Genomic DNA, 101,681 nt, shown 5'->3' on the forward strand with positions numbered 1-101,681 from the left:
GCATTGACTATAATAAATTTATAAATGGAATTCAAAAAATAAATTCAATTATCTAAATTTATAAAAAGGACCAAATATTTAGAAAATGCCTTTTTAAAAATTTTTCAGAGAGGGAGACGTGGGGGAAAGGGGAGAGGGAGAGAGAATCTTAAGCAAGCTACATCCCCAGCATGGAGCCCAACTCAGGGCTCAATCTCACGACCATGAGATCATGACCTGAGCTGAAATCAAGAGTCAGACCTTTAACTGACTGAGCCACACAGGTGCCCTGCAAACGCCTTTAAAGCAATTATTATACTTTAATACATTTATAAATCAAATAATAGGATTTGTAAGGTGGATTTAAAAGCTTTAGGAGGAACCAAGCTTTAAAATGTTTAACCTTAAGAAAAAGCACATTAATTTTACAAAAGCTAAGAACACTAGAATAACCTTTTCTGGGCATAAAAGCAATCCTCAAGGATTCCAAATACATATATTGAAACCAGTCGTTCATTTCATAAATATTTATGGAGCATTTACTATGTGTCAAACACACAGCATACAGTATGGGGTCTGAAGATACAGCAATTAACAAAACACGAAAGGGCTCAGTTTTGTGGGTAAAGCGTGGAAGCGTGGTGTTTGAGACGATACGGGAATTTGTATTTAGTGCAAGTAAGCAGACAACAGTCAATGGGTAGAAGGAAGGGAAAGTCCTTCTACAAATGAAATAGCTGAGTATTTCTATTTGGAACCCAGATCCTGCAGTATAAAAGGAGGAGGAAAAAGTAATGTTTTAGATTCAAAGGAAGTGTGTACATCTGAAAGAAAAACTAAGGGACACCTGGCTGGGTCAGTTGATAGAGCATTTGACTGTTGATTTCAGGGTTGTAAGTTTGAGTCCCACACTGGGTGTAGAGATTATTTAAATACAAAATCCTTAACAAAGGAAAGAAGAACTAATAGAAGTAACACATAATTTTAAAAAACATCTTTGTACTTGGAAAACTCAGAAAATGTAGATAAGCCCAGGAATGAAGGATGAGATTATAAATCAGTAGACTCTGATAAAAAGGAAGCAGGTAGAAACAGAAATTTAATTAGGTGCCAAGTGGAAGGAATGCCAGAGTTATAAAAATCATCATTTTGTGATCATTACAGTAAAAATTGAGACTGGAAAAAAAAAATCAATGGATACCAAATTTACCAAGTGAAAGTTTGATGGGGAATAGGAAATGTATACAGTCTTAAGGTATATACAGTCTCAAATGATACTAATTGTAAGGAAATAAGTAACTTTATAGTGGAGAGATCTGGTGGAAACCACCTTAAATGAGTGATCAAAGTTAAAATCACCAGTCATAGGACAATTCTTCCTGATGTGATAGACTGAGAAGGACCAACATCAGGTATGTTGCATTCCTGCTAAAACTAAATACCTGATTCTAATTACAGAAAACCCAAATTAGGACACACTGCAAAACAACTGGCCACTACGCTCCTCAAAAATGTCAGTCGTGAAATACAAACCAAAGCTGAGAAAGCATTCTACATTTAAGGAGACTGAAGAGCCATGATAAGTAAATGGAATGTGTGGTTTTAGCTTGGCTCCTGTATTAGAAAAAAATTTAAGCATTACTGGAACGAATGATGAACTTTGAATACGGACTATATTGTCAGATAATAACACTATAACAATGTTAAATGGGTTATGTAAGAAAATTTCCTTGCTTTGAGCTGATAGAAGCTAAAGAGTCATGACATGAAACTACTCTCATGTGTTTCAGCAGTTATACCTGGAAAGGCTTTGCACCTCATTTTAAAAAAGAAATAAAAAAGCAGGGTTCCCTGGCTGGCTTAGTTGGTAGAGCATGGGACTCTGGATCTTGGGATTGAGAGTTCAAGCCTCACACTGGGTGTATGTAGAGATTACTTTAAAAAGTAAAATGAAATAAAATCTTAAAAAGGAATAAAATGTAATTACACATTGTTTATTAAAATGCAGGTAAACCAAGTGGCACAGAAGAGTAAAAGATTGGGTCAAGAAATAGGATGCAGGGACGCCTGGGTGGCGCAGTTGGTTGAATGACTGCCTCCGGCTCAGGGCGTGATCCTGGAGTCCCGGGATCGAGTCCCACATCAGGCTCCCAGCTCCATGGGGAGTCTGCTTTGCTCTCTGACCTTCTCCTCGCTCATTCTCTCTCTCACTGTCTCTCACTCTCAAATAAATAAAATAAAAATCTTTAAAAAAAAAAAAAAGAAATAGGATGCAAATGTAAACAGAAAAAAGGAGTAGCAGGGGCACATGGGTAGCTCAGTAGGTTAAATCCTCTGCCTTCGGCTCAGGTCATGATCTTAGGGTCCTGGGATCAAGCCCCTTATCAGGCTCTCTGCTCAGCGGGGAGCCTGCTTCCCCCTCTCTCTCTGCCTACCTCTTTGCCTACTGATCTCTATCTCTGTCAAATAAATAAATAAAATCTATTAAAAAAATGAAAAGAAAAGAAAGAAGGAGTAGAATAATAGTACCAGTTAAAGGAGAATTTGAAAGAGGGGAAAAAAAACATTAAATCTGATAAAGAGGGTCAAGGGATGGATGAAATAGGTGATGAGAGTTAAGGAGTACAGTTGTGATGAGCACCGGGTGCTGTATGGAGTGTTCAGTCAATATACTGTACACCTGAAACTAATATAACACTGTATGCTAACTAACGAATTAAAATAAAAAGTTTAAAAAATGGGGCACCTGGGTGGCTCAGTAGCTTTAGCCTCTGCCTTTGGCTCAGGTCATGATCCTAGGGTCCTGGGATCCAGCCCCGGGGCTCCCTGCTCAATGAGGAGTCTGCTTCTCCCTCTGCCCTCTGCTTATGCTCTCTCTCGCTCTTCTTTCTCTATCTGAAAAAAAAAAAAACCTTAAAAAATTAAAGATTCAACCTACATAGATAAAAGGTCTAATATACATAAAAATATAATCATAAAGCTTTATGTACTAAATAATATAGCTCCGCATATATAAGGAAAAAGCCGTAAATCTGAGGAGAAATTAATAGAAACACATTTCTCTGAGTGCACGTTTCTCTAATTTCTTGGAAAGGTCAGAAGGCAAAACATTAAAAGTTGGAAAAAAAATAAAGATTTACATAGTCTGAATAATGTGAGTAGTAAGACAGATATAATGTGTGTATGTTAAATTTTATGCATTACAGAAAACAGCAATGGGAATTTTATAAATATCAACACATTTCAGGCTACATAAGAACCCCAATAAAGCAAAATTGCACAGATCACATTTTTTGATTATATTGTAATTAAACTGGGAAATAAGAACAGAAAATACAACATCTAAATTCCTTGGAAATTAAAAAGACTTTTCCAAAGTAACTTTTGATAGAAAGAGGAAACTAAAAATGTAAGTATAAATTCTTTAGAAAATAACAATAATGAAAACACTAAATATAAAAACTCACCAGATGATGCCAATGTATGACCTCAAAGGCAGACTCATAGTCTTACAAATGATTTCTTAATATGAAAAAGATGAAAATAAAGTAATCAAACCAAAAAGTTAATTTAAAATGAAGTATCTAAGAAAATAATAAAGAATAAAACAAAAATTAATTTTTTAGATAATGGAAAATAAATGGTAGATTTTTTTTCAGAATTTCAAAAGGAAACAAAAATGAGAATAGAGGAAATAGATACTGATGTCATAGGTTTGGTGTAGTTATATAGTGCTACTCACAAGATAATTCTTTTGTTCAGTTTTTTTTTTAATATTTCATTTATTCATCTGAATAAATGTTATGGACATTGGAGAGGGTATGTGCTTTGGTGAGCACTGTGAAGTGTGTAAACCTGGCGATTCACAGACCTGTACCCCTGGGGATAAAAATATATGTTTATAAAAAATAAAAATTAAAAAAATATATATTTCATTTATTTATTTAACAACAGAAGAAAGAGCAAGAGAAAGCACAAGTAGGGGGAACAATAGAGGGAGAGGAAGAAGCTGGTTCCCCACTGAGCAGGGACCCCCTGGGATCATGACCTGAGTGGAAGAAAGACAATCAGCTGAGCCACCCAGGGACCACTCTTTTGCTCAGTTTTATCATGACATTTTACCTTTGACTTTTTTATACAGAGAGCAAACTAGTGGTTGCCAGAGGGGAGGGAAGAGTGTGATAGGTGAAATAGTTGAAGTTGATTAAGAGATATAAAATTCTGCTTATAAAATAAATCACAATGATGAGAAGTACAGCATAGAAAATATAATCAATAATATTGTAATAGGGGTGCCTGGGTGGCAGTAGGTTAAAGCCTCTGACTTCAGCTCAGGTCATGATCCCAGGGTTCTGGAAATGAGCCCCTCATCGCGCCCTCTGCTCAGCAGGGAGTCTGCTTCTGTTCTCTCTGCCTGCTTCTCTGCCTACTTGTGATCTCCGTCTGTCAAATAGATAAATAAAATCTTTTAAAAAATTATAATAATATTGTAATAACTTTGTATGGGAACAGAAGATGACTACTTTTACCATGGCAAGCATTTCACAATATATATAATTGTCAAATCAGTATGTTGTACATCTGTAACTAATATATGTCAACATACATCAATTTTTTAAAAATCTATTTTTTCCTACTGATGACTACTGATGACATATGTCCATTGTAAGAAGTTTTAAAGTTACAGAAAAAAACACAAAGAAGAAAATAAAAATCACCTATAAGCCTGCAACACACTGACTTTCTTGGAAATCACTTTTTGCTTTTCTGTACACTTTAACCATGCAAGTATGCATCCCTAAACATGCACTTAGTTTTACCTATTTTTGAACAGTATATAAATGGCAACTCACAATATGTATTTTTTTCTGCCTGATCTCTTTCCCTCACCATTGTGTATTTCTTCCATATTATTGCATGTAAGTAGTAGTTTGTTGTTTTCGTTGTTGTTAAAAATGGCAGCAGATGAATATGCCACCATTTTTTTTTTACTTTGAGAAAAAAAATTTATATACAGAGAAAATAGTCCAGAAGAATATATGGTATAATTAGGGGTTATGTTAATTTTCTTCCTTCTTTTTTAAAAAATTAACACATAATAGGTGCCTGGGTGGCTCAGTGGGTTGGAACCTCTGCCTTTGGCTGGGGTTGTGATCCCAGGGTCCTGGATGGAGTCCCGCATTGGGTTCCCTGCTCGACAGGGAGCCTGCTTCCACCTTTCTCTCTGTGCCTGCTTCTCTGCCTGCTTGTTATCTCCATCTGTCAAATAGATAAATAAAATATTTTTTAAAAATTAACATATAATGTATTATTTGCCCTAGGGGTACAGGTCAGTGATTCATCAGTCTTATACAATTCACAGCACTCCCCATAGCACATACCCTCCCCAGTGTCCATCGCCCAGCTACTCCATCCCTCCTCCCCCCTCCACCAACCCTCAGTTTGTTTTCTGAGATTAAGTGTCTCTTATGATTTGTCTCCTCCTCTGGTTTCATCTTGTTTCATTTTTCCCTCCTATCCCCTATGATTCTCTGTCTTCTTTCTCAAATTCCTCACATCAGTGAGATCATATGATAATTGTCTTTCTCTGATTGACTTATTTCATTTAGCACAGTATCCTCTAGTTCTACCCAGGTCATTGCAAATGGCAAGATTTGGGGTTTTTTTTTGATGGCTGCATAGTATCCCAACGTGTGTACGTGTGTGTGTGTGTGTGTGTGTGTGTGTGTGTGACACCTTCTTTAACCATTATTCTGTTGATGGACATCTATGTTCTTTCCATAGTTTGACTATTGTAAACATTGCTGCTACAAACTTTCAGGTGTACATGCCCCTTCAGATCATCACATTTGTTTCTTTGGGGTAAATACCCAGTAGTGCAATTGCTGGGTCATAGGATAGCTCTATTTTCTACTTTTTGAGGAACCTCCATTTTTTTTCCAGAGTTTTCCAGAGCGGCTGCCCCAGCTTGTATTCCAGAGTGGCTGCCCTTTCTCTGCATCCTCACCAACATGTGTCATTTCCTGACATTAATTTTAGCCATTCTGACTGTTGTGAAGTGGTATCTCCTTGTAGTTTTGATTTGTATTTCTCTGATGCCAAGTGAGGTTGAACACTTTTTTATGTGTCTGTTGTATATCACCATTTTTGTTGATAGGTATTTGGGTTGTTTCCAGTATTTGGCTATTATGAATGGTGTTGGTATGAAATTCTTATACATGTCCCTTGGGTGCAAATTCGTAGGAGTATAATTGCTATGTACCCTAATTTTTTTTCTTTTATTTTTATTTTTGAGTAGGCTCCATGCCCAGCACAGAGCCCAGTGCAGGGCTAGAACTCACAACTCTGAAATTAAGACCTGAGTTGAGCTCAAGAGTCCAACTGAGCCACCCAGGGGCTCCTGGCACCCTAATACTTAAGTGTAAAAGGATGGATAAAAGGGGCACCCGGTTGGCTCAGTTGGTAGTGCTTGCCACTCTCGATCTCAGGGTCATGAGTTCAAGTATCTTGCTATGTGTAGAGATTACTTTAAAAAAAATAAAAAGAAAAGGAAGAATAAGGGTCAATGGGGGAGAAAATGAGAAATAGATCAATTTTGAACTTTTGTTTAATATCAAAAGTTTTTTTAAAATACTGTATTTTTTTTCATTATTTACTTACTTCATAGAGAGAGTTCATGAGTTAGGGGGGAATAGCAGAGCGGGAGGGAAAAGGATAGAGAATCTCTAGCAGACTCTGTGGGCCAGTGCAGGGAGGGGGGACCCTCCATTTCATGACCCTGAGATCATGACCTGAGCCAAAACCAAGAGTCTATTGCTTAACGAACTGAGCTACCCAGACGCCCCTCAAAAAAAATGATTAAGAGTAACAATAATATTTTGTTTAAAAATTTTAAAAAATACGTTTTATAGGGGCACCTAGATGGCTCAGTCATTAAGTGTCTGCCTCAGACACTGACCTGTCAGGTCATGATCTGACCTGCTCAGGTCATGATCCCCGTGTCCTGGGATCAAGCCCTGCATCAGGCTCCCTGCTCAGCAGAGAGACTGCTTCTCCCCCTGCCTTTCCACTGTTTGTGCTCCCTTTCTCGCTGTCTCTCTCTCTGCCAAATAAATAAATAAAATCTTTTTAAAAAAATACATTTTATAGGCACATAAAGAGCAGTTCTCACCGCTTTGGGTAGAGTCACATATCTTGGAGTTTGATAAAAATTACAGAATCTTTTCCCACTAAATTGAATTTAAACGTTTTCATGTTGCTTTAGTGTATTCACAGATTCCTGAAGCTCCCTTTTCATCCGTATTAAAACGAAGGAACAAAAACTTTGCTGTGTACCGATTTTTAAAAAAAATATCTGTCTCATGATATGCTACAATCAGGTTTTAAAGTACATTTAAAATTTGCCTTATAATAAGCGACTATTGGAAAATATGTTGTATCATTCGGATTCGTTGCCCCAACGTCTTTACCCATAAATACTGCAGGATGCTTCAGGTGTTCAACTGCGGAATTAAATCCAAGTTACTGTACTAGAGTACCTGGGGTTCTATGGTCTATGGAATCCTTGAAAAGGGCTGTAAGACCCACGTTACAAAAGAATTTTCTGGATGAAAGGAGTCTTTAAAATCTATTTTGGATCCCCCAAACTTGTAGTTAAGTTTAGCTAGCTTTGATAAGTTTAGTAAGCCTTAGCTAAGATAGTTGGCTATGACCCCTGGAACATAAAAAGTCTTTCCAAAATTTTTTAAATTATAAAGTCAACTAAAAATGTATCAGAATGGCCCCTTCATAAGAACTGAAGAGGACAGGAGGCTTCCTTAAGCAAGGCCCATTCTGTTCAATTTAGGGAAGAGAACCCAGTCTTCCATCTGAATCTAAAGAATGCCAGTAACAGGCATATTCCATTCATGTAGTCATTCAACAAATGTTTGTTGAGAGCCTACTATGGGCAGATTGAGTACGCACTGAACACACATTTCGCGGTAGGACACCGAAATGGTCTATGAAGTCCATCCCTACCCAGCAGCCCTCAGTCCCCAGCTCTTCAGAACGCCCCAGAAAAGACCTCGTGCTCTGCCCACTGCGCAGGCGCAGAAGCTACCTACTCCTCCCCTGTCCAGAAGCCTCTGCGCCTGCGCGCACGTGCCTGCGGACTTTGTTCCTGAAGTTTCCTAGGCAGGAGGTGCGAGCAGTTTTGTTTCACGGTGAAGATTTAGATTTTGAGGAACTGACTGGACGAACAAGGATGCCTAAGGTTTGTGGGGAACGTGGTGGTGAGGCGGTTTAGAAGCTGGCAAGGTTCTTGGTGAATTAGGGAAAGAATGTTAATGATCACGAAACTCAGGGATTTTTCTTCTAAAAGAGTTTTTTTTTTTTTAAGATTTTATTTATTTTATTTGGCAGAGAGAGAGATCACAAGTAGGCAGAGAGGCAGGCAGAGACGGGGGGGGGGGTGGGAAGCAGGCTCCCTGCTGAGCAGAGAGCCCGATGCGGGGCTCGATCCCAGGACACTGAGATCATGACCTGAGCTGAAGGCAGCGGCTTAATCCACTGAGCCACCCAGGCGCCCCCCTTTTTTTAAAGTAATATCTACACTCAGCGTAGTGGCGGGGAGGAACTCTATAGCTTGGACGTGGCCAGGATTCCGGCCCCCTTGATTCTCGGTCTCCAGAAGACGGAAGGGAGCAGTGCGAATCCTGCGTGCCTTAGCGCGGAGCCGGACGCGTCAAGTGTTCGCTTAGCCTTCGTTCAGGCGCCCCCGGGGGCGCTTTCGCTGGGGGCGGGGCGGGGCCGCTCTCGGAGGCGGGCTTCGTCGGGGGCGCCGCCCACTCCGGCCGCAACTTCGGACCCGCGCTGGATCCAGCCACTCACTAGCGTGTCGGCGGGGATAGCCGAACGCAGCCCGGTGACTGCTGCTCTCGCGGCGTCGCGAGTCGCTGAGCCGCCCGGGTCACCCGGGCTCCCCGCGCGCCGCGTCGCGGCGGAGCAGAGCCCGCGCTCGGACGATGCCCGCCGGCGCCGGCCGCCCGCTGTCTCGCTGCAGGAGCCGGTGGACATCGGGGCGCTCGGGTAGGCGAGGGCGGCTCGGGAGGCGGGCGTGCAGGGTGAGCCCGAGGTGAGCATCCCCCGACGGCCGACCGGGCTGGCGGGCGGGCGGACCTACGCGCCTGCCGCGTGTCCGTGGCGCTTTGGCCGTTGTAAGGGCTGAGTGGAAGTTTTGCGAGGCTGCTTCGCCTTGATAGTTCTTGACTTCTTGGTTCACCTCTTTGAACTGATTGAAACTTTTCGGGTCCCACAGTGGTGTGGGTGCAGAAACAGTCTCCTGACCGTCAGGTAGTTGAGTATGAGCCACTACCTAAGCCCATTCCTACTCAGATCTCTTAAGGCAGTGTCCATCATTTCCACTGATGACTGAATTTATTTGGAATGCTCAGCTTGAGGTAGGTACAGGGCCGCTCTGGTGGCCGGGGAAAAACTGCTTAGTAACGTTACGGAAAGCGGAAAGGTCGAAGGTTATCTGTAATTCCAGGGCTTTAAAAGAGCGCAGTTCCCCTCAAGTTTTAAAAATTGTGGGGTCCAAGTGCAATGTAAAGCACCCCAACACCGTAAGTGCATTGTTTGCCTTTTGGGGTGACAGCTGGATGTGGGACTATTTCGAAGTAGAAAGTAGGAAGTAACACAAAATTATAATTCGCTTATTTAAGTTCTTGAGTTTGCTTTTTGACAATTATGTGTTAAGTGTATAGAGGGAATAGAAATGGTACAAGCTAAAAAAAAAAGGGTGATCGAATTCACGTTTTAAAAGTAGTTAATTGTATTTATTAAATAGTCTAAAAAGGTTTGGGGCTTCATTCAAAATAAGTCGTTCATTGGAAAGGAGGTTACATTTTAACCTCTCAGTACATCACCTACTAGGGCACTTTTATAAAGTTATTTTCTATTATTCTGAAGGATGACATACTGTACCTGGATTGCAGAATTTTTAAATTAGAGAAAAAAATCATTTTTACAATACCTGAAGATTAATTCTAGAAAATCGGCAATTATGGTTTTTGATAGATGTGTTACTTTGGTCCGCTTTTACTGTGTTCCTGTTTTTTCTCCCATTTATTTCTAAATATTTTTGCTTTCACGAAGGATTTAGGGGATTTGAAGCGCCTACATGTTATGCTGTTTGTGTTGGAATCTGATTAACTGCAAACAGTGAATGTGTTGCACAGTTGGGATTAGTTTTCCTTTAACTCTTACCTTTTTTAAAATTAATATTTGTTACTTGTTTTTATTATCGGAAAGGAACTTTTTTTAACAAATATTTTCAGAATACCAGTGTTTTATTCATTGATTTTTTGTTGTTGTTGTTGTTTATAAGTGATATTCTAAGGCTGATTTGTTTTTACTTTGTAATACTTTAAGTTTTATGAAATTAGTCCAGGTGTAGACTTAGATTGTCAGAAATTGACTTTTTAGGAATAGTTCTATTTTACAAGGTGAAGTGAAGTTGCATAGTAAGCTGAGCAAACTTCAGAAAATTTTAAACTCATGTATAGAATAAATTTGATGTTTGCTTTAATGAGAACTTTCGCCTTTTAAGATGGTCCCTGAAGTCTGGTAGCAACTCTATATCCTTGGAATGTATAATCCACATAATGCAAAGACTTTCTAATTACGCTCTTTGAAATTAATGATAGTTGCTTCTGAGAGCCTTTGTCTAATTACAACAGCTGAGACTTTGGCAAAGCTGCAGCTACTGCTTTCACTAGTGTGGTGGTGAAGATATGTGAACAATTAAATCCTTAACAGAACATAATTTCCATTTGGATGGTTCAGGGAGTAATTATTAGACCCTAGATATATAAAAATATTAACTTTTTCTGACAAGTTTTTTAACCTACTGTAACTCAATTTGAGGATTTGGAGGACAATATTGTGATAGAGAAAAATCTCTGTTGTATCTAGCTTGTCAGGATACCAAAAAAAAAAAAAAAAAAAAAGCCAATCCTTTGCTGCTTTCATTAGTCCACAGTTACTACACCTTGTTGTGACCTCTTTTTTGATAGGCCAGTGTTCTGCACTGTCTGACTTACAAGTAAAAGCATTTAGAGAGACCTTTCAAGTTCATGTAAGCATTTTAATGACAGGTGGGTTGTCATTTTAATGACAGGTTGTGAAAGCTGCACCCATAACTCAAGGGGGGAAATACTTTTTTCCAGTGAAGGTAAAAGTTTCTTTTTCACTTTTATAAGCATAAGCTTGTTAGCACTGGTATGTTTATAGGTAGAGCAGCAAAACTGTGAAGTGTGTGTGTGTAAGAGAGAGAGAGAAAGGAGTGGAATGAGTAAATGGCACTTTTTATATTAAATCAGCAGGAACCATTGTAATCTTCTTGTCTAGAGGTTCTTAACTGAGGATACATGGACTTCAGCGGTTACTTGAAGCCTCTGAGTGTTTGCAAAAAATTTGTGGATTGTGTTGTTTTGCTGAGGTAAACACATATGGCTTCATTAGATTCTGAAAGATGTGAGCCCCTCTCCCCCAAAACAGATATAGTAGTAATAAACTCGAGGTTGTTTTACAGGAACACATTACCAATTTTATAAACTGAAATAGCTAGATATTAGCAGAAGTAGGACTCAAACTTATGTTTTTGACTGCCTATCCTTTGCTGCTTTCATTAGTCCACAGTTACTACACCTTGTTATAACCTCTTTTTTGATAGGCCAGTGTTCTGTACTCTGTGGCTTGCAAGTAAAAGCTTTTCAAGACATTTCGAGTTCACGTAAGCATTTTAATGACAGGTCTTAACAAACTATGAGCAAAAAGTGAATTATCATACAAAAGGCAGGAACAAATATTTCATAATATAAATAGATGAAAGCATTGCCACAGTTCTGTGCCATTAATATAAAAGAACAAATCCAAAAGGGACAGAGGTTTTATAAAATCAACAAATTCTTTGTTAGAATTACATACTGTAATAGTGGTCAGGAAAGTCTAAGCCCTTTGACCTTGGATTAATACTTTTTTAAAGTTTCTATTCAAATTCCAGTTAACTAACACACAGTGTGGGTGTATAACCTAGTATTAACAACTCCACACAACACCCGGTGCCCTCCACAGCAGTCCCCATCACCCATTCCCCGCTCCACACCAAATTCCTCTACACACCCGAGTGGCTCTTGGTCCACCACTCTCTCCCCTGACCCATTTGCTTGTCTGTTCTGTCTCCTAATTTTCACATGTGTATGAAACCACACAGCACTGTCCCTCTCCAGCTGACCCACCCTGCCCAGCAGAACTCCCTCCAGGTTTATAGATCTTTTATATTCTGTGGGGTATATTGCATATGATGATATCTTAAGGCAAGGAACAGGAAGCAACTTCAACAAATAGCAAAAGGACAAATTTGAAAGATAAGTTCCACAATCTATCTTCCTCTCTCAAAAACCTAACCTTTTATTTTTGCATATCTTTCAAGCCCATTTCAATCAACTAAACTTAGTATTGTAGTTTTTCCAGATTTATTATGTGCCTGCTCATCTGAGGCATTTAGTACATACAAATACATGCACTTTATATATTTTTGTTCTCTCTTAAAGCTAAAGAGAGAACAGGGTTTCACAGGTCAATAAAATAGCTATTTGAAAAAAAAGAGGATGAATGTTAGATGATTAACTTTAAACTATAAGAATTTAACCCACTGAGGCACCCAGTTGCCCCAAACTATAAAATTTAAAAATTATATCTCTCTATGTAATTAAACATACACGAATAATAGTGGCCAACACTTAGTAGCACTGTGTTCTTTTAGTTAGTGTTGTATGTATTGTACATATTAATTTAGTTCATCATACAGCAGGAGAGTATTGATTAACTGAATTAACTTGAGTAGATATTTGTTAATTTTCCAAAGTTTAATATACGAAGAAACCGAAGCATAGAGAGATTAGGAAACTAACTGGTCTGGAGTTGCTCAGTTAAAAAAGGGGCAGAACAGGATTTGGAACTAGGTGATTTGGCTTTACCAAACTGCCATTAAAAATATTTATCTCTTGGGGCGCCTGGGTGGCTCAGTGGTTAAGCCTCTGCCTTCGGCTTGGGTCATGGTCCCAGGGTCCTGGAATCGAGCCCCACATTGGGCTCCCTGCTCAGCAGGGAGCCTGCTTTCCCCTTCTCTCTCTGCCTGCCTCTCTGCCTACTTGTGATCTCTCTCTCTCCCTCTGTCACATAAATAAATAAACCCTTTAAAAAAAATTATCTCTGATCTATGGCATGAACGAGTCAAGTAATTTTCTTTTAAAAACAGTTTATCTGAACCACTTACACTTTTTTTTGGAAAATTAATAACTGAAAATTTTCTGAGTCTGAAAAAAGCTAATGGCAAATTGTTCTGTTTTGTTCACCTTATATTTATGGACTACTGAAAAGTGGTACTAAAATTTTTAGTCTAACAGAAGGCTAGCATAAGAAAAGCCAAGAAAAATGATCTAAGTTCATTTCTCTGCTTAGGGTGCTATAATCAATGATGTTCTAGTTAGTTTGCTTCTAGAGACTCGATAATACTTGCCTACAAGTTTCTTTGAAGTCTCCACTCTGTCTACTTGGTATAATTCCCATCAGGCTTATTTCAGTATCTTTATTTAAGAGAGGGAGGCAAAATGAGAAAGAGGGCTGGGGGAGAGGTGTGCAGAGGGAGAGAGTGTCCTAAGCAGGCTCTGTGCCCAGTGTGTAGTGTAGGCGGAGCTCTTGAAGCAGGGCTCAGTCTCAAGACCCTGAGATCATGACCTGAGCTGATTTCAAGTGTCAGATGCTTAACCCACTGAACCATCCAGGTGCGCATCAGACACTGCATTATTAAACTGCTTCTATGGAATTTTTGAGAAGTCTGCTTGTCAGGTAGAATCTTAAAATGAGTATGATGTTAGAAATAGATAAATTATATTAAAGTCCATTCTTGATATTATTGTTGTTATTTTCTCAAATTTAACTTAAATATGAAAAAAGTAATTTTTAAAAGAACACCCTGATTCTTTTATTAGAAGGATAAATTTATTTAGGATTATAACCGCATATTAGTGCTGGGTATGACTCCATTACAGATATACAAGATCCAATATTAAATAGTTATCTTAAAAAAATTATTTTACTTTACCTTTCTGGGCTCAGCCATGCCTTTTTTTAGGTTCAGCAGACCTGGAATAGGTGAGTAATGATTGGTGGCTACATTTTCTATACAAGTTGTGTAGAAAGGAAATTGCTGTTGAATTCTTTGGACCAACAAAGAGAGATAATTTAATATTTTAAAATGAAAAGAACACCTTGAATAGCAAGAATGATTCAGCGCACCATTCATTGAAGTTAAAGGGCAATCTGAGGAACACTGTTGGTTTTTAATTAGAAAACAATCCAGTGCAAGAGGAAAAGTTGATTCAGTGTTGGTTAGTCCTAGTTAGAAATTTTATCAGTGTTTCCTGTATTATCTGTATACCTTAATAAGAATGAATATTGTGGGTTCTTAGATAAGACCAATTTTAGAGATTACTTTGTTGTTGGAGAAAATAACTGATAAATTTTCTACAAGGATTAAATAAGGAGCTCTTTATTATTATTCTTTCTCCTTCAAGAGTTTCATGTGTTTAATTCCCTTGAAAATTGTATGTCATTATCTTTAATCCTCTGATTATTCCTTTGTATTTCCCTAACGTCTTTTTAGAAGTCTCATAGTGGTAATAGATTAGGTACTAATCTTATGCCTTTGCTTTTACAACAATTCCCTAACTCCTTTTATATGTAATTTTCTTCTATACAGAGAATATGCTCAGTTTGGAGTTCAGTTGATTGATTGATCTACTCTTCATCTTTCCCAGCCTGGTAGCATAATTAATATCCATATTTTACACCCTTCTGGCAATACATCTCATTTCTAGGCAATTGTCTCTGTTTATATATGCATAGGGAGAAAAGAAGTGGCTTTAGGCTGGCCAGGTGGTGACTTAATGGTATCTCATTTGCTTTTCAGTAGTTTTCAGTACATTAACTTGGAGGAAGGCATTCTTTGTATTTAATAATTGGGCTCAATAAGTAGTAAGAATTAACCTTTCATTGTGTTCATCTATAAATTATAGAAGAGGTTGATACATAGGAGAAGGATAGGTAATCCAGGTTTTCTTCCATGTTGTATGATAGGATGCAAATGATCCTTTGCTAGTTTACTTTATGGTAGAGTGATTCTGTTTTGCTTAAGCCAGTCAGAATTTGGGCACTTGAGAAGGTTGAAAGAAGAGCTAGGACTGGAGGATTGAGTTAGTAAGACTTAGTAAGATTTTCTTACCTTTCTGTGTGGCTAGGATGACCCTGGCCTCTTTGTGGAACCTGATCTATTTTTACCAAAGCTCCTAGACTCCAAAGGGAAAGAAACCAGGGGAGTCCTAACCCTTGGGGGCCCCTTAACTTTAATTATTCCCCTGATGGAAAGCAGCTGGACTAGAAGTATTCTTTCCCATAGCCTACACTCTTGGGATAGTCTTTTAAAGCATATAAATTACTTTTAACTTTACTCTCATTTGACCATGTGTAATTAAATAGATACAGGATCCTCCGTGGCCTGAAGGGGGAGAGTCTTCCCCAAATTTTTAGAAAAATCCATTCATATAGTATAGGACATTAAAACAAAATTCAGAAGTTCTTAGTTACCAAAATCATGGAAGGGTCTGAGTACTAGCTTTTGCTTCTAGTTTAGGAAACCCCTCCTTGTTAGAGGTTGGCTGAGGCAACAGACAAGTGAACATGGGTTACGATAAAATAGTTGAACCACGTAGTTTAAAAGATAGTTCATCTGTTCTCTATTCTGTTTGCTTTCAAAACAACAGACAAAATCTCAGCAACAAATGTACATGAAAAGAGCTTGAGAAATGAACTGGTAATTCTTAGATCTTTCTTTCCTGGAGTGCCCAGCACCAAATTTTATGATGCCTGATTATCTGGATTGTTGGCTATCAGAGTATGGTCCCTGGACCATCAGCATCACCTGGGAATTTATTAGAAAAAAATTCTTTGGCCTCAGTTCAGACATACTGAATTAGAAATTCTGGAGGTGGGACCCAATAATCTGTGTTTCAATAAACTCTCCAGGTGATTCTGATTCATGTCAAAGTTTGAGAACCACTAATCCTAGATCATCAAGAATGGGACCATATTTTTTTGCTTTGCTAGTCCATTGCTTCAGTGTACATACAATTACTACTTATTGCTTATGTGGTATTATTGTTTATATGCACAACAGGAATAGGCAGTTACGTTGTTAATTACATTGGGTTAATTACGTTGAGTGGTACCCAAATTAAAATTATCGGAGTTCTTTTTACTTCCTTATCTTTCCTTTTTGGTGAGTACCTGTAACAGCATAGCTGCTTGATGAAAACTTATTAAATGAATCGGTTGCCTGCCTTCTTTCCGACCCTAAAAAAGGAAAACCATGTTCTTTTTTTCATTTCTCTTGAGTTCTTCCTTTGCAGGAGCATTAAGACTGAAAATGGCTTCCAGTTAAGAACACTTCTTTCTCCTAATAGTGGCACTGTTTGAAAGAGATTGATAATACTAAAAATGAAAAAGAAGAGAAAAAAAGAAACAGTTTCTATGTAGCTGATTGCATATTTTCCTCTTATCTACCAGTAGATTTCAAACCTAGCTTGCTTCAGAATTTATCAGATCACAGATTACTGGGCCTAATTCCTAGAGTTTCTTTTTCTTTCTTTCTTTTTTTTTTTTTTTAAGATTTTATTTGAGAGAGAGAGAACGAGAACGAGCAGGGGAGGGGCATAGAGAGAGGGTCAAGCAGACTCCACCCTGAGCCGGGAGCCCAATCCCGGGCTCCATCCCAGTACCTTGAGATCATGACCTGAGCTGAAGGCAGACACTTAACCAACTAAGCCACCCAGGTACCCATAGAGTTTCTGATTCGGTAAGTGTAGATTGGGCCAGATTTGCATAGTCAACAAGTTCCCAAGTGATATGGATGCTGCTGTCTAGGGACCACAATTTGAGAAACACTGCCTTTGGTTCACTGAGACCAGAAATATAGGTAATTTCCTGATGTGAATGTTAGTTCCTGGTGCTTGTGCAGACAGTGATCTATAATTGGAAAGTATAATATATAACTGGGTAACAAACTTACTGAATGATATTTCTTAGAGGTATCTGTTAAAATCTTTTTCAACACAAAACTTAAAGACTTCTTTAAAAACTGATTCAGGGGTGCCTGGGTGGCTCAGTGGGTTAAAGCCTCTGCCTTCGGCTCAGGTCATGATGCCAGGGTTCTGGGATCGAGCCCTGTATCGGGCTCTCTGCTCAGCGGGGAGCCTGCTTCCTCCCCTCTCACTGCCTGCCTCTCTGCCTACTTGTGATCTCTGTCTGTCAAATAAATAAATAAAATCTTAAAAAAAAATAAAAAATAAAATAAATAAAAACCGATTCAAAACTCAGCCACCTAAATAATAGAATTTGAGAGGAATATATTGTTTATCCAAAGCTTGCTACACTGATCATTTCTCTGCTTCTCTGCTGCTTTTCATCTCAAGCTTTGTTGATTTTAACTAAGCTACTCCATGGTATTGCTGCCTCACCAATCATTTTTTTTGGCCAGGCAGCTTTGGTGGCCTTAAACTGACACTAGCCCCCTCATGCAAATGCATGCCATAGATACTAGCCCTCAGAGTCACAAGCATATGGAAGTTTCTGAAATGACTTCCCCAGCAGCCCTTCTAATCAGTAGCATCTCTCCTGTCTCCCATTGCTTTTCCCTTAAGCACACTTAATAAGCCCCCAGCGTAGTTTAGCAAAACTCTTTGTTTTTTTGGTTTGAGTTGATGAACCCAGCTTGGGCCAGAAACCACAAAACACTCCACCCACAGACCCTGATAAAGGCATGTGCTTGTCTTGCCTTTCTGCTTGCACTCTGCCTTGATCTTCCCCTCTGGTCCCTTTAGGCATGTCTGGTGCTATCTCCAGGTCCTGTCCTCTTGTGGTCTGTTGAACCTTGGCTCACTATTCCGACATCCCATGCTGCACTTAGTAACTGTTAATTTGACAAATTCATAGCAAGCATACTTAACTTCCAGTATAATTTTATACCCAAACACATGTTGCTTGTTTATCCTCTGAAGCTGAACTGTTTCTGTATTTTCTGTACTTTAATACAAGTTCAGAAAGAATGGGAAAAATGACATTTCTTAGGGGTTTTTTCTCACAACTCAACAGCTTTGTAGATTTGACTCCTTGTCACTTTGATTCTTACACATATACCCATTCTTAGCATCTCCTGAAACAGATTAAAATGAAGTGAAACTGAGACTTTCCCCCAACTCTTTTATAAAAGTCTTTTTTTCCTGGCTAAATGGGTAGTTCTAAAGAAGAAAATCTGAAAAATATATCAGTGAATATAGAATTTTCATATTTATTTATTTTTATTTATTTGACAGAGAAAGGGGTCACAAGTTGGCAGACAGAGACAGAGGGGGAAGCAGGCTCCCCACTGAGCAGAGAGCCCGATGCAAGGCTCGATCCCAGGACCCTGAGATCATGACCTGAGCCAAAGGCAGAGGCTTAACCCACTGAGCCACCCAGGTGCCCCCTAGAATTTTTATACTTAATAGAAACTTCACTTGCATATTTTCAACCATACCCATACAAACATGTACATCCCTCTGTAGATTAAATTCAGAATTACTGTACTCAATAGGTTCTTGTAGAGAAAGGTATAAAAGATGGGTTTTTTTTTCTATTAATGGAATGTCTCACATGAATTTATGGAATGGCTTACCAAATTCGTACCTTCTTTGTTAAAACTGTAGTTGGTGTTGCTCTATAATTTCAGTGTTCCCATAGCCAGTCCTCTATATTCAGGGGTTTGCCACTGTTTGTCATTTCAGAAAGTCTGGAACAGCTCTGTGCAAGTGTTTTGTATTATTATCCTTTCTTGAGCAACTTTCGTGATCGAATTAAGAGTATTGGTAACTTCTACTTCCTTATACATATTTTTTATACACTCTGGTTGTGTTAATTTGCATGTTTGCTTCAGATTATTATTAATATACTGACTTTAAAAATATCTTTTAGTTTACTACAATTATAGTAGACATGGAAATGCCAGTAATCATCAATTTCCAAATGTACATATTATCCTCCTAATTATTACTGACTATTTCATGCTATTATTGATATCTTTATCTGGATAGACCATCACTATTAATTTCTCAGAATTTTTAGTTTCTAAAGTGCCTGGGTAGCTCAGGGGATTAAGTATCTTCCTTTGGCTTAGGTCTATTCCAGAGTCCTGGGATCGAGCCCCAAGTCAGGCACTCTGCTCTGGACACCTGCTTCTCCCTCTCCCTCTGCCTACTGCTCCCCTTATTTGTGTTCATGCTTTCTGTCAAATAAATAAATAAGATCTCTTTTAAAAAAGAATTTTTAGTTTCCAAATTATTTGGCATTTTATTTTCATGTATCAGTCTCTTGTCTTTATTACTTTGATTATACTTACTCCTGATTGCTTCTTTATATTCTCTGCTTTTATTTCTTTGGGTCACTTAGGCGATGACACTTCATTAAAGCACTTGACTAAAACATAGTCAGAACAGTAAAGGGTAACATGTTCTTTCATTTTTACAGAGTTTTAAAACGGGTAGTAGTAACATTTTCTTTTCAAAAGTAAATCTACTATGTCTATTTTAAGTACCTTTTTCAGGGCACCTAGGTGGCTCAGTTGGTTAAGTGTCTGCCTTCGGCTCAGGTCATCATCTCAGAGTTGTGGAATCAAGCCTTGCATCAGACTCCCTTCTCAGTGGGGAGTCTGCTTCTCCCTCTCTCCTCCCACTTGTGCATTTGCGCTCTCTGTCTCTCTCTTTCTTAAGTAAATCAATAAAAAATTTAAAAGATAATATATTTTTTATTTTCTTGAATGCTTAACTTAGAGAAAAGAAAAACTCTAGAATTTGGAGTCAGTCCAAAGTTTTGTCGGATGTTTCACTAATTAAAAAAATACTTTTTCTTAAAGAATGTGTAGCATTTTAAATTATGTTTAAAGATTTTATTTATTTGAGAGAGAGAATGAGCGGTGGAGAAAAGAAGAGAGAGGAGAAGGAGAAAAAGTGCAACGGTGTGATAGAGAAGGCACTGAGACTTGTGGCAAACAGACTCCTTCCTGCCCTCAAATGAAACAGGACTAAAAGGAAAGCAGAAATCGGGGGAAAAAAATCAAGGAGACAATAAAGTGCTTATTCTGGAGGGAACTTCTGACCATAATTCTCTTCCTGTCTTCCTTTTTCTTTTTTTGTAGGTATTCCTTTGTCATTTTTCATGTATAGACTGAATCCTGATCATAACTGTATGATGGTAGATACCATTGAGGAGTGGTAAGTATCAAATAATGATTTTGCTACTGCTGTTACTTACAATACTGTATTGACTTTTTTTCAACCCACTATCGATAATTTACTTTGACTTATAAATAATTGGGCAATAAGAAAGATATGTGAAAAATATGTATTTTTTCACACATTGGAGGAATACTTTTAAAGTATCTTTTGCAGTAAATATTTATTGGGTACTTATTTTATGAGGATCTCTGATTGATGCTGGAGATCAAAAGACGGATAAATTATAGTCCAGTGGAGAATATTGACCCATACAAAATTGACCTTAATTTAGCATAAGTATTCAACTTTTGAATAACTAAATTGGAAAGTCAAGCCAATATGTAGATATTGCTTAGAACATTTGTGTTATTTGAGGTTTGGAATTACCTTTGAACTAGTACTTAAACAATAAGAAATTTAGTTATTTTAAAGCCAGATTTTTTGCATTGCTCTATTTTTAATCAAAATTAGTATTGTGTGCATGTCATATTTGTGTTAATAAAACCATAAAACTACCAAAAAAAAGGAATTGTTACATTTGGTCACCCATCTGTTAATTAGATGGGTTTTAAATTATATTTGCTTAATTCTAAAAAAAACCATCTCAGAGGATGGAAATTAGATTAACTGTTGACATTTAAAAAATAAAAGTGCCATTATCATAGACAGAAGTACTCTAAGGAAATAAGTTTTCTAGTAAGGCTCTTTAACTTGTGAAGCTGTCAAAATTTCATGACATCAACTTGCATACATGGTCCTATTTCTTGCATAGGCCTCTATGTAGAACCACAGAAAGAATGTAAACAAATAGAACCTGAAAGTGGTAGAAAGAGGGATATGTATAGGAGGAAGCAAAACATTTTATAGTTTACAATACAGCTTTAGGTCTTAGTGAAACACAAATGAGAAGAGTAACATTAGAGCACACATTTAGTGAGTGACAGAATCAGGACAAGAAACCATGTCTGCTGATTTCTTATATAGAGTGCTTTCTTAATTATATCATAAATACTTTAAAAACATTCTTTTTCAAGCTGATTTCATAAAGACAATTTGGTAGGAAAGTGAGAAGTTGGATTGTTAAGTCACAGGAGTTTTTAACTGTAGCCAGGTGAGCCTCAGCTACTTGTAACTGGGCCTGAGAATTTAAGGTGTTTTTCTGTGAATGTTTTAACTAATTGCTGTGATCAGTTCCTGACTTTTTTGCATTTGGGGAAAAAATTGCTCGTTCAATCTTAGCAAAGTCTTCAAAACAAATCTGAGAGCTTTTCTTAGTTTTTTTTTCTTTTTTTAAAAAAATTTTTTATAAACATATAATGTATTATTAGCCCCAGGGGTACAGGTCTGTGATTCACCAGGTTTACACACTTCACAGCACTCACCATAGCACATACCCTCCCCAATGTCCATAACCCCACCACTCTCTCCCTATCCTCCTCCCCCAGTCACCCTCAGTTTGTTTTGTGACAATAAGAGTCTCTTATGGTTTGTCTCCCTCCCGATCCCATCTTGTTTCATTTATTCTTTCCCTACCCCCCAATTCCCCCAGGTTGCATCTCCACTTCCTCATATCAGGGAGATCATATGATAGTTGTCTTTCTCTGATTGGTTTATTTCGCTAAGCATAATACCCTCTAGTTCCATCCATGTTGTCGTAAATGGCAAGATTTCATTTCTTTTGATGGCTGCATAGTATTCCATTGTGTATATATACCACATCTTCTTTATCCATTCATCTGTTGATGGACATCTAGGTTCTTCCCATAGTTTGGCTATTGTGGACATTGCTGCTATAAACATTCAGGTGGATGTGCCCCTTTGGATCACTACGTTTGTATCTTTAGGGTAAATACCTAGTGATTGCTAGGTTGTAAAGTAGCACTATTTTAAACTTTTTGAGGAACCTCTATGCTGTTTTCCAGAGTGATTGCACCATCTTGCATTTCCACCAACAGTGTAGGAGGGTTCCCCTTTCTCTGCATCCTCGCCAGCATCTGTCATTTCCTAACTTGTTAATTTAAGCCATTCTGACCTGTGTGATGTGGTATCTCATTGTGGTTTTGATTTGTGTTTCCCTGATGCCAAGTGAGGTGTGGAGCACTTTTTCATGTGTCTTGGCTATCTGGATGTCTTCTTTACAGATATGTCTGTTTATGTCCTCTGCCCATTTCTTGGTTGGATTATTTGTTCTTTGGGTGTTGAGTTTGCTAAGCTTTTTATAGATTTTGGATATTAGCCCTTTATCTGATATGTCGTTTGCAAATGTCTTCTCCCATTCTGTCAATTGTCTTTTGGTTTTGTTGACTGTTTCCTTTGCTGTACAAAACTTTTGATCTTGATGAAGTCCCAATAGTTCCTTTTTGTCCTTGCTTCCCTTGCCTTTGGTGATGTTCCTAGGAAGAAGTCGCTGCAGCTGAGGTCGAAGAGGTTGCTGCCTGTGTTCTCCTCAAGGATTTTGATGGATTCCTTTCTCACATTGAGATCCTTCATCCATTTTGAGTCTATTTTTGTGTGTGGTGTGAGGAAATGGTCTAGAGCTTTTCTTAATTTTATTTGATAATTCTCAGATTTTTTTTGTCAGCATTTCATAATACATTTATTACATTCACCCCCAGGTAGTAAGATTTTATTCTTCCCTAGTAGTCCAAATTGGTATAATTTTGCTATAAATCTCTGGGAGTTTAGCTAAATAGTTCATTCTAACGTATGACATTTTTCTTTTGATACAGTGTATCTTTCTAGAGAAGTGTTTGATATGGGCACTGGTTTTCAGAAGCACACAGGTTCTACTTGTCTAAATCTTCTACGTCTCAGTAAAACAAGTATCAACAGAGTAGAGCTGTTCTCTTGGGAATTATGTTGGCTTTTTACTTTTCTTTCTTTTTTTAATCTTCCTCATTATTTGCTGTAGTGAATCTACGTAGCTACTGGAATTACTGTGTAGTTACCATAAACCCTTGTTTCTGATTCATAGCAATGGCCCCAAGGGAAGGTAGGACTCAACAGATGGCTCATCTTTTCCAAAAGGATTTGCTGATATTTACATTGTACTCTTTCTAAAAGATTCTGAAATTTGGCTATGGCAGAATAAAGATGACCAGAAAAGAAATAAGATAGTCTTGATGTCCATCTTAAATAAAATTTAAAGTATAATAAAACTACTCCAGCTTCCTTTATTTTAAGTTTTCCATTAATCTTATATGAAGAAGATGGAGATGCTCTAGAAACATCTTTTATTTAATAATTTCTACTTTTTGTGTGTAAGACTAAGGGGCAGGGTTTTTTTGTTGTTGTTTCTTTGTTTTACATAAGCAATCTCTACACCCAATACTGGGCTCAAACTCACTACCCTGAGATCAAGAGCTGCATGTTCTACCCACTAAAGTGCCCCTGAGGGGCAGTTTTTTTTTTAAAAACCAACTTGTGATTATTATTTTTCTATGTTTAGGCATTCCCAGCATCCTTCTCTCCTGCTAAGCCAAACCTCAAGAACTTGAAAAACAGTTAAAGATAGAATTTCCTGAGTCACTACAGTGATGAAATTAAACTTTCTTTAAATGTATGTGTTCATGAAGTGTAGAAGCACCTGGGTGGCTCAGTCAGTGGGGTATCCAACTCTTGATTTAGGCTCAGGTCATCATCTTGGGGTTGTGGGATCAAGCCCTACATAAGTCTCCACGATGATTGTGGAGCCTGCTTGGGATTCTCTCTCTTCCTGTCTCCCCACCCCCAACTCATGCATGCTCTTTCTCTGTCTCAAAACATAAAATAAAACAATAAAAAATAAATTATGTGTTCACGAAGTGTTGACATATAAACTTTTGGATACTTATAAATTTAATCTAATGGGATATGTGTTGCAAATAAGGCTACATAGATGTTGAATCTGAAATCAGAAGAAATCTGATGCTCAGCCAGATGCTGCTACCCAAATTGATAGACAAAAGTTAACAACATTCTGTAAGTGAAACAAAAGAATTACTTAATAGATTTTACTGACAGCAATTTGGGGGCATTCTCTGTTCCTTCAAGGGGTTATAAGCTTCTCGTCCGTGAAAAACAATGTACTGTTTAACTTTACCTCTTCAGTACCCACCCCCCGCCATTTAACAGACATTTATTGAATTCCATGTGTAGTTAGGTGTTCATTATGCTGTATGTTTTTGGGGGTATGAGCTTTTTTTCTTCTCATGACACAGATAACTATCTTTTTGATTATGACCTTGCTCTTTATGTTAGCTCAGCCTCGTCTATTGGAGAGCTTTGAAAATTCTCCAGTATTCATATTTTCCCTCCGAGTGTTCTATTTGTTTATTATGGCATCAGAAGGAATAACCCCTTCCAGTTTTCTGTCACCACCCCATTCCTTTGCATGGGTCTGGACCTTTCAGCTCTTGGTCTCCTCAGTGTAATGCTTCATTTCCACTTGAAAACTCATTACCAGAAAGCAATACTGGCCACTGTGTTAGGTTGCGGACACACTCTTTAACCCGTTTTATTTTATTTTATTTTTTCCTAAATGCCCATTGTGGAGCCCAGCTCTGGGCTTAAACTTAAAACCCCAAGATCAAGAACTGTGCTGAGATCAGGAGTCAGATGCTCAATTGACTGAGCCACCCAGGCACCCCTTTTTACCTTTTTGACTGCAATCTCTTGATATGCTTCCATTCCATCTTTGCTATTGTGTTTTTTAGCTTCATTATAATCTGTTTCTCTCTCTTTTTTTAAATTTAATTTAATTTTGTGTGTATGTGTTCCAAAATTCATTGTTTATGCACCACACCCAGTGCTCCATACAGTATGTGTCTACTTGCTTTTAGGTATACATATGCAAGAGCTTCTCTGGGGTAATGGTTTCTAGAGATGTGGGTTTTAAAATTTGCTGTTTCCACCCTAACTGCTGTGTATGCAATCCAGTTCAAACACCAACTACTAGAGCCTGGGTAGCTTAGTTAGTTAAGCATCTGAGTCTTGATTTTGGCTTAGGTCATGATCTCAGGGTAGTGAGATTGTGCCCTATGTCGGGCTCTGCCCAGGGCCTGGAGCCTGCTTGGGATTCTCTCTCTCTTTCCCCCTCTGCTCCTACCTCCCTTCTTTCTCTCATTGTCTCTCTCATTCACTGTCTCTAACTCCTTCTCTAAACACACATACACACACAAAACCCTAATCACCTGGGCTTAGTGGCAAATGTCACAAGTTAAGAGCTTAGTGTTCCACAAAACTGCCCTTACTTCAGATGCCAATCACAAGTGGGTTCCCCAAGCCTTTCACACTTGTGACCAAGTTAAAAATTCAAGAGTTCCCACAAACCCTTCAGTTTCAGTAATTCACTAGAACAACACACAGAACTCAGGAATGCACTGGACTTAAAATTGCAGATTATTACAGGGACATACATAGAATGGGATCTGGGAGGTTCCTGTATACAGAGCTTCCATGTCCTCTCTCCATGGAGTCTGGAAGCATCACCCTTCCAGCACATCAGTGTGTTCACCAATCAATAAGCATCCTTGAGCTTTAGTGTATAGTGTTTATTGGGGTTCCATTAAGAGGCACAATTAATTAAATCATTGGACATATAACTGAACTCATTCTGCTGCCCTTTTCCCAGGTGGAGCAACTGAAAGTCCCAACTCTCTGATCACATACATGGTCTTTCTGATGATCAGCCCCCATTCTGAAGCTATGTAGGGGCCTACCATGAGTCACCTTTTATCGTAACAAAATCAGTTCTTTCAGGAAATTCCAAGGGTTTTTGAAGCTTTTTGCACAGGACAAAACCAAATGTATTCTTTATACAGGTTCCCTTTCATCACCCTTCAAATTTAAGACCTAAAGAACTTCTGTTAGTGAGGATTACGTCTATTTATGTTTACTGTACCACGTTAAAATCAAGACATTTTTAACATATAAATTTTTCATTTAGAAATATCACAGTCATCACATGTTGATATAAATAATATTTCAATGAAGAATAACTATTTCCCAAAGTAGAGTGCTGTTGTTTTCCATTATTGCAAATCAGGCTTAATAGAAGTCAGGTGAATTCTCATACCTGCTTCTGCATTTAGTCTTCTGGAGTTTTTGTTGTTTTGGTTGGAGAATATGAAGAAATATGACCTCACAGATGATAGTTGTAAAGAGGACCTTGCTGACACCTTGAAATATTCTTGGGGATCCTCAGAAGTTTTTGGATCACACTTTGTGAATTGATGCTTGATATCTAGAGAATGGAGTTGTTAGGTCAGAAGGTGATGCACATCTTCAAGCTTACAAGATAATGCCTAATTGTATTCTAAAGTGACTGTACCAGCTTACACAATCACCAGAAATATATGAGAATTCTAGTTGCTCTGCACCTTTTGTAGCATTTGATATTGTCAGGACTTTAATATTTTCTGATCTGCAAGGTATGGAAAAAGTATACTTCATTGTAGTTTTAACTTTTGTGTTTTTGTTTTCCATGTGGCTAGGTACTCTTTAAATATAGATTCCCCACTGATTTGAAATACCAATATTAGCATCTTCAAAATCCTGGGGATTTTTTGGTGTTTTTTCTGCCTGTGATGTTCCATTGTTTTGTTTTGTTTTGTTTTTTGTCTCAATAACCATAGTTTTAAGTTGCCTATTACTTACTATCCTCTTTCTTAGTAATAAAACCTAAATTTAATTGAGTGATTGTATACCCAGCTAATTAAAATTGCTGTAATTATCAAATAAGTTATAATATTTAATGGTGCCAGTTTCCATCCTCTAGTTACTGTCTCAAATTTCCTTGATTGTTTTCTTTTTCCATATATCCTTTAGTATTATTTTTGTCAACCTAAGGATTGAATCAACTTTAGGGACTTAATGTAGAAAGATTTTGCATATTCACAATAATAAGAACTCCTCCTCAAGAATAAATTATGCATGTTCCATAGACGTAATCCTCAGTATTTTTTTTTTAAATGGATTTTATTTTATTTTTTTTAAAGATTTTATTTATTTATTTGACAGAGAGAAATCACAAGTAGATGGAGAGGCAGGCAGAGAGAGAGGGAAGCAGGCTCCCTGCTGAGCAGAGAGCCCAGATCCCAGGACCCTGAGATCATGACCTGAGCCGAAGGCAGCGGCTTAACCCACTGAGCCACCCAGGCGCCCCTCCCTCAGTATTTTAGAAGTCTTCCTATCAGCCAGGCCATTTCTTAAGTTTATTCTTAGATATTTTATACTTTCTGTTACAATAGTGAGCAGATTATTTTCATTTTTAAGAGTTTATAAATTTGTGAAGATAAAAATTAAGGTAATAAAGATATAAACTGAAAAATCTCTCTCTTCCCCATTCCTAAATCCCCTAGGGTTCCTTTCTCCATAGACAACTAATATTATCTTTTAAAGATAATTTATTCACATTTAGCAAAACACTCTTATTCTATTTTATTACGGAAATTTCTAACATATATGAAAATAGAATACTATAATGAAGCCCATTTTCAAGATTCAGCAGTTAGAAACTGGGTAATTTTAAAGCAGACAAGTCAGGTATTATATCTCTTTTTTTAAAGTGCGTGTATATATGTGTTAAGTCAACTAGTGATTTTAAATCAACTTTATTGAGAATGCAACCTAGGAAAAAGCTATAAAATATATGAATAAGGGGTTAAGAAACATGAATAAAGGTAGAAGTTTGAACGTAGATAACTAGAAGTTCTAAGGAAATAGAACAACGCTACAACAATATTCAAAGATAAATTTGCAGAGAATTTCACACAAATGTTACAGTTACCAAACCTTAAATACAAGAAGTTCCTGATATACTTATACTAGAATGTTATAATGAAAATGCAGAATACTAGGGACAAAGATTTTTAAAAGTTGTCAGGGAAAAAAGCTTTACTTATGAGTGACAATTGGATTGGAGGTGATTTCTTAATAGGAGCAGTGGATGGTAGTAAGTAGTGGGATAATATCTTAAGAATGCTGAGAGAAAATGGCAGTCAGTCTAGAATTCTATACCCAGGAAAATTTAACCTGATACAGCAGGTCTTTAAAAAAAAAAAAAAAGAATTTGTCATTAAGTTGTAAAGATTTAAAACATTCCCTCTAAGTCCAGGGAAAAGACCAAGGCACCTGACATTATCATTTATATTTGACATATGTTAGAACTTGCAGCCTGCCCAGCATGGCAGGCATAAGAAATAAATGGGGTAGTAATTGGAAAAAAAAGAAGTAAACAGAAAATTGTTATTATATGCCCTTCATCAATCAGAGAGGTTGTAGTTGTTTATAAAGACAAATTATTAGAATTAATAGGAGCTTAACAAGGTTACTATGTAGTCAATGCATAGAAACAAGTTTCACTGAAGGCCATTTTGCCTAATAGTTAAGGGCATTCGCTCTGATGCCAGAATGCCTTGCTTTGAATTTCAGATTCAACAAACACTTACTAGCTATGTATCTTTGAGCACATTAAACCTTTTCCCATAATTTATAATGAAGGTATCTTATAGGGATATAATGATTAGATGGGTCAATATATATCTAAAGCACTTAGATAAGTGTCTGATTCCTAATAAGTGTTACCAGATTAATGTTAGTCATTATTATCATCCTGAATGCCATTTTAAACATTAGCAGTGAATAAATAAAACTTTTTAAAAAGAAAACGTGTAATAATTCTAAAATTATGAAGAACTTAGAATAAACTCTTTAAAACATGTTAGACCCTCATGGAAAAAATAAGGTTTTACTGAAAGATATTAAAGACATGAATAAGTGGGGAGATAGCCCATGTTTAAGACAGGAAGACTAGTAAAATGATGTCCTTGATCAGTGTTAGATTCAGTGAATTTTCAATTAAAGCCTAAGCAAGATTTCTTATTAGACAAACATTTTAAAATATGTATGCAAAAGCAAAGATGATTCAGAAGAACAAGATTTGTTTTTTCTTTTCTTTTGGTTTTGTCCAAACATATATCAATTACTCTGTGGTATGGTGTTGGTGCAGGAATACCGAAAAACATCAACCAGTAAAACAAATCGGAGAGCCTAGAATTCATGCATATATTGAAAGTTGATTTATGTTAAAGATATCATAGATAAACAGGGAAAAATTTTTCAAGTAAATGCTAGCATGATTTGATACTGATATGGAAAAATTGAGCCCTTCTTACTTACCTCAGACCAAAATGAATTTCAGGTGACTTAAAGACTTAAAAGTAAAAGGCAAAACTATACAACTTTTAGAAGAGAATAGAGAAGATTATATAAACCTTGGGGAAAGTAATTTCTTAAATTTGATCAAAACCAAAAATAAATCTAAAGGAAAAGTTCATAATTTCAACTACATTAAATATTTTTGTTCAAAAAAGTAAAAAAATAAGTTCAAAAAATGAGGGAAAATTATTTGCAACAAGTATGATTGGTGAAGAGCTAGGATCTGAAAAAAAAATTTTGCAAATCTGTAGAATAAATAGCCTCATAGAAAAGTGGGTAAAAAACTTGAACAGGCATATCACAAGTTTGAGAAAACAAATGACCAATAAATATACTCAGTCTCATCAAAAATCAAACAGATGCAAACAAACCATAGTGAGATAGCATTGACAGATACCAGATTGGCAGAAATTAGTCTGCTAGTATCAAATGAGGTGAGGATATGGTACAACTAGAACTCTTCACACACTGCTGGTAATAGGATAAAAAGTATAATAATAGAATAAGAAATTAAACTACGCAAAAACTAAAATTTTGCTATGGGAAACAAATGCCATAAATTAAGACAAAAATATTGTAACACTTATTATGACAAAAACTAATTTCTCTGTACACAGAGTCCTTACAAATCATTTAAAAACCTGTAAAAAGAAAAAATGGAGAAAAAAATAGGAACGAGTGATAGGAAAAAAATAACCTCGCTAGTAATGAAAGAAATGCAAATTAAAACCACAAGATTCTCTTTTTGTTGTTGGCTAAAATTAGCTTGATAAAATACTAAAAAAAAATTGAAGAGAATATTCTCTTATTTCCCTTATATAAGTAAAAATTAATTAAAACAATAATAAAAGCCAAATAAAGTTGAATTATTAAAAGACTGAGAAAGCAGGATTATGAAGTCAGGATTATGAAGTCACAAAAGTCAGGGGAAGAGTATTATTTCAGGAACAGATTAGTCAGCAGTATTGAAAGTAGAAAGGCCAAGAAAGTTATGAGCCAGAAGTGTACTTAAATGGGTGAGATACTGATGTGAAAAATCACTGGTGACTGAAGATCACTATTGAGGTGGAGTCGGAAATAGAAATAGATTGAGAAGGGAGTGGGAGTTGATGTAAATAAGGACAAATGTGATCTAGCAGATTCTCCTTTGTTTTTATTTTATTTTTATTTTTAAAGATTTTATTTATTTAAGAGAGAGAGAGAGCACAAGTGGGGTGAGGGGCAGAGGGAGAGGGAGAAGCAGACTCCCCAATGAGCAAAGAGCCCAGTGGGGGCTTTATCCCCGGACCCTGGGATCATTACATAGCTGAAGATGGACACTTAATCGACTCAGCCACCCAGATCCCCCTTCTCCTTTGTTTTAAAAATGATCAGGTTTGAACTTGTTTAAATGCTTTTGGGCAGAGAAGCAAAGTGAGTCGGGATGAAATTCAGAATTCATTGGAGAGATAATAGGAGAAAGAGCCTTGAAACAGAAATCATGAAACTTAGTTTTTATTGTCCCAGATCTTTGATATTTAGTTGATATTTGATATTTACTTCATCTCTAATGGGTTGGCATACTTTTCTATGAAGGGTTAGATAGTAAACATTTTAGTCTTTGTAGGCCATAGGGTCTCTTGTCACAGTTACTCAGCTATGCTTTTTAATAGTAAAGCAGCTGTAGACGATAAATAGATTGAGGCTGTGTCCCAGTAGAACTTAATTCAAACTTACATTTGAATTTCATGTCATTTTTAAATGACATGAAACACTATTCTTGATTTTTTTGTCATTTTGCTTGTAGTCCCTTTGAAAACTAAGAGTAGGCTATAATTTGCCAATCCCTGATGTGTAAAATGAAAAATAGGGCAAAAATATATTTCATCTCTGCACTGTGTAGTTTTAACTGAGGGATTCTTGGCTTAATTCCACTAAGTGTATATGTAGTTTATCATATGTATAATCTGATTTAACCTTTTATCAGAAATAATTCTTAGTCTGAACCCTTTAGCACTCTACAGAAGAACTCAGAATTTACTTTTGTGACTAAAGTTCTGAGAATGTTGCTTCTTCATCATTTATTTATTCATCGGGAACTCTGTCCTGAGATTACTAGAAGAGGAATGAACGATCTTTGCTGATGATCATTACGTATCGTCATTACAGTAATTACTGTAATATTCTAAAATAGACTTTTTTCAAGTATATTTTGGGATGGAAAATGAATAGAAAATCAGTATTTGGCACAAATAAAGGTAATTGTAAAAATAAGTTAGAATAGAGCAGTATTATTTGCCAGAAAATTCTGAAACTAAGGCATTTTTTTGTTGTTAAAGAGAGATCAACAAACTTTCAGAGATTTTAAAGTTAATAATAAGCTGACTCATATAAAAGTTTGAAGGAGAACTGAAAAAAAACTTTCTCATTAATGCTTTGTATATCTGGAATTATTCTCAGTTAATTTATGTTAGGAAACCTTTTCATAAGCGATAGCAGTTGAAACATTAAAGAAACTCTAGGGCTTGAAGTTTTTCAGTTGAAATACCTAATTCTTTTTTTTTTTTTTTTTTTTTTTAAAGATTTTATTTATTTATCAGAGAGAGGCGGGGGGAGAGAGCAAGCACAGGCAGACAGAATGGCAGCAGAGGCAGAGGGAGAAGCAGGCTCCCCGCTGAGCAAGGAGCCCGATGTGGGACTCGATCCCAGGACACTGGGATCATGACCCGAGCCGAAGGCAGCTGCTTAACCAACTGAGCCACCCAGGCGTCCCGAAATACCTAATTCTCTTATTAAGACTCTGATAGTAATTGGATAAAAGACTTTGGGGTTTATTCAGTAATCTCTAATCTTCCAGGCATTTCAAGTCCTCTGCGTTTGGTGATGGTCTTAGGAAACCCAGTACAAATATTACAGAGAGCACAAGCAAGGGAGCAACAGGCAGAGAGAGAGGAAAAAGCAGGCTCCTCACTAAGCAGGGAACCCGATGCAGGGCTAGATCCCAAGGTCCTGGGATCAAACCCTGAGCTGAAGGCAGACACTTAACTGAATGAGCCACCCGGGCTTCCCCAAATATTCTTTTAAAATAGACCTCTGTGTGAGGTATTGATACTATTATTAGTCTCAAAGAAATTAGGCATTTTGCCTGTCATAATATTATTAGTTAATGGTAGAACCAAAATTAGAAACATGATTTTTGCCTTTCTTGCCATCTGCCCCTGTGAAATAAAAGGTATAAAGGCAAGCTAAAGAGGAAAGGAAAAAGATTTGGGAATTTCTGGGAGTGAAATAATGTGAGTCTCAGCTTGAAGGAGAAAACTTGGATGAAGTGTTAGATGAAGAATGAATTTTACTTAGACAAAAAATCGTAACAGCCTACTGTTGAAAGGAAGCAGAAATAAGGGAAACAAAGCCATTCTTGTTTTATTCTTGATTTAAAAGGTAGTGCTTCTGATATTTAGCAATTTGCTATAAATTTTTGGTACATACTCATCAAATTATAAATGTTTCTGTCAATTCCTCTTTACGAAACTTTTTAAAAAAATAAGTGAATTTTGAATTTGATAAGATGCTTTTCTGCATCTATTGAGATAATCACTTTTCTTTTTTAGAAGGTTTATGTAGTAAATGAAATGTACATATTTCTATTGCTAAATCTCCCTTGTGTTTCTAGGATGTACTCTGCTTATTTATGATATATTAATATCATTTTTATTTTCATAATTCATTTGTAACTACTAATTTAATTTCTTCTTAATAGTATTAAGATGATGAATTCTTTTAATTCCTTCTTGAATCACTTTTAGTAAGTTTTTCTTAGAATTATTTTGTATAATACTTTTTTTTATTCATTTAGAGAGAGAGAGTGAGCACAAGCATGGGAGAGGACAGAGGGAGAGAAAATTTCAGGCAGACATTGTGCTGAGCAGTGGAGCTTAACTGAGGCCTGGATCTCACAATCCTAAAATTATGACCTCACAATCCTGAGATTATGACCAGAACTGAAATCAAGATCAGATGCTTAACTGACTAAGCCACCCAGGCGCCCCTTGTATAATCCTTAAATGTATTAGCTTAAATCTGCTCATAATATACAAGTCCTATATGAAAGATGTTTTAGTTGTTGGGAAATCTTTTTGCTTTTGGTTTGTTTGATCTTCTTTCATTCATTCATTCAAGTATCTGTTAGGAACTTAATATATGCTGTGCCCTGTGCATTAACTATTCCTGAAATTTTTAAAATTAATATTTCTCTTTCTTTTTTTTATTATGCTGTATTAGTCACCATACAGTACATCATTAATTTTGATGTTGTGTTCCATGATTCATTATTTGCATATAACACCCTATGCTCATTCCAGCATGTGCCCTCCTTAATACCCATCATCAGGCTAACCCATTCCCCAACTCTCCTCCCCTCTGAAATCCTCAGCTTGTTTCCTGGAGTCCATAGTCTCTCATAGTTTGTATCCCCTTCTGATTTCCCCCCATTCAGTTTTCCCTTTCTTCTCCTAATGTCCTCCTTGCTATTCCTTATGTTCCACATATGAGTGAAACCATATAATTGCTTTTCTCTGCTTGACTTGTTTCACTTAGCATAATCTCCTCCAGTTCCACCCATGTTGATGCAAATAGTGGGTCTTCATCCTTTCAGATGACTGAGTAATATTCCATTTGTACATATGAACCACATCTTTTTTATCTGTTCATCTGTTGAAGGGCATCTCTGCTCCTTCCACAGTTTAGCTATTGTGTACATTCCTGCTATGTGAACATTGGGGTGCACATGTCCCTTCTTTTCACTATATCTGTATCCTTGGGGTAAATAACCCAGTAGTGCCCTTGCTGGGTCATGAGGGTAGCTCTATTTTTAACTTTCTGAGGAACCTCCATACTGTTTTCCAAAGTGCTGTACCAACTTGCATTCCCACCAACAGTGTAAGAGAGTTCCCCTTTCTCCACATGCTCTCCAACATTTGTTGTTTCCTTGCCTTATTAATTTTTGCCATTCTAACTGGTGTAAGGTGGTATCTCAGTGTGGTTTTGATTTGATTTTCCTGATGGCTAATGATTCTCTTTCTACTGCTCACCTAGAATAACCCAGGACCTAATAGGACACCCTCAGCATGAATAGTCAGAATTCAGACTTCCTGATTTTATTTGTACATATATAAAAATAAGTGATATATGTAAATACATGGACAGTGGTTATAGAACTATTGTATATATTCTGCAGTATGTAATAGAAAAAAATTTTCATATGTATAGAAAGATAGTATAAATATAATGGTTATGGAATTGTGATATATGAATGTAAAGATCTGTATGGATTTGTTACTACTTTAACATGGCTGATTTGTTTGGCTGAAGTTTATTCCTACTTGAAAAATTGCTGGGTGCAACTTATTTGATAAAAAACATTGAATACCATTGTGCCCTGAATATTCATCTTTCATCATAGTTTTTAACTTAACTACCTTGAGGGGCATCTGTCTAGCTCACTCAGTAGAGTATGTGACTGTTGATCTCAGGGTTATGAGCTCAAGTCCCATGGTGGGAATAGGGCTTACTTTAAAAAAAAAAAAACTTTCTAACGTACTTTGTGGCTAAGTATTATTCTAAGCACTAAGGAACAAAATCAGTGAATTTCAGAGATCTACTTTATTAATAAATTTTATTAGAGGAATATTTTATAAGAAACCATAGAGCTGAGATAGTATTCATCTTTACTGAAAATAGAATTTAACTGTAGCTAAAGGCAATATTGAGTATTGTTGCAGTACTTGGCTCTTATTTAACTGATGATAGTATACCTTTGTGTGCAATAGGTATAGATCATGATTAACTGAAGAGGGTTTTGGGGTTTTTTTTGTTTTTTTTTTTGTTTTGTTTTGTTTTTTGTAATTTAAGTCATTAAATAAGCTATTCTTCCCTTCCAACACAGGGCTGAAACTCACAACCCAAAGATCAAGAGTCATGTGCTCTACCAACTGAGCCAGCCACGCACCTTGGCTCAAGCTAGTGTATCTGAAGGGTATTCTTGTTAGGAGGCAACACTACTAGTGTCTATTATTGACACTGGATGAGAAAAAGTCTGATTTTCTTGTATTTCTAGAGGTCTCTGTCCTCTTTTTCCATTTCTTATTCTGATCCATGTTTGATTGGGAGGTTGTAAGATTGTCTTTCATAAATGGTGAAGTGGAGATTGAGGGCAAGATCTTTTGTGAACTTGCTGTAGAATCTTCTCCTTTGTGATCCGTCTATAGAATTTTGGCAGCTGTTAATGTAGATTATGATCTACATTTGAACCAAGCAGTTGATAGCTATCAGGAGGCCTGTGAACCGTATTATGAAATGGTATGAAAGATCCATGTCTACATATATTTCTCTGTGTGTTGGCTCCATAACTCTCCTTCAATACCTAGTATGAGTTCTACTTGAAAGGTTAAGAATTATTGTGTTAGGTGGTGGGGGAGGGAGGGCTGGAGAGAGAAAGAAGGAGGAAAGAAAAGAAATCTGTTACTAGTATGATAATATATGAGGTCTTAATCCATTTAGAGTGATGGTGTGGAACAATAGCCAGTGGGGAGACGGGTGACTGCTTAGGCAATTGTGGGATAGTCATGCAGTAGTTAGTTTATAACTTTAGTAAGTTTCTTCCAGAGGCAGAGATTCTGATTTAGAGAATATCATTCTATTCACAGAAATGTGTCAGCAAAATACTTTAAAAAATAGACTGCCAAGAATTTTACCAAATGTGAACAAAAATTGGAAGTTATTAAGCTTTTTAGGAACACAGACTTTTGGTTTACCCAATTTTAGTTACATAAATTACATAGAAAAGAACTATTAGAAACTATAAAATAAATATTCAAAAAATTACAGAAAAGCTAAAGTTGTTAGTTCATTTTTTATTTTTGGTAACCTGGCAAATTGAGATTGGAATCGGTTGTGAATGTGACCAATAATATATATTTAATTCCATGTAAGAATTTTTAAACTTTTTACTGCCATTGCCTCTTGTGTATTTATTGATCTTTTGTTTAATAATTTGGGTTCGATTTTAGGCCACCAACAAAATGGAAATGAAAGAGATTGCTAAACACAAGACACTATGGAAAATGAATTCAACAGGTGAACCTTTATTAGTTACTGGTGTAGAAGTCAATCCTCTGAAAAAATTCACTATTCCCAAGATCAGAAGGACAGCTGGGAAAGGTGATGTATACTGTCTCTATGAGAAATAGGTTTATTTCATAACTATTACTGCATTTCTCTGATTCTTAGTTTATGTTTGTCTTGTTTTGACTATATAAAATTTGGTTAAGTCATTCCTTTAATTCCTTAAACACACATGTATACACACAAACGTTCATGGAACAGACATATCTCATAAGTACACTTAAAAATTCTGGATATCATGCATAAAACAAATATTAGAAGACTTTGAAAAGTTTAGAGAAGAAAATGGACCAGCTAAGAACCCTGGAAATCAAGAATGTCATTTCAGTAAGTTCTCTAGATTTTATTTTTTTGTTTCCTCCATGTCTTAGATTCGATGCCAACAGTCCAGCAATGCCAGCTGGAACAGACATAGAAAGCCCCAAGAAAAGTCTCTTCTCCCTTGCCAAGAACTGGGAAAGGCACATCCTAGAGAAATAGAAACCTGGTTGACAATAAATACCTTACTTCTACAAAAAACTAGGGGGTGGAATATAACCTGCACACCTTTGTTAGCACAGGCTTAAATGGAGGACTTAGACTTCCACTTATACCTTTCCCCTTCATGGCAGTAACAAGTTCCCCTCCCTGCCATCCCCTGCCCCTACAGTGTCCATGGTTTTCCACCCCTCCTCCATGATAATAAGCCACCCCTTCTCAGAGTAGAGCCAATAAAGACCAACTAAGGAGCCTGGACTTCTATCACACCTGCCAATTAGAAAGCACCCATACCTCTCCCTCTCTGTTCGTGGAGGCTGAGTCAGGAGCATTGACTTCTACGTAATAAAGCAGCCCCCACAGTGTCATTGGAGACCCTGTGGAGAGCCAGGATGTCAGTCCCACCTGGTACTAAAGAATCGATTACCCCCTGCCTTCCCCTACTGGCAGATTCTCCTGCTGGCTCAGTTGCAGTAGAAGTTTGCTGAAACCCAATATTAAATATGATCCGGAGTATCTTACTCTTGACATCCAAAATGACCAAGATATAATTTTTTGAAATCATTCATTTACCATCAACCAGGAAAATCTCAACTTAAATGAGTCAAGATAATCCACAAATGCCAACAGGCAGATGAAACAGAAGTTTGAATGATCTGACAAGGCTTTTAAAGCAGCCACTATAATGTTTCAGTAAGCAATTATGAACACTCTTGAAACAAAAGAAGACTAGAAAATCTCAGCAAAGAAATGGAAAATGTAACGAAGAACGAAGTAGAAATTTTGGAACTGAAAAATACAATAATTGAAATAACTCAGTGGATGGGTTCCAGAGATGAATCGAGAAGACACTGGGAAGAGTCAGTGAATTCGAAGATAATAACAATAGACATTACTTAGTCTGAACAACATAGAAAAAAATTGGCAGAGCTTCAGGGACATGTGGAACAATAACAAAAGATTAAACATCTTTGTCCTCAGTGCCCCCAAAGTAAAAGAGAAAGAGTGTGGAAAAGTATTTGAGGAAATATTGGCTAAAAATCTCCCAAATTTGGAAAATGGCATAAATCCTATATAGTCAAAGGGCCAAATAAGCTTTAATAAAGAAGATAAACCCAAAAAAGTCCATGCTAGAGCACATCATGTTCAAATTTCCAAAAACTAAAGAGAGAAAAATCTCGAAAGCAACTAGAGCAACCATATATCTATAGGGAAAAACAACTTTTTTAAGACATTTTTTTTTTAGAGAGCATGCAGAGGGAGAGGGAGAAAATCCTCAAGCAGACTTCTCTTTGAGTGCAGAACCTGACACAGGGGTCAACCCCAGGACCCTGAGATCATGACCTGAGCCGAAAACCAAGGGTCAGCCATCCAACCAACTGAGCCACCCACGCTCCTTGGCGGCAAAAAAAAAACGTTTTTAAAGTAAGTTCTACTTCCAGCAGGGGCTTGAGTTCATGACCCCAAGATCAAGAGTCACATACTCTATCAACTGAGACAGCCAGGTGCCCCTATAGTGGAAGAATTTTTTGAATGGCAGAAGAGTTCTCCTTAGAAATCATAGAGTCCAAAGGAAGTGACACATTTTCAAGTGTAGAAAGAAAAGAACTGTCAACCCAGAGTTCTGTCCCTAGCAGAAAAACACTTCGGGAACAGAAGTGAAATAAACATTGTCAGATGAAGTAAACTAAAAATTTTACATCAGCAGATCTAACCTGAAAGAATGGTTAAACAAAATTCCCTAAAGAGAAAAGGTCAAAATAAAAAATCTGGGAACATTAGGAATGAAGAACAAACAATAGGGAGAGTCAAAATATAGGGACATTTAATGGGGCCATCCTTCTCTTGAGTTTTCGTTTTCTTTTCTTTTTTTTTTTTTTTAAGATTTCTCTTATTTATTTGAGAGAGAAAGAGAGAGAGCTCCCCAGCAGGAGGAAATGGAAAGGGAGAAGCAGACTCCCTACCAAGCAGGGAGCCCAGTGCAACAGTCAATCCAAGGAGCCCAAAATCATGACCTGAGCCAAAGCCTAACCAACTAAGACATGTAGGCACTCCCTTTTGAGTTTTCTAATTGTATCTGACAACTGGAGAAAAATTATAACATTATGTGATGTGATTCTCTAGGAATTTGGAGGAAATAATTATAAAGTGAGATACTACCTTTGGAGGGACCTGGGTGAATGGGTACAGGCTCGCTCTATGTTATGTATTACAACTACATGTGAATCTACAGTTAACCTCAGAATTAAAAGTTTTTATGAATATAGATAAAAATGAATTTTTTAAATGTCCAAGCAACCCGTAGATGGTCAGGAAAATGAAATAGAGAATTGAACAATGAAGGGGAAAAAAAATGGAGATGGCAAGGTTAAGCCCCAACATATCTTATATTAAGTGTCAATGATCTAAATATACCAATTAAAAAATAGAAGTTGACACAATATATTAAAAACATGACTCGGTGCCTGGGTGGCTCAGTGGGTTAAAGCCTCTGCCTTCGGCTCAGGTCATGATGCCAGAGTCCTGGGATCGAGCCCCACATCGGGCTCTCTGCTCAGCAGGGAGCCTGCTTCCTCCTCTCTCTCTCTGCCTGCCTCTCTGCCTACTTGTGATCTCTCTCTGTCAAATAAATAAATAAAATCTTTAAAAAAAAAATGACTCAAATATATACTGTAGATAAATTCACTTCAGATATAGTGATACACATTTTTATAAAATAAAGATAGGCCATGCAAACAATCAAAATAAAGTGAGAGTAGCTTTATTAATATTCAATAAAGTAGACTTCTGAGGAAAGAAAATTACTAGGAACAGAGATAGAGCATAATGATGGAAGGGTTAGTCTACCAAGAAGACATAGCAAACTTCAATGAGTATGCACCAAACAACAGAGCTTCAATATGCATGAAGCAAAATTGTTAAAACTGAAAGAAGAAATGTAGTTGGAGACTTTAGTGCACCTCTCTCAAAAATTGGTATAACTAAAACCAGACAAAATCCCCAATAAAAAGAATTACAGACCAATTTCCTGATGAACATGGATGAAAAAATTCTCCACAAGATACTAGCTAATTGGATCCAACAGTACATTAAAAGGATTATTCACCATGATTAAATGGGATTTATTCCTGGGCTGTGGAGGTGGTTCAAAATCCACAAATCAATCAACATGATACACCAAATTAATAAAGTATAAGAACATGATCCTCTCGATAGATGCCCAAAGAGCATTTGACAAAATACAGCATCCTTTCTCTATATAAACTCTCAAGAAAGTTGGGATAGAAGGAACATACCTCAACATCATAAAGGCCTTATATGACAGACCCACAGCTAATATCCTCAGTGGAAAAAAAGTCTGAGAGCTTTTCCTCTAGAGTCAGGAACATGACAGGGATATTTGCTGTCACCACTGTTGTTCAATATAATACTGGAAGTCCTAGCCTCATCAGTCATCAAGATAAAAAGTGTCTGCAGAGTAAAGGAACCAATCAATAAAACTAAAAGATAACCTTTGGAATGGGAGAAGATATTTGCAAATAACATATCTGATAAAGGGTTAGTATCCATAATCTATAGCGAACTTTCCAAACTCAACACCCCCCCAAAACCAAATAATCCAGTAAAGAAATGGGCAGAAAACATGAATAGACATTTTTCCAAAGAAGACATTCAGATGGCTAACAGACACGTGAAGATGCTCAACATCACTCATCATAAGGGAAATACAAATCAAAACGACAATGAGATACCACCTGTCAGAATGGCTAAAATGAACAACTCAGGAAACAACAGATGTTGGCAAGGATGTAGAGAAAGGGGAACATTCTTACACTGTTGGTGGAAATGTAAATTGTTATAGCCACTCTGGAAAACAGTATGGAGGTTCCTCAAAAAGTTAAAAATAGAACTTCTCTATGACCCAGCACTTGCACTACTAGGTATATATCCAAAGGATACAAAAATGCTGATTTGAAGGGGAACATGCATTCCAATGTTGATAGCAACATTATCAACAATACCCAAATTATGGAAAGAGCCCAAATGTCCATTGACTGATGAATGGGTAAAGAAGATGTGATGTGTGTGTACACACACACACACACACACACACTCCAATGGAATATTTCTCAGCAGCCAAAAAAATGAAATCTTGTCATTTGTAATGACATGAATGGAACTAGATGGAGTGTATTATGCTAAGCACAATAAATCAGAGAAAGTAAAATATTATATGATTTCATTTATATGTGAAATTAAGAAATAAGACAGATGAACATAGGGGAAGGGAAGGAAAAATAAAATACAAACAGGGAGGTAGGCAAACCATAAGAGACTCTTAACTATAGAGAACAAACTAAGGGTTGAAGGTGGGTGGGCTGGTAGAATGGGCTAAATGGGTGATGGGCATTAAGGAGGGCATTTGTTGGGGTGAGCACTGGGTGTATTATAAGTAAGTGATGAATCACCAGATTCTACTCTTGAAACCAATACTACTGTATATGTTAAGTAACTTGAATTTAAATTTAAAAAAAAAATAAAACTGTTGAGACAGAAAACCAGCAATTGGAGCACTTGAGTGGTTCAGTTGATTCAGCATCCATCTGTTGATCTCAGCTCAGGTCTTTATGTCAGGGTTGTGAAGTTCAGGCCCCGTGAGTTTAACCCCCACATCAAGGCAAAAAATCAGCAAAAATATGGAAGAACTTAATACTGTCAAGCCACAGAATGTAACTGACATTTGTACATAATTTCACCCAACAGCAGGAGAGTAGACATTCTTTTCAAATGCTGATTTGACACCTACCTAGATAGACATATGTTGGGCCACAAAACACATCTCAACATATTTAAAAGAATTGGAGTCCTGCAGAATGTGTTCTTAGACCATATGCAAAGTAGAAATTAACAAAGTAATATGTAAGTCTCTGAAGAAATGAAAAATAAATAACACATTTTCAACTACTGATGAGATTTCAAGGGAAATAAAAATATACATCAAATAAAAATGAAAGTGTAACATATCAAATTTGAGGGACACAGCTAAAGGATTGCTAACAAATTTATAGCACTAAATACATTAGAAAATAGGAAGAATTTCATATTATCAAGTAATTTCACTACTGGGTATTTACCCAAAGAATACAAAAATACTAATGTGAAAGATCTACACACCTCTATGTTTACTGCAGTATTATTCACAGTAGCCAAACTCTGAAGAAGCCCAAGTGTCCACTGTTAGATGAATGGATAAGAAGATGTGGTATATATGCACATGAACACACAATGGAATATTAATCAGACATAAAAAAGAATGAAATCTTGAAATTTACAACAGCATGGAAGGATCTAGAAAGTATAATGCTAAGCAAAATAAGTCAGAGAAGGACAAATACCATATGATTTAAGAAAATCGTAATGTTGAATTTAAGAAAACAAAGATACAAACCAAAACCAGACTCTTACTCTACAGAACAAGCTTATGATTAGCAGTGGGGGAGGGGAGAGGGGATGGGTAAAATAGGTGAAGGGGATTAAAAGTACACTTATAAACACTAAATAATGTATAGAATTGTTGGATCACTCTATTGTACACCTGAAACTAATACAACACTGTATGTAATCTATACTGGAATTAAATTTACAAAATAGGAAGGATTTCATAACAGTAATCTCAGTTTCACCTTAAGAAAATAGAAGAAAAATAACACCCAAAACAAGCAGAAGGAGGAAAGTCAATGAAACAAAAAATCTGGTTGATTGAAAAAATCAAAAAGTTGACAAACCTTTAGCAAGACTGATAGAAGACACAAATGCCACAAATTCCACTATCAGGAATAAAATGAAATAACATTTCTGACCCATGGTATTTAGAGGTTAAAAAGGAAATATTGTGAACAGATCTACTTACATAAACTTGACACCTTAGATGAAATGGACCAGTTTGTCAAAAGTAAAAGTAATAAAATTCACACAATACTAAGTAGATTATTCAAACACCTTTATTTATAACTATTGCAGAAATTGAATTCATAATTGAAAACACTGTTGGAAAGAAATCTCTAGGCCCAGATGGTTTTACTGGAGAAAATTCAGAAAGAGTTGATACAAATTCTACAGAACCTCTTCCAGAACATAGAAAATAATTTTATGAAGCCACTATCATCCTGGTATTAAAACCAGACAAATGTAATAAAAAAAAAAGGAACAACACATACCAATATCCATTATGAACACTGGCACAGAAATCTTACACAAAATATAAGAATTCAGCAGTACTGTATATAAAGTGATTTTACACTACCTCCAAAGGAGTTTTATTTCATGGATGCAAGCCTGGTTTTATATTTGAAAGTGAATCTGTTTCTGAGGGATAAAGAAGAATTACATGATCATATTAATTACTGCAAAAAAAGCACTCAACCAAATTCAGCATTCAACTAGATTCAACACTCAGGATAGAGACCCAGCAAAATAACAACAGGGGAATTTCCTTAACTGGAGGAAAGATACATGGAGCTAACATCACTAAATGATGAACAACTGAAGCTTTGTAAGAGAAGACTGCAAGAACCTTCTCTTTTGCCATTCTTAACAACATAGTACTGGAAATTGTAGCCAGTGCAAAACGGAATAAATTTAACTTAAAGACAGAGATAGAAAAAAGAGAAATAAAATTGTTTCTGTTTGAAGGTCACATAATGCTCTACATAGGAAATCCCAAAGAATCTACAAAAAAAAAAAAAAAAAGAAAAGAAAACCTCTCTAATAAGTTCATCAAGCTTCCTGGGTGCAAGATCAAAATAGAAGAACTGTAGAACCATCCTGAGTGTCGATGGATGGATGGATGGATGAAGAAGGTGTGGTATGTGTGTGTACACTCACACACACACAAATATTACTCAGCCGTAAAAAAAGAATAAAATATTGAATGTATATAATTGTTGAATCACTATGTTGTATATCTGAAGCTAATGTAATACTGTATATCAGCTGTTTCAATTAAAAAAGAAAAATTAATTGAATACATATTAGCTAAGAATACATGAAAATCAAAATATTAAACATAATGCCATTTATAATAGCCCCAAACTTGAAATGTATTTTTATAAATCTAACAAAACATGTATAGTGTTTTTGTGCTTTAAGTGCAAATATTAGAGCACATAGGTGGCTCAGTTGGTTAAACATCAGACTCCCAAGAGACACCTGGGTGGCTCAGTTGGTTAAGCGACTGCCTTCAGCTCAGGTCGTGATCCCAGGGTCCTGAGATGGAGCCCCACATCTGGCTCCCTGCTCATCAGGGATATTGCTTCTCCTTCTCCCTCTGCCCCTTTCCCCTCTGCCACCCCACCCTGTGCGTGGAGCCTGCTTAAGATTCTCTTTCTCTCCCTCTCTCTCTGCTCCTCCCCCACCCTGCTTATACGACACTCTCTCAGATACACAAAAAAACAAACAAACTGCAAATGCTGATGAAAGAAATCAAGGAGAATTTATTAGGGAGGTGTACTTCTAGATTAGAAGACTCAGTGTTATGGATTAGAAGACTCAACCTAACGAAAATACTGGTTTTCCATGAATTTAGATTTATTGCAGTTTTTCTCAAAATCCTAGCAAGTCATTTTCTAAATAAACAAATTTATTTTCAAATTTACATGAGAAGGCAAGGAAACTAGAAATAGCTTAAACAATTTAGAAATAGAAAAAGAAATTGTAATTACTCTGCTCAGTACTAAGGCTTACTATGTAGCTACAGTAATCAAGATAGTACAGCATTGGCAGAGGGATAGATCAATGGAACAGAACAGATTCCAGAAATAGACCCACATTAATATGCTCATTTGATTTTATTTCAATTAATTTTTACAAAGTTATATTCAATCAAGAAAAGTAGTCTTTTCATCAGATGTTGCTGAAGCAACTGGACAACATCCATAGGCAAGAAAAGGAACTTCTCCCTAACTCACACAAAAAATAATTCAAAATCAATCATGGGTGAGCCTTTGGCTGTTTCAGTTGGGAAAGCATGCAACTCTTGATCTTGGGGTTGTGAGTTCAAGCTCCATGTTAGGTATAAAGATCACTAAAATAAATAAACTTTAAAAAAAGAAAAAAAAAGATAAATTGGCTTCATCACTATTAAAAAACTTACTTTCTGAAAGACAGGTAAGTGAAAAGAAAACTTAGAATGGAAGAAAATGGGGTTTTGGGGTTTGGGGGGTATAGTTTATACACAATGTTATATTATTTTCAGATGTACAACATAGTGATTCAGTAATTCTATACATTATGCTGTGCTCACCACTAGGATAGCTCCCATCTGTTACCATACGACATTGCTACAGTACCATTGACTATGTTCCCTACTCTGTACATTTTCTCCCCCTGATTTATTCATTCCTTAACTAGAAGCCTGTATCTCCCATTTCCCTTTACCCATTTTGCCCATCCTCCCATCCATTTCCCTCAGGCAACCATCAGTTTCACTATGTATAGGCCTGATTCTACTTTTTGTTTATTCATTTTTTTGTTTTTAATTTTCCACATATAGGTGAAATAATATGGTATTTGTCTTTCTCTCTCTGACTTACTTAGCATAATACCCTCTGGGTCCATCCATGTTGTTGCAAATGGCATGATCTCATCTTTTTAATGGCTGAGTAATATTCCATTTTGTGTATGGATATGCACGTGCGCGTGTGTGTGTATCACATCTTCTTTACCCATTCACCTATTCTTGGATGCCTGGGCTGCTTCTTTATCTTGGTTACTGTAAATAATGCTATAGCAAACATGGGGGTGCTTGTACCTTTTCACATTTGTGTTTTCATTTTCTTTGGGTGAAAACTCAGTAATGAAATTATTGAATCATATGGTATTTCTATTTTTAATTTTTTGAAGAACTTCATTTCCACCAATAGTGCACAAGGGTTCTTTTTTCCTCTACATCCTTGCCAACACTTGTAAATCACATATATGAAAAGAACTCATATCCAGAACATATAAAGTACTTTCAAAACTCATTAGTAAGCTTAAAAAGGTGGTAAAACAATCCAGTTAGTGAGGAAGAAGGCATGAACAGACATTTCACCAAAGAGGATGTACAGATGGCAAATGAGAACATAAAAAGATGTTCAACATCATAGCCATTAAGGAAATGGAAACCACAATGAGGTATCACTATCCATTTGTTAAAACAGCTGAAATTAAAAGAATAACAATGCCAAATGTTAGCAAAGATATGGAGAAACAAAAGTCATATAACCAGTAGAAACCAGATACCTCAGCCACTCTTTGAAAAACAGTTCAATAGTTTTCTTTAGAAACTAAACATGGAACTACCGAATGACCCAGCAATTACACTTTGGGAGCATTTATCCCAGAGAAATGAAAATGTACATCCACACAAAAAAACTATACACAAATGTTCATAGCAGCTTTATTTGTAATAGCCAAAAATAGACAACCACCTAGGTTTATAACCAGTGAGTGGTTAAACTATGATACATCCATACCGTAGAGTACTTACTCAGCAATAAAAAGAAAACATCTATTGAAGTAACAACTTAGTTGGTTCTCAAAGGGATTATCCTGAATGAAAAAAGTCAATGTCCACAGGTCACAACTAAAACATTCTACTTATAACACATTCTTGAAATGACAAAATTTATAGAGATGGAGAATAGTAGTTTTCAAGATTTAGAGGCAGAGAAAGGGAATACAGTTATCAGTATGATTCTATTTCTAAAACACCTCAAGGAAGGTCTTTGTGGGATGAAAAACTAGTGTATCTTGATTATGGTGGTTACCATGAATCTACACAAAGGACAAAATTTCACAGAACTGTACACACACAGGTGCCTGTAAAACTGGTAAAATCTTAAGATATGTGGATTTTACCAATATCATTTTTCTGGTTTTGATATTATAGTTATGTATGTCATTATGTAGATGTACAAAGATATAGTTTTAAAGTCAAATAACGACGTCTCTTTTCTTTATCTTTAGTTTACTTGTCATCTTGTTGCACCAATACTAGAGAGTATAGTTTCATACATGATACTCTTACCCAGTGCCAGCTTGATCTAGGCTGTGATCTGCAGTCATCATGGCGGTTTGGGGATACAAAACTGGTTCACAATGAGGAGTTGGAAAAAAACTTTACTTCTAAGAGGTAAGTTACTATAACCTAAAGAAGGTTGAGATTTTGGGTTTTTTTATTTTTGCTATGAAGTCATAAGAATTAGTAATTTCTACCATTTGAGTAGAAATTTGGTAAGTATTACTAAGAAAATAAGTACAGAGATTATTATTTTGTTGGCTTCTCCTGGCCTTGTATAATAGTGAAGAGCTAAGTGTAAGATTTTGATTAATAAGTTTTACAGGTTAATGTAGACAGATTTCAGACACTTGTAATTTTTTTAATCTTGATAATTTTTCAGAAACTTACATCAGCACATTTATTAAGCACCCATTTTGTAGATTCCCTGTGCTTCCTGTGTAATATAAAATAGTTAAAGTATTCAGAAAATAACTTTTTTCCCTTGATTCAACTGTTCAGAGACTTAGCTGTTGTTTTAATTTGGCTGGATTGTATCTGGCTATTTCCAGCTCTTCCACTAGAGCCACTTTTTCTTCTAAAATTTTTTTTATTTGAGTATAGTTAACAGAGTGTTAAATTAGTTTAATATTAATTTCTTAAAAGGTACTGCTTATACTTTGGGGGAAGGTATAATCCATTATTTTGTTTTTATAAGAAAGAAGAAAAACACATGCAGAGCTCTCATTGTAAACACTTTATATTTATTAATCTAGATCTTATGTGAACACAATTTTACCTTTTTCATTTTCTGATTTTTTTTCTCCTTCACTAATTGGCATTTAACTTAAAACCTAACTGTAGCTTCATCTAAAACAAAAAAAAAAGAAACCAAAAACATTCTAAAACAAGTTCTAAGTGTGGGTTAGAACTTGTTTTAGAATGTTTTTGGCTTCTTTTTTTTGTTTTAGAATTAATTCCTCTTGACTTAAACATACTTACCCTCTGATATCACTTTGAATTGGTAGAAATGACAGATGTAGTTGACAGCATTTCTGTCATCTAAAAAACAATAATTTTGAGCAAAAGTGGAATGGACTGGATATATCCTGCCACTTCCAGAATGAATTAAAAGTTTAATCAAAAATTAATTCCTGGTATTCTTTGGCTTCAGTTCTTTTAGGCATTTTAAAATTTTGTCCTTTTTCATAATGCTCTCCTGCCCAACACTTAATTTACAACCTGTTGATCTTAGAGAAATTAGAAAAATTACCCAAAAATACATGATAGGCTAGAACATTGCAAATAAACAACCACCCAGCAAATACTGATTTCTTAGTTATTTGTCCAATTAGACAAACTCATTTTTTCCCATAGTACTTTATACTCATTTAATAGGTCTTTCTACCATATACTGGTTTTGTCTGATTTACCTGCTTTGTGAGTTTCTTCTTCCTTTTTTTCAAGATTTTATTTATTTTTTAGAGAGTGGTGGGAGGGTCAAAGGGAGAGGAAGAGAATCTCAAGCAGACTCCCCACTGAGCACAGAGCCTGGCTCCGGGCTCTCTCTCACCACCCTGAGATCATGACCTGAGCTGAAACCAAGAGTTGGATGCTCAACTGAGTAAGCTGCCCAGATGCCCCATGGCTTTTCTTTCTGTCATTCTCTTTAGAGGAGTTACTAGATCTATGGGCTCAGCAAAACAAGTATCTCCAAAGGATACCAATTTCCATTTCTTATCTGCATTCCATCTACTACTTCTTAAGTCTGAAATCAGCAAAAGCATTAAAAATCTAAACATCTGTGTATTCCATCACTTGTTAAAACATCTCAGTACCTGCTGTGTCAGACATCATATTTGGTAACGCTTGAAGAACAATGAGTGTTTTTTTTTCTGTCTTAAAGAGTTCACATTCTAGTTTAAAAGACATACAAGCGGGGTGCCTGGGTGGCTCAGCGGGTTAAAGCCTCTGCCTTCGGCCCAGGTCATGATCCCAGGACCCTGGGATCGAGCCCCACATCAGGCTCTCTGCTCAGTGCAGAGCCTGCTTCTCTCTCTCTCTCTGCCTGCCTCTGTGCCTACTTGTGTTCTCTGTCAAATAAATAAAGTCTTAAAAAAAAAAAAAGACATACAAGCAAATATAAAATAAAATGTTATAATAGAGATATAGGTCGGGGCACCTGGGTGGCTGGGGCACCTGGGTGGCTCAGTGGGTTAAAGCCTCTGCCTTCGGCTCAGGTCATGATCCCAGGGTCCTGGGATTGAGCCCCACATTGGGCTCTCTGCTCAGCAGGGAGCCTGCTTCCTCCTCTCTCTCTGCCTGCCTCTCTGACAACTTGTGCACTCTGTTTATCAAATAAATAAATTAAATCTTTAAAAAAAATAATAGAGATATAGGTGCACAGATGAGGGACTGATTATTTTTTTTAAAGATTTTATTTATTTATATGAGAGAGCATGAGAAGGGGGAGGGACAGAGGGAGAAGGAGACTCCCCACTGAGCAGGGATCCCAATGCAGGACTCGATCCTGGGACTCCAGGTTCATGACCTGAGCTGAAGGAAATATTTACTTTTCTTTTTTTTTTAAGATTTTATTTACTTGAGAGAGAGAGAGAGCGCGCGCGCATGTACAAGTAAGGGGACCAGCAGGCAGAGGGATAGGGATAAGCAGGCTTCCTGCTGAGCAAGGAGCTGGATGCAGGACTCTATTCCAGGATCATGACCTAAACCAAAGGCAGACACTTAACAACAGAACCACCCAGGTTCCCCTGGGACTGATTATTCTTAAGAGTTTTGAGAGATGCTTTGAAGAGTTAAGAAAATTGAGCTAGTCTTAATGGGTAAAAGAGAAACTGAATTATTCTTAAGTCCATTGCCTTATTTGTATCAGTTTGACCCTTTTTGTTTTAAAAAATTTTCACATTTACATGAAAGGATATAATTTTTTTTCCAATTTATTTATTTTCAGAAAAACAGTATTCATTATTTTTTCACCACACTCAGTGCTCCATGCAAGCCGTGCCCTCTATAATACCCACCACCTGGTACCCCAACCTCCCACCCCCCTGCCACTTCAAACCCCTCAGATTGCTTTTCAGAGTCCATAGTCTCTCATGGTTCACCTCCCCTTCCAATTTACCCAAAAGCACATACCCTCCCCAATGTCCATAACCCTACCCCCCTTCTCCCAACCCCCCTCCCCCCAGCAACCCACAGTTTGTTTCGTGAGATTAAGAGTCACTTATGGTTTGTCTCCCTCCCTATCCCATCTTGTTTCATGGATTCTTTTCCTACCCACTTAAGCCCCCATGTTGCATCACCACTTCCTCATATCAGGGAGATCATGTGATAGTTGTCTTTCTCCGCTTGACTTATTTCGCTAAGCATGATACGCTCTAGTTCCATCCATGTTGTCGCAAATGGCAAGATTTCGTTTCTTTTGATGGCTGCATAGTATTCCATTGTGTATATATACCACATCTTCTTTATCCATTCATCTGTTGATGGACATCTAGGTTCTTTCCATAGTTTGGCTATTGTGGACATTGCTGCTATAAACATTCGGGTGCACGTGCCCCTTTGGATCACTACGTTTGTATCTTTAGGGTAAATACCCAGTAGTGCAATTGCTGGGTCATAGGGCAGTTCTATTTTCAACATTTTGAGGAACCTCCATGCTGTTTTCCAGAGTGGTTGCACCAGCTTGCATTCCCACCAACAGTATAGGAGGGTTCCCCTTTCTCCGCATCCTCGCCAGCATCTGTCATTTCCTGACTTGTTGATTTTAGCCATTCTGACTGGTGTGAGGTGATATCTCATTGTGGTTTTGATTTGTATTTCCCTGATGCCGAGTGATATGGAGCACTTTTTCATGTGTCTGTTGGCCATCTGGATGTCGTCTTTGCAGAAACGTCTGTTCATGTCCTCTGCCCATTTCTTGATTGGATTATTTGTTCTTTGGGTGTTGAGTTTGCTAAGTTCTTTATAGATTTTGGACACTAGTCCTTTATCTGATATGTCGTTTGCAAATATCTTCTCCCATTCTGTCAGTTGTCTTTTGATTTTGTTAACCGTTTCCTTTGCTGTGCAAAAGCTTGTACAGGAATTCAGTAAAGTGTCAGGATATAAGATCAATGCACAGAAATCAGTTGCATTTCTCTACACCAACAACAAGACAGAAGAAAGAGAAATTAAGGAGTCAATCCCATTTACAATTGCACCCCAAACCATAAGATACCTAGGAATAAACCTAACCAAAGAGGCTAAGAATCTATACTCAGAAAACTATAAAGTACTCATGAAAGAAATTGAGGAAGACACAAAGAAATAGAAAAATGTTCCATGCTCCTGGATTGGAAGAATAAATATTGTGAAAATGTCTATGCTACCTAAAGCAATCTACACATTTAATGCAATTCCTATCAAAGTACCATCCATCTTTTTCAAAGAAATGGAACAAATAATTTTAAAATTTATATGGAACCAGAAAAGACCTCGAATAGCCAAAGGGATATTGAAAAAGAAAGCCAAAGTTGGTGGCATCACAATTCCGGACTTCAAGCTCTATTACAAAGCTGTCATCATCAAGACAGCATGGTATTGGCACAAAAACAGACACATAGATCAATGGAACAGAATAGAGAGCCCAGAAATAGACCCTCAACTCTATGGTCAACTAATCTTTGACAAAGCAGGAAAGAATGGCCAATGGAAAAAAGGCAGCCTCTTTAATAAATGGTGTTGGGAAAATTGGACAGCCACTTGCAGAAAAATGAAATTGGACCATTTCCTTACACCACACACAAAAATAGACTCAAAATGGATTAAGGACCTCAATGTGAGAAAGGAATCCATCAAAATCCTTGAGGAGAACACAGGCAGCAACCTCTTCGACCTCAGCCGCAGCAACATCTTCCTAGGAACATCGCCAAAGGCAAGGGAAGCAAAGGCAAAAATGAACTATTGGGATTTCATCAAGAAAGGATATCATTTTAAAGATTGTCAGTACCTGGCTTAATGTTGTGATTGAATTAGTACTTGATATCTCTGTTTATGTCTCACTCCAGATGTAGTGAGCCATCTATGGTTAATTTCATTTACTTTATCAATGATTGGTTCCAAGGGTGTGCAGAAATAAATCAGTTTGGGTCAATAACACACTCAAGATGGATTGGTTTGGGAGGTCTCTAGGAAAGAGAAGCCGTTTGTGAACCAAGGAAGCGTGTTTAAGTTACTGATAACACCCTTGTGAGGTAATAAAAAGACTAGGGTTAGGATGACCCTAAGGCTGAGGACAGCAGGACAAAGAGATGGAAAAAACCTGGATCCTTACTGATATCTGGAGCCATGAAATCTATCAACCCTGATAAAGGCTGCCTGGTTTCTGAATTTCTTATAATAATAATAATAATAAGTAGTCAACTTATATTTAGCCAAATTGAGCAAGTTTTTGTGCTTGAAGTCAACAGCATTCCAGCTGATAATGAATTGTATACTGGGAAAGGGGTACTGGCAAATAAGAGATTCTACACTATGGATTTAACTTGAAGACTGGGCCGTAAGGGTGCCAACTTGAGAAGTTGGTGATAATCCTTTATATCTTGTGCACAAATATTTGCTTCATGAGACTTTGGTTTGGGGCGATATTATACAGAAATTCAGGATGTTAAGGTGTGTTGGCCCTGTCCTGCTTGGACACAAAAGGCCTTTAAAAAAGAAAGAGCCTTTTTTCTTATGATCTGGTATCACAGATCAGCTTCATAAGATTAGCTTGAAGTAAAGAATTCATCTTTTCCAAAGTTAGTTTGAATTTGGGTTTAAAAAGATTTAACAGGAAATAAGTGCTGCAAAGCACAATTCTGTTGCCTTCAGCTTTCCCATACCTCCTTTTAAGTATTTTCTACCAGGTAAATAGGAAGTACTCAGGTTTATACAATAAAGATATATTTTAAATGCAATTGGGGGGAAGAAATGGATAGTTTCAAATTGGAGTGCAGTAAAGGCCATTTCAAATTCAGAGCCTTGGAGGGTGCAAAGGTTTCAGAGGTTTGCTGCCAGGAGACTGAAAGTTCTAACTGCAACCATTGTCTAAACATGATCTTGCTATGGTTACCTAGTCTTTGGAATTTTGAGGGTAGAGAATCCTAGCTTCTTTTTAAAGAGATGTACTGTTGCTAAGGGCCATTTAATACCATTAATGTGTCATTCTTCACTTTTCTGAATTTAATTGTAGTTATCCTGTTATTTTCCCTTCACCAGTGTATTTTTGGGTGTAGATAACTTAATCTTGTAGCTATATATTGCCAGAATGGATGATAACTATATAGATCTATATCCAGACCTGTTAGAAATGAAGGCATATTACTCCCAACATGGATCTGAAGTTAGATGCAGTGACTGGATGACACTTCAGGTGGTTCCCTTTCTGCAAGGTGAATTGAAGGTGTTTTGTGTGGCCATGAATACTTTTTAAAGTATATATGTTGGAAGAAGGACGTGTATAAAAGGTAACCAAGTTAGTAGACTGCAGAATCTCTAACAATTCTAAATCATCTTATATAATTTAAACTGTCCTTTGTCTTATTCTTTTTATTGGTTTACTGATGTACAAACCTAGTCTGTATAGCTCGTTAGAACCCAGCATGAGACTTGTCTGGACATCCTGAAATGAAGTCAGTGTCTCTATTAAGGACTGCACGCAAGGAAGCTTATAGATCTAGCTGCTGCTTGACAGCCTTTTAAAGACTTAAAGGAGCTAGACAAAGATAAAAACTGTGGACAGCAGTGTGGAGAATCAAGGCAGAAAAAGAGAAACTTAAATTCTTAATATTGTTGGGAAACTGAGTAAGTTCAGAATCTGCCTTCTGTGGGTAGAATAGTGTACCCCCAAAGATGCCCATATCCCGATTCTTACAATCTGTGAATATGTTACTTTACATAACAAAAAGGATTCCACAGATCTGGTTGACATCACAAACCGGCAGATGGTGATGATCTTGGGTTACCTGAGTGGGCCCAATATGAATGAGTGGGCTCATGATATGAGCTCTTCGAAATATAAGAGGACAACAGAAGAATGGGCCAGAGAGGAGACAGAAGATAAATTTCAGAGGGATTCAGTCTGCTTTTTCTGGCTTTAATGATGGAGGAGAGAGGTATTATGATTCAAGGAATGCAGGTAACTTCTAGAACTTGGGAGCAGCCTAGAAAGGAAATGGATGTTAGTCCTCCATCTGCAAATGATTAAATTTTGTGAAGAGATCCTCCCCAGACCCTGAGACAGGAATATAATACAGATGACACCTTTATTTTAACCCATTGAGACTTATTGGACTTATGTCCTACTTAACTTAAAGATAATAAACTTGATTTGTTGGTACATCTGGGTGGCTCAGTTGGTTAAGTGGCCAACTTCTTGGTTTCGGCTCAGGCCATGATCTCAGAGTCATGGGATTAAGCCCCTTGTCAGGCTCCCCTGAGCCACAAGTGTGCTTCAGGATTCTCCCTCTTTCTCTTCCCCTCTCCTAGTTTGCCCTCTTTAAAATAAATAAATGGATCTTTCTAAAAAAAAGAAGATTTTCTTCAATCCACTAAGTCTGTAAGAATTTGTTACAGCAGCAGTAGAAAAGTACTACACTGCCTTATCCAGACTTCTTGTGTGAATTAGAAAAATTTTTCCCTCCAGCTTTATTGAAATATGATACACATATATATTATGAAATGTTTACTACGATAATGTTAGTTAATTCATCCTTTTATTTCACGTAATTAGCCATTTTGTTTTGTTATGGTGAGAACATTAAAGCTCTATTCTATTTATTTTACGCTAACTTTTATTTTTTTTAAGATTTTATTGAGAGCACAAGCACAAGTAGGGGGAACAGCAGGCAGAGGGAGAAGCAGGCTCCCCAGGTCCTCAGGACCTGACCCTGAGATCATGACCTGAGCTGAAGGCAGAGAGAGGCTTAACCAAATAAGCCACCCAGGCATCCCAAAGCTCTATTCTTAGAACAACTTTCAAGTAGATGATACAATATTATTAACTGCAGTTAGCATGCTGTCCCATAGATCCTCTGAACTTACTCATCTTATAATTGATATAAAGTTCGTACTCTTGACCAGCATCTCCCCACTTCCCCCCATCTCTAGGCCTGGCAACCATCTTCTGCTGTTTATATGAATTTGATGTTTTTAGATTCCACATGTAAATGAGATTATATGGTATTAGTGTCTCTCTGACTTAACGCAATGCCCTCAAGGTCCACTCATTTTGTCACAGACTGAGGATTCCTTTGTTTTTATTGCTGAATAATATTCCATGATGTTTGTGTGTATGTGTGTATTTTCTTTTTTTAAAAATATTTTATTTATTTATTTATTTGACAGGGAGAGAAAGAGTACAAGCAGAGGGAGGAGCAGGCAGAGGGAAAAGCAGGCTTTCCACTGAGCAGGGAGCCTGATGTGGGACTGAATCCCAGGATCCTAGGATTATGACCTGAGCCGAAGGCAGCTGCTTAATCGACTGAGCCACTCAGCATCCCTGTACCACATTTTCTTTATTGATTCATGTGTTGATGGATACTTAGGTTGTTTCTATGTCTTAGCTATTACAAATAATGCTGGCAATGAACATGGTTGGTACAGATATCTCTTTGAGATAGCAGTTTCATCTACTTCAGATACATACCCAGAAGTAGGAGTATTTGATCATAGAGTAGTTCTATTTTTAGTGTTTTCAGAAATTTCCATACTGTTTTCCATAGTGGCATACCAATTTATATTTCTTTTAACAGTGCACCAGTGTTCCCTTTTCCCTACATCCTTACCAGCACTCTTTACCTTGTCTTTTTGAGAATAGCCATTTTGGCGAGTATGAGATGATATCTCATCATGTGTTTTGATCTGCATTTCCCTGATAATTAGTGATGTTGAGCACCTTGTTATGTACTTGGTGGCCATTTGTGCATTTTCTTTGGAAAATGTCAATTAAAGTTCTGTGCCATTTTTAAATGAGATTGTTGGTGTTTTGCTTTTGAATTGTATATTCCTTATGTATTCTGGATATTAACCCCTTATCAGATACACAATTTGTAAATATTTTTTCCCACTCCATAAATCAGCTTTTCCTTTTGTTGATTCTTTTTTGCTGTGCAGAAGTATTTCAGTATGATAAAGTCCTTTGTGCTTATTTTAGCTTTTGTTGCCTTTTCTTTTAGGGTCAGATCCAAAAAAATCATTGCCAAGACCAATGTACAGGAGCTTACTGCCTGTTTACTTCCAGGAGATCATTGTTTCAGGTCTTACATTTAAATCTTTTAAACCATTTTGAGTTAATTTTTATGCCTGGTGTAAGAAAGTGGTATAGTTTCACTCTTTTACATGTGACTGTCCAGTTTTCCCAACATCATTTATTGAAGAGACTGCCCTTTTCCCACTGTATATTCTTGGCTTCTTTGTCATAAATTAACTGATTGCATATGCCTGGGTTTATTTCTGGGCTCTTTGTTCTGTTCCATTGATGTGTGTCTGTTTTTATGCTAGTACCATGCTGTTTTGCTTTTTATAGATTTTTTTTTTAGGATTTTATTTATTTGTCAGAGAAAAAGAGAGAGGACATAAGCAGGGGAAGAGGCAGGCAGAGGGAGAAGCAGGCTTCCCGCTTGAGCAAGGAGCCGGAAGAGGGACTCAATCTCAGGACCATAGGATTGTGACCTGAGTTGAAGGCAGATGCTTAACTCACTGAGTCACTCAGGCATCCCAGTTTTTATAGCTTTAAACTGTAATTTGAAATCAGGGAGCATTGTGCTTCCAACTTTGTTCTCTCTCAAGATTGCTTTGGCTATTCGTGGTCTTTGTGGTTCCATACAAGTTTAAGATTATTTATTCCATTTCTATGGAAAATGCCAGTGGAACTTCAGTAGGAATTGCATTGAATTGCCTTGGGTTGTGTGGCCTTTTTAAAAATGTTAATTTTTCCAGCTCATGAGCACAGACATTCTTTATATCTATGTCTTCTTCAGCAAATGTCAGTTTTCAGTTGTACATGTCTTTCCCATCCTTGGTTAAATTTATTCCTAGGTATTTTATTCTTTTCAATGTAATTGTAAATGGGTTGGTTTCTGAATTTCTCTTTCTGATAGTTCTCTTTAGAGTATAGACATGTAAAATTTTTCTGTATGTTGATTTTGTATGCTACAGCTTTCCTAAATTCATTTGTTCTAAGAGTTTTTTTGTGGAGTCTTTAGATTTTTCTGTACGTAATATCGGGGTCATCTGCAAACAGAGATTGCATTTGCTTCTCCCTTTTATCTCTTTTTCTTACCAATTTGTGTAGCTAGGATTTCTATACTATGTTGAATGTTTAGAGTAATTTGAATTCTTAGCAGTATAAATCCTATATCTCCATTTCCTTGTGCAAGTTACCAGAGGTTTACTCTATGCCTTTGGTGGAGTCATACTTCACTGATTCTTCATAATCTTTAAAGCTTGAAGAAGTGGTCATGTCTTCCAGAATTTATGTGTTGAACTTCGGTAAGTATAGACCTTCACCTGCAAGTGGGGACATGGTAGAGTGTGCTCTTGTGCAGGGTGCCAAGTGTAGGACATGTAGTTGCTTCAGGTCGAGGCGATGGATGACAAATCTTGGATCAGGCCTTGGCCTGTACATTATCAGCAGTTGTGTGGTCTTGGTGAGTGCTCCTAGGCATTCATGTATGCTGCAAGGGCTGTTGGGGTTCTCAGCATCTCCTCCTGGTCCATCAGCTGGGGACCAGAGTAAGCAGTGGTAGTGGCCAGAGTCTGTCATATGGACACCCTCATTTGCAGGTGTCTGTGTTGTGGCAGGGTCCAGTTGCTAACACATGTGTAGTGGTGAGTGCCAGGGTAGGCAGCAAGGGCCAGCCAAGGACATGTGCACTGGCAGCTGTGGGGATCCTGGCGGCTGTTCATTATTGTGTTGGCAGTATCTTGCCCTGGACACATAGCAGTATGGAGGTTAATGATGGAGATTGGGCCAGAGGGTATTCAGGCGCATAGCTGGAGTGGCTAGGTACAGGTGAACCTAGTGATACAGGATAGTGACGTATGGTAGAGCTTGCTCTGGCCCACATACCACTATAGGAGTCTTGGGTATGGAAGTGGTCTAATGTGGCTGCAGGATCTTGCCATGGTGTGCACACAGCAGTTTGGGCTGGTGACAGATATTTAGCCAACAGCTTATAAGTACACAGCTGGAGGAGCTAGCCCTGAGCACCGGCATGCTAGTGAGTGTCAGCTACAAGAATCTAAGTTGGTGTGTTGCACTCTCGGAGCCAGAGTCTTTGGTGGGCTTCTGGTGGAAGGCGGGTGGGAAGACATAAGGTGACTGGTGTCAACAAGTGTAAACACCTGTGGGTCTGAGGCTAGTGATATTTGCAGGGGTATGCTACAGCCACAGTGGCTGTTGGTTTCTTCAGTAGTGAAAGCTACTGATGTTTGCTCAGCAGTCAGGGGGGAGGTGGTGGCTCCTGATGTATAGCTCCTGTTGGTAGCCTCTGCTTTTTTTCATTGTTCCTAGCCATCTCTTTGTGTCTCAGCTTTGCCATTCCCTGTTTGGAGTAAAGCAAAAGCAGATCCTTGATTCTCCATGCAGTGCCCCAAAGGGCTGGGGAAACTGGCTACTTACCTCACTCTCACTTTCCTGGTGAGAAGAACTCTCTATCTAGGGAATTCCTCTTGACACTGAACAGTGCCTGCTCAATATGTGGAATGGTACAGGCAAATTGAAGCTGTTCATCCTTCCCTTTTTTGCACAGTTATTCTCTAGCTTTCTATGCCACCATGTGCTGAAGTTTCTTAAGTGACCTCCAAAGCTCTCCCAAAGCTGTTTTTCTTTATAGGTAGCTATCTAATGGTTGATCTTTGTTGCGGGGGCTGGAGGGTGGGATCTGCTACTCTACCATCTTTGTGACGTCACTACCCTTGAACCAAAAATGTATTTCTGGGGCACCTGGGTGGCTCAGTGGGTTAAAGCTGCTGCCTTCAGCTCAGGTCATGATCTCAGGGTCCTGGGATCGAGCCCCACATCGAGCTCTCTGCTCTGCGGGAGCCTGCTTCCTCCTCTCTCTTCCTGCCTCTCTGCCTACTTGTGATCTCTGTCTGTCAAACAAATAAAATCTTTAAAAAAAAAAAAACTTAAAAAAAATGTACTTCTTCTGGGGTGCCCTGGTGCCTCACTTGGTTAAACATCCATCTTGATTTCAGCTTGGGGTTGTGGGGTCAAGCCCCATGTTGGCCTCTGTTCTGGGCTTGGGATTCTCTCTCTCCCTCTGGCCCTCCCCATACCCATTTTCCCTCTCCCCAACTCCTAAAAAAAAAAAAAAGAAAAAGAAATTTACAGGGTGCCTGGGTGGCTCAGTTGGTTAAGCATCTGCCTTCAGTTCAGGGCATTATCCCAAGGTTCTGGGATCAAGCTCAAAATCCAGCTCTCTACTCAGCAGGGAGTCTGCTTCTCTCTCTCCCTCTGTCTGCCACTCTACCTGCTTGTGCTCTGTCTCTCTGTCAAATAAATAAAATCTTTTAATAAGAAAAAAAGGAAATTTACTTCTTCTGTGAACTTAGTTAAATCCCAGTTTTTCTTACCTTGTTTATGCTTCTTTTCACACATTGTAGTTCCTGCCAGGTAGAGATGGGTCACTTACCAGCCGTCTCATGGATTTGAAAACAATTAAATTCTTTTTCCAGCTGTCCAAAGCCAATTACTTCATTTTCTTTAACTATTTCCTTAAAGACATACTTAGCTGAATACTTGTATTCTCTCCTTCACATACCCAGGTACCTAAATAGAGTTCTTTTGTATCCAGTTAAACTTTGAGATATGATACTGAAAGTGTTTCATTTACTCAACAAAAAATTATTTACTACCTATTATACACAAATCTCAGAAATCTATTCTATATAATGTAATTATGATCTGGGCATTCCATCTGAGGCACTTATACCTTATACTTTGTTGTACTTGATTTCAGTAGGTAGATAAACTTCATAGTAGCACACAGTCAATTTTTTTTTTTAAAGATTTTATTTATTTATCTGAGAGAGAGAGCATGAGACGGGAGAAGGTTAGAGGGAGAAGCAGACTCCCCACAGAGCTGGGAGCCCGATGCGGGACTCCATCCCAGGATTCTGACATCATGACCTGAGCCGAAGGCAATGGCTTAACCAACTGAGCCACCTAGGCACTCCGTACATACAGTCAATTCTCTAAGGTCACAGTCTTCCAAAATATATCCAGAATTCTATCCACTCATTTGTTCTGCTGTGTTAACTTATACATAACTTCTCTGTCCATATGAATTTTCTTATCTAAGTTTTTTACATTTATTAACATTTAATAAAATAGTGGTTAAAAAAATGACCAACCCACAACCAAGAGTATATCTACAGGTTAACACTTGAATGCTGGGTGGATTTAGAACTTTCCACTCCAGAGCTTAAAGTATATATAAGATACAGGGCCTGACAGATTGTGACACTTACTCCTTATTAGTATTAGTGCATAAAAACGTGAGTAAATATTTCTGAAAATTATTCTTAACTATTATTTGTTTTTTATATCTAAGATAATATAAATATCCTGTTAGCACAGAATTTGATTGGCATTAATGTTTCTTGGTAATAATGCAGGCAGGCTGGGTCCTCAGACCCAGAGAAGATTCCCATAGGACCATCCAGCAGGGTCCTTGACTTCATGCCGGAGAGAAAATAAATGCAAGCCAGGAAGTGAAAACAGAGTTTATTAAATAGCATAAGTGACAGACACAGTAGCAGACAGAATATGTGGGAGTTCAGAGAGTAAATGAGTCTCATCACATGGGGTTAGACAATTATATTGGAAGGAGGTTAAGGGTATGTTTTCTCTCAGGAATCCAGGGTAAGGTCCAGTCAGAGACAAGTAACAAGTGAATAATAGGTGTATTTTATAAAGGTAGGGGTTATTGATGCCAGCACTGGCCGAGGTTTGTTTTCAGCTAATAGCCTGGAATGTGTTTGGGGTCCAACTCTTAGATGTTACCTCATGTTTGGGGTCCTAGGACAAGAATGATTAACTTTCTTGTTTCCCACTTAGGATGGGAACATAGCTTCTTTGGTTTATTCAGATGCAGAATATCAAACAAAAGTAAATGCGGCCTAGCAGAACAACAGCAGAGATGGAACCTTTCTAAAAATGGAGTCTCTTCAGCTTCCTCTCTAATAGGTCACTTTGTATGTATTAGGTCTTTATATTCTTATTTGTTTACATGTCACTACAAAAAAAGGCTATTCAAATTCATATTACCTGTGATATCTGAAATGGAAGTCTTGAGACTCAGAGCTTCAGTCATTTTAATAAGTTAACATAGATCCTAGTGTCTGATAACTCTGAAGAGCCAACCTTTTAATAAAACTTCTAAAGCCACCAAAAAATAATCCAATTTAAAAATGGGCAGAAGGGACACCTGGGTGGCTCAGTTGGTTAAGCAGCTGCCTTCGGCTCAGGTCATGATCCCAGGGTCCTGGGATCGAGTTCCACATTGGGCTCCTTGCTCGGCAGGGAGCCTGCTTCTCCCTCTGCCTCTGCCTGCCTCTCTGTCTGCCTGTGCTCACTCTCCCTCTCTCTCTGACAAATAAATAAATAAAATCTTTAAAAATAAAAAAAAAATAAATAAATAAAAATGGGCAGAAGACATGAATAGACATTTCTCCAAAGACAACAGATGCCCAACAGACAGATGAAAGGATGTTCAGTATCACTCATCATCAGAGAAATGTAAATCAAAACTACAATGAGATAACACCTCACACCAATCAGAGGGCTGAAATTATCAACACAAGAAGCAACAGATATTAGTTGAGGATGTGGAAAGAGGGGAACCTTCTTGCACTGTTGGCGGGAATGCAAACTGACATAGCCACTCTGGAAAGCAGTATGTAGGTTCCTCAGAAAGTTAAACCCTGCTCTAGGGTTTACACAGTGTACCTTAACATAATGTTATATTCATGTGTAGTGTAAGAACCTTACAACAGTGAACATTTCCTTCCTTCCTCCCATCCTTTGTGCTATTATTGTTAGTACTCCCACATGGGGATTCCTTCTAGGCACGCTCAGAAAATTAATGCTTTTCCAGAGTCTAGGAAAAAACGAGTTGAGAAATTGGGAAAACAGAAAAAAGTACTCTAATTCTTCTGTGATATTTAAACCCTATCAACATGGAGATCTTAGTGGTTCATAGAATATACTGATGTCAAGTTGCAAGCAGGAGCAGAAGGTGATGATATGTGGAGTTGGTAGTTAAGTTTGACATTTCCAGGAACTGGGACAAAGTAGTCATGATATAATCAGTTATTCTTGCTTGTAACTGTTGCCATGTGGTTTGTGGCCTTGTGTACTGTAAACAGGAAGTTATTCATGCAAATAAGATAAATACTAATATGCTAATGTGCTTAGTATACTTAATACAAACTCTGAGTGGTATTCCAGGAAATAAAAAATATTGGTAGCAATGTGGTATTCAAGAACCATTTTCCTTTTGTAGTATACCTTACTTTACTCTAAGTTATGAGGTTCTCCACTGCTGATAATGATTTGGAAGCACACCTCTGTCCTAGCGATTGGACCTCTCTACTGTATCACCTACTGTGGCAGTTGTTGCTGCTACTACACCTGAGCAAGACTTCTAGATTGCTTTGTGTGTACTGTTAAGTGGTTCTTTAAAAAAAAAAAAAAAAAAAAAAAGATTAATTTATTTGAGAGCAAGAGAGAACATGAGCTGGAGAAGGAGCAGATGGAAAGGGAGAGGTATACTCCTCACTGAGCAAAGAACCTGATCCAGGGGTTTGATCCCAGGACCCTAGGATGATGACCTGAGCCAAAGGCAGGCGCTCAACCAACCGAGCCACTCCAGCGCCCCCAGTTAAATGGTACTTGTGGCGCATAGTCAAAATTTCAAGAGTGTGGGAGCCTGGGTGGCTCAGTGGGTTAAGCCGCTGCCTTCGGCTCAGGTCATGATCTCAGGGTCCTGGGATCGAGGCCCGCATTGGGCTCTCTGCTCAGCAGGGAGCCTGCTTCCTCCTCTCTCTCTGCCTGCCTCTCTGCCTGCTTGTGATCTCTCTCTGTCAAATAAATAAATAAAATCTTTTAAAAAAAAAATTTCAAGAGTGTATATACTTCAGATTATAATCTTTTTTGAGGATGATTCTTAATTTTCTGACTTCTGTAATAGGAGTGCTCTGTAATCAAATTCTAGTTTGTTTCTTCTAGCTGCAGTCTGGATCCCTGAACAATGGAGAATGTCCCTAATAATTTATCATATTTGTGTCTATATATTTATTTAAGAAATGCACGTTCTTTCATCCATAGACAAGTAAGTGAGAACTTGAGCTCTGGAACTTAGCAAACAAAATTTCACATATATAATTCCAACTCTTGTCGCCTTGCTATTTTGGCAAGTTATACTCTCTGAACTTCATATTCCTCATTTTAAAAAATGAGTATAACAGAGGCAAGCAAGGAGGATGAGGGAAAAAATGATTATAAAAACAACAATAAAATAATGATAGCAATCAATTCTTGGAAAATTCAGAAAAATTTTACAAAAATGCTTGGAAAGGGTAAGTCTTAGCATGCTGGGTATTTTAGTAGCGCTTGAGAAATATTAGCCCTTATTATCACTGCCCTATACAGAAAGTAGTCCATAATTCTGGACGAGTAGTTATCTATGTCTTGAATTCTTTCCTTAGATGATTTTCAGCCTAGCTTGTTAGAGAATGGTGATGTTTCTGAATGTTACCAGTAATTGTCTTGCTTTCTAACTGTAGCAAACTGAAATATTTATCTTCACCTTGAAAATTCTGTCAGTATTCTCATTTAACTACACACAGTTTGTTTTGCTTTAGGTCAGAGATGCGTGAGAGTGGAAGACATGGCAGAGAACTTGAAGAACATTTCTGCTTTTTAGCACTTCCTCAGAATGATGTGGCTGAAATATATCAAAATGGGATAAGTACCAGAACATCTACATTGAAGATATTAGGAAATCCTCTTCTTGGAATTTATGTATTTAGACATGTTGATGTTGCTTTGAATTACGCTCATAGTAGAAGCATTACTGTAGAAAGTATTATAATTTTTAAGGTAGGTAGCAGAAAACAATTACTAAATATTATACTCAGTTACTTTAAATTGACCTGAACATATTCTCCTTTCAGTATGAATTATTATGTTTTTAAGTTGTATTATATAAAATAAATAGTATATATATATTACTTTCACCATCATTATCATTTGAAATTTTCCCCTATTTCTGACTTTAGTTGGGTATGTGGCATAAAACAAAACTGCAAGTAAGCAAACACAGCCTGTATCATCTTTGTCTTTCCAATTTACATATTTTTCTGTCTTAAATAACCTTCTTTCTCTTTTTTGTTCAGACCATAATTAATACCAGAGTGTTTTAAGTGTTTTTCTCCCAAAACGTTGATTATAGTAATTCTGGCTTAAGCAAAAGTTACTAAACTCTTAATCTTTATTTTAGTTAATACTATTATACAAAGTTAATTTCTTTTTGCTTTAATTTTTTATTGAAGTATAATTGACATACATTATATGTCACATTAGTTTCGGGTTAAAACATAACAATGTTTCTGGGACGCCTGGGTGGCTCAGTTGGTTAAGCATCTGCCTTCGGCTCAGGTCATGATCCCAGGGTCCTGGGATCGAGTTCCACATTGGGCTCCTTGCTCGGCAGGGAGCCTGCTTCTCCCTCTGCCTCTGCCTGCCTCTCTGTCTGCCTGTGCTCACTCTCTCTCCCTCTCTCTCTGACAAATAAATAAATAAAATTTAAAAAAAAAACATAACAATGTTTCTTAGTTCTCATAATTTTGCCATGCTTATATAAGATGTTAACTTTAGGGAAAACTGGATACAAGTATTTAGGACCTCTGAACTAGTTTCCCAATTCTTCTGAAAGTTTAAAATTACTCAAAATTGAAAAGAAATAAGTCTTACCAAATCTTAAAGCATCAGCTAACTGGTTAAGATACACTTTTATGGTTAGTTGTAGCTTTTCCAGGACTACTGAAATTGCATTACGTAGGCAGGATCCTCAGGTTTAGTAACATAGGATGGGTACATATAAGATTTTATTTATTTATTTGACAGAGAGAGATCACAAGTAGGCAGAGAGGCTGGCAGAGAGAGAGGGGGAGGAAGCAGGCTCCCTGCCAAGCAGAGAGCCCGATGCGGGACTCGATCCCAGGACCTTAAGATCATGACCTGAGCCGAAGGCAGAGGCTCAACCCACTGAGCCACCCAGGCGCCCGGATGGGTACATATAAAACCAGTGCTTCCTTTGGAATAATTCCTTATGTGTTTAGGCTTCAAATATTATCAAATTTGTAAGGCACAATTTTTATATTAAAAAGTAATACAAACTGATTTTAGAAAATGTGGTGCATACCAAGAAGTTCCAAAAAGCCCATTAATAACAACAGTTCATTTTTTTATATATCTGTAGTCTTGCTTGTGTATGCAGATATGCATGTATAATGGTAATTAAAATATATTCTTTGTGTACTATATAACTTTTTTTTCATTGCATTCAATATTCTTCTCTAATAGCTTTGTTTTTAAGGTTTTCTTTTTTTTTAGGTATAATCTTTACACCCTACATGGGGCTTGAACTTACAACACCAAAATCGAGTCACATGCTTTACCAGCTGAGCCAGCCAGACACCCCTCTAATAGCCTTTTGAATAACTGACTACATAGTATTCTACTATATAGCTCTCATAAATTTGCATAACAAATTTTTTAACTTGGGGATATAAATTATTTGTTTTTTTGTTTTGTATTTTTAATTACTAATTTGATCATCCTTATAGGTGTATTTCTACACACCTATTTGCTAAGAACTAATTGCTTATTTCCTACCAAGAAATCAGACTGGGAGCCAAAGCTATGTATACTTTCACAGCTTTCGATATGTAATGTCCAGCTGTCCTGAGAAAGGTTATGTTAATTAACATTTTTTTTAAAGGATTTTATTTATTTATTTGACAGAGAGAGATCACAGTAGGCAGAGAGGCAGGCAGAGAGAGAGGAGGAAGCAGGCTCCCCACTGAGCAGAGAGCCCGATGCGGGACTCGATCCCAGGACCCTGAGATCATGACCTGAGCCAAAGGCAGCGGCTTAAACACTGAGCCACCCAGGCGCCCTAATTAACATTTTTAAATGTTTTTTAATCTTTTTTTGAAAGATTTTATTTATTTGAGAATCAGAGATAGGGGCAGAGATAGCAAGAGAGCACAAGCCGGGTGGAGATGGAGAAGCGGTCTTCCCCCAAGCATGGAGCCCAATGCAGGTCTTGAAGTGGGGCTCGATGCAGGGTGCTGGGATCATGACTTGAGCAGACGCTTAAGGCAGACACTTAACCAACTGGGGCATCCAGGCACCTCTTAATTGACATTTCTATCCACAGTGTGTAAGCATGTTATCTCACAACCCTCACTTTATATATTATACTTTTAAATCTTTGCCGGTCTTGTTATGTAATAGTTTGTAATCGTTGGTTCAATTTTTTCTTTCATAGTTACTGCTGAGTTTAAACATTCTGCATATATTTATTAACGATATTTAGTGAGGGGTGTTTGGCTGGCTCAGCAGGTGGAGTGTGCGATTCTTGATCTTAGGCTTTTGAGTTCCAAGCCTACATTGGACATGAAGCTTACTTTAAAGTAAAAATTTTTTAAAAAATTAAAAAAAAAATAGTTACTGATTTATATCCTTTTTTCTGAATATACTTTCAATTATATTTTGTCACTTAATAATCCTTTTTTTAAAAATAAACTTTTTATATTGGAATAAATTTAAATTTATAAAAAAGTTACAAAGATAGTACAGAAAGTTCCTGTATACATTTCCCTTACCATCCCCCTAATATTAGCATTTCACATTGCTATAACACTTTCATCAAAATTAAGTAAATAGCATTGTATATGTCAGTTCTATTTCAGTAAGAAAATAAAAATAATAAAATGAAAAGGCTAACATTTGTTCAGTACTGTTAACTAAACTAAGACTTTATTTGGATTTTGCCTGTTTTTCTACTATTTTTTTCTCTTCCAGGACCCAAATGCAGGATACCACATTACATTTAGTATTGTATTTTAGTATTTTACTTTTGAATGAATGTATTATTATATTGAAAAATGGCAGTAATAGGGGCGCCTGGGTGGCTCAGTGGTTTAAGCCTCTGCCTTCGGCTCCGGTGGAGATCTCAGGGTCCTGGGATCAAACCCTGCATCGGGCTCTCTGCTCACCGGGGAGCCTGCTTCCCCCTCTCTCTCTGCCTGCCTCTCTGCCTACTTGTGATCTCTCTCTGTCTATCAAATAAATAAATAAAAATATTTTTTTAAAAAATGGCAGTAATAGAAGTACTGTGTGTACTTGTCCTATTGTACTTTCTTCCACCTTACTTTTATCAGTTAATTATGTTCATGGTTTTATTTCAAGATTTTATTTATTTATTTATTTATTAGAGAGAGAGAGAGAGTGCACAAACAGGTGGTTATAGGAACAGAAGGAGAAGAACAAGCAGACTCTGTGTTGAGCACAGAGCCAATATGAGGCTGGATTTCAAGTCCCTGGGATCATGACCTGAGCCAAAGGGAGATGCTTAACCAATGGAGCCACCCGGCTCCTCTTGTTTTGTTTTCCATACACAGCCACCTAAGTGTTCCTCAGTATATCCTAAAGTGCAGTATCTTCATCCTGATCCAAATGAGTATGTTAATATTATATGTATATGATACGTCTTAGTCTTATTTTATTTCATTTTTAAAATTTTTTAATTTTAATTATAGTATAGTTAACATAAGTGTTATTTTAGTTTCAGTACAATACAGTGATTCATAAGGGCCATATATTACCCAGTGCTCATCAAGATAAGTGTACTCGGGGGCACCTTGGTGGCTCAGTTGGTTAAGCATCTGATTCTTAATTTCAGCTTAGGTCTTGATCATGAGTTGGTCATGAGTTCCAGCCCTGCATTTGGGCATCACACCTCTCCCCCTCCGAAAAAAAGATGGGTGCTCTTAATCCCCTTCACCTATTTCACCCACTCTCCCCCAGTCAGTAGGTTGGTTGTCTTTTAGTATACTCATTTGTTTTTGATGTACAAATAAATGTTTTGGAATATTTTATAGTTTTATGTTTTTGGTTTATGGGTTCTTGGCATATATGCTTAGAAAAGAATTCTCACTTTGAGGTTAGATAGTGACATTTCTTTCTACAGTGTTTGCATTACTTAAATATTTAACTTGTTTGGCATTTATTTTGGTCTATATATTGAGAAGGGAATTTAACTTTTTCTGTTGTGTCATACCATTTATTGCTTTTGCTTCACTTATTTCAAATGGTAATTTTAACATTACACTACATTTTTATAGATTCTTGTATTTATCTGGGCCTTTTTATTCTGTTCATTTTCTCCCTCTGCCTTATTTGTGGCAGTACCATCCTTTTAAAAAACACATAGGGGTTCCGGAGTGGCTCAGTTGGCTGAGTGTCCATCTCTTGATTCTGGCTCAGTTAATGATCTTGGTATCCTGAGATATGGAGTCCTTCCTTAGGCTCTGTGCTGGATGTAGAGCCTGCTTGGGATTCTTTTGTCTCTCTCTGCCCCTTCTCTGATATCACTTTCTCTCTCTCCTTCTCTCTGATTAAAAAAAAAAAAAAAACAAAAAAAAAACATTTAATATCTTGGAAGTTCAAGTCATGTCCCCTCTTCCATCATTCTTTTTTTTTCTAAAAAATTTTTTTTCGGGTGCCTGGGTTGCTCAGTTGGTTAAGCAACTGCCTTCGGCTCAGATCATGATCCTGGAGTCCTAGGATTGGATCCCACATCAGGCTCCCAGCTCCACGGGGAGCTCCTCTCTCATGCTTTCTCACTCTGTCTCTCTTTCTCTCTCAAAATCTTTTAAAAAATTTTTTTTTCCAAAATCTTCTGGGCTTTTCTTATTTGTTCAGTTTTCCAAATAAGTTTTTAGACTAAAATTCATTTCTACAAATAGATTTTCTAAAATTTTAGTTACAATTACTATAACCTTAGAGTTTAATTTAGAAAGGGAATTGGTATGATTAATAAGTCATCCTATTCATCTGGGACATGGATTATCTCTCCATTTTTATTTGTGTCTTTAAAAAAAGATTTAGCCTTACTTTATGTTCTAGCATAGGAGTTTAAAATGTTCTGGTGTATTTGTATTTTTATGGACCTTTTTTCTTTTTTTTCTTTTTAGGTTCTCTTTGGGAAAGTGAAGAAAATTCAGCCTTCGGTGGATAAAAACAAAGTTTCTTTGGATCCTTCTCCTAACTTTGATTGCCATATGTCCAGAAGCATACCTTCTCTGAAAGATACCATTGAGTTACAAGCCTACAATTCAGCGGTATATTAACTTTTTGGATCATTTGACTACTTGGAAGTGACATGCTTCACACTGTATGATACCTGACTAAAAACATCTTCTCAAAATATTAAATGAAAATATCTTAATTTATTCATAATAATAATAATAAGACCTTAAATAAAATAAGTAGGGGCGCCTGGGTAGCTCAGTTGGTTAAGCGGCTGCCTTAGGCTCAGGTCATGATCCCTGGTCCTGGGATCAAGCCTTGCGTCAGGCTCCCTCTTCAAGGGAGCCTGCTTTTCCCTCTCCCTTTGTCTGCTCTCCCCCTGCTTGTGTTCTCTCTCTGTCAAGTAAATAAAATCTTTATTTTTAAAAAGACCTTAAGTAAATAGTGAAAGCTGCTTTAATATTTGTGATCTAGGAATGTTAGTAGTTCCCAAATTTACATTTAACTAGTTAGTGTTCAGAATACAGTGGATGGTTTCTTTTATTTAGTTGTTCCATAGATTGATTCCCAGCTTGCAAAACATGCCAACTTTTTTATAACAAGCTATTTTGAAATAATGTTGTTGATCTTCTCTACTTTGCAACAGGAGAAAGACAACGTGTTCAAATAAATAAAATCTTTAAAAAAAAAAAATTAAAAAAAATAAATAAATAAAAAAGACAACGTGTTCATCATTACATGTGAAACACTGATTTTCTGTCATAAACTGCTAAGACCATTCATCTTCTTTAGAAGATTAAATTTTATGTAATAGACACCGAATATCAGCATATATATGATTAAATGAAGATAAATTTTCTAGAAGTGTATATATGCTCCCAAATGTAAAATGTATTGAGTATTTTTTTAAAGATTTTATTTATTTATTTATTTGACAGAGAGATCATAAGTAGGCAGAGAGGCAGACAGAGAGAGAGGAGGAAGCAGGCTCCCCACCAAGCAGAGAGCCCAGTGTGGAGCTTGATCCCAGATCCGGAGATTATGACCTGAGCTAAAGGCAGAGGTTTAACCCATCAAGCCACCCAGGCACCCTGAACTATTATTATTTTTGCAATTAACTTTTTCTTCCAACTAAAACACTATAGGTGTTCATAACATATGCAAAACATTGAACTTTTAGTGGAAAAATAGTTGGTTGTTTAAAACAGACTGTTTCTGCTGCTCCGTACATTGATACCCTACCAAGTAAAATATATGTGGTTGGGGGAAAAGTTTATACTTAAAAAAATCTAGAGCGGTACCTGGGTGGCTCAGTTGTTAAGCATCTGCCTTCAGCTCAGGTCATGGTCCTGGGGCCCTGGGATCAAGCCCTGCGTCAGCTCCCTTCTCGGCAGGAAACCTGCTTCTCACTCTCCCTCTCCTCCTGCTTCTTTTGTTCCCTCTCTCACGGTCTCTTTGTCAAATAAATAAATAAATAAATTTTTAAAAAATAAATAAATTTCAAAAACTAAGGTTGATGATGGGGAGAAGAGGTTTGTATAGGGAAGCCAGTGAGTAAGTAACATCATGCAGTTACATAGCTTTTTAAATGTGAGCTTATTTAATTCTGCTAACACTAATTAGCTCAAAAATGTTCTTTTATCCCCTTCTTTATCTTTCAGGTATACTTCTATGAATACAATGTTTTTTCAAAGCCAGTAGATAAACCTAGGCAGTGTCTTCCATATGCAATATTAACAGTAAAATTTATTGGTCAAAAAGTAGATAATGGACACCTTATGACATCTTTGAGATTCCTCTCAACTGGATTTCCTAAGAGGGCTGGTAAGATACATATATTACTCTGCTTCAGTAGCATTTGTCTTGGTCTTGGAACTTCCGAGTATTATTTTCTAATACATTATGAATCTGTAAGAATAATAGTTGTGCTTTCACCTATTTTTTATTTTATGTATCTAGAATTATAATGGATATATTTTTGTGACTACTTTTGGTCAGTATTAATGTTTGTGTGATTCTTCTATGCTGATAAGTATGCTTGTAGTTTTTTTCATTCTTATATATGTATTTACATGTTACTTCATTTGTTGATTATACAGTATTCCTCTGGGGCTATTTGGATAGTTGCCAGTTTTCTTCTTATTACAAATATTGCTATTTTAAACCTTTATCTGTCTCAATGCATATGTGCAGTAGTTTTTGTATAGAATATTATATATCCACATCAGAAATGTGCAACTTAATCCAAAGAGGATGTCAATTAGTTTTCAAAAGCAGTTGCATCAGGTTACATAATTACATGTCCTTGCCAGCACATAAATTTTTTTTTAAATGTCTGTGCCAGCTTATTGAGTGTTATCATTATCACCTCAAAAAGAAACTATGTGCCCTTGAAAAGGTATCATATCCCTTTCCTCTCAGGCCCTTGCCCCTAAGCAGTCACTAATCTAGTTCTGTCTCTATATAGCTGAGCCTTGAATATGGAAGTAAAGGTGCCAACCCTCTTGCAATCAACAAATCCATGTGTAACTTTCGACTCCCTGAAAAACTAACTGCTGATAGCCTTGTATTGAGTGGAAGCCTTACCCAGAACACAGACCATAGACTAACATCTACTTTGTATCTTATATATATGATATATTGTATTCTTAAAATAATACCTAACTTTTTCTTAATCTTTATTGGCATCTCTAGGCTACATGGGTCATCTGTGGGTTTTTTTAAATTGTGGCAAATCTCCAAATAATTTTCCAATACAATAATTTAAAAAGAATCCATGTGGACCCATACATTTCTAACCCCTGTTGTTCAAGGATCAACTGTATTTGCTTATTCTGGGCTTTTCATATAAGGGAAATCATAAATATGTGCAGTGATATGGCCTTTCATGACTCATGACTTCCACCTAACAGTATTTTCAAGGTTCTCTCATGTTGTGACATATTAATCATTCTTTTTCATGGAATAATATTACATTGATTAGTTATACTATATTTATTCATCAGTTGAAGGATGTTTGTGTTGTTTTCACCTTTTGGCAATTATGAATAATTCTGGTATGATTCTTGAACAAATTTTGGTGTAGACGTGTGTTCTCATTTCTCTTGGGTAGATAGCTTGGAGTGGAATTGCTGGGTCATATGATGACACTGTGTTAAGCGTTTGAGGAAATGCCAATTTCCAAAATGGCTGCACCATTTACATTCACACCAGTAGTGTATGATTGTTGGGATTTTCCCCTTCCTATATTACTATCTGACTTTTTGTTTATAGTCAACCCAGTGGATATGAAGTAAAGGTTTCCAGGTTAAGTTTTATGCTTTTTTTTTTAACAAATTTACTCCCAAGTATTATGTTTTTAGATACTTTTTTAAGTAGAGTTTTCTCAATCACATTTCTGTGTTCTTCATATAAGTATATAGAAATATTGTTGATTTTTGTGTATTGGTCTTATATCCTGTTAACCTTACTAATCTCATTATTAGTTCTAGTTGTTTTTTAGTGATTTCCTTAAGATTTCTATATACAAGATCAGGTCACCTACAAATAGAGTTAGTTTTACTTCTTCCTTCCCAAATTGGATGCTTTTTCTTTCTTTTTCTTGTCTAATTGCCACGACTAGCTAATTGACCTCCTGTTGAATCTTTAATAAAAGTGGTAAGAGCGGTTAGACATCCTGTCTTGTTCCTGAACTTAGGGGCAAGCATTCATCCTTCACTAGTAAGTATGATGTTAGCTATGCGGTTTTTCGATGTTCCTTGTCATGCAGAGTAAGTTCCCTTCTGTTCCTAGTTTGTTGAGTGTTTTTATCATGACAAGGTATTGGATTTTGTCAGATCCTTTTGCTGCATCTATTGGGATGATCATGTGATTTTTAGTCCTCACTCTGTTTACTGTGCTGTATTACACTAACTGATTTTCAGATGTTAAGTAAACTGCATTGCTGAGATAAATCCCATTTAGTCATGGTATGTAATTTCTATTACATGTTAGTGGAATTGGTTTATTACTAATTTTTTTGGAAAATTTTTTTGTCTATATTTGTAAGTCACGTTGATCTGTAGCTTTCTTGTGATGTCTTTAGTTTTGGTATCAGAGCAATACTGGTCTTATAGAATAAGTTTGAAAAGGTTTCCTCCTTTTCCCTTTTCTTTAGAGAGAGTTTGTGAACAATTAATATTAATACTTTAACATTTGGGAGACCTCACTGTTAAAGCCATTCGGAAGCACCTGGGTGGCTCAGTCAGTTAAGTGTCTGACTTCAGCCCAGGTGATGATCTTGGGGAACTGGGATTGAGCCCCATGTCAGGCTGCCCACTTAGCAGGGAGCCTGCTTCACCCTCTTCCTCTGTCCATCCCACCGCTCATACTCTAACTCAAATACAATCTTTTAAAAAAATTTTTAAAAAGTCATTGGATATTTTTGTGTGTGAGTAGCTTTTTGTTGTTGTTTTGTTTTGTTTTAAACTAATTCAATTTCTTCACTTACTATAGCTCTGTTCAGGTTTTCTGTTTCTTTTTGAACAGCTTTAGTGGTTTGTGTGTTTGTAGGAATTTGTCCATTTCATCTAACTTATCTAATTTAGTGGTGTAATGTTGTTCATAGTATTTCTTTGTCCATTTTCCTTTCGTAAAGCCAGTAGTAATATCTTCTCTTTCAGTTGTCTTTCTATTTATTTCAGTCTTCCCTCTATTTTCTTGGTCAGACCGACTGAAGGTTTGTCAGTTTTGTTGATCTTTTCAAGGAGCCAATTTCTGATTTCATTAATTTTTTTTTAAGATTTTATGTATTTATTTGACAGAATTCACAAGTAGATGGAGAGGCAGGCAGAGAGAGAGAGGGAAGCAGGCTCCCTGCTGAGCAGAGAGCCCAATGCGGGACTCGATCCCAGGACCCTGAGACCATGACCTGAGCCGAAGGCAGCGGCTTAACCCACTGAGCCACCCAGGCGCCCCCTCATTAATTTTTTTATTTTTCTTTTCTCTATTTTATTAATTTTTTCTCTGATTTTTATTTACCTCCTTTTTGGTTCAGGCTTAGTTTGCTCTTTTTCTGGTGTCTTAAGGTGGAAGGCTACGGTATCGATTTGAGATCTTGCTTCTTTACAGCTATAAATTTCCCTGAAAGTACTGTTTCTCAAAGTATTTTCCAATTTCCCTTTTGATTTCTTATTTGGCACATTGTTTTTTTGTTTTGTTTTGTTTTTGTTTGTTTTTTATTTTTTATTTTTTATAAACATATATTTTTATCCCCAGGGGTACAGGTCTGTGAATCGCCAGGTTTACACACTTCACAGCACTCACCAAAGCACATACCCTCCCCAGTGTCCATAACCCCACCCCCCTTCTCTCAACCCCCCTCCCCCCAGCAACCCTCAGTTTGTTTTGTGAGATTAAGAGTCACTTAAGGTTTGTCTCCCTCCCAATCCCATCTTGTTTCATTTATTCTAGAAATGTGTTTCTTAACGTCTTTGTGTATGTGAATTTCCCATTTTTTTTCTGTTACTGATTTAAAATTTCATTCCATTGTAGTTGGAGAATATAATTTTTACTATCTTTATCCTTTTAAATTTATTGACCCTATAGTGTGGTCTGTCTTAAAGAATGCTCTGTGTGCACATAAGAATGGAAATTTTTTGTTGGGTAAAGTGTTCTATAAATGTCTACTAGGTCTAGTTGATGTATAGTTGGCTCAATTTTCTGTTTTCTTGATGATCTTCTCCCTAGTCATTCTCTCCACATTATCCCTCACCCAGAAGTCTTAAAATGGAAACCATAAAGTAAGGATTTTCCTTACTTCTACTCCTACATATCTGCAAACTTATAGCTAATTACTTTAATCAAAGAATGATGGATAATAAATAGACTTATTGTGGTGATCAGTTTGCAGTGTATTCAGTGTCAAATCACTATGTTGCACACCTGAAACTAATATAATATTGTATGTCAGTTATACCTCATTTTAAAAAAAGCAATAAACTTTGATGCCTTTTGGGGTAATAAATTTTGAGGAATACCTGTATTATGCCCAAAGTCAAGGCCACATGTGATGGCTATCAGCATATTCATCTCCCTCTAGAGTACTGTAGACCTGTGCTATCCAGTACAGTAGCCATTAATTACATATGACTATTTAAACTTAAATTAATTAAAATTAAATTAAAATTTTAATTTCTCATTCACATCATCCCTCATCAAATCAGTAACTACATGTAGCTATTGGGTACTGTATTTGATAGCATAGATACAAGAACATTGCCATCACCACAACTGGTAGTTTGCTTTGTTAATTGTAATTTCATTTTCTTACAGTTCTTACATTATTGAGGATGTTGGGTTTGTTCTCCATTTTTCATTTGTTATTTGGTGAGACTGCCAAAAATGGGAATAAACTTAAAGTGTCCTTATTAAGGTTAAGCAAATAATTTAACCTATTGATTAAGGGTCTACTGCTTATAAACTGTGATCCTGGGCAAATTTCTCTTCACTTCCTCACCAATAAACTGGGAATGTTGTGAAGATTAAATGAATTAGTGTGCATAAGGCACTCAGAAAAACCATACCGGTCATCCATATTAAGTAGTTTATTAGTAAACATTATGGATATATTAATATGCATTTACCATACATTTATGAAATTCAGATCATTAAACAAGTTAGGTTTCTTTTCCCATGTTGTTTTGTATTAATTTATGTTAATATTTGTAATAGCTGCATAACATTGTTTCTAGGACATTTGTTATAGCACATAAGTATAGTACTTTTATAATTATTGACAGGACAAATTTATTTAACCAGTTTCATTTATTAAATTGTTCTATTTGAGTATAGTTGACGTATGATGTTACATTAGCTTCAAGGGTACGACATAGTGATCCAACTTCTCTATAGTATACTATGCTCTTCACAACTGTATCTACCATCTGTCACTATACAGTACTATTACAGTATCATTGACTGTGCTTCATTTGCTTTGCCTTTTATTCCCATGACTTACTCATTTCATAACTGGAATCATTTCTCTCTTTATGCGAGTACCATACTATTTTAATTACTATGTCATTGTAGTATATCTTGAAACCTTATTGTCTCATATTGATAGTTAGGTTTCTAGCTTTCAGCTGTCCTGGATTACTATTCTAAAAATTCTTGTACATATATTGAGTATTTGTGCAAGTAAATTAGAATAATAAATGCATAAAAGTAAACTTACTGGGTATAGATGATTATACATTACATTTTGCTGAAAACTTTAGGTTTACTTTCTAGAAAATTAGCACCAGTTTATACTCTCGTGAACAGTGTAAGAGTGCTTTACATCTGCAAGATATTAATTATCCTTTCAGGTCTTTCCAATCTAAGCAGTTTTTTAATATGACTCTTGTTATTTTTTTTTAAAGATTTTATTTATTTGACAGTAAGAGAGGTAGCACAAGCAAGGGGAGTGGAAGAGGGAGAAGCAGGCTCCTCAGTGAGCAAGGACCCTGATGTGGGCTCAGTCCTAGGATCCTGGGATCATGACCTGAGCCAAAGGCAGACACTTAATGACTGAGCCACCCAGGTGCCCCAAAACTCTTGTTATTTATTTAGTGGCATTGGACATCTTTTTGTGTTCATAATTTTTGTGATTTTCTTGTTCATATATTTGCCCACTTTTCTATTGCATTGTCTTTCTATTAATCTTTTGAAGATGTCTATATACTCTTTATGTACTCTGTGTAATTATGTACTAAGCTTGCTAATTCAGAAAATACTTTTCACCAGTTTGCCCAAGTTTTATTTATCATGAGTTTTGACTTGTTAAAGTATTTAATTTACATGTAATTGTTATCTTTTTTTAATTTCTAGTTTTCTGATATCCAGATATTTATCTTAAAAACTACTTAGTTTTGGGGTGCCTGGGTGGCTCAGTGAGTTAGACCTCTGCCTTTAACTCGGGTTGTGATCTTGGGGTCCTGGGATCGAGCCCTGCATCAGGCTCTCTGCTCGGCACGGAGACTCCTTCCCCCTCTCTCTCTGCCTGCCTCTCTGCCTACTTGTGATCTCTCTCTCTGTGTTAAATAAATAAAATCTTAAAAAAAAAAAAAGTACTCAGTTACTATATCAGGATGATAAAACTCTCTCTCCATCTTTTCTTCTAATACTTTTATGGGTTTTTTTTTCAATGAATTGTATTTTATTTTGGTATAAGTTGTATAGGGATCCACCATTTTTTGTCTGTTCACTGCATCTTCTACTCTCAAGAACTATATCTCTATTACGGTCGTATTTCCATTATAGCTTACTATAATTAAAAAAATATAATTATAATTGGTTGTAAAATTTAGAAGTCTTCAACAAAGCTATCTTTCAGTATGTTGTGATAAAGAATCTCATGGTACATCCCAATAATATGATTATAGTTTCATATATTCATAAATCTCACCATCAGTTACTCATCATTAATATCTGTTTTAATAAAGATAATTTTGGGTATTACCTATGAATGTTTTGTGAACATTTTATTCAGTAACTATGCATTTTTATAGGTTCCTTTGTTATATTTAGTTCTTTATGAAATTGTAGGAATAAATTCCAATAATTATAAAAAAATTTGTTTTCATTTTCCAGATTTTTATTTATATACATTATTTTCAGGAATACTTACTTCACTATAGAACAAGAGTAGTGCTTTGCTTTTGCTCTTGAGGAGGATTTTATGGAATATTTTTGCTCTTTTCTCCTGTTTACCCCTTCATTCCTTTTTTCTTTCTGTTTCTGTTGTCTCCTGACAGAGAGAGAAGGTGGTTAACAGTAGATAAAAGGGAGACACTTTTGCCTATTAATATGTAGATTCTGTTATTAAGTATCTGAATATAGGAAATTAATATAAGAAATACCTAGTCTTTGAGCAACATATCTTTTTTAATTTTCTCTTTATTTGTATTTGTCCAAATTCAAATTTCTATGGTAAATACTTTTTTTAGTAAGGGTAATTTAGGACAAGAAAAGTTCTTTGTTGTATCATTTCTATTTTATTGGTTTATCACTCTTCTTCTCTCCTTGCTTTTTCTGATAAGACCAACTTTAATCATAACCATGGTGAACTTTCAGTTAAAACAAGTGACCTATGTTAAGCTTACCTATGTTAAGAGTCCTTTTCCTTCCTATTTTTTCTTATTTTTTAAAATTATTTCCACAGAAAGAACGTGCTCTCTGAATAACTGTACAGTGGCCAAAAGAATTGGAAAAGGAAAAGATGCTACCGTCATCTTTGAGCATTTCAGGAAACCTGTAGATCCATTTGTTCAGGAAAACTGTTCTTGCAGTGCCGTAAATTCAGAGATAAATCCTTCCAACGCAAATATTTCTAATTCCTACGGAAATGTACAAAATGGAAACATTTCTATACATGAAACATACAGTGGACAGATGGAGCACAATTTAGCAGAATGTAGAGACACTTCTCAAGTACATATATATGATTCAGGTCTTTCATTTTTTCCCAGTGATACCAGAGAAAGTGTTAATGGGGACTTCATGTTAAATTTGACACAGCTTAAAAATGTTTTAAGTGGGCTTTCTGCTGCTTTTCCCCTTCATAACAATATTGGCTCAAGCACAGTTATTACTTCAAAACTCATTAAAGACCCAAGACTGATGAAAAGAGAAGAAAGCATAGGAAAACATAATAATATTACAGGTTTAAATAAGATTTTACCACTTGAGAAGAGTTTAGATTTTAATTCAGAAGTACACCTATCATCTATGCAAAATAATTCTGCCTTCTCATCTGAAGTTGTGCCTGGTGATCGTTCTATTCTTACTAATTGTTTGGACGCCCCTTGCTTCAAAGTTTCTTTTGATGATTTACAGTCACAGGCTCACAACTTGGGCTCTAAGAACTATGATTATACAATTCCCAGTAAAATTACCATGGCAAGACAGTGTAAGGGCCAAGACAATTTTTCCTTCCCAATGTGTTTGCCAAATGCAGTTTCAGAAGTTGAGAACCAAAAACACAATGAGGAAAAAGTCCAGAGATCCCAGCAGAGAGGCAACATCTCACTTTTAATTGAAGAAGAAGGTGAACCACGTAACTCTCACGAATCAGTGAATACTTGTACAGAAGGGTACAGTAGTCATATCTCTCAGGAATCATGGTCTTCTAATTTAGAAACTGTATATCAGACTGGTCAACAAATGTCTACAGTTTTTCCTCTCCAAAAGAAGGAAAGCATACATGGATACCTTCAAAATACTGGAAAAATGAGAGACTTCACTAATCCAGAGGATAATTCTGAACATGGAGAAAAGCAAATTTTGTGGAAAGAAAATAATTTTACTAATGAAGCAAAAATCAGACCAGTAGATAATTACATTTCTTTGCACCAAGAATACAAAGAGAATGAGAGTCTTTGTTCTTTCAGAAAAAATTGTGATCAAATACCAATTACTCAAGAATTAGAAATACCAAAATCTTCTGCATTTACCACAAAGGATAAATATGACCTAGATCATCTAGCATTGGAATTAGAAAGTAATCTTACTCCAAGAGTGGAGAGCCTTTCACAAAAACATTCTCAACCCTCTTTGGAGTATGAAGATAACATTCATACAAGTTTTGCAATTTCTCAAAAACTAATGGAACTAAAATTGGAAAAACCAAATCAAAATGGTGTTAACATTATGACAAATGCTCTTCAAGAAGCAAAAGACATTCCTCAGGACAAAGATTTGCCAACTGATAGAATTACTTCATCTCATGACATTAAAACAACTCATGACAATTCAGATTGCAGCATAGCTGGTGAACATACATGTGTCCATGAAAATGATCCAGTGTCACTGGAGAACATGCAAAAAGACTACAGAGAAACTTTTCAAAATGCTGATAAAGGTCAAAGTCATACTCTGTGCTGTAATGCAGAGTTGTACAGTGATATACACCTGAATACTGATTTTAAAGAACAAGGAGACAATGATAAAGAAAATGAAAATGAGGCTAAAGAAGAAGACACTGCTTTGTCTACAGAAAACAACAGACTAGATATATATGAAGATGAGAAGCAGGGTTTTCGTACAGACAAAAATTATGCCAATATAGATGAAAGAAGGGAGAATGAAAATTACAATAATGTAGAAATTCTGAGTTCTGAAGAATTTTGTACATTTAATTTGACTTGGGGGAAAAGACATGTATCAACAGAAACTACATTTTTAGAAAGTGAAGATACTATCACTGCCATAAAACAGAAAGATTCTCAAAATACAAGCAGAAGTGTAGAGCATTTGGCTTCCACAGCACTTCCCAAAATTGCAGCATCTTCAGTGCATGTAGCCTCAAATGCTGCAGTACAGATAACTGGTGATACGGTACCTACAGTAGGCACAAATCATGAAGATCACCAAAGATACCAGATTAAAGAAACTTGTTCTTCTGAGAGTCTAGATGTTGGTCTGTTGGTAAAACATAAGGTTTCTAATTGTGAAATGGATGTGGATAACAATAAATTTTATGACTCATTTAATCAGTCAGTAAGTGACAGCCCCGTTCTTCAGAGTTGTGAATTGGAAAATAAGATTGAATTGGGATCAGAACTGTGTGATGATGTTTTTCTAATTCAACAAGATACTCCTAGCCATAGAAATGCTCTGTATGAAGAATTTGGGGCCTCATATGAGGCTTTAAAGTCTCGTATTGATTGGGAAGGTCTGTTGGGAAGCAATAATGGGGAGAGGGAAGTTTTGAAAAGCTCCAGAGGAAGGGAGAATAATAATCAACATTACTCTGAGGAAAGTAATTCTTCCTATTCCTCTACACAAAAGGACAAAGAGCTCTTCAATCCAATTTTACTTCCAGATTTACAAGTGAAAATCACTAATATATTTATGCCAGGATTCACTCCCACTTTTGAATCCCCTGCATTAGAAGATAATTTTGGAAAAAACATAACTAAAACCAAAGAACCAGAAATGGACGAGGAGGAGAAATTGCCAGGATTTGAAATCTATTCCCAGTGTTCTGGTGAAAATTCACATCACCCATGTGAAAATGAATCTGGTAATACAAGCCAAGAATCAGGACTAGTGAGTAAATCTGAAATCTCACTTTCTCTTGATGCAAATCATAATACACAAGGGAATCATGCTTCTGAAAAACAAAACAGTGGACCTTTGCTTACAGAGCCCTCTAATGTCACAGCATTAAATAATGAAAGAAGTTGTTCCTTGACAAATTCAAAAACTGATTGTAATGATACTAGAAGTAAAAAAGACACAGGATCAAGAATTAGTAAAAGAAAGTCAAATACACCTTTCAGGAATGAGAACACAGCACATAAGGATTTAAGACATCATGAAATTTACGGAAAGAAGAGGAAGCTAACCGATCAAGACTCATCTGAATGTTTTTCTTCATTATCCCAAGGGCGAATTAAAACATTTTCAAAGTCAGAAAAACACATTAGGAGTGTCCTAGATATTCTAAATAGTGAAGCATCTTTATGCAAAAGCAAACGTCTTTCCAGAAAACTTGACAGAGCTGTTCTTCACTTAAAAAAAGCTCATAGGAGAGTTCACACATCTTTGCAACTTATAGCTAAAGTAGGAGAAAAAAGAAAAGGCCCATTACCGAAATCATATGCAATAATATGCAATAATTTCTGGGAAAGTTGTGACCTTCAAGGTTATAGCTCTGTGTCTGAAAGAAGATATTATTCCACTAAACATTTTTTGTCAAAAAGAAAATATGACAAGCCAGGAGAGAAAAGAGCTTTGGGATTTGAAGTAGGTAAATCATTAACTCATGTATCAAAGCACAAGTCTTTCAAAACAAGTAGAGAGAGAATCACAGAGTGCGTTTCTAAGAAAAATGTAGCTAGCAGTGTCTCCAGAAGTCACACCACTATTCATGTGAGAGAATTTTGTGATAAGGAGTATCCTGAATCACAGTTAGCCCTGTGCTCTACACCCCAAAGTACGAGTTATTCAGCTTATAACAAGAGCAGTATGAAAAGTCTGAGATCATCAGAACTTCAGCCATTTTCTGGAACACCTGGGTTTTTGTTTTCCCCATCCTGCCCAGATAAACTAACTAAAAAAAATAAAATTGACACAACATTTTTATCTAACATCAGTAAATATGAAAAGCCTGAGAACCATTCAGCAAATAATAAAATTAAGGATCTAATGAAAGAAAGTAATTCTGAGACTAATAAATTAATAAATAAGAGTAATTCAGTATCTTTAAATTGCATAAAAGAAAATAATGTAAGTTTTAGCAGAGACAAAAATTATGATGCAACTTGTATAACGCACACAAAGGTAAAAACTGACATAGTCATTTCAGTTTTAGAATCAAATGTGAAGCACTTTTTAAATATTGATATCTATAAACCAGATAACCTTATTTTATCTGGTTATAAAAGAAACTTGGAAGTAACCTTTCCTATTGAAGAATGGACAGCTCCCACTCAGAGCTTCAAACCAGGCATTATTGCAGGAGACATGCTTATGGACCCATTAAATCCAACTCTGATAACCCACAAAAAGTATAACAGTGTTCCTCAATTGTTAACAAACACTCCAGTGACAGCTAGTGAAGGAGAATCTTCAGAATCTTATTTGGATAGACAGAGAACTTTTTCTGTAGATTCTTTTGCAACATCCACTAATGTACCACACTGTCAGCCACGATGTGGTGGAAAGGAGTGTCTAAAAACAGAACAGTGGTCTTCAAGTAATTGCTTCCATATAGATGAGAATGACTCAGGTGTTCTTGAGAATTCTGAGTTGGGTCTCAAATTAGTAACCAAAGAAAGTAAAAGTTGTAGGAAAAAAACAATGAAGAAACTATTTTCTAATGATAGTTCTTTGCTCTTAAAAGGTAATATGAAGTGTTCCTCTTCAAAAAAATGTATGGCAAAGACAGACATTCAGGACAGAAAAATGTGGAAAGTTAAACATGCAGAAAAGGCAAAAGATTCACTTCACATAAAAACCATGACTGAAGGATTCACTGCTACTAAGTACAAAAACCAGAAGAATAAGATCTTAGAAGATTCCTCCTACTTACGTGAGAAAAGAATTAAAAATAATGTGATTGATTCTCATCCAATCTTTGAAGATATTACTGAGGTAGTCTCTTTGAATAACACAGTTTCTAATCATCTTAGCAAAAGAGAGAAAGAAGGGGAAGTTAAAGTTAGTAATAACTCTCAGTCTGACTCTGCGTTGCATTCAGAAATAGCTTGTAATTCCAAACCACACATTACAGGAATGAATCATAGGCCTGTTTTACATATGCACTCTCAAACCTCTGAATCCTCTACTGAGAAGAAGCCTGCATCAAACATGAATGGATTAAAAGAAAAATACTGCTCAGCTGATCATTCAGCTCTTATACCTAGGCTAGCTCAAATATTGAGAAGGGCAGATGAAACATCATCTTTTCAGATTCTACAGGAAGAAACTAAGGCTTGTCAAAGTATTCTCCCATTATTTGTTGAAGCTTTCGAAAGAAAACAAGAATGTTCTCATGAACAAATCTTGATTTCAAGAGAACTGTTGGTAGAACAAAACCTGTGGAATAATTGCAAACACAAATTAAAACCATGTGCTATTGACTCCTTGGTGGAACTCCAAATGATGCTGGAAACTATTCAATTCATTGAAAACAAAAAAAGGCTCTTAGGAGGTGAGCCAACTTTCCGAAGCTTGCTTTGGTATGATGAAACATTGTACGGTGAGCTGCTTGGTAGACCACGTGGATTTCAACAACAATCCAATTTCTATCCTGCTTTTCAAGGAAGGTTAAAATATAATGCATTCTGTGAGTTGCAAAACTATCACGATCAGTTAATTGAATTGTTTGAAGAAACCAAAAGGGAAAACAATTCATACTATGCATTCTTAAAATACAAACGGCAGATTAATGAATGTGAAGCAATAATGAAGCATTGTTCTGATTGCTTTGACTTTTCTCTTTCTGTTCCATTTACCTGTGGAGTTAACTTTGGAGATAGTTTAGGAGACCTAGAAACCTTAAGAAAAAGTACTTTAAAGCTGATTGGTATGTATGGGGACTCTCCTAAAGTTGATTCCTATCCAGGAAAACAAGATCATTTGTGGATTATCATAGAAATGATCTCCTCAAAAGTTAATTTTATTAAGAACAATGAGGCAGTAAGTATTAAGATATCTCTTTATGGTCTGGAACATATCTTTTTTGATGCTGCAAAAAGTCTTGTTTGGAAAGAAAGGAGACAGTCTTTCAGCAAAAAATACTCAGGAAAGAAGGATAAAGAAATGCTACTCAAAATGAATCAGTATGCTTTTTCTAAGTTGAAAAATATATATGATATGTTGTCTAAAGATTTAAGCAGTGAACAAATTTCCAACATTGGGCTTGAGAATACTGAGATTGCTTCCAGAAAGTCAGATGACCTAATAAACAAAGCTACAGTTAACATGGAAGACTGTAGGTTTAACAGTACTTTGCTTTCACACCCAGATATCTGTTGTGTTAGTGAAATATTGGATCAGGCTGAATTTGCAGACTCTGAGAAATTGGAGGAACTCACTTTGAGATGTATTGGACACCTAGAAATTTTAAAAAAATACTTTCAGATGCTGCAAGAAGAGAACACAGATCACATTTTTATCACAGAAGAAAATGTTTTGGACATGGTGAAAAACCACAACCATGGAGCCGTAATTTTAAAACCTGCAGCCATTGAAACCTATATTGAAATTGTCATGCTTTCAGAAACTGTTCACTTTCTTAAAAACACAATGGCAAAGAAACTAGACAAACAGAGGTTTCGAAGTATGCTTTGGTTTGATTTGTCACTTCTTCCTGAGTTGGTTTGCTGCCAAGAAAAAATGGCTTCTTTTTCATTTCTTAAAGATAACTCAACAGATTGCCTTTGGAATGTCATAGAGACTGCTATTTCTGAACTTAAAAAAGATCTGGATATTATTTACAAATATAGTGAAGGGATTAATTGTTCATACGCTCTTCATTTGCTCTCAAGAGAACTTGCAGAACTTTCAGAAATAAAAAAACTTCTAGAGATGTCTAAGTATTCCTTTTCTACATATATTGACTTTGTGCCATATATAGCATCCATAAATTACGGAAGCACTATGACAGAGTTAGAATACAACTACAATCAGTTTTCTGCACTGCTCAAAAATATAATGGCTGCCCCTCAGAAAGATTTAGGAAAAATGGCTCATATTATGAAAGTCATGAAAACTATTGAACATATGAAGATAATATGTGCTAAAAATGCTGAATTAACCATTTCCTTTATTCTGTGCCAAATGCTACATAACAGAAAGAAGACTTTACAACTGAAGAGAAAAGAAAAAATGAATATGCATGTAAAACCTAGGAAGAGTATCAGTAAATCTAGTACTTTTATGGAAGTGCCCTCAATTTCAGAGTGCATAATGGAAAATGTTTCCAATTCCTCTAAAAAACGATCTATCACTGTAGACAAATGTGAAGACTCTCAGGAACAAGAGAAAAACAGTACTGTTTCCAGCTGTAAAAAACAAAAGGTAACAAATGTTTCAAAACATAAAGTATGTAAGTATTACTTTTAAGAACAAATCTACTCCTGAAACAGGTAGTTTGCAGACTGGTAAAAATTGAGAATGCTTTGTATATTGCCTTGTAATGTGAATTTACTAAGTAAAGAATTGTATTAGGGATATCTGGCTGGCTAAGTCAGTGAAGCATGCAACTCTTGATTTGGAGGGCATTAGTTTAAGCCCCATGATGGGTGTAGAGGTTATTTTTTTAAAAATTGGATAGAATAATTCCTATTAGCTACAAAATGATGATTCTGTATATGAGAAACACCTTGCAAATGTCTACTTTTAAACTAAAAATTATTTAGAAGATATTTCTTGGAGGAATATATATAACTTCTTAAGGGATAGTCCAATGTGAATGTAAGTTATTTATTAAGTAGCTTCTATATAACAAGGCTATACTTAATGTAGTAAATAGTAAAAGCTGGCTAATGGAGCCTGTGTTCTTGACCATTATCCACATGGAAAGAACAGGACAGATTTTTTAAATAGGTGATTAGGAAGGAGTTACAAGAAGTCCTACATAAACACATTTTATTTAACAAATTATAGAAAACATTTATTTTGTACCTGGCACTATTCTAACAATTGCACAAATATTAACTTCCTTATCTTTCACAAAATCTTTATGATGTACTATTATTGTACATAGTATTATGTACATACTATTATTGTACATAGTATTATGAGGTACTATTATTGTCTTATTTAAAGGTAAAAGACAGAGTACAGAAAGGTTAAATAATTTTTCCAGGGTCACAGAGTTAGTAAATGGACAAGCCCAGATGTAAAACCAAGCAGTCTAGCTCCAGAGCCCATACTAACCTAACAACCTACATTCAGAGGCTACTCTTAAAATTTTTTGAGAATCTTTCAGTTCAGAAGTAAAGGGAATCCTATATGCAAAAGAAAAGGAGGAATTTTGTCTTAGGTTACTGAAATTGTATTTGGTAATTAAACTAGTTCTGGAGGCCAGGAAACCAATCATTTATTTCACTGTGTTGATAGGAAAATGTTTACTAAACAACCAGTTTGTAAGCATACTTCCAGTAAGAGTACAAGTTGTATATGCCACACCAACAGTAAAATGAGAATAATAAGAAGGTGTTATAAATATTTAGAAGTAAAGTTTTTTTTTTAAAGATTTTATTTATTTATTTGACAGAGAGAGATTACAAGTAGGCAGAGAGGCAGGTAGAGAGAGAAGGAGGAGGAAGCAGGCTCCCTGCTGAGCAGAGAGCCCGATGCGGGACTCGATCCCAGGACCCCGAGATCATGACCTGAGCCGAAGGCAGCGGCTTAACCCACTGAGCCACCCAGGCGCCCTAGAAGTAAAGTTTTTTTAAAGTTTTTTTTTTTTTTTTAATTTCAATGAAGAGCACAGACCAAAGCTTTGTCTTAAATTGGGAAAATGTGTTATCTAATGAAAGTTAAATTAAGAGGGGTATCTAAGTTATGGAAAATATTATGAGCAAAGGCACAATGTTTATTGACATTATTTGAGAAATCAGTTTTAAACTAAGTCTAGAAAAGAATTTAATTTAGTGGACAATACCAATAAGCTAAGGTATTTTGGAAAGAATATTGTTTCAGATTATAAGATGTCTTAAATATAGGCCCAAAGAGTTTAACTTTATTCTGTATGTATTGAAGGTAATGTCCTGTGAAATGTGTTTTTTCAATGATTTAAAGAGTAGAGATTCTGAGTACAGTTAGAAGTAACATGTCATCCAGGGCTTAGTTGAGGGTGCTATTTTACAGAATAAGAAATGAAAGTCCCTATTTGACAATTACTTAAAAATGGGACTTAATGACTGGTTTACTAGAAAAAGCATATACAAAAAGAGCAGTTATAAATGGACTCCAAGATTTGTTATAAGATATGGGGATAGAAATAAGTCTGCAAAATGTCTTTTTAGAAAAGTCTCTCTAAACATTTGGACATATGAGAAGTCTAGCAGAGTCACTGGTTTTTGAAAGGGGGAAGATTAATGAATGTGGTTTTAGACCAAGCATTTTAGATGATGATACAACAAGGAATTGTATCTGATGTGAAAATAATATTTATATTGTATTTTATGCCATTACCAATGTAGGTTTTCTTTGTAACTTTTAAACATAGGTTGACATGAAAGATGTAACAGATGTAACAGAAATCAACAGAGAAGAGGCAACATTCAAGCATCCAAGGTAACAGCTGCCATCAGCCCTATCTGAAGAAAAAACAAAATTAAGCACGTATTAAGGAACAGTGCTAACACATTTATTTATATACCTCTATTGGATATACATGTAACTTAGAGGACAAGAGTAAGGTTAGAAGGGAGAATAAGGTTTCAGATTAGGCAGTACTTTAAGGTTTAAGGAATTTAAAGTTCATTCTGTAAGTATTGAAGGTATACCCTGTGAAATGTTTTTCTCAGTAATTTAAAGGATAGGGAGATTCTGAGTAGAGGTAGAAGTAGTAGTAAGAGAAGAGTGGTGTTTTATAGAATAAAAAAGTAAAATTCCATTTGACAGACATTGTTTAAAGAATTTATGGGCATTACTAACTGGTTTGCTAAAAAGGAGATAATATGACAAGTGATTAGATTGAGTTTTTTAAACTTGTGGATACTACAGACCAGTCACATTTCAAAATTGGTTAAAAAAATAGAAATTGCTAATTTATATTACTAAGGGGGAACTTAGTCATCAACATACATGTATTATACTACTGTCTCATTAAAGGATGTTTAACACCATGATATAGGAGGAACGTGATTTCAAAATAAAGGCTAGTTCTTTAAACTCAATTGTTTTTATGAAAAACTCCCTACATGATTTATATTTTTTCAATCTGACATGAAGTGGTGCCACTGGACATATTGACCATCTCTTATTTCATTCAGCTCTCTCAGAGCTGTCAGTTTGTGACAAGCTTCATTTTTTCTATTTTATAAGAGAATGGGTAATACAGAACAAAAAAGATGAGAATTCTAATTTCTGTCTTACTTGGTTCCCCTTCTTTATACATTTTATTTATATTTCTGGAATCCTTTTCCATACCCTTTAAGTAGTTGTGTAGTGACACAAAGATGAATAGGCTTTTAAAGGGATAACATAAACCAGTTTTACAATCATCTTAGTTATGGTAATTAAATATAGGTAGTATTTGATACTCAAAAATCAGTCCTGCTCACATAGGGGAATTAATCCAAATATAAGGTTAATAAGGGGTGGTATTTTCATGGAAGAATACTCTCTAAGAGAATGGGTAGAAGAGTAACCATACAAGCAGCTGTCAGTGTATAGGGTTGAGATATCACTGAAACATCATTAGAAATGTGATAAAACAGAAATTGTACCTTCTGCAAAATGTCAAAGTATTGTACAGAATCGGATGAAGATGTTGGTTGTCAATAAAACGCCTTTTAGAGGGGCACCTGGGTAGTTCAGTCAGTTAAGCGTCTGTATTTGGCTCAGGTCATGATCCCAGCATCCTGGGATCGAGTCCTACATCAGGGTCCCTGCCTAGTGAGGAAACTGCTTCTCCCTCTGTGTGCTCTCTCATCTCTCTCTCTCTCTCATTCTCCCTCTCAAATAAAATCTTTAATTTAAAAAAAAAGCTTAAAATGCCTTTTAGAGAGGCTGGATTAAGTAAAATATGGGGCATTTAGTTTGAAACTAAATATATACAAATTCCAGGCCAAAGATTAATTTCTTTTGCCTGGGGAGGAATGATTACTTTTTTCTTTTCAACAAGTTCTTTTCCACTTGTAATTCAGAGAATTTGATGAGACACCAAAAAATATAATCATCCTGGAGACCTATATTAACAGTCTGGCTCTAGACATTTCCATAGTGGATGCTTCCTTCAGCCTGGTTGAGACTCTCTAAATTTAGGTAGGAATGTCAAGGATATTAAATTAGCATGATATTTTGGAGGTCTGTGTTTCCTCTTCCTAACCTTGAATGGAAAAGCTATCTTAGTAGTTCCCAATAACAGAAGATGATCTTTTGGCAGGGGCAGGGCACAGATGGTAGTTTTGTCAGTTATATATAGCCATTAAAAGTAAAGAAGATCATCAACAAGTTGGAAGTATATGAATGCAAAACTACAGTAAAAAATTGGATGTAGTTTCCTACTTCTAAAAGCCTCTGTTAGGAAATATCCAGTGTATAAAATAATTACATTATTGACCACACTGCATATATTTCTTCTTTTTTTTTAATTTATTTATTTGACAGACAGAGATCACAAGTAGTCAGAGAGGCAGGCAGAGAGATAGGGGGAAAGCAGGCTCCCCACTGAGTGGAGAGCCCAATGCAGGGCTGGATCCCAGGACCCTGGGATCATGGCCTGAGCTGAAGGCAGAGGCTTTAACCCACTGAGCCCCCCAGGTGCACCCACTGCATATATTTCTAAATGTATCGGAAATGCATTTGAAATGCGGAGTGTGTAATATTTTGCAGGAAAAGTATCTCAATTCAAAGCAAGGAAGTAGGGGTGCCTGGGTGGCTTAGTTGTTAAGCGTCTGCCTTCACCTTGGGTCATGCAGAAAGCCTTCTTCTCCCTCTCCCCCTGCTTGTGTTCCTTCTCTATCTCTGTGTGTGTGTGTGTGTGTGTGTCACTTTCTCTGTCAAATAAAGTCTTTTAAAAAAAGCGGGGGGGGGGGCGCCGGAGTGGCTCAGTGGGTTAAGCCTCTACCTTTGGCTTAGGTCATGATCTCGGGGTCCTGGGATTGAGCTTCACATCGGGCTCTCTGCTCAGCCCGGAGCCTGCTTCCCTCTCTCTCTCTCTGTCTGCCTCTCTGCCTACTTGTGATCTCTCCCTCTCCATCAAATAAATAAAATCTTAAAAAAAAAAAAAAAGCAAGGAATGAAACTGGGGGAATAAGTTACACACACACTGCTGATAAAGATAATGTAAATTTTAAGAATTCTCCTGAATAAAAACTTCAAATACGTGTTTATATTAAGTTTGGGGGACTCTGTATATTTAAAGTTGTTTTTGTGTATGTGTTATACTTAATAGGACCACGAGATCTCATCCCGAAAGTCCAAGCGATAAAGGAGCAACTTCATCTGACAATCTAAAAAGAAACCATGTATCTCCAAAAAAGATTGAGGTGGAAAGATCACTACCTGACTCACTCTTACCTTCAAAGAACTTAAAAGACACTTGCACATCAAAGCCAGAGGACAGAATAGATTTAACTAATATTTCATCTAATACTTCGAAAGACCTCACTGAACAACAGGGAAACTTAAGTAGCATGAAGAAAAGCAATGCGAATTTTAGTGCTCCTGAAACAAAAACTGATAAGAAAGCTTGTTCTTTCACAATTTGTGAACAAAGAAGTGTAGATGGCGTATTTCCAAAAGACTGCAAGATGCCTTCACAGAGATTTCTTAATCCTGCAGAGAAATTTTGTCCCTCAGACATAAAACCAGGAACTGAGCCTGATGCATCAGTGCTCTCAAAGCCTGTTTTCCGTTTTGTTAGGGACATCCCTGCCAATTTAGAAACGAATGACACTGTCTTTGAACTTCAAGATTATGAAATATTAAATTCTTCTATTAAAAATTCTGCATGCACCAATTCTTCAGAATCCAAATTTAACCAGGACAAATCTTCTATTCTGCAAGTAAATAAAACACAGCCTGAAAAAACTGAGTTAAAAGAAAAATACATGGATACCTTGAGTCCCAGTTCTATACCTCTAGGAGCATCTGAGGACATAACCCTTAATATAAATCAAACAGCAGAATACTCTTTTTCTGAACAACAAAATAATGAAAATCCAAAAGTCCTAACTCAAAATGCTGCAGCATATTGGAATGAACTTCCACAGTCTGCATGTGCTCCAATATGTAGTTCTTCAGCGTATGCATTTGGAACTTCATATCCTTACTACGCTTGGTGTGTTTACCATTACAGCAGCAGTGGCGGCAGTTCCCTTACCCAGACATATCGTGGGATAACATATGAAGTACAGCCACCTCCTCCTGGGATGTTGACTGCAATTGCAAGTACAGTTCAAAGTTCACATTCTAATCTTTTATACTCTCAATATTTTGGCTACTTCGCTGGGGAGCGACAAGCAAATGACTTTCTGCCAGTGAATGGGTATTTTCAATCTCAAATGCCTGTTCCTTACAATTTTCAGCAGCCAGTTTTTTCACAGTATGCTCCCCATCAGTCATTCCCACAACCTGTATACCCTTACCCTCCTGATTCAGGTGTGCTTCCAGAAGTTCCATGGACTTATGGTAAGTTTTATAAGTTTTAGTGCTCACTTTATTGAGTTTTTACTTTTCTCTCTTTGTACATTTATGAAAATGAAATTTACAGCACGTCATCTATAGTAGTCATTTTTTGTGCAGGCTCATAGAATTGTTCAAATCTGTGAATTATGTTGTCACATGGGAATCTGGTTGTCATAGATTGAAACAAAAAGAATTGATAATATCACTAATACGTCCTTCAGTAAAAACCAACTTTGGGAACTAGTTAAGTAAATTATACGTAATTGATACCGCGAAATACAGTGCAACAATTACACGGTTTAAGTTAGTTTGTGGGTTTTTTTTTTAAAGATTTTATTTATTTATTTGACAGAGACCACAAATAGGCAGGCAGAGAGAGGCAAATAGAGAGGCAGGCAGAGAGAGAGGAAGAAGCAGGCCCCCTGAGAGCCTGATGTGGGGCTCGATCCCAGGACTCTGGGATCATGACCTGAGCCAAAGGCAGAGGCTTAAGTCACTGAGCCACCCAGGCACCCCACTTTGTGGGTTTTTTAAAATAGTTTTTAAATTTATTTATTTGACAGGGAGAGAGCACAAGCAGGGGGAACAGCAGCTGAGCAGGGAGCCCAGTGTAGGACTTGATCCCAGGACCCTGGGATCATGACCTGAGCCAAAGGCAGAGCCACCCAGGTGCCACTTAATGATAATTTTTAAAACTATGTTATGTAGGGCGCCTGGGTGGCTCAGTGGGTTAAGCCGCTGCCTTCGGCTCAGGTCATGATCTCAGGGTCCTGGGATCGAGTCCCACATCGGGCTCTCTGCTCGGCAGGGAGCCTGCTTCCTCCTCTCTCTCTCTGCCTGCCTCTCTGCCCACTTGTAATCCCTCTCTGTCAAATAAATAAATAAAATTAAAAAAAAACTATGTTATGTAAATTTACCTGTGTAAATAACGGAATGCCTAGAAATACTGAAATGAAATACAGCAACATTTTAAGTTGTCTGCCTCCGGGTAATAAAATTGGGGGATTGTAGAGGGAGTTCTTAATATTTTCTAGATTTCCTACTATGAAAATAACATTATTTTGATAAATGGAGAAAAAGAGTAAAAACCAAGTTGGAAAAAGAAACTTCAATCAGTAAAGCAAACTTTCTCTTGGTATTCTTATATACTATCTGAGCATAAGTGAGTAGAACAGCTTGGTAATTTGCCACTAGAAGTTGAAATTTTTTCTCTTAAATGCAACTTTATTTGTAAAATATGACTAGAACATAGACTTTTAAAATTAAATTGAAATATATATTTACCAAAATAAAGCAAAATTTAAAAACAACTATTAATCTGACAAAAACTACGGTTATCCATTAACACTCCAGTATTCTACCATCATAGGTAATATGTACAGTAATTCAGTTTAACCATCTTTTAAGGTCTTTCAGATTAAAAAGTTGTTTCCTGGAACATGTGGTTGGCTCATTTAGAAGAGCATGTGACTCTTGATCTCAGGGTTGTAAGTTCAAGCCCCACATTGGGTGTTGAGATTAATAAAAGTAAATAAACTTTTAAAAATAATAAAATAGAAAGTTTTGGGGCGCCTGGGTGGCTCAGTGGGTTAAGCCGCTGCCTTCGGCTCAGGTCATGATCTCAGAGTCCTGGGATCGAGTCCCGCATCGGGCTCTCTGCTCAGCAGGGAGCCTGCTTCCCCCATTCTCTCTCTCTGCCTGCCTCTCTGCCTGCTTGTGATTTCTCTCTCTGTCTAATAAATAAATAAAATCTTTAAAAAAAAAATTAAAAAAAAAATAAAATAAAATAGAAAGTTTTTTCCCAACTCTAGATTCTCATAAATTAGTAAGTAGAAAGAAATTGAGTTCATTTATTCATTCTTTGGTCTGAATTGGATAAGAAGTAGCTTATTAGCATAGCTCTGTCTCTTATTAAAAAATCTGATCACAGGACCTCTATGTTGGAGTTGCCACTATGACCTATAGGATAAGATTCAAATACTTTAGCTTGAAATGCAGGGTTCTTCACAGTTTATGTAGCCTCATCTCCCACCTCTTCCACCTTTGTATTCAAGCCACATTGAACTTACTGTTCTCTCATACAATTCCTCTTGTACTTCCATATAACTTTTTGTGTGCCTTTGTCACATGATAAGTTATATGAGTATTATATGGTATTTTAATTATCTCTGCATTTTTCCCTTCCCATCCTGACCCACCAAATAAGTTTAAACAGGATTGGGAATTGTTCACCTAAAACAGAAGAAAAACAGTAAAGGAGAGGAGAAAGAAATAGGATTGGAAGTGGGGAAGTGATTTTCCTTTGTGATTAATTTGGCACACTGCTGTTGCTGTAATAATAAACACACCAAGCATAGTAGATGTGGCAAGCCTATGAATTAAACTAGAAATTTTCATTTCTAAAATAGGAAATCTTGAATGTGATTATTTCATAAAGGTTCTCAGAGTTTGAGCTTTTTCATATCCTTAATAATTAAGCTGTTGGTGATGCTCAAAAAGATATCTCTGGAATCAAATCCAGCTTTGATTATCAATTTAAATTTTAATTGTTAACCTACTTGTTTATATTAGTCAAGTGAAAATAAAAGGAAAAGAAACAATTACTGTATTATTCAGAAGTAGCTCTAAAAGTATTATGAGGCAGTAAGCACTTCATTTAGTTTTTATGAGTACAAATAATCTATAGAGATCACCTCTCATGCTTTCAGGAACTACATCCTTCTAAACATATGAAAATCCCTGTGGCCCATTTTTGATGTTTTTCTCTTGATGCTTGTGTTCAGTGCCATAAATGGAACTAAGAGAGGGGCTAGGTGAGCCCTGTGTGTGAGGCACATTATTACCTCCTTTACTCCATTTAACTCTCCCAGAGTACCTGAGAGGCATGTAGGGATTATTGTTCTCTTACAGATAAGGCAAGTACTCCTTGGAGATCCTTAAATAACTTTTAAGATCCCATGGCTATTAAAGGGCAGATGTGCAGTTTGAATTCTAATATTTTTAGTACTAACTTAACTCAGGTCTTCCATTATACTATTATGTATTATGCTTAGTCAGCATCATTAATTTATCTCAAATCTTTGTGGTTTTGTTCTTTCAGTTCCGTGGCAACAAGAACCTTTTCAGCCAGGACATTGAAAAAAGTCTTCTGTCTACTGAAATAAAGGGAATTTAACCAGTTTTTCCAAGTATTTTTTTACTTACTTTTTATTTTTACATTTTTTAAATATATGTAAATGTGGTAGGAAATATAAACCATATAGCTCTTTATAAAATGTTTAAATGCAACAGTGTATCATATAATGCAATTGGAAATCAATTTCTGACATCTGAAATACCAAAATTATTTCCATGCAATATTTTAGTGAATGGTAGTAGGCTATTTTCAATATCCATCAGAAATATTAACAATATTTTGAAATTTATATTTTGAAATGTTTCCATCACAAATGTTACAGTTATATAAAAATTCTTTTCAGATTATCCTAATGGAATAAGGAGAGTAAATGTACCATTTAATATGAGTAAACTTAAGCAATAGTAGTAAAATCTTTAAGAGTTTTCTCTCTGATAATTTTTGATATATTGTTTATAGTAGCATTGTGCCATTTGACTTAAAGGATATTTTTTTACTTGGATTGGTCAATCAGACCAATAATTTTATAATTCTTAATATTTTACATAATTCTTTGTCTAATGTGACAAATTCCTTTAATTTCAGTATTTTCTAATTTTAACTTGCAAAATATGTTTTAATAGGGAATTTGGTTTGTATATTTCCAGTGTTTGTTTTTGAGTAGAGATTTTTAAAACTTTTATGTTTGAAGTAGTTTAATATCATTGTATTGAAATTAAAGTACATTTAGTAGCTTTTCCTAGGACCCTCTTCCAGAAGATTATTTCTATTGTATTGTATTTCATAATTCAAACTTTTCTTAAAATTGATTTTGTAGCAAATAATAAGGAATAATTTCTTTAGCTTATGCCATTAGTTTAGTCATATTTTAGTAATTTAAATAATGCAGCACAAATAGAAATTTTTTAATTCTGTGGTGATTTTTTTTTTTCCTTTTCCAACATTGCACAAAAGCAAAAAGTATCTCAGAAATAATCATCATAGAACAACAGGAGTTGCAGTGTGTAACTCTGGTGTTTAGCACCCTCTCTGCCCACCAACACCCAACCCTGTAAAATTACAGCTGGAAAGATCCCATACAACTGGATGGACCTTTCTCAAGTACTAGCAGGCCAAAAGATGCGACAAGAAATTTGCTTTGGCTCAAACCAAATAACAGAGCTTTAGTGTTTTCTCAAACTTTCTATGTTAGCAGACTTTTTATGTTACCTAACATAGGCCTCCAAAAAGAGTATAATTCAGCCAAATTTATGTAGAAACTAATTTTTCAATTTAGAAAAACACTAAGAACCCCCCAGGATAAGACTCTTTACTCACAACCAAATACAATGGAATTCAGAGTACTTAAGGTTCTTCTCTAACAGATCTTTAAAAGAGGAAAGTCAAGCAGAGAACTGCAAGAAAAAACTAAGGAATTTGAAGATTATAGAATTTAAGCAATATTAAAAAACATGGACAAGGGAGGAAGGTGGAGTGAGGGCTTTGTCCTTATAGTTTTATTTGAAACTAGTCTGTAAAATCTGAACTCCCGAATAGATAATAAAACAGTAATACTGTTACTCAAAAAATTACTATCTCAGTCATTTGGTCAATTTATTATTAAAAATGCCTCTATTAGATAAACCAGAAGTTAAATGTTAAAAAAAATGCTTTCTTTAAACAACATTCAGGTTCTGTTAATACTATCTTGTGATACTTTTATTTCATGAGTTTTGATTTCTTGAAAAAAACACATTATCTAAATATTCAGTTATACTTTAAAATCTGTGCTACAAAACAGCACATGAAAAACTAGGGCATTTTCTTCCTGCCCCCCACCAAATATGTGTTTTGGTTCCAAAAGTAAAAATAGAAAAAATCAAAATTTGAGCAAGCATTATTTTTTTTTAAAAAAACCTGGTTATTTGTAAATATTATTGTTTTGGAATTAAAGAGTTACCTGAATAAACTGAATTCCATCGAGTTTCAGTGTTTTTTTTCCCTTTTGTGTTTCTTGACTAATGAACAAATATATGATTGATCCTTGGTTTACACATACCCACTATATGAAAAACCACAAAGAACTGACTTAATTAGACAACTAAATAAACTTTGGATCCCTCCTTCCACTGCAACTTGGTTTTGTCTTCACCTTCCTTTCTTCCTTCCTTTCCCCCCACTCTACAAACTTCCCTACTTCCTGGAGTTCCACAGGACAGCCAGAGTCCCTACATTCATGCAGTTCTCATGCAATTCAAGAGGATAAGTAATATACATGTAAGTGATTCCTTTCACATCATGAAAGTAATACAGAAAACAAAATAAAGTATTAGAACAGAGAATGACAGGATGATACAGAAGCTGAGATGATCAGGGAGGTAATCAAATTAACTTCTATATTCTTGTGTTTTAATTATATCACTCTGCCTTCCATTTATGTATATATATTTAAGAAGTACCTGTGAAACCTAAGTTCTGGATCTAGCCACATACAAGGCTATACCCCTCATTTTCACAATGAGGAGATTCCCAAAACAGTTTTTAAGGGAACTTAAATATATAAACTTTTGGAGATACATCTGTATGTGATATAAAAATATTTAAAATTGCGTTTTATTAACATATAATGTGTTATTTGCTTCAGGGGTACAGGTCTGTGAATCATCAGTCTTACACAATTCACAGCACTCACCATAGCACACACCCTCCCCAATGTCCATAACCCAGCCATCCTATCCCTACTCCCCCAGCCCCCCTGCAACCCTCAGTTTGTTTCCTGAGATTAAGAGTCTCTTATGGTTTGTCTCCCTCCTGATCCCATCTTGTTTCATTTTTCTTTCTCCCTACTCCCTACAACCCCCCTGCCCTGCCTCTCAAATTCCTCCTATCAGAGAGATCATATGATAATTGTCTTTCTCTGATTGACTTATAAAATTGTTTTTTTTAATGGGATGTCTGGGTGGCTCAGTTGGTTAAGCATCAGACTCTTGGTTTTGGCTCAGGTCATGAGCTCTGGGTCATGAGATGGAGTCCCACATTGGGCCCTGCTCTCAGCGTGTAGGGTCTGGTGGGGATTCTCTCTCTCCCTCTCCCTCTGCCCTTCTCCCCAGTGCCCACTGCTCGCATGTTCTCTGTAAATAATTTTTTTAAAATTTTATTTATTTGAGACAGCACAAGAGAAAGAGCATGAGCAGGGAGAGGGGCAGAGGTAGAGGAACAAGTAGATTCCCCACTGAGCAGGGAGCCTGGCATATCCATCTCAGGACCCTGGGATCATGACCTGAGCCAAAGGTAGATGCTTAACCAACTGAACCACCCAGGAGCCCTAAATTAAAAAAAAAAAAAAAAATTTAACTCATTTTGTAGAATGATTGATTGTATCCTGTCATGCATCTTTGATATCAGTATCTGTCATCAGTAGAGGCTTTTTGAATTCTATGACAAAATTTTTCAAAGCATATCATCCTTATAAGTTGTTTGAGGTGTATGCTTTTTTAAATCTCTCTATATATCCAAAATTTCTTTTCACTGAGGTCATTTCAGGGTAATTTCTTTCCCCAAAACATTTTTTTGTGTAATGATCTGAGGTTTTAATAGAGTAAGTTTCCATACTTTTTTTGATGGATATAATTTTATGAGGAAAAAATGTCCAGGCATATGTGGTATTTTAAAACTACTAAAGGGTTTTTTTACAGGCATAGTTTGATTTCAGTTTGTACAATTTTGACAGTGCTTGAGTGCCATGATAAACTTCCAGTTGTCCATACAGTTTGAGAAATAGATTGTGGAGGAAGAAAATTAAATTATTTTTATAAGACATTTTTCAAATTCTGATGAGTACAGTTGTAAGAGCAGTGACTACAGATTCCTAGTTAATGAAACCAAGAAAGTAAAAGGTTGTTTAGTAATGCAGTATAAAAGTAAGATTAAAAGTACTCAGAGAATAAGACGGGAAAATTTTCTAAGACCTAAATCCTCATTTCTTGAGCAGTAAGCTCTGCTGCCTGCTTTATTAATACCTTCTTATTTCTGAATCTTGTAACCATTTAAGAATCCCTCTGGTGTTTACAGGAAACCTCCTTTGAAATATTCTACGGAACGCTTAGGCTCATAATACACTGCATTCTAATTTGTCACGGGAAACTGCGTATACCCTGAGATTTATAACTACTTTCATTTTTAAAATCTATTTTCCTTTATTAGGTAAGAATAACATATCTATGACGGATACAATTTTTTTTTAATATGAACATCTTTAAGAAAGCTAGTCCAGTCAACTGAGCTTATTTGGTTGAAGATTACACTTACATTCAGGCGGCAATTATTGAACATCTGATGTGTGCTAAAAGTATGCTATTCTCTGCATGTGCATAAACTAATCTTTATATCAGCCCCATAAAGGGAAGCATTCTTTGCTTATTTTATAATGCATTCATTCAGAAGGCCATATAAGATTTTTATTCCTCAACTCATCTTTGTGAACATTAGTTAATAGTTTCCAGTATTGTTCGTTTGAAAAGAATATAAGATCTGTCTTAAATTTCTCTTTGACGTGCCACTTGCTGCTTAAATTCCAGACATCAATTTATGGTACCTAATATATAATCTTTTAAAACCTGAATTATAGAATATGCAAAAAACAATAATTTAATATTTTTGCATGTTTGATTAAAAGATAGTTGCTGTGTACATACCAATAATTCCAGTCCTTGGCTAGGATTATTTTAGTTGTATTGAGAAGTGAATGTATTTTTCATGTTGGGAGTTCTACTAAATCAGGTAGTTAATGACCCCTAATCCACAGATTCCCAACCAAGTGTTTTGAAACCATGTCTGAATATTAATGAAGTATTAAACTACTGAACTGTAAACTTGAAAAATAGGGTGGTAAATTTTGTTATGTATATTTCACAATTTAAAAAAAAAAAGAATCCTACCAGGAATCCTTCAACCAGGGATATGTTCTATGGGATGTGCTGGTACTTCCTTTCACTCCTGTGTTAAACCAAGTGTTCGGCCAAGGGATAATGCCAAATTACTATGCTACATTGAGGCCTTGCCTAGAATATAAAATCTATTGTTTCTCTTCATCAACTTTAATTATTCCATGGGAGATGGGGTGTGATATGTATTCCTTTTACTTCTCCATAATGCGTACACCCACACACATAAAGTCAGTGGAATGCTTTAGGTCGTGATCACATGTGATTCCTCTAGCTAAAGACCTCTCAACTTTTCAACACGTGTAACTCAAAGACTGTTCATGACTCAACTTAGAGCTGCCTTACTCTTACAAGTATTCCTAGATTCGACGGGGTGAATTATATAGTCTTCTTTTAAAACCTATTAACACCAAGTGGGAGCACCTCTCACATTATTTATCTCACTTTGTGAGATATCTTGCTTGCTCTTAACAAAGATTGTAAGCTGCTTTCAAGCCAGAAATACCTCATTGACACTTCATTTTCAAATGTCCACTGCTGGGCTGAGCAACAGAAGATGCTTAATATACATTTGCTGTTTGTAACTTGGAGTATATTTTTACTGAGTGGAATGGATTTTCATTTTGTCTTTTTGAAAATAAATTATCATTCCCACTCTCAAATCTTTTTTGGATTTTTTTTTATTCTGACATCTAAAAGGGGCAGGATAAAATATTCACTAACAAATTGTTCTTACTTTGCCTTTTGGTGGGTGCTTACAAGACATTATAGGAGAAACTTTTTTCATTATTGTAGATTCCTAGATCAAGAACCCAAAAAGCAAAAAAACAAAACAAAACAAAACAAAAAACCAAAAAGCAGGGAGAAAAAATTCATTTTTTGTCTGTCTCAATATTTTTCCCTGAAAAATTAGTGAAAGATAACAAAAGTAACACAGCTGGTTCAGCAGGCTGTATGTACATTTTCAATAGATGACATATTTGAAACATTAATTTTATACAGTTGATCTGTGAGAAAGTTAAGAAGGTGGGTATAGGCCCAGGAAATTACCACAGAAGTAAATGGTCTTAAGATAAGACCAATTATCTTAAGGGAAGGAAGTTAGAGAGCCTGCCTCTTATAAAGAATATGGAGCAGAATAAGCTTCAGCATA

At 36.4% G+C, this 101,681-nt stretch overlaps 1 protein-coding gene across 1 annotated transcript; it reads left to right on the forward strand.

Moving 5' to 3' along the window:
- Window positions 1-36,637: 36,637 nt before the first annotated feature.
- On the forward strand, window positions 36,638-95,652 carry TEX15 (testis expressed 15, meiosis and synapsis associated). The gene is made up of 9 exons (XM_044225430.1): window positions 36,638-36,782; window positions 47,232-47,397; window positions 64,177-64,414; window positions 69,580-69,726; window positions 71,296-71,458; window positions 78,816-86,182; window positions 88,341-88,408; window positions 91,236-92,473; window positions 95,571-95,652. The coding sequence occupies exons 1-9, from the start codon at window positions 36,644-36,646 to the stop codon at window positions 95,606-95,608; spliced, it is 9,564 nt and encodes a 3,187-aa protein (XP_044081365.1). The 5' UTR covers window positions 36,638-36,643; the 3' UTR covers window positions 95,609-95,652.
- Window positions 95,653-101,681: the final 6,029 nt, after the last annotated feature.

This window comes from Neovison vison, chromosome 11 (assembly GCF_020171115.1).
Source record: "Neovison vison isolate M4711 chromosome 11, ASM_NN_V1, whole genome shotgun sequence".
NCBI lineage: Eukaryota > Metazoa > Chordata > Mammalia > Carnivora > Mustelidae > Neogale > Neogale vison.

Bases quoted from the DNA above. Each gene is read 5' to 3' on its own strand.
- TEX15 (XM_044225430.1), top strand. From the start codon at position 36,644: ATGGAAATGAAAGAGATTGCTAAACACAAGACACTATGGAAAATGAAT. The intron at 71,459-78,815 runs GTAAGATACATA...TTATTTCCACAG, and splicing joins TGGATTTCCTAAGAGGGCTG to AAAGAACGTGCTCTCTGAAT. The intron at 86,183-88,340 runs GTAACAAATGTT...TTTTAAACATAG, and splicing joins CCAGCTGTAAAAAACAAAAG to GTTGACATGAAAGATGTAAC.